This window comes from Hyaloscypha bicolor (assembly GCF_002865645.1).
Source record: "Hyaloscypha bicolor E unplaced genomic scaffold K444scaffold_87, whole genome shotgun sequence".
NCBI classification, from domain to species: domain Eukaryota; kingdom Fungi; phylum Ascomycota; class Leotiomycetes; order Helotiales; family Hyaloscyphaceae; genus Hyaloscypha; species Hyaloscypha bicolor.
In genome coordinates this window covers 73,082-194,977 of record NW_020194589.1, presented here as the reverse complement: position 1 = coordinate 194,977, position 121,896 = coordinate 73,082, and the positions used below count along the sequence as shown (strand labels likewise).

Below are 121,896 nucleotides of genomic sequence, written 5' to 3'. Positions count from 1 at the left end.
TCGGCAGAGCACATGTAAAACCGAGGTTCCAAAATCGCCATCCTGCCGCAGGAGACGCAAAGTCGAAATTGTTGAATAATGCTAGATGCACAATTGACTTTGGGTGGCAAAGCTTCGTTCGTACGTGGGCCAATAATCGGTGATCATATTGTACTCTGCCCCTGGATAACTCCTGGAAGATATGGCCCTGGCCATTGACTTGCAGGATCTCGGGCGCTGAAAGCAGGGATTCTCATCTGGTCGTGCAGTGACAGCTCCCAATGCTACCCCAAAATCCAAATACAACTCCAATCGGATCGTGCATGACTCAGCATAACATATCAAGAGGTACCATTTAAACTTTTCAGAGACAGATTCGCAAGAACACCCCAGAGGGGCTAAGGACAATACAAGTACTGTGGCAGAATTCGCCATCCCTGTGGCTGGAAGTGATGCCGATTGGATAGTCATTTGCACCAAGGAACAGCCTCAACGCCTCTGCAACGGAGAATATCCAAAAGAGATCTCCATACCGGAGAAAGTGAGAGACTGACATGGCCTCCATCTTTACATCAACGATTACCAACTGTTCCAGATCCGAAACCATCCGAGAAATGCGACGAACAACCTCTAGAACAGGTGGCTATTGCGACTCATGCGCCGCTCTCAGCCCGCACAACTTTCAGGCCTTATCCCTCAAAGGTCCCTACCGTAGATCACGTGTAAGTAAGCTTTACTCCCAGGCCATCCCGTCCATGCTTCTTCACATCCCTCCCCTTTGTCCGCCTCGCAACTTCACTCGAGGTCCCGCCGATCAGGTTCATCCCAAGCGGTTGTCTTGCGGCTCGGGCGAGCAGGGTCCGCATTCGCAAATCGCTGGGTGGTAACCTTACGGTCTTCCAGGCACGCTTCACTGCAGGTCGCAGCCAATCGCATCTCTGCACGGTCGCACAACTCGCGAGCATTTCCCATCTGAGCGGAAAATCCAACAGACACTTCACTTCACAGCACCCACCAGCACCCAGTCAACACTGTATCACCGCACTCTTAAACCGCAAGCTATTTGCCGTATCCCACCCTCAATATGCAAGTAGGGATCCATGGCCCACAGCTGCTCTCGCTGCGGCCGCCCAAATAGCCCTGTGGTGCGGTTGTGGGGGGCAGGCACAGGATGGCCGGCGGTTCAGACATATAAGGTCAGATGAAATCCCCACGCTGGCGGCAGATCTGGCTCGAGCAAGAGGTCTGTCGTTTTGTTTCAGGCACGAATGATATAATTAATTCCCCGATCCCATCTCCTTCTCCGATAGACATAATTTGTTCTTCGCCTCATCCTACACATCACCTCCCCCCACAGACCATTCTTATCATTTTCAGGAATTTCCTTTGTATTACAGTCGAAGGGAGAGTGTTATACGAGGGCCCCAGTCTGCCTTCCATCCGGACCTCTCCTCCGGGTGCAACGCCCCTACCTGTCTTGATGACTTGCTCGCGCCACCAACACACCCTCGACCCGCGCGCGATCGTCCGCCGAACAATGTCGCTGGAAACCGCATTAGGGAATACCACCTGCAGCAAAGGCCACGTTCATCCTCCCTGGAATACAACCGGTGTCCTCTCGATCGCGAAGTGCGAGTCTATATGTGGCTTCTGCCAAAAGGAAACAAAGACTGCGGCGAACCTGAGGAAGGTGCGTGTTTCGTGAATGTGGGAATTTTCCGACGATCAGCTGATGCGGGGAATAGCATGTCGCGATACATATTAAGAATGAAGGGCTCAATCTCACGATTGCAGAGGGGTCGAGTGGGAGAGGACGGTTGTGCGTCCCTTTTCCCTTTTACCACCAAATATCAACTAACAATAATCAGAGAAATGCCCACAGCACAACTGCACTCCGAGCGCGGGAGCTCTATCTCTTCCTCTCACATCTCTATGGCCGACGACGACGAAATGGACGCCTCGGATCCCTCAAGTTCAATGTCAGTATACCAACGGCCGCCAGTAGCCGCCGACTTCTCCCCCTCCCAAGTCTTAATGTCCATGGCGTCGCGCTCCTCTTCTTCCAGCTACCCGGCCCCAACATCCTACTTCCCACCCTCACACTCCTCCTCCCCAATCCCGGCATTCTCGTCCCCTTCCTCCACAATACAATCACACTCGCATCTCCCGCCCTACGGCCGGCACTCCCCTGCACTGGACCCCTTTCGTCCATTACGAGAACACCACTTGTCTACCAAAATAGCGTGGACGGTCATCCCCGCCGCGGAAGGCTTCCGGATTCTCGATTTGTGTAAGAGACTAAGTGCGGTGTCGGCGGGTGAAGACCGAGTACCGTGCTATAATCGGGAGACGATTTTCGATGAGGAATGGCAGGCGCATATGAAAGATGTGCACGGTGTTTTCTTGCTGTGGCCTGAGACGTGGATGAGAAGGATTGAGGTGCTGGATCTGGATGCTTTTGGTGGCGATATCGGGGCTTGTAATGAGGTTATTATGGAGGGTGTATAATACTTGTGGTTTGCGAGGGGTTAGAAGTCAGAACGGGAATGGGAGACACCGAAAGGGAAGAAGGATGGGAGATGGGGGCACAGCTACCAGCTGTCCACCACTCGGACCAACTAATGCGTGGTGTAATGTTTTCATTGCTAATACCCAAATGAGTCTGATTCTGTGTGTCCGTTTTGAGCCAGGGGTCAAGGATCAATATTCTAATTCCCCAACTTGTCCACCTCATGACCTGGCCTCTGGGTCGCGATTCGATCGGAGAGGGAAGCAGCAGATCCATCTGAATTGCATCCAAGACTCGCATTTGTATCTTGGTGAGGTTGCGAACGGCGATTGGGGGATTTTGCAGAGAGACAAGCCCCAAAGGTGGACGCAGACCGGGGATAGAGTGGAGTGGCTACTAGGGTAGGCGTGGCTCCTCTAGGATGTACTGTAACGTGGGCATTGTATACATCGGATCTCCGAGCGTTTGTCTCTCTTGCCAATCCATCGCGCGTTGCAGATTGTCTCGCCCTCTCGATACAGGTTATTGCAAGCAGCACCCTCCACATCCACATCTCCTCATCCTTGTTGCCTTTCTCCTTCCTATCGTCGTTCGACTTAGATCTCTTCAAGTTTGACGGAATTCCAGAAGCCGAGAACGCTTCCTTTGGCTGGCGGAGCGGTTGCAGAATTTCTGCCTCTGTATATGTGAGGTGGGAAAGGCGTGGGGAGACAGTTCAAGTAATAATTACTTGGATATCTGTGTTCTTCCTGAATTGCAGTCTTCCGGGGCGATTGTTAAAGGTCCGAGCTCTAATTACAGATTCTTTGTTTAATATGACAATCAATTCAATACTTATATCTAAATCATTTCCTTTGTTCAAGTGGTTTGCGCGGCTTATTTGGCATGTTTCTTATTTTTGAAACCCATGCTCTCATTAACCTTTATTCTAATATCAGATTAAAGTTCCAACCCGTGCCCTCAATCTGTCCCAGCTGCCATGTATCAAATCGTTGGCTCAAAAACTTCAAAACGGTCAAGCAAACGGAAACTCAAGCTATTCATAGCTTGCCATGCGTTATAACTATTCAATTTTAGCTTATATTTACACTTAAAACACGTATTATAACCCGTGAATTCCTTTTAAGCCTTATAGATAACGAGTTTAGAAGAAAGGGAGAAGCGATGAATACCGAGGTCGCGAGCACGTGAGAAAGAGTATGTGAACAGATGAAGTCCAGACGCTTTAGAGGAGAGATAAATACGTGAGGGGCAAGAGCGGGATATTTAAATGGAGAGAGAAGCATGTGAAATGTAAGAGATAGTACACGAGAGGGCAAGACAACACGCTTGATTTGAGATTTATTAGGCTGGCTAGGCTAAACTAAAAGGGCGGTTTAGTGAGAGAAGATAAGAGCTTGTCAAAAGACTCAAATCAAGATAACCTGTGAAAAGTGTGGGAGAAACAAAAACAGTGTGTTTATTAAAACGAACAAATTCGACGGTTCGATCGAAGTCCCAGTTACCAACATGGCCCCGATCGTAGATACTCCCCGGTTCCTCAGCTAGGGCATCTTCACCATCACAGCGGCAAATGCGGTTGTCATTGGCGTCCTGGTAAATACACTCAACACAGCGACGATACCGAAAAGTTCGGCATCGCGGCTCGAGATGCCGGTATTGTTGGTCTGCGTTCTCTGGATTCCACTGGAAATTATTGGTTCTGTCGTCACGAACTCCTAATATGTTTTCCAAGCTTCCGCAACCGCACTCGCAGCACTCCCACCACTGTTTGGGTTGCTACGATAGTTTGGAAAATTGGGGTACTGGTAAAGGAACGTTCGATGTCTGCTACTAGCCCCTCGACTAAGCATCCGTTTTAACTTTCAATGGCACTACAGTCATACCCTCTGTAGGCGTGGGGAACGGCATGCATCCTATTTTTAGCTAGGCCCGAAGCATAGGAAGCTCGTACCGTTCAAAAGTCCACCACATGGTGCCCGACACGTTATAGGAAGAGCAGGAGATCGTCCGGTAGGGAGCATGTAAGCTCAAGGAGCGCGTGCTAAGAAAGGATGCCGAGATAGCGTCCCCGCTTCTCCGCCACTGTGGGGAAGCTTGTCATCTTGGAGGCAGCCTTTTCCACTTGTCAGCCAAGTGTAAGATCTGTGGAACAATCAAACTTTACCCTTTTAGACAAAAAGCAGCTAAAATCGACTTCAGCTTGTGGAAACATCTGGCGAAATTATCATAAATGGTTATTATATTTATATATAATTCTTGTGGTTTAAGTATTCTTGGAATTAGCTTATCGTGAGATACCTAAAAATGGAATGGCACAAAACAGGCCGATTCCGCATATCACTGTGCCGAGGTCTCTTGTGAAACATTGCGTTAACACACCACCACATCGCAATCATATGCAAATGTTTCCCATCGCTACGTCATCCGTCTTTCCTACAAGTTTTAGAAGCTTATATACTCTTCTTTCTTTCGTGCTGCCTAAACGTTGCGACTTTACACTAACCAAGTCAAGTAACCAACATGCTAACCCTAGCCTCGGCCTCTCATAAAACGCGTACACTTAAATAGGCTGAACATTTGGTGTGTTTGGCGTCGCATATGCCAGGACGCTGGACGTCTTTTAATCTGAAGCCTTCTCTCAATTTATTATTATGATTAAAAAGGGGGTTGTTATCCTTATCATCAGAAAACACACTTTCCTCATCTCACCACGAAACCGAAGCCAACATGACTAACTTCAAGATAACGTTCGCTGTCACGAGCGTCATGACAGCCATCGTGGTGGCCTCAGCACCTCAACTCCTACCGGAACGCTTCTCACGAGCCGTAGTCCGATTCCTCGTCTACGACCTCGTCCTCGCACTCTTCTACACTGTCTTCATCTGGCCCTTCCTCTTCAGCCCGCTCCGACACATTCCGGGACCCACTGTGCGCCTCCCGCCCCCTTTCCCCAGACCCCGACTAACACTCTACACAGAGCTACAACCTCCTCTACGGTAACGGCACAGCGCAATTCTCCAAACCTCCCGGCCAGGAAATGCTTAATTGGGTACAAGACATTCCCAACAACGGCCTCATCTGCTTCCGCGGCTTCTTCAACCAACATCGCCTCATCCCCACCTCGCCTGAGACCCTGAAATCCGTACTCTCCGACAACTCTTATGATTTCGAGAAACCCCTGTCGATCCGGAAATTCTTGGTCAAGATTCTCGGCGCCGGATTGATTCTTGTGGAAGGCGACGTGCATAAATTCCAAAGGAAGAACGTGCTGCCCAGTTTCCAGCTGAAGCATATCAAAGAACTGTATCCCGTGTTTTGGGGCAAGAGTCGCGGGTTAGTGGAAGGGATTGAGAAAGAGTTAGCCGCGAGCGGGAATCCGGAAGACCACGTCGTGGAGTTCGGAGAATGGGCGACTCGGGTAACGCTCGATATCATCGGGCTTGCCGGGATGGGCAGGGACTTCAATGCTGTGCGGAACGACGATGATCCCTTGGTTCATGCGTACAATGAGCTCCTAGAGCCGACGGTGGAGCGAGCGATTTACTTTGCAGCGAATATTATTGGGCCCCAGGATCTGGTGCAGAAGCTGCCGATTAACCAGAATAAGCTGTTGAGGGAGACGACAGGGAAATTGAAGTATTTTTGTTTGCAGACTGTTAGGGATAGGAGGGAGAAGGCAAAATTAAAGGGGGAAAGAGGGAATGATATTCTGAGTCTTTTGATTGAGACGAATAATTTCAGTGACAAGGAGTTGGTGGATCAGATGTTAACTTTCCTTGCTGCTGGGTATACTCCCTCCCCTACCTCCCCACTTCCAAATGCTGATGGAGTGGAAGCCATGAAACAACAAGCAGCGCCCTAACATGGGCCGTCTGGCTCCTAGCCACAAACCCAGGCTGGCAAACCCAGCTCCGTGACGAGATCCGCGAGCATCTCCCCTCCATAACCTCAACCGAGCTTCCCAGCGACGCCGAGATCGAAGCCGTGCCCATCCTCAATGCTGTCGTGAACGAGACGCTACGTCTCTACCCCACGGTTCCTCTCACCATCCGCCAAGCTACGCGCGATACTTATATCGGATCTCAACCGATCGCCAAAGGAACCCGTGTCCTGCTCGTCCCGTGGGCTATCAACCGCAGTAAACACCTCTGGGGCGAAGAAGCTGAGAAGTTTCTCCCGGGGCGGTGGTTACAGCCTGGAACTGCAAATACGGGTGGTGCGAAGAGCAACTACGCGCAGATTACGTTCTTGCATGGACCGAGGAGTTGTATAGGCATGGGGTTTGCGAAGTCGGAGTTTAAGTGCATGCTTGCTGCTGTGGCAGGGAGATTCGAGTTGAAGATGGTGGACCCGAATGAGAAGGTTTGGCCGGCGGGCGTGATTACTACCAAGCCGGTGCATGGGATGCATGTGAAAATGAAGAGAATTGAGGGGTGGTAGGATTTAATTTTTGGATAGGGCAGGAGAAAGGAGTTCTAGCATATATGAACTCTCATTGCAATGTATTTCCCATCTTGGAAGGCTTCCCCATCTATGGTACCGGAGACGTAGCATGGCCTTACCAAGTAAAAGGCATTCCGGTGGGAGTGTCGGCAATTGGTCAAGTCTGCAGTCATTACACCAGATTCCCGCAAGAGAAATGGCACTTCACCATCCCGTGCCAAAAGATGACATCATTAGGAAGACGGCAAATGCTCCGAGGCCCATCCGGCCTCGTTCTATGATGAAGAATCGAGTGTGTTCAATCGTTGGCCGAATCAAAATTTCACAGTGGTGTTTCAAGCTTGGATGTATTTGCTCAGTTCCCGCAGGCTGTACTGGCGCTGTAGCTCCTTTGTCATACTTTGTAATCCGAAGTACCCAAAGTCGGTTTCGTCCAGTGTGTCAAAAAAAAAATCAAGGCTAATTAATTATAATTAACTATAGTTAATTATAGTTGATTATGATTTGATTCAGCAAATTTTGGCTTGATTTGATTTGATTATGATTATAATCAATTATAATTAACTATAATCATCACGTGATACTAAGAAAACTTGAATTTCTCAAGTAACTTAAAATATTATTAAATAACTAACTACTATATTAATAAGATATAAACAAAACTTATAGAATATATATATGAGTATAAAGCTAGCCTAAATCGGGAATAAAAATGGATATATTTCTTAGAAACCTCTTTTTATCTTTTTTATTCTTATTTATTCTTATTTATTCTTATTTATTTCTCTTTATTTTGAGGGATATAAAGGTTAATTAAAGATTATTGAGACATTTTCGAATATACCGAGTAAAAATAAGTAAGTTTATAGTCGAAAGCTTCTTAATTAGAGCTATAATTATTAAGATATTTATATATAAAGTAAAAAGAGAAAGAAGTAACCTGAGGAAAATTACTTATTTATATATAAATCCTTTAGAATCTAGAAGATTATTTAATAAGCGTCTAATTAGATATAACCCTTTAAATTTAAAGCGTCCATTTATGAGAGAGCCTATTTTTAGCTAATTTATTTATAATAATAATATTTATAAGGTAGCAAAGAATTATTAGAAAATCGAGGAGGTTTTAGCGCCTTCGGCTCGTGCCGCTTCGCTTACCAAGCATCGCGATACCCGATTTAGTAAGGAGGGCCTTAAGCGATACCGGATACGGACTAGTCTAAGACTTATTTTAGCCTTATCTCGCTTTTGAACCTCCGAGCGCACGTGCACACTCACGTGACTAAATAATTAACTATAATCAACTATAGTTGATTATAGTTAATTATAATTTGATTAAGTAGATTTTGACTTGATTTGATTTGATTCAGAGGCTATAATCAAATCAAACTAAATCATTTGATACACTGGTTTCGTCCCTTTTCGTCTAGAAAGAATTATAAGTCGACTTGTCTCGGGACAGTTCATTCCACAGTCCGACTGTCCCTAATTCTACTGATAAGCCCGATTCTGCCGGTACTTCTAGTGCTATTACCACTTGGTAGGGGTTTGTATAGCCGTACGATAAGCTTTGAAATTCCATTAGAAAAACTCCAAGTCAAAACATAAAGAGAGATATATATAAGGACCTAAACCCAAGATAGCTATAATAATATAATAAATTATATATTTAACTAAAAACTATAATTCTACTAATTTTTATATATTAAATCGAGAAGTATATTAGACTAATTACTCTATTTTTATAATAAGAAAAACTAATTTAAAGAGAGATAAGAAAAGAATAAAGCTATAATTTAGTTAGTAATTTTAGTAAAGCCCGAAAACTAATAATATATTTATTTCTTATTATAAGCTTATAGTAAATAATTCTTATTCTTTTATTTATTTATATATATATTAATTATATTATATTCTTTATTTTTGCTTTCTGTTTTTTCTTTTTTTTCTTACTAGTATTCTTATTATATTATTTCTTTTTCTTCTAGTAATTCTAAAATACTTGCTTTTTTATAAGTTCATAAATATATTTATTTATTCTATTATTACTAGATTTATATTTTCCGGTACTAGATTAACTATTATTCCGGAAAAATACTAAAATTACTCTTTAATATTTATATATAAATTAATTAATTAATTATATTATAACTATAATATTAAATAATATTATTTTTGATTTTACTAATAAAAAAACTTATTAGTTTAATAAAGATTTACTATAAAAGTAGAAAAGTACTTTTAAGCTAATATAACTAATTACTTTAATTTGACTAGAAATTACTTTATCTAAAAACGCTTCTTTAAATAATTCTATTACTTTATTTATTATATATTATATTTCCGAAATTCTTAATTTAATATAGGATAAGTAATAGTTTAATCTTAGTCCAGTTTAAACTGCAGTTTAGTAGTTTAATAAAGCCTAAAGAAGTAATAGTTTAGTTTAGTTAGTTCAAATTATAGTTTAAATATCTAGCTTTAATATATAAATTATTAAAATATATAAATAATTTAAAAGCAGCTTAATTAAGCCAGATATTATTATTTTAAATAAGAAGAATAGTAAATAAGCTATTATATTAAAGTCTATTTTAATAAATAAACTTAATTTACTATTTCTATTTAAAAACTATCCTATAATAATAGTTCTAATATTAGCTATAATTTATATAGTATTTCTAGACTATATTATTAATATAAATATTAATATAATATAAGTATTAAATAATAAGAACTAGCTAAAATATACTAGAAACTAGGTTATTTTAATAATAAATAAGCTATTAGAATTAGATAAAATAGAACTAATAGTTATTATTTCCTTTTTTCTTTGTTTTATTATAACTAAATAATTCCTTAAATAAGAGTATTTAGACTTTTCTTTAAAAGAGAATAATATAATAGCTAGTATAAGAATATAATTTACTAAAATAAAATATTAGAAACAGGTATAAAATAAAGCTAAGCCGGAATTACTAGAGTGAAATAATATTAAAGATTAAGATATTTTCTTTATTTTATTCTATAGTTTAGTATTTTCTAATATATAAAATTCTTTAAATTTTGAGTTTTTAATTATTATATTAATTTTACTATTATATTAATTTTACTATTATAATAGCTAGCTATTTATTTCTTTTATTACTAGTTATACTTATTTCTAATCCTTTAAATATTAATATATATAATGAGACTAATATTATAGTAATATATAAATAGCTAATTCCGTATTAAAAATTAGTATATATTAAGTTATAAATATATAGTAATTGTTATAAGTATAGTATTTAGGGCTTGGAAAGTAAGGTAGAAGGTCTCTTATAAAGACAATTTAAAGCTAAGGAAGGGAAAACTAGAATATAGAAAGCTACAAGAGAGTATATATACCTTATAGTATACTAGTTCTAAAGAGGCTAGCTTTCTAAATATCTCTAGTATATTCTAAATATATTTCTCTAATAAAGCAGCTATATTATATATATTTAGAAGATATCTGGTATTTAGTAAGATATCTCAGATACCGGATATCTGAAAATTGTAATATTACTTTCTTTTTTATAATAAGCTTATTCCTAAGCTTTATATAAGCTATTAATTCATTAAATTTCGTACTATACTTCTTTCTAAAGTAAAACTAGTATTTCGGATATAGATATTATATATAAAAGGCCAGTACCTTTACTATATAATCTAGAAGAGTTTATTATTATTTCTATATAGTTCTAAACTAGTATTATTTTTTGTATAGTCTAGCTAGTATTATAGGTTTTATAGAGGTTCTAGTATATTAATATTATTATAGAAACTTTATAAAACTAGAAGGCTATTACTTAGTACTAAAGCTAGATACTATACTAGATCTTTATTCTAACTAATCTACTAAATTCTATACTTTAGCCTATTTCTTACTAGCCTAATTATAATAACCCGTTTAATACTATACTTTTATTTATTATTCTCTAGTATTAATAGAAGTAGTTCCGGATTTACTTAACCTGGCAGAGAATTCTAAAAGTCTTTTTATAGCTTCTCTATATAGAAAACTAGATATATTTTTATAGTTTCCGGTAGTTTTAGAAGAAATAAATAGCTATACTATTCTAGAATTTCAAATAGGCCCTTTATTTAGTTCTCTAGCTTCTAGCTCGAATAATTGAACTTCTAGTACTTTATAGTAATCTATACTTTATTCTCTACTTTAAAATTAATTAGATAGCAGTATTTATTAGCTTATATTATATATTATTTCTATATTTGCTTTATATAGCTTTAAGTAAGTTACTATAATTTATATAATCGATTTACTAATACTTTAGCTTTATTTCTATTTAGCTTCTCTTTAGGTAAGTTGGCTTTAATAAGGGAGTTCTAGTTCAAAGAAATATAAGGCTTATAGCTCTTTTTAATTATAAATAAAACTAGCTAATATTTTTATATTAAAGAGAGGCTTATTAATAATTAATTATAGTAATTTATTTATTCTAGTTATTCTAGTAATAGTTAATATATAGATATAATCTCTAATTAAAGTACTAATTAATAATCTCTATTTATCTGTCCGTTTAAAGATAATTAGCTATAGAGAGCTTAAGCTTTATACTAATTCTTATATAGAATTCGCTCTAAAAATCGGATATAAATTAGGGTTTCTAATCTAATATAATTGTTTCTGGAATATCTATTTAGTATACTATATAGAATAAAAATAGAAGTACTAACTATTTAATTATAATTAGATACTTGAATAAGTAATCTATAAATATAGTAACTATATTATAGCTTGATTTACTTTCTAAATAGCTTTTAAAGTTTATAGTAATATACTATTAAAGGTAATTAGAAACTAGAAGGAAATAAAGCAAACTAGATTTCTTATTTCTAAATATATATAATCTTCTATAAATATAGTAATTACTATAATATTAATTAATATCTTTATCTATAGATAGCTAGTAATATTACTTCTTTAATAGCTATTAGAACTTTATATATTTAGGATATCTAGAAAGAGATTTATTATATATTTTATAGATTAGAATAGTTTATAAAAGTAGTTCGAAAGTTATTTTATTCTCTATAATATAGAGTTTTCTATAATATAAAAGAAGACTGTTTTATAGTATTTAGATATTACTTTTGATTTAAGCTATTATATATAGCTTCTCTAGATCTAGTAATATATAATTATTCTATAGAATCTTATTTATAAGTTATAAACTACTATACTCGGTAGAAGCCTCTAATAGTACTTTTATAGAAGCTACTATAGTAGAGTCTACTAGTAAAGCTTCTAAGAAAATACTTTTTTCTAGGGAAATTATATCTCTAATAAAGATATTCTTCTCCGGAAAATCTTTAATATATATTTGGTTTTTAGAGCCGAATTCCAGATTAAATAAACCGATCTTATAAAGTATTACTATAAGCTATAAGTTATAGATAATCTCCGGATTAATCTTATTTTTAAGGAAAAGTACTTGAGTTTATAGCTTTTTCTTAATCTGGCCTTAAATATCTACTTTATCTTATCTTTATAATAAAGTATTTATTTACTTATTTAATTTTCCAGAATAATATATAAGTTTAAAATAATAGTAAAATAAGAGTTTAGCCTATTTAGCTTATTAAAAAGAAAGCTTCTTAGTAGTTATAAAATACTTTAAGATATAGTAATTAGAATAAACCTTAAAGAAAGTATCCTAAAGGCTCTCTAGCTTAGCTTTCTATTTTTCTAATACTCGAATTATAGTAAATATCTCTTTATTATATATATTATAATTAAGCTCTACTAGAAGTATAGTTTTAGAAAAATAAACTATAGAATACTAAAGGCCTGTTTTTAGGTCTTATTAAAAAAGTAGGCTAGTAATTACTTTTTTAGATATATTTGTTTCTATTATTATAGACAGATCTGAATTATAGTATTATAAAACTAGAATAGAAATTATAGCTTTCTTTAGATAAATAAAAGCCTTTTAATATTACTCGGACTATTTAAAGGAAATATTCTTTTTTATAAATAAGGTAAAAGATCTAGTAATCTGTCTATACTTTTTAATAAAGTATTTATAAAAGTTATAGAAGCTAAAAAAGAATTATATATTCTTAACTATTTTTAGAAATTACTAGTTATATATTACTTCGACTTTATTAGAATCTATTTTAATATTAGATATAGAGATAATAAAGCTCAAATACTTTATATATATAACTTTAAATTCCGATTTCTTAATATTTATTTAGAGGCTAGTAAAATATAAATAGTCTAGTACTTTTTATATATATTATTTATACTTTACTAGATTCTCTAAGTAAATAAGAATATTATTAAGATATACTATATAAAAGTTATTTAGATATTTAAAGAATATATTATTTATATAGTATTAATATATAGCTAGACTATTTATAAAGCTTTTCTAGAGAATATTATATTTATATACTCTATAATAGATACAGAATATTATTAGCTTCTAAGAGTTCAGGTCTATAGCTATATAATAGAAAGCTTAGTAAATGTCTAATTTAGTATAGATCTTAGTCTTAGATAATTAATTTAAAGTTTTATTAATAAAAGGAAGAAGATATTAATTCTTTTAGGTAATATTATTTAGATAGTAGAAATTAATATAGAAGTATAAACCTCTATTTACTTTCTTTATAAAAAGAACTAGTAAAATAAAGAGAGCCTAATTAGTTTTAATAAAGCCTTTAGCTAGATTATTTTTTAAGAAATACTTGATTTCTAGAAGCTCTTAAGTAAACTACTACTAAAAAGATTAATATCTAATACTTTCGGTTTCTTTTAGGTTTTTAATTTAAATCTTATAATTATATAATTTATAGAAAGAAAGTATATTAGATTTCTTTTTAGAGAAAATAGAGGTATATTTCTTAAATTCCGGAAATAATATTCTCTATAGCTACTAAAGCTCTATTTCTTCCGGTTATTAATTCTTTAGGCCAGAAATAGCTTCTTTTTTCTAAGCTTTAAGCTTCTTATTAATTTTATAGATAAAGATTCGACTAATAATATTATTTTCTCTTTTAGCTATATAGTTAAATATTATAGAGATAAGAATAGCTAGATCTAATATTTGCTTTTTATTAAGAACCTCTTTCTATTTCTTTAGCTTTTATTTAAATATTATATTTTAATTAGGCTATAGAAACTTCTTTTCTATAGTTTTATATAATTCCTTCTAATTAGTCTGAAAAAAGAAAGACTATTCTAGAATAGAAGATTTCCAGAAATAGCTTATAATAAAATCTTATTAATTAATATTCTTTTAATACTTCTTATTAGGTTACTTCTCTAGCTATTATTATAAAATACTAATAATATAACTAAATTATATAGATTTAGGCTTGTTTTTTTTTTTAGTTATATAAGCTTATATCTTTTATAATTAACTAGAATATTAATATATATTACTTATTTCCTATTAAGGATAATATTATAATCTCTAAAGTTTAGAATAATTATAAGTATATTAATACTTTATTTATTAATTAGAAATAAGATTTCTATATATTTCTTAGTAAATTTAGCTAGCTTTCTATTAAAACTATATATAGTATAGAGTAAAGAAAGAAATTATAGTTCTATTTCTAAGAATTACTCTATAAACTAAATAAGCTTTATATTAATAAAAGTATAACTATTGGCTCTAGTATTAATAAAGAAAGAAGACTTAATTTCTAATTCATTTATATTAATAGTATAAAGTATTATAAAAGTATTTTCTTTTATTAGATAAATCAAGTTAATCTTTATTAAATCTATATTATAAGCCCTTAAAATAGAGACTTTCTTTAAAAGTACTTATTTCCCGGTTCTATACTAGAATTAGAGCTTAAATTCTTTAAATACTTTATTTAAATAGTATATTCCAGTAAAATAGAAACTAAATCTGGCTTAATTCTAGAGAGAGCTATCTTAGTTTTCTTATTATATAGAAGCGGATAGTATCTAGTATAGTAGCCGAACTTGTTATAGTTATAGTACTTAATAATTAAGAGATTCTCGGTTTTTATAGGACATTACTTATATTTATAAAAGAGTATATATTTAATAAAAGTAGTTAATATAAGTTTTTTAGACTTTTTTTTAGAAGTATACTTTTTAGAAATATATAGGAATATAATACTAGAAGTAAATTTAGCTAGAATAGCTTCTATTTTCTTATACTCTTTAGTCTTCTTATATATAGCTTTAATTTACTAATTATTAGTAATATAGTATTAAGTAAAATAAGTAGTATTAATAAATAAATTATTATAGTATATATATACTAACTTCTAAAGCTTTAATAGAAGCTTCTTATTTAGTTTATACTTAATATTTTAAAAACTAATACTGCTTTTTATAGATAGCTATAAGAAGAAAATATAGAACTTCTAAAATACTTAACTAAAATATATTTAAAGCTTATTAAAGTTATAGTAAGTATTTTATATTTTATTAGAGTTAGAATATAGCTTCTTTAGGTAAAAGTAGAACTCTAAGAGCTAACGGTACTAATTCGGACTATCTTTATCTATATAAGAGTTAGTTAGAATAAAAGTATTACTAGTAAGTCTACTAGAAATATAAATAATCTTAAGATTTTCTGAAAGATATAAATTAGTATTTCCTTATAGCTTATTCTTAATCTAAACTAGCCAGTTATTAAAGATAGTATAATCTCTAGTAAAGAGAGTTAGATCTAGAAGCTTAGTAATTCTAGTATTTCTAAAAGAAGTATAAGATATAGGAAATTCTAGACGGAAATAAATAAGAGATAGTTCGGAATTCTTTTAAAAGGGGTTTAGAGTAGTTAGAGCAGATAGAGTAGAAGCAGTTAGAATTACTATAAGCCAATCTACTATAGTTATATAGTATTTGACTTTGTTCTCGAGCTTAGTATTATAGAGTTTAGTATTCTCAAGAATAGCTTTATTATAATTATAGGCATTCTTATATAAAATAGCTCTTTAGATATTCTTCCGGTAGCTTTTTATAATAATATTAATATCTGAGAGTAAGATATTAAGTTCTTTAGCCTATTTATATAACTTTCCGGCAGTAATATAGTTTTCAGTCTCTAGAAGCTTTATAATAAAAGTAGAGGGTTCTATTTCTATAAACTCGTCTATAAATTCTCTAGGAATACTAACGGGATACTCGGTTCAGGAAGGGCCGCTAACGGGATAACCTGAACTAGCAGGAGCTTTACCGGAAGCCTTAGCAGAAGTCGATATAGTTCCTGGTTATATAGTATTCTAGGAAATCGACCTATTACACTTTTCCTCTACTATATCCTTTCTGGCAGTCTCGTTACCGGTATATATATAGGGCCTACGAGGTTATAGGGTAGAGCTTAAGGGTAGTAGTCAGGTTACTGGCCTATAGATACCTATTGCTTTAGGACTTGGTTAAAGAATAGTCTTTATTCAAGGTTCTTCGATTTTTTGGGTTTTCAGGAGGGTTTCTAACGCGCTACTGGCGTATGTTTGTAAAGGTATAAATATCTAATTTCTCTGAGGGTTCTGAAGCTTTTTGCTTTTATTATTCTGAAGTCTATTACTCGAGTTTCTGAGGTTCCGTTATCTTGGCGGTACCTATATTTCTGATAGTTCTGAATTAGTTTATTTGAAATCCTCTACAGGATTAAAGGGAGTGAGCTTTGAATACTGTTACGGGTACGGCATTCAGGGCTTGGAAAGTAAGGTAGAAGGTCCCTTACGAAGACGATTCAAAGCTAAGGAAGGGAAAACTAGAATACAGGAGGCTGCAAGGGAGTATATGCACCCCACAGTGCGCTAGTCCTGAAGGGGCTAGCCTTCTAAATATCTCCAGTGTATTCCAAGCATATTTCCCTAGCGAGGCGGCCGCGTCACGTGCGCCTAGGAGGCATCTGGCATCTGGGAATCGTGACAGTAATAATATATTACTAAATCTCTAAATAGTAGAATATTTCTATATTTTATAATTCCTAACTATAATACCTTGGGCAGGTATAAAGTTGGCCTCGAATACTACCAAAATCACTATATATTAAGTGAAGAGGTTATATTATTAATGAGAACTGCAGGGAAGCTATTAGAGCGCCAAAACACGCTTTACCGCCTAGCCTATCAGTAGAATTGGGGACAGTCGGACTGTGGAATGGACTGTCCCGAGACAGTTCGATTGTAGGTACAGACCACATCATCTATTTTTGGCGTTGGCGCCGTGGCTCCTTTATCCTCCCGTGTTTTCATAGTACCTGGCGCCTGGGCACCTGCGTTAACGATTGGTGTATGACACCTAGCCACATCGTCCTGTGCACTTAGAATATGGGGAGTGTACCGGGGACTCGTCGTACACTCCGACGCCGACTGGGCAGGACAACGACCTGACCTATTACTCGCTCTGTATTCATTGAAAAGAAAGTCTGCCAAGTCAACTGCTTGTAAACAAGTCATTGGACCTGAACTAGTGTCAATTTTGTGTCGTTACAAGTACCCATCAGTCTCTGCGGACGGGCCTACATTCAGGTAATCTCGATCCGGCTGTGGAAAATAGCATGATGTATCTTCCGACTCTAGAAATGTGTCGAAATCGAACGTAGCCTGAAGTCCCGTCTCAAAACCACTGCCCTGATATCCTAAATCCCAATCCTGACCTCCAGCGGCGGAACCGAGAGAAGTAGATGGAAAGCTCTGTGCATCTGTCGGGTTCTGTATCGCTGGCAGCCCTTGCACCATCGAGGGACTTCGTGTTCGAGCAATTGCTGCCGCAAGCTGAGAAGCAGAGCCCACTTCTGGGCTCCTGAACGCTGGAGGTAATCCACTTCCTTGCGAGTTGGTCTCCCTGGAAGAAGATTGAATCCTCATCGCCACACCGCTATCCACAATCGAGTCCGTCGGAGTTTCATATTGTGACTGTTCTACGGTGCGACTCCCCAGGAGCTGCGGAGATATCGAGGTTGAAGCGCCGTTCGAGAGCCAATCCTCGAACCAGGTGTTGAACCCTTGAGCAATTAATCTCTCTAGATACACCCTACTCTGTTCTTCATTATCCCCAAAGCCCCGCCAAGATGGATCAGACTCAATATGTTCCCTAATTATTGCTGGCCCTCGGCTGGTAAAGTATTCATGAAGCTGGAGCATTTCCTGGGTCAAATCGGTGTCCATATAAACCGAGTTGGGCCTTTGACATCCTGTGAATAGGATGTCCCAGATCGCAAACCATTGATCCTCTTTACAGGCATTTGGCGTAGATTTTCGGGACAGCCGAGAGCGCTGTTGATATGAGACTCCATCTATCATGGTGCGGTCTCGGCGAGTGCAATTTCCAATATTGATATGCCTTACTAAGCTATTGTCATCTGGGAAGTTGGCTGCCTGGCAAACCTGACAATAGCGTTCAGGAGTATGTTTCCTGACGAGGTGCTGTTTGACGTATGAAATACTGCTTAGTTTCTTCACCTTCACACAGCATCTTCTGTATCTCGTCGGACCCCACTTTAAGAAGGGACAGGCAAAAGATTTCGGGGGGTTCTTGTCCTGACTTGATTTGATTCTTTTCGGACGGGGTAGACGAGAACCGTCTTCGTCAGTATCATCCTCCTCATCGGGCAGTAGGCGTCTCTTTTGACTGGGTCTTGAATTGACTCGAGGCTGAGAAGGCTCAGTTGTACTCGCGACTGGACCAGAGTTCCGCCCACCCTCACCAGGAAATGGTTGATGTTGGGTTGCAGTTCGAAATCCGGCAAGAAGCTCATAAAGTATATTGTTGAGAATCGGATACACTGCCTCTTGGCTATCTACTAGCTCGACGTCGTCTGAGGAATCAGATATTGAAAGCATATCTGAATCTAACGAGTTTTCGAGAGATTCCAGCCTCGGAGAAAGTTGAAATTCAGTAGACGACTTATTCGGGCCATTTGATAGCAATTCAAATCGTTCTATATTCTCTGTGGGGATTGCTCGCAGATCGTTCTCCGAAACGGAATGGACAGATCTAGGGTTAGGTGATCTCAAAGTATTTTTATACTGAGATTCGGAAGGCGCGGAGAATCTTCCAAAATTTCGAGCAGCAGTCATATCGATAGAAGGAATCCCCGGAGCGTGAGCTGGATTTGTCTCAGTCATGGCACGGGATTGAGCAGTTTTGGTGTCAGTAAAGAAGTATTTCTCTGAGATCCAGGGGATATCTGCACTCACACACCATTAGAAAATTTGCTTTCTGGCCCAAGCAATCATGATACACACCTTCGTCGCCGTCTGTAGGAGCAGCGGCATCCGCAAATTTGCTGAGGATATGGCGACCGGCCACTAGAGCAGGGTATTCAAGAGAACTGTAGTTTTGAGCATGACCTGCCTTGCAACAAGAAGAGTAATTTGCCAAAGAGTGGTCAGACCGCCAAAGAAAGATATTGTCGGTGTGCTTGATTAGTTTCAGCACTCTTTTTTGTCCTCTAATTAAAACATCTCGGTCAAATATCTCAGCCTTTGGTGCGTGCACATAACGCAGGAGTGTATCAAAAGAGAGCTCAAGCCCTGGGTAGCCCTCCGGTCTTCGGCGAATTGGGAACCCTAGAATAATGGAATTTTCTCCAAGAAAATCTCGACTGAAATTCTGTATTACTGGCAAATATTCGTCCGAAGTCGGCATTGGCGTAACCGTGAAGTTGAAGTTGCAGTAGCCTTTGTACTTCAGCAAGGTCGAATTCAAGGGGTCAATCCAAAAATTTGCAATAAGAGGTAGACAGTAATTACTGGGGTTTCGGGTGTTGCTAAGTAGCGCTGATCCTATCCAAGCTAATGACTCGCCACAGTCTCCGAGAAAGTAGGCTGGTCCTGTCGCTGTCAGGATGAGATGGGAAGAACGGATTCTGATCTCCAATTGGGTATTTCCCGGTAAAGTAACTATGTGCGAATTAGCACGATTTAGGCAGCCGACTACATCTTCAGACTTACCGAGGGAATGTTGAGCAATGCTCGTGACTGCATTTCCAAGCACATTAAAGAGTTTTAACCCGGTCACGGGCCATGTTTGCGTGAGATATTCTTTAATGGTTAGCCCCTGGGCCTCGCACGGAGATCCTGTCATGACAATGAATTCACGGAAGAATGGTTTCGGGTATTTGGACTCCTCCGAGAGCTCGTGTCGAAGTCTCTCCTCCATGGTATGTTGCCATTCAAGGTCGAATGTGACTTCGTAGGCTTTCGGGATTCGACGTTTGCTAATGGTTCCGGTCGGAAGGTTATCTAGGATTCGTTGGCGGATACGTGGTTGAGATGTCTCTAATTTTATGACAGACTCCTTTACCACGTTACTGAGAAACCACTCATAGGCCGGGCTGTCGAGGATGATCTTGTGGTGTACAGATAACTCGCTCTGGCCGATTGAATCTTCATCATCGCCCTTGACACCCTGGAACAAATCGGCATTGTGATGGATTGGATGGTCTTGTCCAGTCTTACTAATCCACATGCTTATCTTGTCAAAAATGGACATGTCTCCACGATGCCTTTGGATACGATCTAGCTCAGACTCTTCGTCCACAGAGTTGAACATCACTTGGACTTGTGCAATAATTTCTCTGGGAAAGCTGGTTAACCTCAAATATTCCCCTCCATATGAAAAGGAAGACCTACTGATGTCGTTTATGGATGAAATGCATTATTTTACGATTCACATGAGAAGGAGCATCGTGACAAAGTTTGATGGCAAAAGCCTTGACAAGTTCTGGAAGTACCTTTGAGAGCACATCTAGGTCTTTGGCGTCAATAGATCGGTGTAGCTTGCTGTAGATGTCCTTGGATAGTTCGATGATATAAGTTTGAGCATGCCCCTGGTTCACCGTGGTGCCCATCGAGTACAATGTTTTTGCATCGTTGTCGTCTCCGTCCCCTGTTGGCAGAGAGGAATCAACGTTGAGAGAGTGTAGCGATTTCTCGATGTCGGACTGGACAATTGGACAATGTTCCAAATTGGGTGCAGATTTGTACCCGGAGTCTGTGAAAGGCATATCACCATCTTTCACCTCCATTCCACCTTCCTCTCCAGGTGCCTCATCAAGGTCAAATATCCCCATACCCGCACTTTCCGAGTAAGTCATACCGAAAGAATCGATATCTCTCTCTTCGTCCTCCGTTTGGTCCAGAACCTCCCAAAAGACTACATCTCCATTGTGTAAGTCATTTTCCGAAGAGCCTTCATGATTGCTGGATAGTCGCGCTTTGTATGGGCGCGGTTCATTCCCATTAATGTCATTCCAGGGGAATGGCGTTGACGAAGAGGCAAGATTATCTCCGTCCTTGTATGAGCCCGATTGATACGGTGATGCGGAGGGGTTCCCATGAGCCATTGGGAGTGAGCCGTCGGCATTCGTCGTCTGGCTACCTTGTGATCCCATGGTATCCATTACGCTCTGCAGGGCGGACCCTTCAGTGATGTAGAGGTGGTGCATTAAATCCCTCTGTGACTGCCAGTCTTGCCTAGTAATCTCTTCCGTGGTGCGCACTGGGCCTTGCTGACGGTATCCATAAGAGGCCCCCGTGCTTTGTGGGGGTGGTTGAGGTGGTCTTTGTATGGCGTGAGGGTTGTGAAGCTCAACTCCGGCCTCGACAAAAAGAGGTGTTCGCAGACATAGTTGTTTCTGAGAGAGATGGCGTCCAATTGGGAGGGCGTACTTCTTTGGGCCGTAAATATTCAAATCGAGTCCATATCTCTTAGATATTTCCGTACCTGGAGGAGGGTCACCATCTCGTTTTCGTCTTGTCAGTATCCTAGCCGCTATCCGGATCCCGATCTTTGAGTCAAGGAGAGGCGTGAGTCCAATAGAGGTATTAACGTCGACATATCCAATAATCTCACGCGTACTATCTACTGCATAAATCGTATTTGTCCTCTCCCCAACACGTCTCCGCAATACAATCTTTACCTGTGGCAAGTATCCACTCGAAATAGCAGTGGCTCCTGGCCTGGGGGTCGGAACATTGAAAGCGCTGATTTCTGCCCCTTCGATTCGGCCATAACAAACCTCTTTGTCTCCAACATCCGGAACAATTTCGACTTCGTCGTCATCATCGAGTGCCGTAACAACGGGAACAATTCCATCTCCGCAGGCTTCTCTCTGACCCTCCTCTTTCTTTTCTCTCATATAGTTTCCTAGGACGCCGCCATTGCCACCACCGTTAAATTCAGCTAAGGATTGCTGATTTATTGTTTGAGCTTCCGTCAAGGATGGCAGTTCTTGCTGGTGCTCCGGCTGCATCTCGTTTGTCGTATCGAAAGACATGCTGAAATAGGCGGCGAATTCAAGCCCGCGGTGGATGGGAGGAAGTATAAAATGTGCCTCAATTCCAAACTATTGATAGCTGTGGATCGAAAGAAGTGAAACCGACTCGGAAAAATGGTATATCATGAGCGACGAGGCTGAGGGCAGAAAATACGTGAGATGTTAAGAAAGCATGGTCTCCAAGATCTCCCAGTAATAATGGATGCTAGAAGTGCGACTCGCGAAAGAAGTTTATATCTTGATAAGAACGGAAAATTTCGAGTTGTATTCATGTCTGAAGCAGTGAAGTTGGATGTGGGCGGTGAGGTGCCACAGAACGCACGACTGTGTTTTCCAACACCATTGGCGCAAATCCTCCGCATCCAAGGCTGTGCTCACACGAGCGAATGAGATCAAAAGGCACAAAATTGTGTTCTGGCGTATTTGAAGGAAATATCCATAACGTTTCTCTGTGGTAATGCTGAAAACCCAAAATGTTTTACTGCACAATATATGTGGTCTTGATCAACTGTGCTGGCCATGCCCATAGTCCCCTCCGGGATTCTGGAGGAAAATGCATTGCTATAAAACTCACACCAGCCTCCATCTGAATCCGGCTGCGGGAAACATCAGTACACTTGCATTTACTACATCTGTTAAGAGATGTTTTACCATCAGCAATGTCTGCGAGATCAAACCCCTCGATGGCTGTCAGCGACGATGGTGGCAGGTAAGTAAAATTCCAACTTCAGCATCCAAAGATTCGCAAGCTGACACGATTGAGTATTGAAAAACAGGCTGATTCGCCGATGCTCGATAAATACCTCGCTGATCCTCCGACCATCACCGAGAAACTTTCACCTCCGCGTCTGCCGAAGGAGACTAGCGAAGTAACTGGAGACAAAGTAAGCTCAGCAGAGAAGTTCCTTAGCGAATGGCAAGCTTCGTGGGAAAAGAAAGGGTGATTGTTATGAAGGCTTGTGTTTGCAGATGTTGAAAATGGTTTGGATGCGGAGTTTGTTATTTGTGCCGCTTGGCACCTGGATGTGAATGTATTTGGATGAGTCGAGAGTTGAGCGGAGATGTTAGAGATGTCACGAACACGAAAAGTTTTGCTCCTTCATAGGTTCTCTTTGACCTTAAGCCAATGACAAGGCGCTAAGCGAAGTTTAAATCCTCTTCCGCCTTGGGAACATTATAACTCCATATTTCCTCCAATTGACAGGTAGGACAAGCGTTTCCAGCGCCGTGAATACACTCCAAATTCCCCAACGGCGCTCAGCCCCTCCCGTTGAGCATGAACACGCAGGTATCATCACTCCCAACCTCACCACAGGTATGCGGGATTAGTCAGCTTACTTAAAACTATTTTCAGGCAATAAAATATTAATTTTTAATTTCTTTAATTAAGTTAAAAAATTATTATTAATTATTTCTTTATAAAAGCTTATATTTAAATAATTCTTAGTTACTTTTATTATAAAACAAATAAAGTATTAATTTTAATTAATGCCTTATAAAGTAAATTAACTTTAAGAAATAAGCTAAAATTTAATTATTTAGTATTTCTATTCGGGCGCTTTTACTTTAAGTTAATAAATTAGTCTTGCCCTTAATTAATAGCCCTAATTAATATCTGGAGAGTAAAGTATTATTTGACTTTTTCTTATAATAATACTAATGCAATTTGTAACAAAACCTGCTGTTTTGGGAATATTTTACTGCTTTTATCTATTTAGTATTAAGTGCTATCTCACCTAGATATATTATATTTAATATTATCCGGCTTTAGTATTACACAAAATATAATAACTATTCCTGCTTTGTAACATATCCAGCCAATCTCATATTTTCTTCTTCTTAAAATCGCTTCCTCTTAGCAATGAAATCTTCGAATATCCTAACAAGTCCCACTACCTTGTCAGCGCGAGCGATGTCCAATGGCGTTTTCCCGTCTTCATCTTTCATCTCCAAATCTGCTTCTGTACATCTATCCAGTAACTCAATAGCAGCGCGCTGCTGCCGATCCTTTGCTTCTGCGTGTGATTGCCAGGTTTTTCTTGAAATGAGATGGAGAAGACTGGTTTGACCGAAGACCATCTTTGGGCGTGGTTGATCACAATCGTACCCTTTGAGCAGGGTGATAAATATGTCGAAATGATGCCCCCTTGCCGCATAGAAGAGAGCTGTATCCCCGCTAGAGTTCTCAACATGAACACTGGGTTGTTTACTCATCACAAGGTCAACTGCAGGGACACTTCCGGAGAGTGTAACGCTCATAAGAACAGTCAACTCCAACTCTTTGCTTTCTATCCCGACGAAGCACAAATGCTCCGGCTGAATATAACAGTTGATATCATATGCAAGTGATATTCTCTCAATCTCAGACCATGCGCCATGCCATATAGTAACGTACTTATTTCTCAGTGCCACGTAGCTTGTTTGTAAAGGATCATTCGAGAGGGCGGTTAACATCCTCAAGTTCTGTTTCTCGCCCTCGCTATCGATTCCATGCAGCAGCGTTTCCAATAGAATGGTCATTAAATTATTTTGCAAAAATTCTTGCTGAGGTTGAAACCATTTGGAATATGTACCGAAGATCTTGGTGACGCTTGAGTGTACTTTTATCGCTTTACGGAGTCCCAGTCTCAGATCTTCATCATAGTAAGCATCAGACATCTCCTTGCTCCACAGCTGCCATGGATCGATCTTATTCTCGCGGTAGAGTCCTACAATATTATCAAACGCGGTAATGGCGGAGGAGATAGTTGCGCAGCAGAAAATCAAGATGCTGATTCGCATTGCCGAGTTTTTCAAAAACACTTCCCAATACCGTTCATGTAAGACGTTCAATTCAAGGCGACAGCGTTCATCCTTGAGAAATGTCGCTACTGCGTTAGAGGTATCGCCAGGTAATACCGATCTCTCTAAAGACTGTACATATTGCCCGGCTGAGAATGTCAGGAAACGATGGCTGGTTTCAAGACCCTTCCGATCGGCTTGTAGAGAGAGAAGAGCAAACTTTTCTTCTTCTTCGCGAAATCCGAGGTCTCTATATGTCAAAGACATATTGTAAAACAAATTTCCCCAGTAGATGGTGGTCCACGTGGACTTGTCGGTATTGCGAAGGCGAGCTTCAAGTTTGGAAAGCATTTTTAGTGCCTTGTCAAAATATCCCTGCTCGATGTTGAGTTTTACTAACGAACAATACGTTGAAAGCGTACTTGGGTGATTTCTCCCGAATGGAGAAATTGACAATCTGTGCCGGTAGGCCCGACCTAACAGCACCAGGCTCTCGTTGCAGTCGTGTCTCATCGCGTTATTTCCAATTCTGGTCATCAGGCTAATGATGATATCATTTGGAGGCTTGAATCGTTTCAAACATTCGGAGAGAATCGGTTTGTACAGCCGGTGGTGCGCACGGAGTTGCTGGATATTTGTCATTCCTATGTACGATCTAACAAGGCTCAGTAGAGCCAGAAGCTCTAAATCTGTATTTGACCGCTGGTGTAGTGGTATACGGGGTCCTCGGAGAAGAGAGACGATAATTTCTTCAGCGGACCGGTGATCTCCTTTCCAGTGATATAACAGATATCCTCGTTTTAGTATGGTTGTCTTTGCGGCCTCTTCATGAAGTCGATGTTTTGCCGCAAATGATATACAGGCATCAAATTGTTGAAACGAATCTGCAGCATTCCTCCATGTTTCTGGACTGCCCTCGTCGTTTGGGAAAAAAGTTTCGCAAATGTCTAGAGCAGTTTTAAGAGCTTCCATGCCTTGATCAATGTTCAGCTGAGTTGACTGAACGGTGGAGATCAGGAGTCGATGCATCCAATAATTGGTCTCTCCGTCAGCACCTGTCTTTTGGAAAATAAACCCACGTCTCGATAGCTCTGCAATATGAAGCTCAAGTTCGAGTTGATCCGAAAATGAACTCAATTGAACTGCATGAGAATTGCCATCGGCGAGGGGAATAGGAATTAAACGACTGCCTAGAGGCACCAGTGGGAGAAGTAGCCTTTTAGGAAATGAGACGGCATCGAGGCATGCAAGGACTGAAAGGAGAGCTCGAACGGGGAGTGGAAGATCCAAAAGAGATGCTTCAAGCGTTTTCCGGACGGAAACTTCAGTCAGTTCGTTTGTCAGCACCGTGTCTCGGTATTCTGATGACTCAAGCAGGCGTAGAAGGATTGACAAGCGATTTGAGCCAACATGGTGTTTAGCATGGGACGCAATAATGGAGATTGCGTAAGGCCACCCCAGAGTATAAACGGAATTGATCTTCTCCGCTGCTTGGATTTCCTCAGGATTGGCTTCAGCGTCTTGACTCAACGAGCCGAGTAGGAGCTGAAGACTATCAGAATGAGAGATAGGACCCGGTCTAATACACCTCTCAGGAACGTGAAGAACAAGTTGTTGAGCAACCTGAAGGTCCTTGGTCGTAAATATGACGTGGCCGTTTCTTGATGGAAGGAGCTTCCACACTCTTGCGATTGTGGCTGTGCAGCAGTCGTCTAAAACGAGGAGCCAGGGATGTTCTGTTTGCTCGAGGGCATCGCAGAGAATTTCAACTGCCAAATCAGGATTCTCTCCTCGTGCGTGAAAGCTCATCCGCGCCATCATATTCTTGACTGAATTCTCCAGAAATGCCAAGCAAGAACAATCTATCCAATATTTTAGCTGGTACTTTTGTGCTGATGTCGAGAGGTACTGGAAAGCGAGTTGGGATTTGCCCATGCCAGTCCATCCCCATATGGCGGCTCGTCCGCTCTTGTGCAACAGTTGACACAATTCAGACATGGCATCATTCCTCCCAAGAAATCTATTACAAAGCGGAAATGGTGGAGAATTTGATACACTCCATAGTCGTGGGCCGTTTTCATCAGAGCTCGCGTTCTGGTCTTCTCATGTTAAGTCCGTTCTTTTCAGAGAGTCAGATTTCGCCTTACCAGTTCGAGCAAGTGCAAGAGGTCCGAACGTTGCTGCTCAAAGGCTATTGTTAGAGCTTCTTAAGCTAGTTCGTTTTGAATTCGGAACTACCTTTGAATTGACGAAACTTTTCTTGCTCGACAATATCAAGAATTTTATGTTTCGCTATCCTGATTCTCGCGAAGTTTGCGCCAGCGATCTTTGCTAATGGTTGAGATTTTTTCAGACCATTTAGCAGTTGACCTGTTATGTCAATTAGCGGGCATGAAAACGGGATTGGGATCTTAATCGTAATCTTACGAGGGAAACTACCCCGAGCCCGAGGTAAGCAGCTGAAGCAGTGCAACGTCCACACTAGAACACCTTCGTAAAATTCTTTCATTGGCGGTTCTATCTTGTCACGGAAGCCATGTATATCCTCGAGAAGTTTTCGGTATTCGCCGACAAGGTTGACGATGTGAACAATTTCATGGAACTGTTGGATAAGGTCGGATTTTGAGTCTCTAACATCGTTTATCACCTAGATTAAAACCATCAGTAGTCAGAACAAAGACTAAGAAACTAAAATTTGGTGTATAAACCATAAGTGCAGCCTTTAAGCCACCCCAGAAGAGGCAACTAATGAAATTTGCCTGCGCCAAAGTGTCTATGGCAGTTCCGAATGTGCGGAACTTTTCTAGCGACCAAACCGTTGAGTTTTCGACGACGCGAGGAGCAGAGGACTTCCAAATTACTTAGCAACTAATTCAACTATGCAAAGTCATATATGGCTCACAGTGCGCTGCTCGGGTGTCACGCCCTGGTGTTGTAAAATGGCATCGAGGAGGTCCTGTGCTCCTTGGGCACCTTTGATAGTCTTGAGCTGTGCCGACGTGATGATACCTCGGTGCCGAAGCTGCTCAAACTGAGGGATAAAGTTGCCGTAGATTGATTTCCATAGGCTATTGAATATTAGAATGGATTAGCTGAGTTGTCATGGTAAAAATGCGACGATTTCCAAGCTCACTCTGAAGGAGCAGACGGTGGAACCAAAAGTGGCTGCGACAGCGTATTCTCTGGCATTGCGGAGGCTGCCATTTTTCCGAGTGTCACAGCAATTCTTCGAGTTATCAAAAGCCCCAAACAATTCAGAGAGGACCAGAGTATTCCGTTCCAGGGAGGCTGGCAGAAAGTATCAAAGTTCAACCTCCGACCTCACCCCACCCTTCCACGTGGCCTCCGCCTCGTCAAAGGCATCGCCTCACTAAAAAAAAAAACAAAGCCCAGCTGCCTATCTCTTATGCAGCCACCAATTGCGCCTTTCCGTGATCAAATATACGCAAGATTGTAGCGAATCATGGATCTCAAATCAAAGAGTTTAATAATAGGATTTGTTAATCCAGTTCGAATAAGGGCGGGCGCACAGGCCAAGGCTCACCCGATGGCATCGTGAGGGGCTGTCTGCGTTCTTCGGTGAGGGTAGCTTTACGGGCCCCCTATGGTCTGAATTCCAGTATCCTGAGTGCCAACACCAGTCCCGTGCCGTTGCCGGAAAGGATCTAGAACCGGCTCTGGTTGGAACCCTCGATATGGAGAGCGAAACTGGTCATGTGGTAAAACCGGCCAGGAAGCTATAGCCGGGTCGCATATGGAGTCCGAATAGAACCCGTATTGTGGCAGGCGGGGCTGCAGGCTGACTCGGAAGTTTTCAGACTCGGCTCGGATTGCTCTCGCCTAGTTTAGGTTATATTCGGGCTATACTCCGGTCTGCTAACCCCCATCTCTGGTAAAAGCGGCTGCCGCTCACGTCCAAGGTGTAGAACGGAACCGGCGATTGTGGGATTAGAGTATAACTATACTAATAGACTTTCTTTTATTTTTGTCGTTTTTGGATCGGACTGACTATAGAGACGCTTGCGCCCGAGGGTATGTACTACATCGCCTGGTCGGCGAGGAAAGGCAACTACGGTACCCGCTGCCGGAATAGAAAGGCGGTAAGTGTGAGAAAGTTCTCCTTTAACTTCCTTTATCAAATACCTACTGGGAATTGCTAAGCGGGAGCACTCCTTAATCAACACACGGACTACTCTATAGGGCTACTTTGCAGCGCACGTTGGATCCCAGCTGGGGTAACGGGGACAGTCGACGCTGGCGTTCCGTCAGTTTGCCTAGAGATACAGATGTTGACGAGGAGCGGTATTAATATAGAGATAGAGCAAACAACAGAGAGCAAGATATGTAATTTCTTCAATCTGTCGGATATCTTGCGCGCTCCAATATCCACCACACCACGATCGTTTACAAATGAAACTTTTGGCACCATCTCATAGCAAAACATCATCCTCCGGCGCTGCAGGCTTGACAAGAGTCACCTTCGCATCATGGTCCTTCGAGTACACCAGCAGTCCAATGACAGTAACGGCATTCCAGGGATTGTCTGCCGGCTCAACGTCCGATGGCTTTGGTTTCTCAGGCTCGCCCTCCTTTTTCTTTTCATCTTTCTCCTTCTCGGTATCTTCAGCATTCTCGCCCTCTTGTTGTGGTTTGGTGGAGTCAAGGCCCCTCTTCTCGGGTTCGTGTACTTTGGTTACCTCGACTTCATCCTTGTGTGTCTGTGTCTGACGAGCATCCCCGGGGTCTGATATGTGTCTTGAGTGCGTTTTGGCGTCTTCCTTGACTTCCTTGACATCTCTGACGTTTTTCTCGGGCTTCTCTTTGGCAACTTCCTTAGATTCGTCCTTTGGCTCTTCTTTCGGATCTTTTTTGCTTCCCTCTGACCCTTCACCCTTCTCCTCGGTCGTCTCAGCCTTGGCATCTCCCTTAGCATCTGCGAAAGTCTCCTCCTCAGCCCTCTCCTTGCTCTCGTCCGCATCCTTTGAGCCTTCACCCTTATCCTCTTCCTTCATCTCAGTCTTGATCTCCTCCATCAGCGCCTCCTTTTGCTCCTCCTTAATCATATCCTCCGCCGCCTTCTTAGCAGCCTCCTCCATCTGCAATCTCTCCTCCTTTTGTCTCTTCTCCTCCTTTTCCTTCTTCCTCCTCACTCTGTCCTTTTCCTGTGCTAGTTCTAACTCGAACCCACCCTTTGCATGGGCAATATCATAATTCATCCCAATCTGCCTCAACTTCTTCGGATTGTTCTCGGCCGCCAACTTCACTACCGCTTCTACAACAGGGCGCGACGTGTCCCTGGCTGCCGTGATTCTGGGGAGGACTTCGTATTTGCCGGGTTTGAGGGTCACTTCCGCGGAGATGGACCGGTCACCCCATGGTGAGGTGGAGCGCGCGCGGACGATGTAGTCGTCCTCCTCGGCTCCTTCTTCTTGCAGGAGGAACTCGAGGTCGAACCAGTACTGCCCTTCAAGGCCTTTGAAGTAGCGGTCATCAAGCTATTTTATCGAATGTGTCAACATTCATCTTGCAGCATCGGAAGGGGAGTAGCTAACCTGTCTCAGCACCACAACCACTGGCCCCTCATTCTTCACTTCGACCACGAATTTCGTCTTCAAGTATCCAATCACCCATGAAACGTGGACAGAGGTCCACTGCTGAACAACGCTCCAATTCTTGTCGAAGAGGCGTGTTCGGTTAATCACATTGAATTTTCTGCAGAAGTCACGGAAAGACATCCAGAATTCTCCATCGTCGCCGAAGTGATGGCCAAGTTTTTTCATCCAGTAGGGAGTCCACTCTTTGGAGCCATCGCTCCAGGGACCGCTCCACTCTCCCATCCCGTTCCATGCTCGTTTCCCCCATGGATTGCTGAGAGTTAGTGAGCGGCATTCTTGCAATCTGGCTACAGAAATTTTCTACCCCCCAGAGTTACTCACCGAATTAGAACCAATTGAACCTTCTTATCATCCTCGCCAACCTCCTCCACTGCCTTGAGAACAGAGTACGCATGGCTCAAAGCAAGCCCCTGCCTCGCCTCCGTATCCTTCCCAAGCCATGGAGACGAAGCCGCAAACACGAACTCCTTGTTCTCATTCAACAACTCCTTCCATAACTTCTGCTTATTCAGAATCTTATTCGTCATAATAGTTGTCGTTACACCACCTGTCATATCCTCAACTGCCTCCCCAGGATTCCCCCCAGCAATCGCATCGTAATCCCCGTGAGCCTTCGCATACGCCTTTTCCAACAACGGCAGCCACGTCTCATTAGCACTCTGACACTTCGCGAAATACAGCGCCTCACTGCCCGTCTGATACCGATCCTTATACTTCCTCTCCTTCTCGCCTGTCGGATCATAATCATCGAAATCGGCATCGTAATCCCTCATCCTGACATACAAACTATCATCCACAACAGTACTAATCCATTCCCCATCGCGATAAAACACGAACCCATAAACGCCACACTCGGCATCTCGCGCCACACAAACACGATCCATGAGCCCTTCCATGGAACAGAGCGTGGCGACAGCAGCAATCCACCAACAGTCCCCATTACTCCCCTGCTGCACATCAGAGCTCGCAAAGCCATCAACCGTAAAGCTCGGCTCGTCGAAAATCCAGTCCACACGATGTACACCCTCCGGCTCATTCTTCCTGCCCCCACTACCAGCTCTCAGGGTCTGCATCAACGGCACAAGATCCAAATTCACACTCGGTCTCGACCCCAACACATTACTCGCAAGCAGCGTGCTCAATGCCACACCCAAATCACCCCCATCGACTCTCGGGGGTCCCTCGTCATCGGAGTCTTCTTCAGTTTCAAGCCCACGAAGACAATTCTTCCTGTTCCGCCGAAAATCTTCTTCAAGATCGAAGTCCGGATCAGTGTACTTCTCATTCGTCCTCTGGCACTCCCTCACGATCCTCTTCACCTTGAGCCTACACTGTTCTGCCGCCTCCTCGTAGCTCGCTGCCGCGTTGCGAACAGACGAGGTGCCGGACGTTTTGGTGGGAGATAGGATGTTGGCGTAGAGGCTGCGGGGGAAGATGTTGGATACTTTGCCAGGGGCTTTGGAGATAATGCTGTCCCAGAATTCTTCCAGGGCTTTTTGGGGCGGTTTCTGTTTTTCTGGGGGGTCTGGGGGTGGGGAGCCGGCCCGGGAGGGAGGGCGAGAAGGGTAGGCGAGGGACATGGTGGCTGGGGGCCTGATTGGGGGTTTGAGCTGAAAGGTTGTGCAGATGAGATGAGATGAGATGAAAGAGAGCAGTAAAAGGATGAGAGGAGAGTGGAGTTGAGAGCCGCGTGAGTCGTACGCTATATATGCAGTGAGACACCTCAGCTGAAAAAGCAGAACAGAGGGATGAGTAAAGAAGTGAGCACGGGAAGGGCCGCATCGTATCAGAAATTAGCGTGGCTGGGAGGCTACTGCAGAGTAATCGGGCGGCCGCCGTTCAGCCCTGCAGGGCATCGCGGGGGTTGGGTTGGGGGCCGTCACGTGACGTTTGGAGACTGGGGAGCGTTGACCAGCAGGAATCAACTAGGAGAAGACGACTCAATGGAATTGAAGAGAGATTCTTGGATGCGGAGAAAGGAGGAGAGTTAGCAGCGTGGTACTACAATGTTGGACACTGGCCTCAGAAGATAGGGGTCCGCTTGGAGACTCTAGCGGGGGCTACCCCTTTTTCAGAGGCTCACAACGTATCTTCCGAGGTTTAGCGATTCGAAGCCTAAGATTTAGCGATGTCAGCACTAATTTGAAATTGGATGACCGCTTTTTACCCAGTACCTGAATACATAGCCCAGGTCGGCAGCGTGGTATTCACCCACGCAGCACTATTAACTGCATACCTGATTCAGTCTAATTAATCCCACTATTAAAATAAAGGAGAAGAAGCACATTACTTCTTAGTTTACTAGGGTTGTGATTTATAAATGATTTATACATGATTTATGCAGTTCTTCATGCAGTACATATTTAAGGACTTGATTATTACATAATTACGCTAGAGTTGATTATTAAATAACAAATAATTAAAATCTCACATTCCTCGTCACATAACCAAACAGACTGTTAAGCAGTGCAGGGGAACAGAAGGAAGGATCAAAAGAAGGCTAAAAATACATCGACCGTGAGAGAGAGCGCGGGATCGCCCCCTAGAAGGCTTCTGCCCATAGCTACCCCACACCCCGCAACCGCCTAAAAGTCTATTTAACCACAGCAACGTAAAAGAACAAACGAAAGGAGTCGATAATCGTGGCCTACGACTTAATCATAGTTATCCCGCAAGTTTTTAGAATTTTCTAAGTACTTTGAAAATATTGCGAATCTTTTGGTGTTCTTACATGGGCGATTGAGGGGCGTGTGCGGTTGTCGGGTGACCCTTTCAGCATGAGAGTTCATTGTGACAACCTCCTTCCAAGCAACTCGGGCACCTCCGCTTTTAAACTTCCCAGACACCACTTTGCCTCTAACTCGTAAACCATTTGTTTTGAACCATCATTGACCCACCTTGTCTCGCAGGCGATGACTGTTAGCCGACCGTCCCACCATGCCGCCCGTCAAGGCTGAATCCCCTCAAACACCCACTGCGCAGCCCATAACCCCGAGCAAACGACGACGACAGCCTGCAGAATCCGATGACGAGTGTAATCCGAGCAACTCTTCGCCAATCAAGAAGCCCAGAACACCGAGAAGGATACCTGCAGCACGGAACAAGGCACCCACAACACCCGCCGAGGCACCGCAAACACCAAGAAGCATAGCTAGAACCCCAAGGGCAGTGCCGCGGACACCGTCCCAACAGCTGAGCGATGCCCAACGTGCTCAAAAGGACAAATGGAAAACCGAATGGTTCGAATGGGTTGTCCGTAGCCTATGGACAAAAGCAAACAACTTCAAACACCCAGTGGGAACGTATACAATCTATCGGATAAGGGGTAAGTGAGCCATATCGTTCCATGTTCACCTGCCGCCATACCAAACAGCTGATATGCGGCCACCACATTAGCTATGAATGCTTTCCCCGTCACAGAGGGAGAGCTGGACACTCTTCCGTACCAAACACTTCCCAATATCAAGAATCGCTCCAATCCCATACGCTCCTACTCGCAGGAAGATGTTCGGCTCTTGGCGTGCCGCAAATATGCCATGCTAGCGGGATTACACAAGCAGGGTCTCCCCGAAGGAGAACTACTGCGACGTGGCGAGCCGCTCTCAAGCCAAAAGTAAGATGAAAGACACAACATTGCCCCCGAGTGCTACATCTGACACTTGATAGACAGCTCGAACGTCACCAGGCCCACCCCAATTCCAGAAATATACTACCGCCCGGTTCCGCGTCCCCCGGGAGGCCGGTAGTCACGAGCAACCCCTTGTATATTCCGATTGCGCGTGTTGAGACTTGGCAGGAGCAAGTCTGGCGGCAAGGGGGGATTGTGCGCTATCAAGCCATGACTCAATTCGACCCAGAAGAACAAGGCGATTACGATGACTGGGAACAAGGCGATGGCAGTGACTTCTACGACCCCGCTCCCTTTACCTGAGAAACCCTCTGCCCCGAATAGAGATCATGACGCCCAGTGAGAAACTTGTATTCCGAGCGGCTCTACGGAATGGGGTGGTACGGTGCGTTGGGTTTATGTAGAGCTTGTGATGGCCTTACTATGGAATATTGTGTTATTTGTGTGGATACCGGATGCTTCGGCGCAAAGGTCAAACTCATATTTTTGTCCTCTGTTCGCATTCCTCAAAAACTGTTGGTCCTCGAGATTGTGTGAAGTTGCAACGCTATTCATGCTATTGTGCAATTCAGAAAACCCTGCCTCCTGATCACCTTGTGGTGAACGAGATCGCAAAGCGAGACCCAGCGCTCTTCCAATTCCAATTTACGAAGCGAATGGAACAAATTGTTGAACTTCCTACCCAAGGAACCCCACTTCAATCGGTACTCCATCCCATGCAAGCCCCAGGTCTCCCCTCCAGAGACCTCCTAGTATAAACACCCTAAACATCTTTTTCCACAAGGTATCAAATTCCACTGAAAGTCTAATGAGTCCCAAGACTGGAGATTCCAGGCGGGCTTCATGCCTTCTAGCAAAGTCCGCATCCTTCGCATATCTTAAGCGTGCACAGACACGACTCGCCGGCCATGACTCGGTTTTCGCAATCCGCGCAGCTCTGTTTGATATTATCCTGAGGGTCGGGGTAACAAACTTCGGGAATCTGGATCGGAGATGGCGTTGAGGCAATAACGCCCGGTGCGACAACCACCAGGCAGAAGATGAGGGTGTTGAACCGCATGTTTTGAAAAGTTAGATCTGAGAGCGTGTTCTCACGCTGGTTGACTTGTTTGACTTGCAATGCTGGCCTCACCGTGATGGTGAAGGTCGCGGATGACGTTTAGTTTAGGTTGCGTAGTGCGAGTTGCCGTTAATATTAAGATTGCATGGTTAAAATTGAGCTTTAAATAGCAACAAAAGTGGAGTTTGCTGCATATACAGCAACGAAAGCTTGGAAACTAGCACTTTCACGTACGATAACGTTGATATTGATAGGCTCGGAACCAGCGTGGCCGATGTCTCCAGCGTTTTAATCTATTAAGGTTAAAGTTTATATATTACCAATACGCTTCAATGCTACACTTTATTGGCCAATTGCGTCTGGTGTTAGAGACAGATCTTTAATAATCGGAGAAATCCTGTTAATCAAGCTTGAGGTATTATCCGGGTATCAGATGACTCTAAATGGAACTGCTTCCTCGGGACGTGCCTGCTGCGACTGAATTCGGCGTGTTGGGTGGCTAGGATAAATGATTATTCCAACCGACCGTGGAGTATGTTAAGATTTCTTTTGAAGTACTAACCAACAGTACGTCAAATGGTGGGGGAGGGGAAAGCGTTATCTCCGCATCTTGCAGGGGACAAAAACTTGAAAAGAGATAATAGTTGCCCTTCACGTGACTCATCTACATTACCAGTTGCATGGCTTTAAAGTAGAGCTTTGCGAGTTATCCTTCTTTTCTCGTTTCGCGTTACGAGATACATCTCCCAACTCTCGTCGCATGTCGTCGGCCCTTCTGGCGCTTCAGCCTTCATGCCTTGGCTTGTGTTTCTTTGCATTCACAGGTCGACCCGGCTCTCCTCTCTTGGGGACATTCTTTTCAAGGGCGTAACGTGTTATGTAGCAGACTGCATAGTATTTGTCACCTCACCCGCATGCTTGTCTAACGCAGGCCTCGAGTTGCACCAACAGACTCAACTAGCGAGCGATAGGAGACGTTAGAGCAAGAGAGACTGGAGCATGAGAAGCATGAACAGGAGCGGCTAGAGTGAGAGAAGTTGCAAGAAAGGTTTCACAGCAGCTCAGAGAGCAGGAAATTTCGGCGAGAGAGAAGCAGAACCTAGATAGGTGGGAAAGACAGAGCAGCTACAAGGGGGACGAGAACAAGGTGAGATTAAGAGAAGACATTTGAGTCAGAGTGAGGCCCTGCATTAGAAAGCGAACCAAGACCCAGGGGGTGGCAGGTAGGGTTATATTTTCCATTTTTCATCTCTGCTAGCCCACTTCTACAGGACCAACTCCGATGGCGACGCCCGGCTCCGTCTGGATCACGTTCAAGGCTTAGAAGCGAGGTGTTTGGAGTGTTGTAATGTTTTGGAGGTTGACGACTTGATTTTTCAGCTTACGCGGGGTAAGCACTCTATATATACATCTGGTATATAAACTACAGTGTACCAGCGTACACTCAGTTCCAACATGGAGGACCGCTCAAAGTCCCCACGTTTATTCCTCTGAACCATCTGAGGTCAAGCAAATAGCGGTAAAGTACATGAGGAAGAGGGAACAGATAAGGGTATACGATACTGACTTCAATATTCTGACCCATAAATGAGTTTAAAAGTTGCGATGGCCAACGGAAGCAACATGCTGCTTTTGATTCCGAAGAAGGAATAGACATCAATGAAGAGCTAGGCCCCTCAATCTCTAGACAATAATATAGAAGCCATGAGAAAGAAAAATCTCAAATACGAGTCAGGATCAGACATGAGTAAAGACTAAAAGATGGATTTAAATAGAACGAAAATATAAGTCATTACAATTTTGAATATTTTTCATAAAAGGAAATAGCTAATAAACCACGCTTTAATTCCCCTTTATTTAAACCTCAAATTTTAATGCAGCTCTTATACAAGCAAAAGTTCGGCCCAGCTTTTATATTTGGGCATTTCAAGGCAATATAGCTTTATTCTTATAACAGGTTCTTAGGTAATAAAGAATTAGAATTGCAAAACAAAAAAATTATAAAATGCGAAATTATACAAGTATCTCAATTTTATATACAATTATATATATATTAAATATTAACTCACGTGAAAGCTAAGTAATTTTATAAGAAGATTTTTAATAAAAAAAAGCTTTTTCTTCTCTAATTAAATAATTAGTTTTTAATTTAAAAAAGAAAAAAAAGAAAAAGTATAAAAAGTAAAGAAATTTTTATTTATTTAGTTACTTTAGTAACTTACGTTTTATTTACTAGCTCGCGCAAATAAAGTAAGTTCATTTAAATCTTATTTATTAAGAATTATAAAAGTTTAAGCTAGTTAATTAAAAGCATAATGTTTTTTTTTTAAAAAAAAAAAATCAATTCCTATTTCTTTTTTACTTTCTTTTTCATTAAAAGGAAACCTTTCGCAAACTATTTTTAAATAAATTAGGGGTATTTTTGAATATAGAGAAATATCGAGGGAAAAAATAACGAAAGTACTTAATTTCAGGCATAGTTACGCGCCCAATTTAAGTACTTTCGCAATTTCGCATTTCACGGTTTTCGTGTTCTGACATTTTGATCTTTTACTACCTAAGAACCTGCTGTATGCTAAAGCAGAAACTTGAAACGTATAAACGGGCCAACTCCTCGGATCGGAATTGTCTTCGTGTAAAGCCTCAAGGTGATTTATAACATTCGATCATGCCCAACTAGAACTGATAGATCTTCTACAATCACTACTATTTTGAGTTTAAATTGATGGTTATCCTCCTCATTAGTATCCGTCATCTCTTCAAGCATGGTACAGCATGAGGCAGCCCTCTTGGATAGATAAAAGCGGCCTTAGTGGTGGTGATTGTGAGACCTTCCCCTGTTGATGCCTGTCGAAATCCGATACGTCTTCGAACACGGTCCGGCAAGAAAGGGATGTTTTGGCGAATGCCATGGCTGGTTCTGGATACTTGCGGGCTGGGTCCATGGTGTGGTAATTCGGTGTCCAAGGGGGACGCCATGAGGTTTAGTAGTTGGGTGGAGGTTGGCATGAGTCAGACTTCGCTTGATAGCCATGAAACAGCTCCGCCGTGCTTAAAGGTCAGTCACGTTTCTGCTCTCGCTTTCGGTTACGAATCATTCTTTACTCTGATTTTATTCTATATTGCGAATATTGTCATCTCTATAGCACTATGTCCATGGAAATCGAGCCAGCTCCTAGGGATCCCAAACTAGGGACACTTGAAGAAAAAGAAAAAACTCGTTTAAGTTAGGAGTCATAACGGCTTAATATCATGCGTTGATCCTAATATAAGGGAAACTTGTTTCTTTTTTGAAAGGTGATCTAAGGTAAGCAAGCGTAAGGGTAATAAGTTAGGGAAGTTTTTGAGGAAATATGACCTTTATCCGTATTAATTGTTTCTTCGTCTTTGATTAATAGTCGAGGTATTTATTTCCTCCACTGCATTGCCGCCCATCCCATAAGTCTTAAGACGGACACAATAGCGATCACAATACCAACTGATTGACCCACTCCACCAGTGTGAAACCCATAGTTTTCCAATACTCCAACACCATCAATCAAGCATTCGTCTTTCAGCCGCGTCTCAAACATGCAATGACAGCTCTCTCCACAGGCATATACTCTAGATCCGAACTCGTTGACAACCAAGCCTTTGAAAACGTAGGCTTGGTAATCGATGTAAAAGAAAACGTAACGATAAAAAGGGTTGAGCCGAGGCGGCGTAACCATGAAGCCGTTGCAACTCATCCAAAGCCCATTGGCGAACGCAGTAAGTGCGAGCGCAGCAACGAAATGCGGAAACAGAGCGGACATGAGCACAACTAAACTCTCGGCTGCGATTAGGTTAAGATACATCCACATAACCCAAGTCATGAATGCGGTGCCTGTGGGACGGAAGTTCGTTATCCAGTAGACGAATGTAGACGGCGCGAATGCGATAATAAGGAGATAAGGCAGTCCGATGAGAAAGTTTGAGATGATGAATGCCGTGCTTCCGTAAAGACCATTTGCGCGATCCTTGATATACACTGCGCGGTCCTCGAGAAAGGCTGGCACGTAGACGACTGCCATAAACGACATGAAGGATGATCCAAACAGAATGCAATTTGCAAATGGCTGGATACTGGATTCTATTGGTGGGAGGCGGAACCAAACAGTGCCTATCATGATGGCAAGGCCAAGATACATTGCGAAGCGCATCCCGTACACCACAGCGTCCCGGTAGCTCTTGATCCAGGACCGATGGAGCAATATCCAAATAGTCACCAGTATTCTTTTACCGAACGTTTCGTTGTCGCTATCGGCGAATTTCTCCCCTCCTAGGTCGACGTTTCTGATCTTAGCCTCTTGAGCTAACGCAACCGGAGATAATGCCCAGGAGTTTTGAATTTGGGTGATTCTTTCCTGACAACCCTCTACGTTGCTATCAAAATCCACATTAGTGAGGTCGAGCACGAACTCGGCTGGGTTGATTTGTGACGGCATGGGAAAGCCAATGCTGTCGAAATACGGCTTGGTCTGGGAGACCAGGCCGGAGAAGCACACTTTTCCGGCGGAAAGAAGGAGTAGCCTGTCAAAGAGCTCAAACGTCGCAGTCGATGGCTGATGGATAGAAGCGATAACAATGAGATTATTTGCTTGGGCCACTTGTCTCATATAGGACATAACTTTGAAGCTTGCAACCGAGTCGAGTCCTGAAGTGGGTTCGTCCAGGAATAGGATTTTGGGCGCTGAAATCAATTGAGCAGCAATACTTAATCGCCGCCTTTGACCAGTAGAGATGCCTTTTTTGAGCAGCGTGCCAATAAGAGTGTTTGCTTGGTTGGTCAATCCGAAGGCTTGTAAGAGCTCATTGATTCTTCGGATTCGCTCATTAGCCACAACGGATCCAGACAAGGAGAGTTGAGCCGCGAAGTACAGAGTCTCTTTCGCCGTGAGAGATCCAATCAACGCATCGTCGCTTTCAACGTACGAGGACATTCTTCGGAAGGTCAAGTCGGTTGAGATTTTGCCGTTGATTAAGACGACAGACGAGACTTCTGCTTTCGTAGATGCCTTTCACTGCGCAAGAACATTAAGAAGTGTTGTTTTGCCGCAACCCGAGGGTCCCATGATAGCCATCATTTCTCCTACAAATTGTTAGTTCGTGTAGACATGTTCCATGCGAAATATTGACCACATGGATTGTAGTCTGTTTTTTTAGTTTTCGTGTTTTCCAGGAGAGGGGGGGGATGGAATTTTCTGTTTGGATACGGAATTAAAAAGTATGACGCCTACCTGCGGCAACGATTCCGTTCACACCACTGAGAATCTCCTTAGGCAACTTGGTTTCCCTATCTGGGACTGTGACCGTGACATCGCTCCACGCGAGGTTTTGGACAACGCTGTTGTTGAGATACGAGGTGTCATGGGCACTCCGCTCAATGTCCACGTCGATAATCGGTGGCAAATCGTGCTTTTGGGGCGACTCCATGATTAATGATTACTGTACTGGGCGTTGGGCGAAGTGCTGCTTAATACTCTTTTGTATGAAGGGGGAAAAGTGATTGTATCGCTCGGTTTTGGCCGCATCGCTCGTTTTTACTAAAATAAGGTTACCAGGGGTCATTTTGGTGTGGCTGTCAGGCGCACGATTATTTGATCTGCTTCCAAACGCGGCGAGGCACAGTCAGACGTGCAGCAAAACGTCAGCCCAAATGGCAGCGAAGAGGGATACGATCTGCAACCGTCCAGCTGAACTGCACGACGAATGGGGGCCCTAAATGCTAAAAATGCTAAACATGCTGCAATGCTTCGATTTCTTGCTTTCTTTCCGAGGTCAATGGCGAATAGAAACGAGGAGCTATCCCCATCCAGTTCTCAGGACCCCACCTCACTTAGCACACCTACAACATTTCAATGGCCAACCCTTTTATTTTTAGCTTAGGTACTCATAACTAAATGGAGCTGACTATTTGATAATTCAATTTAAGGTTATTGAAAATGGTTTTAACATAAAAATAATTTCAATGCTTTGAGATTTTGAAGCGTTGCGACTGGGCTAAGCGACGTCGGCGGGCTGGACGGCATAGTCAAGGTGCGGTAGGACATGCAGCAGCGGCTGCGCAGCACCCAATGTCAGCAGACAGAAATAGTGCTGCAATTATTCACATCGCGCTGAATAGTATCCTTCTGCTATGTGAGGTTGCATTAATTTCCAAGATGGGTGATTAAGGATCAGCGTGCTTCTTAGTTGTCCGTTGGTGCAGCCAGAGGGAAGCACTAGCTACGCTACGTAGCTAATGAAAATATAAGCACTCAGAAAACCGCACTGGATTCAATGGATTCTTTCATTTGCTTCTCTTTGCATTCATATTATATTTTAAAGACTAGCCTATTTCTCACGAAAACCCATCCCATCCAACGACCTTTCAATGGCACTCGCTGAGATGGTTCAAATCACAACTCCAGAATCTTCCACTTCGGATGTGACTCTTGCTCCGGCGGAAAAATGTCTTGGTTTTGATGCGTTACAAGCTGTGCATGGTGCAATGAGCACAGTGACGGACGCCTATCCGGAGTATAGAACAACTTCCCGGCTAGATGAACTGCGTGCGACGGAATATTCCTATCTCGATAAACAGGACCACGTATATCTGGATTACACAGGATCTGGGCTGGCTGCTTACGCGCAGCGCAGCGCGCACGATGAGCGATTGGCGAGCACTTTATGTGGCAACCCACACTCGGCCAATCCCACCAGCGAGGCGACGACCCATCTCATCGAGCAGGCGAGAGCGAAGATCCTGGCGTACCTGCGAGCATCACCAGACGAATACGCGGTAATCTTCACTCCCAACGCGACTAGTGCTGCGAGGTTGGTGGGCGAGGCTTACCCCTTCAGCAGAGGAACCAGACTAATTCTCTCGACCGACAACCACAACTCTGTCAACGGGCTGAGAGAATTTGCCCGCCGTTCCCACACTCGGGCTGTCTATGTTCCTACCCAGCCCCCTGAGTTGCGAATTGATGCGGCTGTTCTCAAGAGAGCGCTCCGTCGTCGAAGTCCTTGGGCCACACTGTTCGGATCAGGGACGGCTGGTCGACGGGGCCTCTTTGCGTATCCAGCACAGAGCAATTTCTCTGGGGTGCGGCATCCCTTGTCATGGGTTAGACTGGCGCAGAAGCAAGGCTACGATGTACTGCTGGACGCGGCAGCTTACCTGCCAACTGGGAATCTGGACCTGTCCATTGTGCAGCCAGAGTTTCTCATCGTGAGCTGGTACAAACTGTTTGGTTATCCGACTGGAGTGGGCTGCTTGATCGCCAAGCGCTCTGCGCTGGCGCGCATGTCTCGTCCGTGGTTCTCTGGAGGCACAATCAAAGCTGTCGCTGTAGGGGTCCAGTGGCACGAGATGGCCTCCGACGAGAGCGCTTTCGAGGATGGTACTCTCAACTTCCTCTCTATTCCTGACGTTGCCTTTGGGCTAGACTGGCTGGCGAGGATTGGCATGCATGTCATTGCCACACGGGTACGGTGTCTGACAGGCTGGTTTCTAGACCGTCTAGGACGTTTAGAGCATAGTAATGGCACCCCGATAGTTAGGATCTATGGTCCTAAAGACACAAAGTCACGGGGAGGCACGATAGCCTTCAACTTCCTTGATGCAGTAGGCGAAGTGGTTGATGAACGACTCGTAGCTGCAGAGTCAGCTGCGGCGAGAATATCACTGCGCACCGGTTGTTTCTGCAACCCCGGAGTGGCCGAGAATGCGTTGGACCTGCATGTCTCCAACTTACGCCAACTGCGTCACTCGAAGACAGCTTCCCTCGACGAAATAATACACCTCATGGGCCTCCCGTCTGGTGGTGCTATTCGCGTATCATTTGGTCTCGTATCGACTGCTGAAGATGTGGACCGTTTCTTTGCTTTTGCTATAAAGACCTACCGAGACCGCGTGACCACTCCTGCAGGCCTCCCACCTCGGGACCGTTGCTGAGATGTCAGTTAGGACGAGGTTGTCTCTCGAATAGAGAGTTCGCAAGGGCGATAAAGGGGCTAGATGGCATCGGAAATTTTAGGGATTGCGGTTGCTAGGAATAGAGGAGTAACAAGCAGTCGTTCCATGTATTACGGCAGATACGAAAATATGGCTCTTTTACATACGGGGCTGGTTTGAAGTCTAGAAGAATTAGATCTTCTGTGGCCATAGACATTGCATCACTGTAGTACCAGCGAAACAGGAACAAATACGGCCAGTCAATGAAGTGTCGATAAGCTGACGAACTGTCGTTGCAAATTTTACTCCTGAGCCCCTGAAACCCCGCTTAGATGCAACGATGGGAAGGCTGGGCTACCACCACACAACCTGCTTCAGCGCTCAAATTTTTATTTGTTAAAGTTCAGATATTGTCAATCAACTCCTCATTTGGACGAGCAGATTGCCCTCGAAACCTTTGGTATTTATCTGGCTATTGAGAACCCGCTACTTTTAGGTATGAAACTTTATATCAAGCCACTGCAACGAGGTAAAGGGACTCTTAACCCTTAAGCATGGAATAGTCATATCCTACCACCAGCATCCATTATGGCTCTAAAAGCTCCAGCACTCATCAACCAACAGAAAGAAAAGTATTCAGTCCAAGCATTTTCCTGTCCCACACCCGTTTCAACCCACGCTTCGCAGAGCAACGTGTTCAAGTAGAACAAGTAGCCTGCGCAGTAAGCGCATTATCAATCAAAGTAATAGCTCCATTAAGCGCACAAAACGTCCCTTTATTGCTCGCCGCAGAATTGATAGCAATACTCGTATACGCCAGAATATTCCCCTGCATCTGGCTCCCCGCACCAATAGTAGCAGAAGAGCCAACAATAAAGTAGACATTGCAGGCCTGGGCGCCGCCAACTAACACGACTTCCGATGTGGTAGCGGAGGCCGAGAACGTGGTCGCGATCTGGAAGATGAATTGGCCGTTGGCGTTGGATGTCCCGTTGAGCGTTAGTGTGGTGGAGAGAGCGGCGTTGGAAGTTGGGAAGATGTAGACTCCTGGGTCTAAGGTTAGGCCGCCGAGGTCGGTGGCAGCGAGAGTATTGGTGTGGGCCTTCGCTGCGGCATCGTTGTAGGCCGTGAGGCAGTCGGCCTCCGCGTTGCAAGCGGCGGTGTTGCCAGCGTCAATGCTGCCAGTGCATACTCCGGCCCCGGCGCCGAATCCGGTGATTCCTGTGCCGGGACAGGTGCCACAGTCTCCTGTAATCCTGAAATCATTTAGTAAGTTTAATGTTGGTACATTGTAAAATTCTCTGGAGTAAAGGCAAAGGAGAGAGAGAGAGAGTTGAGAAGGGAAATGGACCTACACTGTTGCACCGGTGGAGGTGAGAGTCGTAGCGGCGATCGCGCCGAAGGTTATGGCTGACCCCATGACGATGGGAGGGGTGCGTTGCTCCAAGACTGGGTGGCCAAATGAGGGTATGCTAAATTGTGTAGCAAAGAGAGCCAGGATGGTTGCTCTAGAGAAGATGGACATGTTGGAATACATAGTGATGAAGGTTGTGGATGAAGGCTGAGTTGAAGTGTGATCTTTGGATGGGATCAAGTTGATAAGGCAGGTAATACAGGGGAGTTGAGGATGCAAAAGATAGTTGGAAGGCCGAAGAACGTTGAATGGAGTGAAGGATATTGTTGATAATTCGAATATCTCATGATGGGCATGACCCTTTATATACAAAAACCTGCCATGACCAGCTGGGCCGAACTATTTTTCTGTATTGCCAAATGTTCGATGATTTTGCCATGGGCGCGGCTTTGACCCTCATAAACACAACAATCCTGTGACTGCTGGAGATATTTCTCCGCCTTCCCAATAAGCTGGGAAGGGGTTGACGGTGCGAACCGCAGGATCGTCAGCGGCGTGCCGACCCATTGGAGCAGCCACTAGCGTCACGCACGTCAACCACGATGCGGCCTAGGAAGATGCTTCCTACTGGTAGGGGCGTCTGGAGTTTCCCAGACTGCTGTATCTAGTCGATCTTTTCATCCCGCTTGAAAATCTGATTTCAGCCCTCTGTTAATCTTAATCTGACTTCGTGCGATCGTCTTTGGTGACTCCCTTTCCCGATAAGACGAATCTTCACTATATTCAAAATTTCCGTAGGATTCTATATTCCGAGCCTTCAGTATAAAGCAACGAAAGAGTATACAACTTCTGGTTCAATGGATTGTCTTTCGTTGGTTTGGCCTCACGTTACACAATAAATGACTCGTGAGCCGTTCGAGATGCATCCATCACCGCCATGTGTTGGGCCCTGCAGGCGACCGCCTAGCCTCTCAGCGCTCCACACTAAAAAATGTAACTTTTGAGCTCGGCATGAGGGAGGAGTGGTTTCTTGACCACTTCCTCTTATTGGACTTAGCAGGGGTTTACATGGCCTGTACCCTCCTTGAGTTTGGCCTTATGGGAGCTAAATACGTCACTGCGCCGGGAAAGAAGATATATTCTTCAGCCGACCACTCACATCTTCGCCCAAAAAGCAAGCTTTTGCCTGTCCGAGATCGGGGAATTCGCCTAAACTTGCTAGGAGAAATATCTGCAAGCCGAATTTCCATCCTAATAGTACGGAAAGCCGTAAGAATCAGATGTGCCAGCAGCTACGACTTTGAACTTCGAACTTCGAACTAGGCACGTGATCACCTCACCAAAAATGGCTCACGCCTGTACACCACGCCCCCCCACTCTCTCCCTAAGCCTCTACTACTACTTAAAATATTTCCTCTCTTTCTTTAATTCTTATTTATATATATATAAGTATAATAGTATGAGAGGAAGGATATTAGGGAGGGGGAGTAAGTAAGTTAAAAATTTAAAAGTTAAAAGTAAGCTTTAAATTACGTGAATTATAAGAAAAAGAAACCATTATAATTATAGGCTTCTTATTGCTAGATTTTAAGGCAATAGTTAGTAAAGGATAAGTTATAATACTAAAAAGTTATAAAGGCATAAGAAGAAAAAAAAGATATAATTACTTTTATTTATTATAAATATTAAATATAAAACTTGAAAAAAAAAATTCTTAAAAAGACAATTTAAAATTAAAGAAGGGAAAACTAGAATATAAGAAGTTATAAGAATACAAGTATATTTTATATATATATACTTATTAAATAATTAAAATGTTAAAACTCGAATAATAATATTACTTATATTTGCAAGTATTAGTTTTTTTTAATATTTATTTATATTTATATTAATTATATTTAATTTAACTTAATTTTTATTATAGAAAAGTCTTAAATTATTATAAATTAATTAAAATATAATATATGAAATTAAAATCTAGTAGCTATATATAAGTTTCGAGATTAGTTTTAATATTACTTTAATTTTAATTCGAGATTAAAAGAATTATATAACTTTTACTTTAAATATAAATTTTTTTTTATATATAAACTATTATATTCTTTAATTATATTCTTTAATTATATTTATAAAAATCTCTATTTTTATTTAAGCCTTATTTATATTTATAAATCTTTTTTTTATTAAATATAATTATATTATATTTATAAACTCGCATTAATATAATATATAAATATATAAAAAATCCTGTATTTTTAGGAATTTTCATTTAATAATTAGTCTTTTATTTTATATATATTTTTATAAGCTCTTTTAAGCCTTATTTTTATTTATAAAAAATATAATAGTAAAATTAGGGCAATAATTAAAAGAATTTAAAATTCCGAGAATTTCATATATTAAAAATATTAAGCTAAAGAAAAGAAGAAAAGAAAGAAAGAGAAAAAGGAAATAAAAAAATAAAAATACAAGTTAAAATTATTAAAATATTAGCTAGCTAAATGAAATTAATTATATAATAGCTACTCTTATATAACTATAACTAGTATTATTATAAAAAGCTTTCTTTTCTTTTATAAATCTTTCTAAAACTTATTTTTATTTATAAGATTTTTATAGCTTTTTTATTTATTTATAAAATATTTTAATTATTTTATAAGCTTATAAAGCTTACTTGTAATTATAAAGCTTTTTTTAATCTTTTATAAGCCTTTTAAGCCTTATTTGCCTTAAAATTAAAGCTAATAATAGTAGTAATATTTATATTTATTTATATATATTTTTTACTTGTCTTTTTATTAATTTATAAGCTTGTTTTTTAATCTGCTTTACTTTTTACTTTCTCTCTTCTCTTCTATTTTCTCTCTCTCTTCTTATAATCTTTTCTCTTTACTTACTTAATTTATTTCTCTTTATTTTCTTTTATACCTTATTTCTTTCTTTTAAACTTTTACTTACTTTTTACCTCTTTTTTACTTTTTCTTTAGATTATATCTCAAACTTTTCTTAAGGTTTTTCTTTTTTAAAATATAACTTTCGCAACTTCCTTTTTCTTCTTATTTCTTTTATAAAATTCTTTCTTTTACTTTCTTATTCTTATAATACTATTATTAATTCTAAAGCTTTTATTCTTTTTTTTAAATTAGCTTCTATATATAATTCTCGATTATAATTATTTAATAGCTTACTTATTTTCTTTTTTTCTTTCTAGTAGCTTATTACTAATATTAAATATAATTTATAGGCTTAATATAAATAAAAAAAGAATTTTAATTCTAAATATAAAATTAATAATAATTCGATTTAGTATTCTAATATAATTAGGTCAGATTAGTTATTATTACTTTTTCGCTTAAATCCTTATATACTTTATTTTATTTTTCTATAATAAAATTTGAATTAGTTCTTACTTCTTTAATAATATTTCTTTAAACTTTAAATTATAACTATTATATTAAAAATTACTCAAAAGAAGTATATCCCGGCTAAAAAATTAAGGCTTTAAACTCTCTATTATAAAGGCTATATACCTATTTAAATTTTAGCTAAAACCAAAATATCTTATACTACTATTACTTTATTTATCTAATAATAGTTCCTTATAAATAATAATATATTCAAATTCAAGCCAAGAAGTAGTATTCTATAGAAACTCGATTTTAGAGCCGCTTAGAAGCTTATATGAGATATAGTTAAATATAAGGTATTTATTAGTAAGTAATAAGACAATAAAATAAATTAGTAAGTTATAAAACCACAGTATTAAATTTAGTATAGAACTAATCTCTATTTCTCCTATAAGGTCTAAGAAAGCCCCCTCTAAATAAGAGACCCTAATAATATATATATAATTAGTAATTTATAAGTCTAATATTTATAATATAAATAGTAGTTAGTTATAAAGTCAAAGGGCTTCCGATTTCCCTAATTAATACCTGTAATATCCGAGATTTATTATATGCCCTTAAGTTACGTATAATCCTATATATATTATAACTATATCTCTTTCCTAGAATCTTGTTCCCAAGATCTATTAATTTATCCTAGTAAATATTTAATTAATTATTAATTTAATTAAGATAAACTTCTAGTATCTTGGGAAATAGTTTTACTAATATAATCTAGATAATAGATATAAAAATTATTTAATTAGAATAGAGCTAAGTAAGCAAGAAAGAAAAATAATTATATCCTAGATATAAGAACTAGCTAGTAATTATAATTCTATTTAGGATCTGAGTATTTTAATTAGCTTAATTTAAAATACTAAGGCACTACTTTATAAAATTAATACTACCTATTAGATCTTATATTAGAATAATCTAAATAGCTATATAAAAAGAATTTAATAAATATTTATATAAGAAACCTATATAAATATTTCTGAGATCCTAAAGATTATTTATAGGCTTCTAGAAATATATATTAATTAGTTATACTAATTTCCGATTAGGACTAATATAAAAACTAGTAATTAATTCAGGTAATTCTTTACTTTTATAAAAAGACCTCTTTATATTACTATATACTTTCTTTCTTTCTAATAATTATATATATAATAACTTTTTCTATTATTACTTTCTAGCTTCTTTTTTTATTCTTTTCTAAGTTTTCTTTAATTATTTTTAATTAATTCTATAATATCTTTTTCTGGCTTTATTATTTACCTATATAATAATAAGTATAAAAGTAATCTTATAGCCTCTTTTCCTATTACTAGTAAATACTTGAAATATTTCAAGTATTTACTTATTAATTTCTTTATCTTATATATTATAGTACCTAGCAAGAAAAATTATAACTATTATAATAAGAGTTCTAAGTCTTATATATTAGTAAGTTCTTTAGTTTTAATATTTATTAAAGCTAATTTAATTTTAGATTTCTTATTATTTATTAGAAGCTTACTAGTTCTGGAAAGATATTATTATAACTTTTAAGAAATTTCTTAAAGCATATCCTAAATAGTATTATACTAATAAGAATAATACTATTAATTAGGTTTTTAAAGACTAGAAAAATACTAATAAGTTTCGGAATTCTTCTTTCTATCTTAATAAGATAAATAATAATATTACTTGAGTTAATATCCTAAAAATAAGTTTTTTCTAATATATTTAGGTATTTACTAATTTCTTAAAAAAATACTATAAAGTCTATCTTTAAAGTATTAATCTTATTACTAAAATTACTATTAAGATTACTAAGTAATCTATTACTAATATTTCAAGTACTAATAATATAATACTTATAGCTATTCGGAATCTGATTTTAGAAGTTCGGGCCTTTTATAAGATATATATAGCTATTATAAGTTTCTTACTTACTTCTCTTAATATCCTTAATACTAATATTATTATAGTATAACTATATTCTATTAAGAAATAAGCGGATTTCGGAAAGTATTAGTTAATTTTTTACTAAGTCCTAAATAAAGCTAGTATTTAGTATTCTTATTTTAGAAATTAGGAATTTATAGAAATTAGAGTTTATTTATTTGAGATACCTATAACTAATCTATTTATAATAAATCTTTCTTAATCCTAAATCTTTTTCTAATAATTTAAATATAATTCTTATAAGCCTTAATAAAACTCTAGAAAACCTTTATAAATAAAAAAAACCTAGAAAAAGAATATTTCTATTATTATTCCGGGCCTTTTCCTAGCTATTTAGGTCCTTTTTTTCTTTTAAATAGCCTTTTTCTTAGTAGTTTAGAATTCTTTCTAATTTTAAGAAATTATTAAAAAATAGTTTCAAATTCTAAGCTATAGTTTTAGTTATATAATTTTAGAAATTTCTTAGAATTTTTAAAATTAGGAAAAGCAAATAACTAAATATTATAATCTTTAGGCCAGGCTTTTTATTTAATTAAATATTATTATTTCTTATTTCTATTATCTTATTAGTAATTAATAATAGCTTTTACTTTCTATTCTTATTCTTTATTATTATTTACTAATTCTGGAAGTTCTCTAGAAAAATATAAATATAGCTTCTAATTCTTTTTTATTATATATTTTTTAAAAAAAGAAATATAAAAAGTTAAATATAAATAATTATATATATTTAGTAATTTTAACTTATATACTAAATTACTAATATATTTAAAGATCCTAAATAAACCTATAAATTTTGACTTAAGCTTCTTTATCTTAAGTTTAATATTCTTTATTAATAGTATTATCTAGGCTTTTTTAAAATAGTATTTAGTTAACTAGTACTTATTATAATAGGTTTCCTAATTATTTTATATATAATACTATAAATTCTTAAGCTTTCTTTACTTTATTTTAAGGGTTTCTAGCCTTTTATATATAGCTAGTACTTCTTCTATAATCCTGTTTTCAGAATTTTATAAAAGTTAAGAATAGTATTTATAATATATATAGAAAGATATATTTTATAAAATCTAATATTTTAAGTTATTATATATAAATTTTATAAAAAATAACTTCTTAAACTAGTTATTCTTTTAAGTATTATAATAATATTTCAAGTAATATTCTAGGGCCTAGTTCTGCCTTTCTATCTAATTATTTATCTAAGAATAATAAGTTATACTTAAATACTATTTATATATTAAATAGAAATAGAAAGTAAATTAGAACTAGCTAATAAGTACTATTTCTTAATTAGAAATAATTTCATTAGAAGAGCTAAAAATTAAGAAAACATATTCCTATATAATCTTAGTAAGCTCCGGAAAGTTAATAGTTTTATAATATATAATATATCTTACAATTTTAGAGTACTAGTTAGTAATTATAAGAATCATATTAAAATCGGGATTTCTTATTAGGTTTTTATATAATAGCAGATTTATAATAAAATCTATAGAAATCTTATTCTAGGGTCTTTTAGGCTATAATAAATTACTAAATAACCTATATAGCAAATACTTCTTTGCCTTAACTCTCTAATAAATATTATATTCTTAATAATAATTACAAATATCTTCTTTTATATTTTCTTAATACTAGAACCTTTTAAGAAGCTCGAGAGTTTTCTTTATTTTATAATATCTGACTATTAGATTATTATAATAAAGCTTTATAACTTCTTAATATAAAGCAGGATTATTAGATATAATAATTCTTAAATAATACCTAAATAAGCCCGAATTATTTTTCTAGATTTCTTTTTCCTTAGTATTTTTCTTACTAAGCCTCTATTTTATAATATCCTAATATTAAGAATTATTTCTCTAAGCTATTTAGATAATATCTAGAAAGAATTTAGATAAAGAGGCTAGTACTATAGCTCTTTTAGTAGCTATATATATTTATATATAAGGAATTAGATATTTATAACTATTTAATTTAAAAACTTAAAAAACTAAGAAATCTTTAGTTCTATTAAATAATATAGTTATAGATATTTCTATTACCTTAGCTATAATAATAGAGCCTTTAAAATATTTCCTTATATTTTATTTCTTAACTAATTCTATAATTAAGGGATTTATAAAATAATCTATTTATTTATCTTATAGTAAATATTTCTCCTTAGCTATTATAAATATAGCAAGTATTAAATAATACCTATTTTAAAGAGGGAATTCTTTAGATATTTATAAGAACCTCTAAATTATAACTATAAAAGCTTCTTTTAGCTTATTCTAAAAAATTAAAAGCCAAGTTATATTAATAGGACCTTTTTTATAATTAGGTCTTTTACTAGATCTATTTGCTAGATTTAAGGCGCCTTTATAATAAATAATATTAAAATTATATATTATAAGATATATTACCTAATATATTTAATAATTCTTTAGATACTTTATTTCTATAAAATATTAGAGGTTATTATAGTCTATAATAATCTTAATTATAAACCTGGACTTTTTAAAATAATAGTACTAATATTTAAAGGCTTTAATAATTATAAATAGCTTTCTATTATAAGTACTATAATTATATTTAGCTTTAGAGAGTTTCCGGAACTAGAATATTATTAGATACTAGTATTTTTTCGGGCTATTACTAGAATTAACTTATTATAAAATAGTACTAGTAATTACGAATTTTAATATATTAGTTTTAATATAAATCTTCTTAGAAAAATTAAAATAAACCAGGATAAATATTATAATAAATACTTTTTTTAAAATCTTAAAGCTTTTAATTACTTTATTTATCTATATAAAAAAACCGGATTTCCGACCCTTTTTTATTTCTTTTAAGAGATCTATTAAGCCTATAATTATCTGAGAATAATAATAAATAAACCTATAGTAGAAATTAGTAAATCTAAGAAATATTTAAATATTATAAAATAATTTTAGTTCTGGCTATTTAATAATACTATAGACCTATTTAGGATTTATATAAATATCTTTTATTCTAATAAAAAAGCCCAAGAATTCGATTTCCTTAATATTAAACTCGTATTTACTAAATTTATAAAATAGGTTATTTTTATATAGCCTAATAAGTATCTAGTAAATATAATTATAATATTTATTTTTATTTCGAGAATAAATAAGAATATTATCTAAATAAATAACTATAAAATAATCTAGAAATCTTATAAGTATAATATTAATATATACTTAAAATATAGCTAGTATATTAGCTAGTCTAAAAGGTATTACAAAATATTTAAAATAGCTATAATAGGTTCTAAAAGCCGTTTTCTACTTATATTCTTTATAAATTCTTATCTAATAATATATATTCTTAAGATCTAGTTTTATAAAAATCTTGGCTTCTTAGAGCCAGTTAAGAGTCTTATTAATAAGAAGAAGCAAATACTAATTCTTGATTATAACTTAATTAAGTCTATAATAATTAATATAAAGATATAATTCTTTATTTTTTTTTAGGAATAAAAAGAATAGATACCCTTACTAGGCTTTTACTAGGCCTTATCTAATATTTATAAAATATATCTTATAAATATAAATATAATACTTCTAGTTAGGTTTCTAATAGATTATATAAAGGCCTATACGGAACCGTACTATCTATATTAATAAAGTATTTAATATTACTAAGATTAGGAAGTTCTAAAGCTCTATTAGAGTTAAAAACCTCTAAGAAGTCTTTATATTTATTATTTCAGAAATAAATAGGCATTTCTAAGGCTCCTTTCCGAAAGATATTAATTTACTATATTAAAAATTCCTATTTAGTATTACTAGAACTATATAATAAAATAGAGACCTAATAACTATTATAAATATATAAAGCCTATTATCTAGAATAATTATATTTGCCTTTAGTTAAGAATAAGACTTAAGGTACTAGCTTATAGTACTAGTTAAGCTCTTTATTAAATTCTTTTAGTATTAGGATTTTAATATTATTAGGCTATATAAATATATATATCTATTATTTCTTAATATAGTTTATATATTATATAAAAGTTATTTTATAAAATTTTATACTAAAAATAAAGCTATAAGAGCTAATATTCTTATATTTATAGAACTAGAACTTAAAAGAATATATTTTGCTATAATTATTTATAATAAATATCTTAAGATTATAGGCTTAATAAATCTTAAATCTATTCATATAAAAGATTATAAATTCTTGATTATATTTAGCTAAGATAATAAAGTCCCGGCTTTAAACTTAATTATTATTAAGGAAGTTATAATTTAATCCGGTATTACCGAGTTTATTATATATTTCTAAGATATCTATTTCTAGCTATATTAATCTTACTTAAATAGTTATATAAAGTAATATGCCTTTTTTATTATAGCTAAAATTATTAATATTTAAGATTTAGCCTTTTCTTTTCTTTATTTTTTTTAGAAAAGTTTTTTTTAGAATATTTCTCTATAATAATAATATGAATTTGCTTTTATAAATATCTTAACTTTTTTATAGTTTTGGCCTTATTAGGGTTCTATTAAGCCTATTTAGTATATTTAAAATATTTTATATTTCCTAAAAAATATTCTTTCTATTTATAAATCTAATAAACTATATCTAAAATAAAACTAGTACTTTATTAAGGCCTTAAAGAAGCCAAAATACTACCTAAAGGTTTTTTATATAATTTTCGGAATTTATTCTTCCTTTTTTAATAGCCTTATAAATTAGAATTTACTAAGTTAGAGTTCTTAGAAATAGAATTATCTTTTTTAGACTTCTTTACCTTTACTTTTCTTAATTTGAAATAAGTAGTATATTCTACTTTCTAAGCTTTCTTAAGCTATTCGGAAATAAATACTATTTTATTTCCTAAAAGAATAAATATAAGTATCTAATAAGTCTTATAATTAGATAAAGTAATATTAAAAGTCCGGATCCGGTTTCTTTTAGGATATAGGTTCTAGTTAACTTCGAGACTAATTATCTAAATATATAATTTAGTAATTATCTTACTATTCTTTTAATAAAGATCTCGGAGCTTCTTAAAAGTATCTTATTAATAGATTTGAAATACTTGAAATATATTAGCTAAATAGGCCTTAAATTACTTCTAATAAACCTTATATAATAATAGGCTTTATTTTATTATAGTTTTCTAAATATTATAAGATTCGTTCCTAAAGGTATTTATAATAGAATTAATTCTAGAAAAGTATCTATTATAAGTCTAAAGTTAGGTCCTAAAAACTATTTCCCAGGAAAATATAAATATTCTCTATTTTTTAAGAGACTTTCTATAATATAAGTCAAGTATCCGGACCTTAAAAAGCTTCTTTTAGTCTAAATATATCTTTAGAATATTATATAATAGCTTCTAATAAATAGTATTAAGATTATTCTTAAAGCTTATTATATTAGGAAAAGAAATAGGTTCTAATCCTATTTCAGGAAATTCCCTAATAGGAATTATTAAGAAAGATAAAATAAACTTATAAATAGAGTTTCTATAAGATATAATAAACTATAAGGTATTTCTAAAGATATTTTTATATTACTCTAATTATAAGATATATTAATTAATTATATTTATTAATTCTTGCTTTTATTAAAGTACTTTAACTTTAGTATATAAGCTCTATTTTATAGCTTAGATAATAATAACTTAGGTATTAAACTTAATATCTTAATTATTACCGGAATTATTTCTATTATTATTACTAGCTCTCGGAGGCTCCTGAGAGGCCCTATTAAAAGTATTAGACAAGCCTTTACTATTACTCGTATTAGGATTAATCTAGTCGATTTTCTTTATAAGAATAGCTCCGGTAAGAGATTATATATTTTATAGATTTCAAGATATAATTACTTATTAAATTACTTTTTTTAAGAATTAAGAAATTAGCTTATAAGATATTTATTAGTAAATAATAAAATAATAAAATAAATTAGTAAGTTATAAAACCATAGTATTAAATTCAGTATAGAACTAATTTCTGTCTCTCCTATAAGATTTAAGGAAGCCCCTTCTAAATAGGAGGCCCCGATAATATATATATATAATTAGTAATTTATAAGCCTAATACTTATAATATAAATAGTAATTAGTTATAAAGTTAAAGGGCCTCCGATCTCCCTAATTAATACCCGCAATATCCGAGATTCATTATATGCCCTTAAGTCACGTGCGACCCTGTATATATTATATTAAAGAGCCAAAAACTAGTCTAAAATCGCTTGGAATACTTTCTAAATCCGGTAAGTATCTCTATTACTATATAGTTATAATTCTTTTTAAATCCTTTAGAAAAGCAAAGTATAAACTATATAAGAAGCCTTTTTTAATTCCCTTATATAAGCAAAAGTATTGGTACTATTATCGGAAAAAAAAAAAAGCCATAAAACGAAATAATTAGAAAATATATTAGAGTAATAAGGTGACTTTTGAAATTAGAGAAAATTTGAGAGGCTTCTGGGTAACTAGAGGAACTAGGAGAAAAGAGAAATATATAGACAAGAATTTATAACCTATATTTAAGAGTAGAAAGACTAGTATAAATATATAGAGTTATTTTTATAGAAATAAGATAGGGCTATTATATATATTACCGGAAAAAGAGAATATAATAATAAAGTAATATAAATAAGTACTTTAATATTTATTTATTCTATTCTATAATAGTATAAGAGAAAAATATAATAATAAGGTTATAATAATAAGGTTATAATAATAAGGTTATAATAATAAGGTTATAATAATAAGGTTATAATATAAGAGAATAATATTCTATAATATATTACTAAAATTATTACTAAATATTTAGAGAATAAGGGAATTAAGTAAATAAAATAGCTATTATAATTACCTAATCTTAATCTAATTAAAAATCTATAGAAATATATTAAGGATTTAATTATTATATAAAGATATATAATCAAAAATATAAAAGAAATAAAAGAAATATTATAAATAGTATAGTACTAGATTAATAGAAACTTTCTCTTAAAACTCTATAATTTTATACTAAGAAAATAAATAGCTTGCCTTAAAAATAAGAAAGAAGTAACTAAATACTAAATAGCTTTAATTTGAGCCTATTTAGGTTATTTAATTTTAAAAATTAAGTAAAATATATTTGAGGCAAAATAGTAATATAAAAATATTATATAACGAAAATTTATCTAACCTAATTATACTAGTAAAGTTTATAAATAAAAAGCGGCCAAAATTATAAAGTTATAAATAACTTAAATAATAAATTTGCGGCTTTAAAAGAATTAGCTTACTTATTAAAAGATTTATTAACTTATTTATAAGCTTTTCTCTTTTTTATTTTCTTTTTATTATTTTTAAATACTTATATATTATAAGGCCTATTACTTAAAATAAGAAATATATATTATAATTTATTAGTTACTTTTTAAAGAAAACTAGAAAATTAATTAAAAGTAATAATATTTAAAATATTTAATTTAATTTAATTTAAGTTAGTTTAATTAATATATTATAAACTAAAATATAATATAAGTAAAGTATAATTTATTAAAAAATAGCCTTTTAGCTTTTTAATACTTTTATATTAAAATCTTTAAATAATTAAAATTATTTTATAAAGAATAATACTTTTCTAAAATTATATAAAATAAATTTTTTTAAAGCTATATATTAAATGTTTTAGCCCTTATTATATAATAAATAAGATATATAATATATATTTTCGAAGTCTAAAAATAAGCTTATTTATAATAAAAAAATTATTAGAATTATTATATTATATAATACTAATTAGAATTAAACTAAAGCTAATTAGATATATAAAATTAAAGTTAAGAAATAAAGTTTAAGTTATATATTATAATTTTATTTAGTAATTTTATAAGCTTATATATATTTTGTAATTATTTAATTTTAAAGCTCTTTTAAAGTTTCTTTTTCTTTTTTCTTTTAAATTATTAAAATAAAAATAATTTAATTATACTTTTTAAACTTTAAATCTTATATTTATAATTATAATATGCGTAATTTTTAACTAATTTAAAATTAAAGCTAATTATATTTTACTTAATTAAATCTAATATTATTTAGTAAATAAAAATAAAAGTACTAAATCTTTTTATTTATTATTAATTTCTTATTTCTTCAAAAATTATAATATAACAAATATAATTATAAAAATACAAATTTCTTTATTAATTAATACTTTAATATTATAATAGTAATTATAATTAATATTAAATTAAATTAAGTTAAGTTAAGTCAAATATTTATTAATTATTAAATATAGTTCTTTATTATTTTATAACTTATTATTTCTTTTTTAGACTCTTTTATTACTTTTATTATTTGACCTTTTAGTGATATTTTATAATAGTAATAAAATAATTAATATTTCGCTATTATATATAACCACCTCGCAAATTCTTTAATCCTAACACCCTAGCACAAGGTCACGTTACCACTCGAAGTCAGCTTGCCTTGCCGCACTGTGCGCGACATTAATCTTACAAGTACAAGCCTCCCTGGGCGCAATGATGGGGTCTGAGTGCAACTTCCCCACGATCCCGTGCCTCCTTCCGTGATTAGTTGGGCTGAACGCAGAACCGCTTGATATTGGCCAACAACAACACATGGCGTTTGCCAAGATCCGAAAACACTTTTCTCCTCCGCAAACAGTTTAGTGGTCCGTGCAAATGCATATGCGGAAAGACATGGCGTAGAAACCAATATTAAGTCTTGCTGCGAGCCCGGACGGCCTTGTCTTCAAGACCATGGCATGTTCATGGGCTGAGCAAGCACGCTTCGCTATTAGTCTTCTCCCCCTGCAGAAAACGCCTAAACGTCGGGCTGATTTCCTTTCTGGAGGACCTGCAGCTGACAATGCATTTTTTGTTGCCGGAATGATGGAGTTCAGCATACCGCCTTCCAGCAACCATGGCTTTCGACAAGCCAAGATTAGGTTGGCTTACGGGGCGCAGATTTGTACGATAAGTAGTGACATCCTGCCTGGTCCTCTTTGGCAGGCCGCTGAGTCGAAAAATGCGACGAGGTTTGGAACGTTGAGCCTCGAACTCTTAAACACCGTGCTAGAGATGCAACACTCATTAATCTCAGCCCTGCTGGTGGGGGCGGCGGTGACGACAGCATGTGTACCCCCGACTGACACCCTATCGAACACGATTACCACTCAATTCGGGATCCTGATTCAGAATCCAGCGTTCCCCACCATTCACGACCGTTACATGAATCTGCTGCCGGCTGGCGGCGGAGACCAACATCTGTTCCTGAGCCCAGTTGCCAACCCGACATTTAAACTTGTGCTTAACGCTGGCGCACTCGCACAGGGTATTATCCACGCGGTTATTGGCGGCGAGGTAAAAGTTTTGTCGCAATTGGCTATCATTGACTAACTCTCCATCTAGTACTCTGAAGTCGATAACACGACCAAGATGTTTATGACGGAACGTGATGAGCCGAAGGCTATCTTCCAGCCAGTCTACGGCTGCGATCCAGACACAGACCAGGTTCAGATTCAGTTGGAGTTTGTAACTTGGGAAACAGAGCCCGCTGGTGGACACATTTGCGTGCGAGTTGCCTCCGGCAACAGGGGTTATGAGTTTCGATATTCGCCCCCAGATAATCCGGGTACGTGAGCTGCACCGAAGAAAGTTCAAACCAAAAATTCTGCGTTAATAATCGTGCGTCAGGACTTGCACTAAAGCCCCTGCGTCCCTGCGGGTTTAGTGCGTATCAGCAATACGGTCGAAAATCAGCAATATGGTCGCTTTTTTCTCCCATTTATCGATTTTAATTAATTAAATATCAACACCATGGCCAAATACAACCCAGAAGAAGGGTAAAGGATGGCCCAGGCCTCCGATCTCTATACCAGGAACCCACACGTCAAAAAATCTGCGATTGCGCGTTAATTCAGGGTAAAATATCGACTCTGGAAGCGCGTTTGGCTAGACGAAAACCACAAAACACCAAAGGGAGCTACAACAAAACCCTTAATCCTGACCAGGAGGAGGGCCTCAAGTAATTTATTGATTTCCTGATCTATTTAGGCTACAAAGCTAATCTCAAGACGGTTCGGGCGGCGGCAAACAAGATTCTGGCGGAGAGCGCGTCCACCCACCAGGCGACGCATGTTTGCGCATAATAATAAATACTAGCTAGAGAGCTTGGTTTTATCAAGCTACCCCCCCTTCCACCTTTATTTTATAATAATGGCTTTGGTAATATAGTTAGATCAGATACTAATGGGGAGGAGATAATTATTAGATATACGAATTAGGAGATAGTGGTTATATAATTAATTGATTTCTTAAAATCGTAGCATTTTGGGGAGGTCGCCGATGAGGTAAAGTATGTAATATTTCCACTATTTTTTACTATACGCATATACAATATAAAAGTAAGAGAATTTTATTTATTAATTATAGTATAAACTCTATATAAACTGAAAAATATTTTTCTGCGATTTGTACTAAAATTCTAAAAATTAGTGTTCCAAAAAAACGACCATATTGCTGATTTTCGACCGTATTGCTGATACGCACTAAACCCGCAGGGACGCAGGGGCTTTAGTGCAAGTCCTGACGCACGATTAACTGACTTATCGCGTTTAGCTTTTGACCCGACAAATCCATGCATGGCGGTGACAATGGTTGTGGTGTCTCCCGGCTCCACGGTCAGCACTTCCACGGCCGTTGGCGGCACAGCAACTACCTCGACCTCCAGTTCTACAATCGGCACTTCCACTGGTCCAGTTATAAACGACCAATGGACGTACCAAGGATGCCAGACCGAAGCGGCCAACGGCGCACGTGCCCTGACAGGTGCCACCTTCGCAGCGGATACCATGACTCTCGAAGCCTGCGCAACTTTCTGTACAAACTTCCTTTACTTCGGCACTGAGTACGCTCGAGAGTGTTATTGCGGAAACTCGTTCAATGCGGGTTCCGTCCCCGCTCCTGCGACGGATTGTAATTTCCCTTGTATGGGCAATGCGCTGGAGACGTGTGGAGCAGGGTTGCGGCTCTCGGTGTTCAAGAAGGGTGCGGCGGCATCTTCGTCATCGTTGCCCACGACCACAACGACGACACCGTCAAGCAGTAGTTCAGCAGCGGCAAGCAGTAGTTTGGCGGCAGCAAGCAGTAGCTCATCGACTTTCACAACATCAACGACCAGCTCGACGGCGGCACCTACGACCACCTCATCCTCAACTTCCATTAGTGTCACTACCAGCACATCCGCCAGCGCCACAACCAGCAGCAGCCCGCTCCCATACACAGACATGACAGCCAAAGGCTTCGCCTTCGTCGGTTGCGCACCAGAGGAGCGCCACGCCACCGATGCTCCGGGACGTACTCTCTCCGGGGCTCTCTACGCCGATGACTTGATGACGGATGGAAAGTGCATGGATTTCTGCACCTCTAAAGGGTACACCTATGCTGGGTCGGAATGGACGCGGGAATGTTGGTGCGGCAATACTGTTGCGCCTGGGAGACAGCCAGCCACGACGGTCGCCAGTTTAGCGAACTGTAACTTTAAGTGTGGTGGTGATGCAACGCAGTGGTGTGGTGGGGATTCGTGGTTGAGTTTGTATAAGGCATGCCCTGTTGGAGGGCCGTGTGTTAATGCTGTATTTACTTGAATGAGAGATAAGAGATGGGAAGGAAATGAAGTCATGAATGATGCCACGAGAGGGGAATAATGGGGCACACAGAAGGACGATGTGCCCTTATTCGATTCTGGCACTCCCTATGCACTATTGACAGATGAAAAACTTTGGGTGACATTTGTCCTCAATAGACGCAATGTACCAGACAACCTCTCGATGAGTTAGTGAAGAAGCATCATGGTCTTCGAGATAAATTGGTGGGATTTTGTTGAATTGGTACTAGCTTACTAGTCCTTCCAGTACCAGGTTCAACTACTAATATTAGCTTCGCCACTCTCATTTATAATGGTTTACTATGGAAGCCTATGGAATAGCTCACTATGGAAGCTCAGGGAACGCTCACTAATATATATGAGTCATCTGATTTATAATATACTGGAGGAAATCGCCACCCACTAGTGGGTATATAAGAACTGTACTTTAGATTCCCTCCTCTCCTTTTTTACTCTTCACTCTCCTGTATCTAGTCATTTTACAGATTGTCAACCTCCAATATATCGATTTTCCATCAATAAATCGATCACTTTTCAATAGATTTCTGACCCCTGCTTTTTTATAAAGATCGAATTACGATATTTATACTATTAATTTGGCTATTTATCTATTAGTAAACTCCGGAATATACTAGAATAAGCAGGCTATAATATTAATATAAAGGCTCTTAAATATCTTATAAAGTACTATAAGTATTACCAGAAATATGGCTAATTACCCGGATAATTCAAGTTTAACCTAAGAGATAATATTAGCTTTAATTATTCTATTATTATTAATATTTTCTATATTTCCGGTAAGCCTATATTTTATGTTATTAATAAAGGTACTTAATATTAAGCCGGCTAATAGCTCCAAAATATTAGTATAATATATATCTGGGATATATTTAAGTAATACTGGATTAATAACTATTTAGGCCCTCCTGATTAGATTATAGCAGATACCGGAAAGCAGTTTACTAGTAAGGAGTTTGCTTAGCTTATAAATACTATAGGAACCAAGGTCAAGATTATTTCTATAGAAGCTTATAATTCTATTAGAATTATAGAATACTATTATAGCCTAATCCGATATATCTATCTTATTATTATGGCCAAAATTAATGGAATTAATAAGAATACTATACTTTAAATAGCTTTTAAGGCCATTAATAACTTTACAGAACCTAATAGCATTATCCTAACTCTTTTAGTTTATAGTATTTTACTTCGAATGACCAAATATAATACCTTATTACTTATTATATTATAGTAATTAGCGGTATTTAAGAAGGTAATAGTAGAAATTCAGAAGCTTTAAGCTAGATATTAAATTACGAACGTTTTAAATACCCGAAATAGTTCTAGTACTACTAATATTTACGAACTATTCCTGAATTCAAATATTCCCGTTTAATATAAAGAGAATACTAGTTAATCTAGTAATTAAAATAAACTATATAAGCTAGTAGCTATTAATAGAGAGAACTATATACTAGCTCTATAATATAGTAATACTATCTTCCGTTTAATCTCTATAAAACCCTTTTATATAAGGGATATTAAGGTTATTACTAATAGCCCCGAATCTAAACTTATTCTCGAATCTAATAATAAGACTAAAGGTAATATAAATATAATTCCTCCTGTTATTTCTGCTATTTTACTAAAGTATAATAGAGGACACTTTTATAAGACCCCGGATATTATAGTATTCCTATAAGATAATGAACTATATAAGAATTCCCGTTAAGTTAAAATTACTAGCCTCCTAGAAAAAGATATATTTGAGATTACTTCCAGATCTCAGATATTAAAAGAGATATGTATTTTCAATTCCCGGTTTATTAATGAGATTAAGAATAAGAATACGGAGAAAGAGTTTAAAAAATCGAGACTAGTTATTCAAGCCTATAATAATAATAAGAAATATATAGTATTAATATAATTACCTATTATTTAATATATTAACTAGAGAATTATTCTTAGTATTACTATTATAATAATAGATATTATAGAATTATATTTATATAATATCTTATAAGCTTATATCTAATTAATAATCTCGCTTAATTATAATTTCTATATTAATTCATTCTATAAGCTTACTAGAGAGCTAAATCTAAAAGATAATTCTATTCTAAAAGTTATAAAACTATTATATAATATACCGGAAGCTAGGAATTACTAGTTTAAGACTTATTATTCTTATTATATTAATAAGCTTTTTATAGAATAATTAACTTATAACCCTTGCCTTTTTTATAATAAATAACTCTTTAGAATTATTGGCTTTTAAACTAATAATATCTTATTTATTAGAACTAATAATTTTATAAAAGCAGAATAACTAAAGCTCTATAAAACTAAGTTCTTGGCTAAGAAATATAAATTCCTTACTTTTAACTATAATCTCAAGTTTAATAAAGATATTATTTATATAAATACTACTATAATTACTCTTATATAAGAATACTAATATAAAAACTTCCGAACTATTTCTATAAAAAATACTAGTACTATAAGTAATAGGAATACTATTTATTAAAATCTCTCTATTAATAACTAATATATTACCTAATATACTAGAGAAGTATATATTATATTAGTCTATTAACTAGAAGCTTTATATAACCTATTAATTATTACTTAAGCTATTAAATCTTCGGAAACTAATATAAAAGTACTTAATAAGTATATTTAATAGCAAATTAAGAATATTACTAGAAAACTAAGATTTATAAAGCTAGTAAAGAAGTTCTTATATTTAATTAATTTTATAAATACTTTATTTATAAATAATAGAAATCTCTTTTCCTAAATCGGATATATTCTAATTCTAATAAATAGAACTAGATATTATAGGAAAGAAACTATAATAAGACAAAAACCTATATAAAGTATACTAGAGTACAAAACGTAACTTAATAATAAAATAATAAATTAAAAGTATAAATAGTAAAGTATAAATAGTATATAATATATAAAAGCTTAATTAGTTAAATATTTATAAGAAATTATTCTCTAGAACTATAGAAAAACTAGCTTTCTTATATGATTTCTGCAAGTTATATATAAAAGACTATGGCCTTTATAATATAACCTAAATTTCAAAACCGCTAAAATAATATAATTTTTAAAGAGTATAGCCTGCTATATTATATCCGATTTCCTATTTATTTATACTTGTCTCCTAAATACTAAAAATAATAGAAAAATCCTATTTAGAATTCAAAATAATAAAATAATTAGGATTTTCCTTTATTAGCTAATCTAATTTCTTCTCTATATACCTAAAATAAGACTTATTATCTTTAAATAGTCCTATTTCATACTTCCGAACTTATTTAAAAGTAATCCGAACTCGCTTAATTATATTCTTATATTAAATCCAATATAATTCTCTATATTAATTAGTATCTGCCTTTAATTATTATTTAATTTCTGCCTTTATTACTAGGTATTAAAGAGGCTTATTATAGTAAATTATATTATAAATTATACTAATATATTCTAAATAAATGACTTTTTCGAATTTTGTATTATTTATAGTATTCTTAAATTAATCTTTAATAAGAAAGAAAAGCTTTAGATAAGAGGCTTTAATAATCTTATAAGAAACTTCATTTTCGTATATTCTATTCTTAATTATAACTAGACTTATTAGAATTATAGTAAAAGGCTTATTAAATAGTAAATTATTATTAAGCTATCTTTTAACTTATATATTATCCGAGAATTAATACTTGCCTATAATCCCAGACTTATAAATTACCTAGCTAAAAGTATTTATTTCTCTAGTTAAATAGATTATATTCGGAATCTTTCTTTCTATTATCTTTAGTAAATACTTGCCTATTTCCTTAGCTATTTCTGGCTCAAATTTATTAGAAATAAAAGAATAATTAATATCTTTAAAAAACTTCTTACTAAAGATAATAGCCTTTTTATAGTTTATAAGAAAAATATAACTAATATTCTAATATTCTTTACTAAGATAGAATTCGCTATTTAAAGCTTTAGTAGTAGCTAGATCTTTAGTATTATCTTTATACTAATTATAATTAATATTTCCAGGAATATAATATCTAGCTAGCTAAGAATAAATAACTAGGTTAATAAAATACTTATTTAATACCTTATAAAATCCGAGTTATATTAATAAATCTATTATTAAGAGTTAAGAGGCTAAGATAAAGTAATTATTACCTAGATTTCTATATTTTAATATATTATTTTTTCGGAAATAAAACTATAGTATTTCTATTTTCTTTATTAAGAGCTCTTAAATACTAAGCTTCTTAATTTACTTTAGGTAATTCTTCTTATAAATATAGCTATTTATATTTAGATTAGTAATACTAGACTTAGAAATAAGAACTATAATATTAAATTAGAACTATAAATTTAGGCAGAATTAATTAGAAATATAGTACTTATATTTATATTTCTTAATTTTCTAGATCTTAAAAAAGAAATCCTATATTTCTTTATTTATCTAAATAATAAAAATATATTTCTTGCCTTTAGTAACTTTATAAATCTTAGTAACTAGCTTTAGAGTATCCTTAATATCTCGTATATTAATAAAGAAAGTATTAGTAAATTAGTAAATATATACTATATAAGAAGCTTTAAGAAATCTATTATTAATTCTATAATATTCTTATTTATAAATAAGTCCCAAATACTATTATATATTTCCTTAAAAATATATTTGTCTTACTAAATAAGTATTAACTTCTATTTAGCTAGTATTTTATAAGTATACTAAATGCCTTTTTTAAGTTCTCTAAACTTAATATTTTTAGTCTTTTATTTCTTAATTCTAAATATAAATATAGAAGTCTTTTTAGATAATATCTTTCTTTTTAGAATAAAGAATTTCTTTTTATTTAACTTTTTGTTTTCCTCTATTTTACTAGCTTTATATTAGGACTAATATTTAGATTTTTGCTATTTTTTAGAAGTTTTAGGCTTAGCTTACTTTCTATTCTTGCCAGGTTCTTCTTATCTAGTTATACTAGTTTTACTAGTCTTATTAGTAGATTTATTACTAGGCTTTACTAAATTAGCTCTATTCTTATTAGCTAGATCTAATTAAGTTAAAGCAGAAATCATAATAGAGGCCTATTCTTTAGGTTTATTTCGGAAAGCAGGAAAAGGCTTATTATTATAAATTCCCTTAATTAGAATTCCGGAAGTATTAAAGATATATTATCTAGTATTGAGATTATTAGCTAATAATAGCTTAAAACCTAATTCTCTAGATTCCAAAATAGCTTTAGTATACTTAAGTATTTTAATAATATCTAATTTAGTAAATATACTAGTATTCTAATATTTCTTATTCTTAATATATTCTAAAGTAGCTTTATATACTAAAACTTTTATTTTAAAAAGAGAATATAACTTCTTATAAATGTTTTTACTAAGGTTATTATAAATATTATTAATATATTAGCCAAAGGCTTTATTATATAATATAATTCTATTTTAATTCTTAGTATTAAAACTATTTATTATAGTTTTAATCTTATTAAGCTTTTTTTATTTGCCTTTAGAAATGCCTTTAATAATATTCTCGAATTCCTTATTATTAGCTTAATAGTTCTTTAGCTTTTTTTTTTAGTTAATTCTAGTCTAGTTCTATCTTTAATAACGGTTTTCTATTTTAAGAACTTATTATATATATTACTTAGCTTATCTAGAATATTTATATTAAATTCGGTAATTATAGCTATTCTTTCTAGTATTAGTAAGCCTTCTATAATTACCTAAGCTTTTTTAATACTCTAAACTTTAATACTATTAATTTATAGACTTTTAATAATATTACGGCTTATAAGAACTAGATATTATACTTTACTAGCTTGAGAAATTTATACTTTGGCCATTTTATTATTCTTAATAAGTTATAAAAATATTATTAATATAATAGTTATAAGTTATAAAATTAAGAATTCTTGAAATTATAAGAATTTCTTTTAAATATATTCTAAAATAAAAAATAAATTAGAATAGACTTAAATTATATAAAAATATTATATATATTCGAGTTTTTCTTTCTTTCTAGTAAGAAAATAAAACTAAAATAGTAATATATATAATAGGGAAAATAGATATAATAATTAGATATATTTAAAATAATATAATTATAAATTAGAAATAATTATAGAAAATAAAATATAAAGTTAGGCTTTTATTATAAAAAAGAATATAAATATATATATCTAAAGAAATATAATTAAAGCAGGTTAAATTAAATAGTAATATAATAGAAATATAAATATAGTAATAATATCTAAAGTATTAAAATATAAAAGAAAATAATAAAATTTTTATAATATAAGTATATTCCGATTTCTTATTTATTTAGAAACATTTCTATTAACTTAAAAAATAATATAAAAGAAAGGAAATAATATAGGAAATATATAAAAAATAAGATATATAAATATACTAAAAATATTAGGAAAATATAAAATAAGTATTAATAGAAAAAAAGTCAGAATAATAGAATTAAGAAATAATTTAGAATAAGACATTACTTTTTCTAAAACTAATTTATATCTTTTCCAAAAGCTAATTATATTTATTTAGTATTTATTAAAGTCGATTTTATATAGTATAAAACTATTTAGTTAATTAGGATTTTAAAGTAATATTTATATTTATAAAAGTAATATTTATATTTATAAAAGTAATATTAAATGCTTTAGAAATTATAGAAAAAAGAATTATAAAATAATATAAATAGGATTTAGAGTACTATTATTGAGTTTAAAATAATTAATATTAAAGTTAATATAAAATATAAAAAGATTAGATATTTCGAATTAGTATTAAGAATATAGAAATTATTTAGATAATACTTAATAATAAGAAATAAATTAATAATAAGAATTAGTAAATTATATTAGCTTTTTAAAGAAGTAATTAGTTTCTAGTAATAAAATAGTATTATAGTCTAAGAAAGAGTTCTATATAAGAGAAGTTCTCTCTATATAGAAATAGGGATATATAATATACTAATTAAGCTTTAGTATATATTTTAAGTATAGCTATAATTATAATAAAAAAGAAGTAGGTTTTCTAATATAAGATAGGCTTTAAATAAGTAAATCTAGTTTATCTAATATCTAAAAGATTCTTAGAATTATATATTATTAAGTATTTTCGGAAATAATTATTAGGTTTAATAAGATTTCTCTTTTCTTTTATAGGGCTTCTAGTTCGGCTATTTCATCTATATATAATTTCTAATTAGGAAATTTATTTGGATATTATAAGTAAACTTATAATAGTAGTTTAAGTTAAAATTAAGATTTATAAATATTATAATTAAGCTTTAAACTAGTATAAGCTATAAGAATAGCTAATTAAAAAGGCAAATAGAGCTTTTAAAAGATTTCTAGTTTAATAAGATATATATAAAAGGCTCTTTTTCTTCTTTCCTTCTTTTTCTATTTCTAAATATAATTACTATTTATTATTATAGTTCGGAATTAAGAATCTATAAAGTAATCTTTTAATTCCCTATTTATTTTTATACTAAAAGAAATATTTCATATTTAATTCCCGAGATCTAGTAATAGAATTTCATATATTAAAAATATTATCTAGTAATAGTAATTAAATAATATTAAGAAATAAATAATAGGAAACCTTATCTAATTTCTAGAATAGTAATCTAATAATAATATTTTTTAAAGATTGTAAATAATAGTTAGAAGGAAAAAATAAAAGATATATAAAGAATTAAAGATAATAAGCTTTATTTCAGGTTAGAAAAAGCTTTTATTATTAGATACTTTCTTTTAGTTTTTTATAAAAGAAATATATTTTACTTTTTTTTAATTCTAGTAATTCTGAAATATATATAATAATACTAATAGCTTTCTTAATCTCCTAAATATTATTTTGCTTATAGTATTTTATAATTACTTTCTTTTCTAGTTCTATATCTATTTTAAAATATTTATTTATAAGTATATACTTATTATTAACTTTATTTTTAGAGAAGTACTAGAATCTATTCTTTTTAATAAACTATTTAAATTAATTTCAAATATATATTTTTCGGAATATAATACTATTAAGCTTTTCTAGTATATAGTATTCTTTTAACTAATCTATATATTTTATTTTATATGAGCTAAGCTAGTAATATAATAGCTTTATATTTCTTAACTTATCTTAATTTATTAATTTAATATTATATATAAGAACTAGATTCTTTTTGGAAATAGGCTTTAAATAAATCTAGTAAATAATATTAAATTTCTTTTTTTTCTCTTAATATCTTCTATTTTTCTTTATTCTAGCTTCTTTAATATCTTTATTTCCTATTTATATTTGCTTTATATATATTTCTAGAAATATTTCTCTATTATAAACTTTATTTTATTTAAGTATTCTCTAGATTAGAAAATATATTTCTATAAGTAATATAGCTTTCCTATTATAGACTATATAAAAAGAAGTAAATCTAGTTAATTTATATATAATAACTCGATTAGTAAATAGAATATATAATAGTAAATTTACCTAAGGCTTCTTTTTACTTATTATAAATATAATAAGTACTTAAATAATTAGTTAATATCTTCTTTTAATTATATTATTTCTTTTAGAATTATAAGCCAAAATAAAATTTCTATTAATTTCTAGTTTATTAAGTTCCTGAATTATTACTTCTTTAAATTCCGATTTATTATTTACCCTAAGCTAACTAAATAAACTATATTTATAAATAATTTCTTCCTAAATAAACTTAGTAATCTTCTTACTAGTTAGGTTCTTTAAAAGTCTAGCTTTAATCTATTCTAAGAAGTTATCTCTAGTAATAACTAATAAGTTATATCCTTTATAATCTAGTAATTTAATTATATTAATTCCAAGATAATAGAAAAGAAATATAGCTTTTATTAGATATAAAGCTTTTTCTTATCTTCTTTTATACTTATATTAATAGATTTTATAAATATTAATATATTTCTATATATAGTTATAGTAATCTTCTTAGTAATAATAACTAATTACTAAGTAAAAAGTGCTTTTTTTTCTAGTATATCTAATCTTATTATATAGCTTTTTAATAATAATTTTCCTTTATTCTTAATTATTAATAATAAATTAAGGCAAGTATACTTTAGATATAATTCTTTATAGTAATTAATCTCTTATACTATAATTTAAAGCTTCTCTATTTAACTTTTGAAACTCGATTCTAGATATTTCTTCTAGTCTAGAAAGTATTATAAGATATTATTATTTAAATATCTAATAAAGGTCTTGGGAATCTGATTTCTTAAAATAATATTATATAACTAAACTAGAACTGCTTTTTTTTAATTAAACTTTCTATCTAATAAATACTATTCTAATAATATTAAGCTCTATTACTAACTATTTATTAATATCCTTATTATTTTCGGTATTACCTTCTTATTATAGGTATCTTAATAATTTATTAGTAATAGTATACTTAGTTCCCTTAATATACTTGATTTTAAAATTAAATAATTAAATTCATACTAGCTAGTAAGTAACTAGAGCTTTAGGAAAATTCATAGCCACTTTACTTAGCTATATAATAAGTATATTAGTATCTAGTTCGAGAATATAATAAACTTTATATAGCCAGAATTATACTTTCTATAAATACTTTATTAGCTCTCGGTATTTTCTTTTAGTAATATTATATCTTTATTTACTATTATTTCAGATTCTAGACTAATATTATATAACTCTCTTTTTTCTTTTATTATTATATTAATAAAGAGTTCTATCCTATTTATTTAGGCTAGTATTTATTACTAATATAATTATTCCCTAACTTTTTAATAGATTATAATATAACTTATAAAGTATTAGAATAGTAATAAGCTTTTCTTAAAGAATTTATATAGCTTATATTTATTTATTACTTTAGTTTTATATTATATCTTTTCTTATTAAGTAGTAAATAAGTTTAGTAATAATTATAAAGCCTTTAATCCAAATATAATAATAAATAATAATTCTAATAAATACCTTGCTTTTAGTTATATTATTATAATATTTCTATTTTAAGATTTTAGTAATTCCTGAACTTAAAAGGCTTTTTTTAAGTATTTTATAAATAAAGCCAATAATAATTATATTATTATAATAGAATTATAATTTTTCTCTAATACTAGCTCTAGCTTATTTAATTTTACCTAAGGTTATATTTAGGTTTTAAAGATATTTAAATATAAAATACTAAATAGTAAATAAAATAAGCTATCTATTATAATTTATATAAGATCTCTTAACTCTAATATTATTAATAAATAATATAGTAATTTTAGAAAATAGATTCTCTAAAATAGTTATAATAACCTATATAAACTATATAACGGAATTAATAACTCCCTGAAATAGTATAGTTATTTTTAATAGCCCTAGAGATATTATAAATATAATTAAATCTTTATTATAAGTATCTAGTATAAGTTAATTATATTCGGAAAAGAAATTAATTAGAGAAATATAAATATATCTAGTAAATTCCTTTAAGATCTCGTTAGTAAACAGGAATAAGTTAGTATTTTATAAGATTACTAAATTTATTTTTATAGTAGTATTAATTAGTTTATAAGTTCTAGTAATTTTCTTTATAACTAAAAACTATAAATTTTAATAAGATCTATTATATTTCTCAAGAACTTTATAATTTAAGTATTCTAATAATATTTTTACTACTACTAGTACTAGAGCTTTAAGATATGGGAAATTCTTCTCTTATTAGGCTTTATATTTAATAGTTTTAATTAGAATAGATAAGCTAATATTTTTATAAACTTTTGCTATTTCTTTTTAATTAAATATAATTATATTTTCTTAATTAATTATTAATTCTTAGAATATAGCTAGTTTCTTTTCTTAGAGCCAGTTACTAATATCTAATTATTTAAGATATTCCGAAATAAGTTATAAATTTCTTAAAATAGCTAATATTCTTAATAAAAAATAATTCTTATATTTCCTAATATACTTTTATAAATATTTTCTAGCTTTAGATTTCTTAAACTAGTTTAGATATTTGCTAGAATCTTCTTTAGTTCTATTATTAGTATTTACTAGTTAAATCTTCTTATTCTTTATTTTATATACTTCTATAATTAGAAATAAACTATAATTAATATCTTTTTCTTTAAAAGCTATAGCCATTTTCTCTAGTACTTTTTTTATCTAATCTCCGGAATTCATAACTTTCTTACTTAGCTCTTTCCTAATTAGATATAAAAAATACCTTTTTATTTAGTATTTTAATATATTTTTCTTAAGTTCCTATATATTCCAGAATTCGTTTTAGTATTAGGTTCTATATTTCTTAGCTTTAGAAATATATTTCCTTATTATTAGGAAATATCTTTACTTAATATTCTTTTTACTTCTTTTTCTATTAAATCCGGAATTACTTTTAATAATACTCTAATTAGAGCCTTTTTTACTTTAGTTTTCCTAAAAATATTATTAATTTCCTAAACTCCTAAATCTAAAATAAAAGAATCTATAAGAAATTCCAGCGTTTTCTTATTTTCCCTAATATTACTACTAGTTATAATATTAGGCTCTATTTTTCCTCTTTACTTTTAGTTTCCTATTTTATATTACTTAATTTCTTAATTCTAGAAACTTAATATTTTTAAACTATTATTTTCTTTTACTTTCCGGTATTTTTTAAAAATAAAATAATTATAATAATATAAGTATTTTAGTTATTTTTAAGATTAGTAAACTTTTTATTCTATAGATTATTACTTCTATATATAATATTTATCTTTATTTTTACTAAGAATAATTAACTAAATAGGATCTTTAGAGCTTCTTTAACTAGAAAGAATATATCTTTATATCTTACTTTATTTATAACTTTAGCTTTAAGCTTTACTATTTCTATAAATCCAAATTCCGCTCTAGTAATAGTAAATATTTAATAATCTATAGTATTATATACTACTTTGCTAATATTTCTAGAGATCTTTTCGGAATTTTTTTTTTTTTTAGCTCTAGTATTAATTATTTCTTTATATTTAATACTTTCTTAAGATTCTTAAAATATAAATTAGAAATATAAAAATTATATAATATATTTATAAGCTAGTAATATTCAAATATTAATACTATTATTTTTAAATCAAATAATTTTATTAGTATTAGGTACTTAAACTAGTATTTCTAATTCCTTAAATATTCTATTTATTATATAAGCCATAGCTATTAGCTCTATAGATTTTCTAATATATCTAATTATATTTAATATAATAGTATTTCTTATTTATAAGATGGTAAGATAAGAAGTATTATTCTTAATTTATTAGTTCTAAAGTATAATAGCTAGATCTAGTATTTTTAAGATATTAATAAGTATTCTTGTTTTTTTCTAAATCTTTAGGAATAAAATAATTACTTTCTTTAGTAGTTTTATTAGAATATTATTAATTTTAGAAGTCTTATACTTATTATAATTAAGAATATACTAGGTTCTTAATTTGTCTTATTTATTTCCGGAAGTATTAATATCTATATTCTTAGCTAGGCTATTTCTTTATTTATTATTTCTTAAAATAGTATTCTTTTAGCCTCTTATATAAAATAGCTTTTCTTTTATTCTAGCTTATTTTTAGAAAACCTCTTTATCTATTTCTATTTCTTTTCTTTTTCTTCTTAATAAGAAATCTATTATAATATTAATAGAAATACTATTTATAGCTAAATCTTAATATTATTTATTAATTCCAGAACCTGAAATATTAGTAATTCTAATATAATTTTCTTTAAGACAAAGCGGCTATTTAGATTCCCTAAATATAACTTATTTATTTCTATATATAGATTCCGGTTAGCTAGTTCTTTTTTTTCTTTCTTATCTAATAAACTAGATATTTCTTATTAATCTCTAGATATTTTTAGATTAAGTATTTAAGTTATAATTAAATTCTTTTTTTCGGATTTAAGAAATAATTTAGTTAAACTACTAGTATTTATTAGTAAGGAAAAAGGAAATACTTTCTTATTTGGGCTTAAATAGCTCTTTATACTATTTTCTATTAAATTAGTAAATATATCTATAATTTATAAGCTTTTCTATTAATAAGTAATAGAACTAAAAAATATAAATATATTCTGAATTAATATTATTATTCTTATTTCTATTATAGTATTTATTATAAATTCGTTCTTTTAGTTCTAGGTCTATATTATAGGTTATATTAACTTGAGTAATATTCTCTAATTATACTTAATTGTCTCTAAAATATAGTTATCTAGATTCTTACTTATTCTAGCTTAATTATTATAGCTATTATAGTATTTTCTATAACCTCTATTATAACTTCTAGTATATCTTTTCTAAAGACCCGAATTATATTTACTAGGCTACTAATACTATTATACTAGTTATAGTTAATTAGGTTATATAAATAAGCTATAAATATTTTTCCGAATTATAATAATAGTTATATTAAGTTATTTTTATAAGTTCTCTTAAATTATAGTAATAATAAATAGTTTTTTTTAGATTTCTTACTAGCTAATTAATATTATTTTCCTCAGGTTTATTATTTTTAATAGGTTTTATATAATTAGTTATAGGCTAGGTTCTTTTCTTACTTATATTTATAGTAGTTTTAAGAAATATAATAGAAGAAACTAATAAAGAATAATTATTTTCTGGTTTAGGAACTATATTATAAATTATTATATCTAAGTATTCTTATCTAAGTCTAAATATATCTGGGTTATTAGTAATATTAAAATAATATTTCTTTTCTATATATTAATAGAATATTATTATCCTTTTATATATCTTATTATATTTATAAATAGAAATATCTATAGGCTTAAAGTTCGTATTCTTAAGAATATAATTTTTTACTAGAATAAATAACTTTCTTATAAATTCTTAATACTAAATAATTTTATTTATTTCTTTTCTTTTTAGTAATTTCTTTAATACTTTATTAAATATATTAATATAAGACTTAAAAGAAATTCCTTTATTCTGGGCTTATATAATAATCTAATTAAGAAAGTTATAGCTAATTTTAAATATTTTCTAGTTATAATCTCGGAATTCCTTTAGTAAAGCCTTAAAGAACTTAGTTTTCTAGTAATTTTCTGGGTTATTAGTATAATATTCTAGTATAGCCTTAATTTAATTCTTATAAATAAGAGAAATATAATAAATAATTCTCTTTCTTTTAATATAATTAGAAATATAATAGTTCTTATATATATTTATATACTATTTCGAAAATATAAAGATATTATTTCCCTAAAACTATAATATTTTAGGAGCTCTTATAAATAGTAAATTTAAATCCGGTACTAGTATATATTTATTTTCGGCTATATTAATCTTAATAATTTCTTTTATAATTAATTATAAGGTTTTCAAGCCTAAAACTTTTACTAATAAGGTTTCTAAAAAGCTAATTTCTTATTTAAATATATCTTTTAGTTTAGAAACCTGAATTAGAAAAAAACTAGTTAATAATAATAAATATAATCGAGATTTAAGTTTTAATATTAGTAATAATAAAATAATAGCTTTTCTAGTTTTATTTCTATTATTTATACTTTCTTTCCTATTTCTTTAGCTTAATACTTATAATATTTTCCCTTAATTTTACTAAACTAGATATATCTAATAATATTATTAAAAGTAATAATAAAAATAATAAAAATAATTTCGCTAATTTTTCTAACTTTTCTGAATTTTCTTTTATTTTTTTACTTAGTATTTTTTCTTTTCTCTAGAAGCTTCTCTAGTTTATTTATATAATTTCTCATTTCCGATTTCTATTTATTATTTTACTTGAAATTAAGAATATTCTCTCTTTTAGATATATTTTCTGGCTTTAGAAATAAGCTTTTTTATTAAAACTAATACTTTCTTTATTCTGGTTTTTACTATAACTAAAAATAATATATAAATTAATAATATAACTTCATTTCTAAGTATTAAAGTCTATTTCTAACTAAGGTCTAACTCATATTATCTTAGTATAATATTTCTTATTCTATTTCCTTTACTTTTTCTCTTTTTATAATTAGCCTCTATTTCTATTATTCCTATATATTATACTAGTAATTATATCTTATAGCTAATCCGTATTCAAATTATTAGATATATTAGAAATTAATATAAGATACTAAAATTAATATTTATATATCCTTAATATTTTAGCCTTAGGCTTAAGGTATTATAATAGTTCTTTTCTCTTCTAATTTACTAAGCTAATAATTCACTTTATAAATACCTCTTAGAACTTTATAAGAATATTACCTTAATTATAAAGTTTCTATTTTTCTTATATTACTTATTATAAAATATATAAAAGAGAAACTATAATAAGACAAAAACCTATATAAAGTATACTAAAGTATAAAACATAACTTAATAGTAAAATATAAATAGTATATAATATATAAAACCTTAATTAGTTAAATACTTATAAGGGATTATTTTCTAGAATTATAGAAAAACTAGCTTTCTTATATAATTTCCGCAAGTTATATATAAAAGGCTATAGCCTTTACTATATAACCTAAATCTTAAAACTACTAAAATAATATGATTTTTGAAAAATACGGCCTGCTATACTATAATATACTAATATTATTTACTAGAAGTATTCTAGCTTTAGAACTCTATAATATAACTTATGGTTTTAATATAAATATTTTAGTTAAATTTATAATTAATAAAATACTAGAAATAGAACTACTATTAGTTATTTATATGAATTTGAAGTTATTATATAAATATCTTATTAAATTAGATACTATTTGAGAGAAATACCTTATAATTAATATAATATATTTCTATTAAGAATATAAATAATAAGAGATTATAGAAGTTAAGTAAATTAAGAGAGAATTAAATCCTATTAATTCTATAACGAAATTAAAGTTATTAAATACTCCTAAATATCTTATTAATACAAATATTATATAATTAGATATAGAGAAATAAATTAAATATAAATAGAATAAGAAATAAATATATGAAATAGAAAGATATATATAAAGATTTCCTTAATATCTAATATCTAGATATCTAGTATTTAGGTATCTAGTATCTAAATATCTAGTACTAGACCGGATTAGGAAATTAAATACCTGAATATTTAGTTATTTAGGTATTAGGATATCCGGGTATTTAGTATTAGGCCAGATTAGAAAATATAGATATATAGGATAAAAGAATATTATAAGAGGAGAAGTTATATATAAAAAGCTATAGCTTTTAATATATAACTAAAACCTTAAAAAGTAATATAGATATATAGGGTATTTGGGGAAATCTAATACTAGACCAAATTAGGGAATTTATATATAATTAGAAGAAAGTATTATTTTTTGTCTTTTTAGAAAAACTCTAGTATTAATATAAATATAATTATTAATAATTATATAATATAGTTATATAATATAGTTATATAATATAGTTATATAATATAGAAGTAATTAGAAGTAACGGGACATAAATAATAAGTAATAATTATATAATCTTATATTATATAAGTAATTTAATTAGTAGCTAGTTCTTATTAGACTTAATAGATTTAGGAATTATATATTAATACTATAATATTATAATTCTTATTTCTAAATAATAATAACTTTACTAACTTATATAAATAGTATTATATATTTCTAGTAAACTAATAAATAAATTTTAATATATTTTAAGTATTAAGTCTAAAGTATTTAAGAATTATTTATTATTCTGGGCTATATTTTATTAAAGATTCTGTATTTCAAAAATCATTTTTAAGAACTTTTATATAATTACTAATAAGAATATAAGAGCTAATTCTAAATTTATAATTATATAATAAGAAACTTGAATTAATTTCCTTTAAATTAAAGTAATAAAAAGCTATATTTAAACTTTTAATTCTCTAAAATCTTAGCTAAAAAAAGAATTTAATTAGATAATAAAAGGCCTAAATCGGCTTCTTTAAATTCAAGTAATAAAGAACTAAATTTGAACTTCTTTAAATCTAAAAATAAACTAAGCTTTATAAGGCTCTTTATAATACTATTTATTTTTATAATATATAATTTTATTTAGTTTTTATTCTTTTTATAAAACTAGATAAAAGTTTTATAATTCCTGAAATTATAAAGTTTCTATTAGTTTTTAATTAATATTATTTTAGTATTTCTATTTTTAAAATAAAGAAATAGTAATAATATTTAAATAAGATATTTTCTTATATATATTATAAAAACTATATTTTCTAATATTTTAATTAGAGAAATTATACTTTTATATGTTTTGCTTTAATTAATATTAGATAATATAAATAATTAAAGTAATAAAGCTTAAAGCCTAGAACTTCTTTAATATAATAACTTTAGATTTATATACTTTTTAATATATTTTCTATAAAGATCTAATTTATTAATTCGTATTCTTTTATTTAATTATAAATTATATATAACTTTATAAGTCTTTCTTTATTATTTATAGAAGAAAATTACTAATTTAATAAAAAGTTCTTGAAATATTATAATAACTAGAAAAAAGCTTTTATAATCGGGCTTTTTAAAACTATAATCTGAGATCTTTTTCTTATAAGCTATAAGTTAAGAGAAATTTATTAGGAAATTATAAGTCTTATAATAAGATTTCTGGGGAATTATAGCTTTTGAAAAAATATAGCTCTTATAAGAAATTTCCTAGAAGCTATACCTTTTTAAATAATTTTTTATAAGACTCGTAATTTTCTAAGAAAATTCTTTTAAAAGATTTCTTTTAGAAATAGTATTATAGTATATAATTTCGTATTAATATTAGCTTTTAAATATAAAGAATAAAACTAATAATATTCTAATCTTTTTAGTTAGATCCTTAATATTAAAAACATTTTAGCCTAAAAAATAGAACTAATATTTATTTTTATATATTAAAAAATTTTATATACTAAAATAATTTTATAATTTAGAGGTTTTATATCTTTATTTTATAAATATATAAAATTATAATTAGTTTATAATTATTCTTTAATTATTTTTCTATAAGAATTCGATTTATAATAAAAAGATATTATAGTTATAATTATATTATTAATTCTTTTATTAATAGTATTAAAAGCCTCTTTAGTTATTTCCTTTTATTTTATTATAACTATTAGCTTATTTTCAAATTTTGAAATTATAATATAAAAGCTCTTTTAAGAAAAAATATAATTTCAAGTTTTAAAAACTTCTAATATAAGAAAACCTATATATCGAATTTATTTAAATAAAGAAAAGATATAAAGTATTAAGTAATTTTATTATACTTATATAATATTATATTATATATTATATTAAATTTATATAAATAATTACTAGCTTATTACTAATTATTTATATTATTAAATTAAATAAATATAAAGTTCTAATAAATATATTTTTAATAAAATATATAATAGAAAAACTATAAAAAATTTAATTATATATAAGCCTCTTTTAAATAACTTAAATAGCTATTATAATTTTCTAAAATAATTAGCTATAATTAGCTCATCTAATATATTTAAAATAATAATATATAATAATATTATATATAAGGCTATTATTTAGCTAAATTATATAATACTTTTAATTTAATAAGAATAATTTATTTTATATTAATTATTTATTAATATTTCTTTTAAATTTTATTTAAATAATATATTTCCTAAAATATAATAATTATAGCGAGTTTAGTCTAATAAAAACTTTATTAATAATAAGATTCCCGAATATATTATTCTTTTATATATATAAGAGTTAAATATAAATGAGGTTATACATAAAAATAAGATTAGATATAAGAAAATTTAGTTCTATAAAAAATAAGCTAAATATAATAGATTATATAATTTGTAAATAAATACTTACTATATTAATAAATCGAGTAATAGAGAGTTTTTAAAAGCTATTAATTTTATATTTTACTAATATTATAAAATATTAAAATATTATATATATTTAATAAATGTTTTAATAAATAATTAAATTAACTTGTTTTTATAGCTATAAAGTATAGCTTTTAAAAATAGTTAATAATTTACTTATAATTAGATATTTTAAAAGCTTATTATATTATTATTAATTAAATTATTTTATTTTAATAAAATTAACTTAGTAATAAGAAATTATTAAAGAAATAGCTTTATAAAATAATAGAAATTCCAGTTTCTATTCTTTAAAGCAGTTCTTTATTCGAATTTAGCTTTAATAAGCAAATATTATAAATATAAATTCGAGAAACTAAATATAAAAGAAATAAGTCTTATTTTTTTTAAATATCTTTAATATTTTAATACTAGTTATTTATAGTAAAGAAAAAAAGAATATATTTTATAAATAATTAATATAAAACTTTCTTTATTATTATTATTATTATTATTATTATAATAATAATAATATATAAATAGATCTAGAAGAAAGAAAATATAATATAGAATACTAAAGCTTAAATATAGTAAATATAGTTATATAAGCCTATATATAATTATTAGTATATAATTACTCTATAATATTTATTTAAGATTATAAAATATTAATTAGTTTTTTATAATTAAATAATTCAATTAATAATTTATTTTATATTATAAAGGTATTATTTAATATATATTAAAGATAATATAAATTCTTTTATCTTAATAATACCCGAGTTAATATTATTTATAAAATATATATATAAGTTAAGAAATAAGATAATTATTATATCTTTTAGCTAAATAACTTAACTTATATTAGGAAGTTAATAATTGCCTATATTATTACTTGTAAATACTTTAAGAAAATATTACTTGAAACTAGTTTCTTTTTTTTTTAAGAAATAACAAAAATATTAGCTATACTAGTAAGTTTTTTATAAGTATTATTAAATAGCTAGCAAATATTATTTCTTTATTTAATAAATATATTTATAATACTATTAGGAATAATAATAATATTATAAATTAGTTTTTATAAAATTAATAATAATAGCTTATTTTTTGCCTTTTATTAAAATTAAATAATTATTATTATTATTAATATATTATTATTATTAATATATTATTATTATTAATATATTATTATTATTAATATATTATTATTATTAATATATTATTATTAAATTATTAAAGCTATTTAAAAAAAACAAAAGCTTTAATAATTATTAATAATTATAAATAAAATATTATATTTATTAAAAAATTGAATTTTTTCTATTTTTTTTTAAAAATAATATTAATAAGTATTCGGATTTCTAGTTATTTAATTTAATTTATATTATATATATAATTAATTAATTTTATTATTTTAAATTTATATTAGTTTTTATTAAATATATATTAATTTAAATTAAAGAAAAAATAGTCTATATTAAATAAAAAGAAATTATAAAAGTATATATATTAAATAAGATTTTAATACTAGTTTTGAATTATTTTTTTATATTAAATTTAAATATTAGTTTTTTATTAATAAAGTATTTATATAAAAAAAAATTTTAAAAAATTAATTATAAGAAATTATATTTTAAATATAAAATAAAAATTATTTTATTTTTTATATAATATTAAAAAAAATCATATTTATATTAATTAAAATAAATTATAAGCTTAAATAATTAGAGTTAATTATAAACCCAAATAATTAGAATAGATTTTTAGCCCTAATAATTAGGGTTAATTATAGGCTCTAATAATTAGAGCTAATTATAAGCCTAATTAATTAGAGCTAATCTTGAGCCCTAATAATTCTAAATAATTGGGGTTAATCTTAAGCCCTAATAATTAGGGCTAATTATAATCCCAAATAATTAGGATTAATTTTAAGCTCTAATTATTAGGGCTAATTATAATCCTAAATAATTGGAATTAATCTTAAGCCCTAATAATTAGGGCTAATCTTGAGCCCAAATAATTAGAGCTAATCTTGAGCTCTAATAATTAGGGCTATTTTAAGTCCTAATAATTAGAGCTAATTTTAAGCTCTAATAATTGGAATTAATCTTAAGCTCTAATAATTGGGGCTGATCTTGAGTCCTAATAATTAGGGCTAATCTTGAGCCCTAATAATTGGGGTTAATCTTAAGCCCCAATAATTGGGGCTATCTTGAGCCTAAATAATTGGGGCAGATTTTCAGCCCTAATAATTGGGGTAAACTTTTGGTACGGTTCCTTATGCAGTTCTTTAGCCAGGGAGGTGCCCTTACGGGGCGGGGACGGTACATAAGGAACTGGCCCCGCAAGTGGGTAAGCTGACTAATCCCGCATGCCTGTGGTGCACTTTTGGCGCTGACACCATACGTGTTCGTTATCTCATGTAGTCTATAGTACTGTATTGTACCGCACGTGCGACAGACGCCCGAAGTCGAGCTATTAACGCTAAAATTAATAGGACGCGATTGATTGTTGCACTACTCAACATTATGGAGCAAGATAATTGATTCGTTCGTTACAATAAACGTCGAAATCAGTGTCAGTTTGATCCATGCATGGCCTGTTGCGTCGCTGTTCCTCTGCTCCGCAAGAGACGAGAGGATGAGAGGGCTGCGAGAGATCGTGAAGCAGATCAGTGGCAAGATGGGAATGTGGACTCCTGTAGTTGATGGTTGAGTCATGGCAATTAGTTATCAGCTATTACTCTCCTCGTGGAGCGATCTATCGGAGCTCATACGTACGTAGCAAGGGACATCCTCCATCAACGCATGCAAACATTTCAACTCCCATGCAAAGCAAACTCCGCAGATCAAACCCAGCAAAGCGAACCATGCACCCAACAACGCCAAAAAATTTTTACAACTTGGCCTTGACGTCGAGATGCGACAGGTCCCGGTTCAAGAACGGACGAATGTTCTCCTCCCAACCCTTCTTGAACACGCCACCATTCTTCGCAGCCTCGACATTGATGGGCAACTGTCTAGTCCAGGCCAAGAGCCGCGCACAGATATCGCCATCAGCACATCCAAGCGCACTAGCCAGACTCGCATCCGAGAAGGACCAAGCATCAGTCAGCGCAATCGCATCCGGCAGCAAGACCTCCAGCAAGTCATCGATCTGCTTCTGCATATCCTTGAGGTGGGAGCTAGTGATATAGCCGTAGCCAAGAAACGAGGACGCAAACGGTTCAAGTGGGCTCGCGATGGCCGTCAAACCGAACAGAGAGATGAGTCTACCAAGAACAGTCTTGATGGCGCTCGGGGTGGCGGCAGGCAGGCAGTTGAGTTGCCAAACTGCAGCAGACAGGATGAATCTTTCGATGTGTGCTCGTGCCGCGACATGGAGCTGCAGCGCATGCGTGTTCTCCGCCTCGAGTCGCGACTTGCCAGCTCGTTCGGAAGCCTTGACCGCCTCGTGCACCTCACGCGCCGACGTCGCAGCCCGATAGTCAAAGATCTCCTGCAACGCATCATGCGCGAGCAAATCCTCTCCCGCCGCACAGCATACTTCCTTGTCCTCGGCAACAGTCTCGTATTCGCTCATGTATGCCATATCCGCCGGAAGCTTCTTCGCATCGAAGCCCTTGAGCAAGTACTTTGCAACCTGGCCCCACATGACGAAGTTACGGAAAGCCGTAAGGATCAGAAGACCAAGCGATTTTCGAATCTGGTTTTCGACCTTCAATGTCTGATTTGTGGCACGTGCGCATACCACCAAAAATCGCCCGTAACCAAAATACCACATTCTGCGGGCGTAACCACTATTATACTCGTATATATAACTTATATAGAGGTAGCTAAAATAAAGCTATTTATAGTTACTAAATATACTAATATTTATATTTATCTTTGCTATAATATCTCTAGTATTTCCTTTATTCCCGCTCCTGCCTCTGCCCCCCCTTCTTAATTACTATTAACCTCCTTTTAACTTGTATAGTCTATATAGTAGATCCTATAGATTACGAGGTATATTTTCCTTACTATTATTATTCTTACTATTATTTCCTATAATATTTGAAATATCTCTATTTCTATTATTCTCTTTATTCTTATTCTTATTCTCTTTCTTTCTCTCTTTCTTTCTCTTTATTAGTCTCTTTACTTTATTACTTTATTTCGAGAGTATTTGTGGTTTTAAAGATTAAGGTTTTATAGAGGCTGACTTAGGAGGAGCTAGATCTTTTAGTACTATATTAAGGCAATATAAGATATATGCTTTACCGCTATTATTATATCTATAATTATAATAGGCTTGGTCGAATTTGCCCTAAATTTATATATATTTCTGCTATAGGCCTTTGGGGTTCTTTTTTATATAATTAATATAAGATATAGATACTAAATAGCCTTGAGTTTAATTATATACTATCTTTAGATTTACTATAATCTTCGGATTATCTAAGTTAGCTAGCTTCTTTTTAGGACAAAACTTTATATCTCAAATCTCTAGTATTTTATAAATATCTTTTATAACTTATATTATCTTATTAGGGATATTAAAAAGCTCGAGATAATACTATTTATTAGTAGTAATAAGAGGAGGCTATAAGGTATTTAAGAAAGAAAGAGAGTTTAGTAAATTTAATAAATTATTATTCTAATATTTAATTAGTACTATATTTTAGCTTTTTATATAGGAAGAATATAACTTACTATTTCTCTATAATACCTCGAGTCTTTAAGCCTTTATACTTAAGCTATATTATGTTATTTATCTTTACTAGATAGATATAAGTTATTAATATTACTAATATTATATATATTATATCTTTTTTTTTAAGAACTTCTTTAGTAATATAATAAAGAATTATATTTATCTTATAATAGAAAGGAAGGCTTAAATAATACTTAAAGAAAGAAGAAGAAAGGTAAAGAGGAGATTAGATATAAATTATAGTTAAGAAAAGAAGGGTTAATTAGAAAAAAAAGAAGGCCTTTTTATAATACCTTTTTCCCGAAAAGTAATTATGAATTTGAAGTTACTTTTATATTATAAAAGCCTAAAAAATATAAAAGAACGGATTTATAAATGAACTAGGAAATCGGATTAATTTTCCCAAGCTTTTTTTCTTATAAAGTAATAATAAATTCGCAAATAGAGATAATAATAGAATTAATAAGCTAATTAGAAAATAGAATTAATTTTATAGGTAATAGTATCTGTTATACTAATATTACTTTTATAAAGAGAAATTATAAAACGTGATTCCCGGGCTAAATAGACAGGTTAGGTAAACTATATTTATGAGTCTACTATTAGTATAATACTAGGATATAAATAGAGAGTTCCTAGTTAAATCTAAAGAGTATAGGATTAGATTAGGAAGCCTAATAATTTTGGAATTATATAAATAGTAAATTATTCTCTCTAAATTTTATACTAGTTTCTCGGATTCAGGGAATTATATAGTTATATAATACTAAAAATAAGCTTTCTTTATATATAAGAAATAAAATATTAATATTATTTTATAATCTAGATATAATATATCTAGATAATATAATATAAAAATAAGACTATTTTTAGTAGTTATAATATTATATTTTATATAAATACGAAAATAGGATTTTTATACTAATATAAACTAATATTTAAAGATTATATATTTCCTTTCCTCTTTATTTTTTATTTCTAATTACTATTACTATAACTTATAAATTATACTATATTATAGGAACTAATAGAATTAATTCTTAATTATAGGAATAATATCGAGCTCAAATTAAAGAGCTTTATTATATTTAAGAAAAGACTTTTTAGGATATTAGATATACTTTATAACTAGAAGAATTTAATACTAGTAAGACTAGCTATATTACTTAATTATAATAATAAAATACTAAATTCTTTCCGGATTAATAGTAAGTAAAATATAAGATATATCCGTAATAAGAAGCTAGTTAAGATAATATATTATCTCTAGTATTAGAACTATTTACTTAAATATATACTTTGAATCTTTAATTATAAACTTAATTACTCTAGGCTTAATATATATATCCTAAAAATAATTTAGTACTATTATAAGCTTTAGCTAAGACGAAATCGATTTAATACCGAGTATATTAATACTTTTAAGAAAGCCAAAGAATTTATTCTTAAGGAACTAAAAAGTAATTAATTAATCTAGTATAGCTATAAAAGAATATATTACTAGATCTAAAAAAATACTAGTAAATTTATATTTCGTAAAAAGATATAACAGATACTTAGAATATTAGACAAGATAGGGATAAAGATATAAGATAAGTATAAGGATTAGAAATATAGGAGATTTACTATTAAGGGGCCAGGTTAATATTAGTCTATAAATAGGTATAATAAGTTATCTTATTATAGCTTCTAGATTTATAGTATTATTAATATATATTTTCGAATAATAATTAGTATTTTTATTAGTATATTAAATTATATATAGATTATTATTCTAAAGTTCTATTTCCTTTATATTAGGGAATAAAATTACTTTCCAAAAAAGTTATAAGCTAATAAAGGCTAGGAGATACTACTTATAGTAGTTATATAAGTCGAGCTCCGGTAGTTAGTAAAGGGTTATGATTTACTATAGAAAAAGGCCTTTATTTATAGGCCCTTAATAAAGAATTAGTATATTAAGATATAATAAAATACTTTAGCTAATAAGCTTATAGAGACCTAGAGACAATTCTTTAAATCTTTTTATAATATAAGTATCTTTAATAGGAAGTCTTATTATAATCTAATTACTATTTAATTTATTTATATAAATATTTTTTACTAATAGTTTAATAACTTTATTCTCCTTTATAATATTAGTCCGATTTGCTTTTAATAAGCAAGGGCTAATTATCTCTGGCCTAGAGTTCCAGAAAAGCTATATAATTATTATTAGGAAGTTTGTTATTATAGTACTTCCTTAATAGGAGTAACTAAGTAATTGCTTTCTAAACTTAAAGAGGAAGTTACGGGATATAATTATATAATATATTAAATTCCCGAAATTAAAGAGCTTTATATAATTTTTCTTAAAAATACTAGTATTATATATACTATAAATAAGCTTAAAGCAGGGCTAGATTAAGACTATATTAGGGCATATTAGTTCCTTTATTATATCTTTAAACTTTATAAGAAAAGAGTTAGAAAGCTCTTATTTAATATTAAGTTTTCTTATAAAGAGAATAAGTAATTAGAGATAGTTCGAGAAGCAGAATAGAAACTAGAAGATATAATTATAGCAAATCGAGAACTAGGGAATATTAAAGAGAATAATCTTAATAGTAAGATTTTTATAAATAATAAGGGATAATACGAGAATAATTTAGGGGATTTAGAAAATAAGGAAATCTTAAATAACTTATTTAATAACTAATATTTGGGCTATAAAAGTTTATTTATACTAAGTTCCTTAAAAGTAATATTATAGCTATATATAAAGATATAATTCCTTTAAATTAATATAAGGGATTATGTAATTATATAACTCTATAGAATTAGCTAGTTATAAAAATGCCCTAAAGCCGGAAACTTATAAAAAGTCTTAAGGGCTTTGGGATATCCGGATTATTACTAATATCTAATACTTTTTAGGAAAAAAATATAATATATTCTATAATAGATAATTTATTATAGACTACTTAATCTTAAAGTTAAGCAGGAAATCTGAGGACTAGGCTCGTAATTTAAGTTTTATTAAGGTTATTAAAGTCTTTACTAGCTAGTATTATAAATTTAATATAAATATTACGGGAATTTTATAGGTTCTATTCTAATTTATCTAGAAAGTATATATAGTATATTTTCTTATTTATTCCGATATTTATATATAATTCCTAAGAGCTAAATTATTATTTAAGAAAGAAGTAAGAAGGCTAGACTAATATCTTTAAAAACTAAGGCCTTAATAAGTCTATCTAAAAAAGCTTACTAATTCTTTTAAAAATAATCCAAGAAAAGTTTAAGTTTATTATATATTATAACTCATATAACTAGAAATAGGAACTACTCTAATAGGTTAAAAAGAGTTTCTTATATGGCTTACTTATATAGTTAGAAATAGGAACTTGAGTTTATTATATAAAATTACTTATATATAGAGATTCCTATTATAAATTCCTTATTTAGATTAATTAGTTAAACTTATTTTTAATACTAAGTCTTTATTAAAACAACTTCTCGCTTCTAGAGGTTTTAGATAAAATAGCTAATAAGTTTCTTAGTTATTAGCCAAGACTTATTAGCTAGAAAATCTATAAGTAGTAAATAAGATTATAAAATAGAACTTCCCTAATTATAATACTATATATTTTATTATAATATAAAATAATTAGATATAGAAGCCCTATTAAATATAATATATCTGGAGCTATAAGTAATATCTCGTAAGATATAAAAGATTTTAGTACTTAACTAGTACTATAGTCTAGCCCAAAGGCGCCTGCTATTTTTTATACCTAATTTAATAGAAATAAGAAATATCTATATTTTAACTCGAGAAATAATTAGGACTTTTATATGAACTTAAGGTAGCGGTTTGCTTTATAAAAAAAGAATAAACCAGAATTATCTATATTATATTAATTTTTAGGAGAGATTATAGTAAATATTATAACTTCTAGAATATTTTTAAGAAAGTTTTCCCGAACTAAAGTAGGCTAGTTTATAATCCTAAAAGATTTATAGAAGTCTTATATATCCGAGAATATAAGTATTTAAGATAAATATTATTTGAGTTCTAACCTATAATAAAAGAAAAGTAAAGTATATAAAATAAAATATATAAAATAAAAATAAAATAAAATATCCGGGTATTTAATAAATAGAAAGCCTAACTATAGGTTATAAGAACTAGTACTAACTAGATATATATATAGTAATATTAAAAAAGAAATAAGGTAAGAAAGATAAGGTAAAGAGAACTAAAAAATAAATTAGTATATATTTTATAAAAGAAAACAGGGAAATATCTAAATAGCCTAAAAACAAGAAGTATATATTAAAGAAATTAAGATTAGAAAAAGAAAGGCTATTTTCTATAAGAATAAGTTAGTATATATTTTAAGATAAAGAATAGAAATACTTAGTAGTAGCCCAAAGGCTTTTATAAGTATTAAATAAAGAAAGAAGGTATTAGAGAAGGGAAAAAGATATTAAAGTTCGGAGAAATCTAAATAGAAGTTAGCCTTTTTTTGGAAGTTTAAAAGAAGATATTTCTAAAGGGCCTAAAAATATAAGAAGTATTAGAAAAGGAAAGAAGAAATCTAAAATTTAGCTTTCTAAGAAGTAAGTAAGTTAAAGACTTATAGTATAGGAGTTCCAGATAAAAGTTATCCGGAAGTAATAATTAGGTACTAGCTCTTAATATTATTAGTAAAGAGTTTAAAAGAGAAGGGGTTTAAAAAAGAAAGAGTTAAAGGAAGAGGAGTTTAGAAAAGAAGGAATTAAAGAAGAAGGGATTTAAAGAAAAAGGGGTTTAGAAAAGAAGAAGTTAAAGGAAAAGGGATTTAAAGAAAGAGGAATTCAGAAAGAAAGAAAAAGGTTATAGGTAATTAGATACTAGTTCTTGGTATTAATAAAAGTATTAGTAGAGAGTAATAAGATACTAGTTTTTAGTATTAATAATAAAGTCGAAAAAATATAGAAAAAGAATAGAGGTTTTAAAATAAAAATAAAATAGAATTATACTTTTATAAAAAAAGAAGGTACTAGTATAAGGTAATTATATTATTAAATTCCATATTTACTTTTACTATTTATTAAGAATATATATTTCTTAGAGAAAAGTATTATTTAGTATTTCTAGAAAATAATAATTTAATAATAATATTATTAAAAAAACCAAACCTAATATATTTAAATATATTAAAATAAGATAATTATTTTTATATTAAAAATTAAATTATAGTACTACTAGATATAGAGCTATTTTAGTTTATAGACTAGGCTATATATAGAAATCCGAGAATATTAAAGCTTACTCGAATTATTTATAAAATAGCTATATAAATAGCTAGTAATATAATAAGGTAGTATTATACCTTATCTAATTAGATTAATAATAAAGCCCTTTATTATAATAGATATATAATATCTGTTTTTTAAGGTATTATATAGCTAGAGAAAAAAGATATATAACTATATAATTTCCAAGTTCTTAAAATTAACTAGAAATTAATTAATTAGAAATAAGTAAATATTACTTTTTATATTTCTAATTTAATTAGTTACTAGAGTAATAAGATTCTCGATATAACTAATTTAATAATACTAGGAAATTCAGATAGCTTTTTATTATTTATATATTTTCCCCTTATCTTTAGTAAACTATAAAAAGCTTTTATTAATATTAGGCCTAGCTATCTCGAGAGATCCAGAGCCTTTACCCTAAGTTTCCTGAACTATTAGTACTACTAACCCCGAGCTTTTACCCTAGATCTTTTATATAGCTACCTAAAAGGCTTCCTATATAATAGATATTAAGCTTTTACTTTTATTTTACTAAATAACTAGCTTACTAAGCCCCCTCTTATTTCGTGCCATATAATTAAGACTTTATTAAAGAGCCTCTATTATAAGCCTTACTTTTTCTTATAAGTCTGTAATTTCCAAATTCTTTTTTATAAAACTATTAAGATACTTTAAATTTATAAATAATTATTTCCTCTTAATTATCTTATTTTAAGAATTTCCTAAAAAAAAAGAAAATATCTTTTATATTTAGTTCTTTAAGATTCTTTATATAGATTTTAGTAAGACTTTATTTTTTAATTTCAAATTTCTTTCTTATAGCTTTTAAAAGCCGTACTCTTTTATTAAGCTTATTTATATAGGTATTACTTTTTTTAATTACCGTATTTCTTTTCTTTTTAAAGCTCTATTTTCGTGTCTTAAATTACTTCTTTTTTTCTTAGAATCTACTAGCCCCTTTTTTAATATATACTAATACCTATTAATATAATCTTTTATTATAGATTTCTTTAGCTACTTATATTATTTATTAAATACCTTATTAAAGGGCTTCTCTAAATTACTAGCTAGAATAGGCTTAGTAGCTAGAATAGTCTTATAGGCTAGAGTTTTAGTAACTAGAATAAGCTTATAGACTAGAGTTTTAATAGCTAGAATAGATTTACTAGCTAGAGTTTATAGAAACTTAGATCTCTTATAGTTCTCTTAATAAATAATACTAAGTTATTTACTAGTACTTTAATACTAATACTACTTCTTTTTAGATATATAATTATTTCTAATTATATTACTATTAGAATTATTAGTATTAAGGGTTTTTAATAAGTTATTAGTATTAGGGATTATTATTAAATTAACTATTAGTTTTTTATATAGTTAATAATCCTATAGAGGCTACTTTTTTTTAATAGGAATAAGGAAGTAGAATTTGGGCTCTTAATAGTTTATATTAGGATATGTTTTCTTTATATATTTAAGGAACTATTTAAAAGTATAATTTTCTCTAAATAGAACCGGGAAGTCCGGAACTTTAGAGCAGGTAATCCTACTAGTAAAATAGCCTATAATTAGGCTTTAATTCTTAAGATTAAGTTTATAGTATTTAGTTCTTCTAATATTTTTTCAAATATTAGATTCTAGAAGGCAATTAAATATCTAGCTATTAAGCCTTACAAATATCTTATAAGAATCGAGAAAAAATAGGAGTTTTAAAGAAGTAATTTACTTAAATAGCTTTCCAGAATAGCTAATATAGTAATAGATAGTTATTAATAAGCCTATTAGTAAAGGCTTATTAGTAAGATTATGGCTATATTTACTAGTTAGCTTTTCTTTATTATACTTTCTCTTATTATCTTTCTTTATTTTTAATTCTTACTAATTATAAGCCTTAGTTAAAGTACTTTCTTAAAGCCTTAATTTCTTTTTCTTCTTTCTAATAAAGGCGAGGTCGTTTTCCTATATACTATAAAAAGTATTTCTAGTAATAGTTCTTTAGAGACTTTCTTTTTTCTTTCTTATTTACTTTTTCTTTTTTTCTTTTTTTCTTTTCTTCTTATTTTTTTAGAACTTAATCTAATAAGTATACTAATTTCTAGTACCTATTTCTTTAGTACTATTATTATTATTATCTATTTTATTATTCTTGGAAATACAAGAGGCAAAAGGCTTTGGTTTTAGCTTATAGGCCTTCTATAAATACTTTTTCTCTAAGGTAGATTTAGTCGGGCTTAAAAAGAGAAAGATAGTACTATAGTAGCTATAAAAAGGGCTAATACCCTTCTGCTTTTAGTACTTTTTATAGTAGGCTATAGTATTATAATATATAAAGTCTTAGATAAGATAGTTTTAAAAAAATTAAATTAAGAATAGAAATAAAAGAAAGTAAAAATAGTAATCTAGAAAATAAGAATATGATAGGAAAACCCCTCTATATTAAAGAATTAGTAAGATTATCTATTTCTATTTTAGATATAGATTTATACTAAATTATCCTATAATATATCTTTACTTATTATTACTAGTTTCGGATATACCTCTTACTAACTAGTAATTCTATATATATCTTTATTTATTACTACTAGTTTTAAATATACTTCCTACTAGCTAGCTACTCTAAGTATATTCTTATTTAGTATTACTAGTTTTAGGCAAGCCTCCTATAAACTAGTAACTTTATATATCTTGACTTATTTTTACTAGTTTCGGATATACCTTCTACTAACTAGCTATTTCAAGTATATTCTCTATAACTAATTCTCTAATCTAATATAAGTCTGTTCTTTTATATATATCTTATATATATAAAGCTAGTTATATATTAGTAAGAGTAAAGAGAAGGGGCAAAGAAATATTATAAGTAATAATATAGGGCTAATATAATCTTATAAGAATAATTCGGAAATATTATAATTAATTATATTATAAATTATCTATACTTAGAAATATAATTTAATTATATATACGAGTCTTATAATAGATAGTAATAAAGGGACTTAAGTTAGGTGTGGTTATGCCTGCAGAATACAGTATTTTGGTTGCGGGCGATTTTTGGTGGGGTGTATACGTGCCACAAATCAGACATCGAAGGTCGAAAACCAGATTCGAAAATCGCTTGGTCTTCTGATCCTTACGGCTTTCCGTACGAAGTTCTCACCCTCGAAAGTACAGGTCGCGGTGACAGACGCGGCGATTTCCGGGAAGCCAGAGATAGCTAGGTATCCATAGCCGCCGCACATCTTCCTAGCTTCTTCGGCGCCGTCAGCTGCTGTTTGAGTAGACCATGCCTTCAAGCCACACATCAGCATGTGGATATATGGCAGTGTGCTATGATCGCCTCTCTCCTGGCGGGATTTGAGGTCAGCGGAGGCAGCGTTAGCGCTCTTCCAGGCCAGGAGACTAATGTATGATTTTGCGATGAGGGAGAGGAGCCGCGAGTGTTGATGCTTGTAGGCTATGATCGCAGTTGGTTCCCCAAGAGGGGAGAGGGTACCTTGTTGACGAATGACCGAGTACCGAGTGGTGATTGTCAAAGCTTGAGCGAGCTGGAAGGTAGCAGCGCGGGCGATGATGCCGCGACCACTGAGCATGCCTCCAAATGCCAGCTTCTGCCGGAGGGGGTTTGAAGTGTACGATCCGTCTCTGGCCACCTGGCAGTGACGCATCAGGAGATTTGTGCGCGGGATACGGACGTGATTGAAGATTGCATAGCCGTTGTCAGTGCCGTTGTATGCCATCTTCATACTAGAGGAGAATGTCAGCGATGGTTCTCAATGTTTGAAGGAAAGACATACCCAATGTCACCAAGTTCAATACCAGGCAGTGGCTTGAAGTTATCCAATGACCGAATCTGCATGATGAAAGCATGAACACCGAGATCCTTCCCATCAAGAATCATTCTCGCCATCAGAAGCGTATGCGTCGAGACAACACCCAGCCCTCCAGGCCAGTATTTAGTCGAGCTCAAGGTTGGAGAATGGATTACAAACTCATCCGTCTCCTTGTCGAAGGTAGCAGTTGTCTCAATGCCTCGAACTTGAGTACCATGGCCAAGCTCAGTCTGCGTGTACGAGCCAATGATCTTTCCTGCTTCGGCGAGTGGGACCCATTGAGCGATTTGCTCGTCTGTGCCCAGCTGCTTGACGGGAGGGATGAACAGGAAGCGCATCAGACCGAAGGGGCTAGCATTCGCGAGGCTGCCGTGATGTGTGACATATTCGAAGACACCGCAGTTGTTGTCTACACCATCTTCGTACACGACCTTTCCGGTCCGGAGACCCTCGAGAAGGAGCTCTTGCCGATTCATGTCGCGGTAACAAGGGGGGAGCTTCATGTTGTCCGCGGTGTCAAGGGCTTGCTCAACCCGTTGGAAAGCTGTAATGTGGCGGTTGTGTTCTTCTCTGTTGCAAATGAGGGAGTTTGATCAGCAAAAGCCAATGTACAGCACGGGGTGGTACATTACCTTCCGTAGATGGCCTCGGCCATCTTCTTTGAGTCGAAGCTTGCGCTTCGTCGTGCCTCGTCCATGGCTTGGACGTTGCGGTTTGTCATTGTCCCTGTTGACAAAGGATAATGAAGTCCTCTCTGATACAAAATTCACAACAAAGCTGCTAGAACTCGGCTCTCCGCCAGCTCAACGCTACTAAGCAGCCGAGAATCGGGATAAAAGTCACAAGAGGGGTACAGCTTTCTGAACCCCGCTAACGATCCGAGCTTCGCCCCCCCCAGTGGCTATAAAAGCTGACGCTGATACTCATTGTCTTTAGTCAAATCAGATCAATAATCTGAGCTCACTAATTCTCATTATTCTTGGTCCAAGTTAGATAATGAGCTAAGCTTTAGGAAAATAAGACTTTAATTAAAGTAAGTTTTAATAATAATATATAATTTAAATTAATTAATATAAATAAATTTTAATATATAATAGCCGGTTCCCTTCCTACTGCGCTTTGCTTATAGTCGGAATAAGCAAGTATCTCGTTTAATTAAGTATTCTACCGAGAAAATGCGGGCCCTAAAATTTATATATAATTCTCACTAAAAAAACGCGTCTTGTAATTACGTATTTGGCTCAATTTATTAACTAATTTATTATTTAATTTATATATAAAGATTTCAAAAATAGATATATTTTTATTTAATTTTATTAGAATTAGAGAAATATCTTAAAAGTATTTCTATTATTTATATATTATAGAAACTAATTACTACTATATTTTTAATAATGCCTATAAATAGTACCTTGAAAATAATAATAATTTAGTAATAACTACTATAAGAATATATTATATTAAGAAAGCTTCTTTATAAAAATAGTACTTTGCAAATATAATAAAAAAAGAAACTTCTAAGAATTCTATAATATATATAATAGTAATAATAAGATCCTAAAAGAAATATAAGAGAAGGCAATTTAGTAATATTACTACAAGTAATAGAAGGCCGGTTTGAGTACTATATATTAGATAATTCAAGCCATAATTATTTATTTAAAGACTATAAATACTTCTTTTAAATCTAATAATATATCTAATATAATTAGGCTAAATCTCTCCTAAAACTACTTCTTTTAGCTAATTAGTTTAGCCTCTAGATATAGAATTATAAGATACTTTATATAATTAAAATAAAGCTAATTATATATATAACTCGAGTTCTATATAAAAGAAAATATTAGAATATAGTTTCAGAAATATTAAGATATTTTAAAGAAGCTTTATATTAAAAAAGATAGAATATTTTAAATATAGATAAATTAGGAGCTTGTATTAGTTACTTTATTAATAAATATATAATTATATTTATAGAAATAAAATAGCTATATATAATAAGTTCTAAGAATTATAAATTAATTATAATAATTAAAACTATTTATATAAATAAATATAAATCTCTTTATTTATTTATAATTACTTCTAAAAAATTTTTATAAATAATTAGCTATTAAAAAACCTAATTAGTATAGAATATATTAAATATACTTTTACTAAATATATAAATAATAATATAGCCATAAAATATTTTAATTATTTAATTAAATATTTAAAAGCTAGTTTAAATAAGTTCTAGAAAATACTTCTTTTTAATAAATAAAAATCTTATATCTATAAACTCTTTTAATTAGATATTAGTAAATATAATATTAAACTCTTCTAGTTTCTTCTCTATTTAATATATATTCTTTAATTACTTAATATTAGTATATTCTGCTTTTAAAAGTACTATTATAATATAGTAATTTATATAATTCTTTAATTTCTCGATTTTAAATATATAATTATTTTCTTTTTTTATAATCTTATTTTTATTTATATATAAATAATATAAAAGTATATAATTAAAATACTTTTAAGAGTTCTAATATATAGTTTATTAATTATTAAGCTAGAATTAAAAAGATATAACTATATAAAAAGAAAAAAATTAATTAAAAAAATTAAAATAAAAAATAGTCTAGATTTTCTCTTTTTATTATTTATATTATAATTCCCAGATACCCGGTATCTGAGATACCTCGCCAGATATCAGATGCCTTCTAGGCACACGTGATACGGCCGCCTTACTAGGGAAATATGCTTGGAATATACTAGAGATATTTAGAAGGCTAGCCCCTTCGGGACTAGCATATTATAGGGTATATATACTCTCTTGCAGCCTCCTATATTCTAGTTTTCTCTTTCTTAGCTTTGAATCATTTTTATAAGAGACCTTTTATCTTACTTTCCAAGCCCTAAATACCGTATCTGTAATAGTATTTAAAGCTTACTTCCTTTAATCCTATAAAGGATTTTAAATAAACTAATTTAGAATTATTAGTAATATAGGTACTACCAAGATAATAGAATCTCAGAAATACGAGTAATAGACTCTAGAATAATAAAAGCAAAAAGCTTTAGAACCCTTAGAGAAATCAGGTATTTATATCTTTATAAATATATACTAGTAATATATTAGAAATCTCTCTAAAAACCCGAAAATCAAAGAATCTCGAATAAAGGCTATTCTTTAATTAAGTCCTAAAGTAATAAGTACTTATAGGCCAGTAACCTGACTACTACCCTTAAGCCCTATCCTATAATCTCGTAGGCCCTATATATATACCGGTAATGAGATTACTAGAGAAGATATAATAAAGGAAAAGTATAATAGGTTAATTTCCTAGAATATTATATAACCAGGAATTATATTAACTTTTATTAAGGCTTCTAGTAAAGCTCCTGCTAGTTTAGGTTATCCTATTAGCGGCCCTTCCTAAACCAAGTATCCCATTAGTATTTCTAGAGAATTTATAAACAAGTTTATAGAAATAGAACTTTTTACTTTTATTATAAAGCTTCTGGAAACTAAAGACTATATTACTACTAGAGAGTTATATAAATAGGCCAAGGAACCTAATACCTTACTCTCAGATATTAATATTATTATAAAAAGCTACCGGGAAAATATTTAAAGAGCTATTTTATATAAGAATACCTATAGCTATAATAAAGCTATTCTCAAGAATACTAAGCTCTATAATACTAAGCTCGAGAATAATATTAAATATTATATAGCTATAGTAAATCGGCTTATAGTAGCTCTAATTACTTTTACTTTACCTGCTCTAGCTATTTTAAATTCCTTTTAAAAGAATTCCGAACTATTTCCTATTTATTCTCGTCCAGAATCTCTTATATCTTATACTTTTTTTTAGAAATACTAGAATTACTAAGCTCCCAGATCTAATTCTCTTTACTAGAGATTATACTATCTTTAATAACTAGCTAGTTTAGGTTAAGAATAAGCTCTAAGGAAATACTAATTTATATTTCTTAGAAAATCTCAAGATTATTTATATTTCTAGTAGATTTACTAGTAATACTCTTGCCCTAACTAATTCTTATATAAATAAAAATAGTCCGAATTAGTACTATTAGCTTTTAGAGCTTAATTCTTACCTAAAGAAGCTATACTCTAATCCTAATAAGATATAGAATACTTACTATAACTTTAGTAAGCTTTAAATATATTCTAGTTAAGTATTTTAGGAATTCTATACTTTTTTCTTATAACTATTTATAGAAAGCAGTATTAGTCTTTAAGATATTAAGTATAAACTAAATAAGAAGCTTTACTAAAGCTCTAGGAATTAGTATATATATACTATAATAATTCTTTTATTAATACTACTTGCTTTACTTAGTATTATATTACTAATAATTAGTAGATTAAGGCTATATATAAGAAAACTAAGAAATATAAAAAAACAGAAGCTATCTCAGCCAAGTTTATTTCTAGTATTATACTCTTATATATTCCTAAGAAGTATACTCCTAAGAAGAAGCCTAAGAAGCCTATATTAATTACTTTTATTAAGTATGTATTTCCTTATAAGTATAAGTAATATCCTATAAAAACTAAGGATTTCTCGATTATTAAATACTATAATTATAACGAGTTTAGCTACTATATTAGATACTATCTAGTTCTATATAGTAAGGAAACCAAGATAGCTCTTTCTAGAATTAAACCGGGCTTAGTTCCTATTTTACTAAAATATATTATTCTAGTAAAGTATTTAGAGAATTCGGGTTCTAATTCTAATATAGAACTAGGAAATAAGTATTCCTAAAGAAAGTCTCTATTTTAGGGGCTTATAATATAGATTTAGTAAAAATTAACTTAACTTATCTAATAAAAGGAAATACTCTTATAATACTTTATATTATTAGTATAAATAAATTAGGAATTAAGTCTTTTTCCCTTATTAATACTAAAGCTAATAATTATACTTTTATTAATATAAAGCTTATTTAGCTTATAGAGTAATTCTTAGGAATAAAATCATAATTCCTTCTCTTACCCTATATTATATATGGTTTTAATAAAAAGCTAGCTAAGTTTACTAAGAAATATATAAAAGTCTTATTTCTAATTAATAAATAAAGTATTAATATACTTATAATTATCCTAAATCTTAGAGATTATAATATTATTCTTAATAGGAAATAAGTAATATATATTAATATTCTAGTTAATTATAGAAGATATAGGCTTATATAACCAAAAAACAAGCCTAAATCTATATAATTCGGTTATATTATTAGTATTTTATAGTAATAACTAGAGAAGTAACCTAATAAGAAATATTAAAAGAATACTAATTAACGAGATTTTATTATAAGCTATTTCTGGAAATCTTTTATTCTAAAGCGGTTTTTCTTTTTTTGGACTAATTAGAGGAAATTATATAAGACTATAGAAAAGAAGCTTCTATAGCCTAATTAAGATATAATACCTAAGTAAAAGCTAAAGAAGCAGGAAGAGGTCTTTAATAAAAAGCAAATATTAGACCTAGCTATTCTTGTTTCTATAGTATTTAACTATATAGCCAAGAAAAAAGATATTATTATTAGTTAAATCTCTATTTATAAGATTAATAAAAAGCTTAAAGCTCGGGAAAAAAAAGCTATCCCTAGCCTAGAGAATTAATAACCGGGAGAAATAGAGCTTTAGTAGCTATAGAGAATATTACTCCCGGAACTTAAGAAATATGCCTTTATTTTCTCTAAAAAGAAATCTAATATTCTTTTTTCCTATAAATTATATAATTATAAAATTTAGATTAAAAGTCTAAAGAAAACCAAGAATATTAGATATTAATTCCTCTAGTAATAGTTTACTTAAGAGCTTCTAGAAATCAAGTATTTCTTAGAAAATAATCTAGCTAAGGGCTTTATTAAAGCTAGTTAGGCTTCCTTTATTTTACTAGTTCTTTTTATAAAGAAAGCAAATAGAGGTTTATACTTCTATATTAATTTCCGCTGCCTAAATAATATTACCTGGAAAAATTAATATTTTCTTTCCCTTATTAATAAGACTTTAAGTTAATTATCTAAGGCTAAGATTTATACTAAATTAGATATCTGCTAAGCTTTTTATTATATAGCTATAGACCCGGACTCTTAGGAACTAATAATATTTCATATCTATTATAAAATATATAAATATAATATTTTCTAGAAAGGCCTTATAAATAGCCCGGCTATATATTAATATTATATAAATAATATACTCTTTAAGTATCTAGATAACTTTTATATAATATATCTTAATAATATTTTTATTTACTTAAAGAACCCAGTAAAATACGAATAGTATATATAAAAAATACTAGACTACTTATATCTTATTAGCCTTTAAATAAATATTAAGAAATCGGAATTTAAAGTTATATATATAAAGTACTTAGGCTTTATTATTTCTATATCTAGTATTAAAATAGATTCTAATAAAATTAAAATAATATGTAACTAGTAATTCCCAAAAATAGTTAAGGGCATATAGTTCTTCCTTAGCTTCTATAACTTTTATAAATACTTTATTAGAGAATATAAATAAATTACTAGATCTTTTATCTTACTTATAAAAAGAGTATTTTCTTTAAGTAATTCGAGTAATACTAAAAGGCTTTTACCTGCCTAAAAAAAGCTATAATTTCTATTCTAGTTCTATAATACTATAATTCAGATCTATTTATAATAATAGAAATAGATATATCTAAAGAAATAATTACTAGCCTATTCTCTTAATAAGACCCAGAAACAGGCCTTTAGTATTCTATAGCTTATTTTTCTAAAACTATACTTCTAATAAAGCTTAATTATAATATATATAATAAGGAAATACTTACTATAGTTTAAGTATTAGAGAAATAAAGAGCTAAGCTAGAGAGCCTTTAGGATACTTTCTTTAAGATCTATTCTAATTACTATACCTTGAAATACTTTATAATTACTAAGAAGCTTTCTTCTTAATAAGCTAGATAAGCTAAGCTCTTATTTCGCTATTACTTTAAGCTTATATATTATTCTGGAAAATTAAATAAGCAAGTAAATACTTTATTATAAAAATAAGACAAAATAAATATTTAGGGCTAGATTAAGGAAAAGCTATAAACTCAAGTACTTCTCTCTAAAAATAAGATTAATTTGGAGATTATCTATAACTTATAGCTTATAATAATACTCTATAAGGTTAGCTTACTTAATCCGGAATTCGGCCCTAAAAACCAAGCATATACTAAAGATTTTCCGGAGGAAAATATCCCTATTAGAAATATGATTTCCCTAGAAGAAAATATTTTCTTAGAAGCTTTACTAGTAAACTCTATTATAGTAGCTCCTATAGAAGTACTATTAGAGGCTCTGCTAAATATAGTAGTTTATAACTTATAAATAAGATCCTATAGGATAATTATATATTACCGGATCTAGAGAAGCTATATATAATAGCCTAAACCAAAAGTAATATCTAAATACTATAAGACGGCCTTCTTTTATACTATAGAAAACTCTATATTACAGAGAACGAAATAATTCCCGAATTACTTTTATAAACTACCCTAATTCATAAAGTATATAATAAATCTCTTTCTAGATATCCTAGATATATAAAGCTCTAATAGCTATTAAAGAAATAATATTACTAGCTATCTATAGGCAAGGATATTAATTAATACTATAGTAATTACTATATTTATAGGAGATTATATATACCTAGAGATAAGAAGCCTGGTTTGCTTTATTTCTTTCTAGTTCCTAATTACTCTTAGTAGTATATTACTATAAACTTTAAGAGCTATCCAGAAAGCAAATCGGGCCATAATATAATTACTATATTTATAAATTACTTATTTAAGTACCTAATTATAATTCCCGTATAAGATATAATTATAGCCAAGTAGCTAGTATCTCTATTTTTATTTTATATAGTATACTAAGTAAATATTTCAGAAATAATTATATTAGATTAGGGACCCTAATTTATATCTGATTTTTAGAGCGAATTTTATACGAGAATTAGTATAAAGCTCAAGCTTTCTATAGCTAATTATTCCTAAACGGACGAATAAACGGAGATTATTAATTAGTACTTTAATTAGAGATTATGCCCGTATATTAATTATTACTAGGATAACTGAAATAAATAGGTTACTATAATTAATTATTAATAAGCCTTTCTTTAATATAAAACTATTAGCTAGTCCCTATTTATAACTAAAAAGGGCTATGAGCCTTATATCTCTCTAGACTAAAACTTCCCTATTAAAGCTAACTTACCTAAAGAGAAGCTAAATAGAAATAAAACTAAAATATTAGTAAATCGATTATATGAATTATAGTAACTTGCCCAAGGCTATATAAAGCAAGTATAGAAATAATATATGGTATAAGCTAATAAATACTACTATCCGATTAATTTTAAAGTAGGAAATAAAGTATGAGTTACTATAAAGTACTAGGAATCCGATTATCCGAGCCAGAAGCTAGGGAACTAAATAGAGGGCCTATTTGAGATTCTAGAGTAGTATAGCTACTTATTTCTTCTAAAACTGCCAGAAACCATAAAGACATATCCAGTTTTTTATATAAAGAAGCTATAAAAAGACTCCTAGAATTCTTTGCCAAGTTAAGTAAATCCGGAACTACTTTTATTAATACTAGAGAATAGTAAACAAGAGTATGGCATTAAACGGGTTATTATAATTAAGCTAGTAAGAAATAGGCTAAAGTATAGAATTTAGTAAGTTAGTTAGAATAAAGATCTAGTATAGTATTTAGCTTTAGTACTAAGTAATAGCCCCCTGGTTTTATAGAGTTTCTATAATAATAATATTAATATACTAGAATCTCTATAAAACTTATAATACTAGCTAGATTATATAAAAAATAATACTTGTTTAGAACTATACGGAAATAATAATAAATCCTTCTAGGTTATATAGTAAAGGCACTAGCCTTTTATATATAATATTTATATCCGAGATACTAGTTTTATTTTAGGAAGGAGTATAATACGAAATTAGATAGATTAATGGCTTATATAAAGCTCGGGAATAAGCTTATTATAAAAGGGAGAATAATATTATAATTTCCAGATACCTGGTATCTGAGATACCTCGCCAGATATTAGATGCTTTCTAGGCATATATAATATGGCTGCCTTACTAGAGAAATATGCTTGAAATATACTAGAGATATTTAGAAGGCTAGCCCCTTCGGGACTAGCATACTATAGAGTATATATATTTCCTTACAGCCTCCTATATTCTAGTTTTCCTTTCCTTAGCTTTGAATTATCTTTATAAGAGACCTTCTATCTTGCTTTTCAAGCCCTAAATACCGTATTCATAATAATTTATATGCCTTAATAAAGTATAAAATATAGCCTTAATTCTATATATATTTACAGATTATAATTCTATAAAGGTTTTAAATAATTTAAAAGAAACTTAGAAAATTACTATTAAGAAGATTAATATATAATTATAAAAGAATTATTTTTAGATAATAGAATACTAGATTCTTTAAATAAAGCTTTATAAGAAATATAATTAAAAGGAAAGTTATATAAGAGCTTATATAAAAGGGATATATTTATAAATATAATAAAGCTTTATATTAAGATTAAAGAAAAGAAGAAAAAGAATAATAAAAAGGCGTTTTTTAAAACTAAAAAGAAACTTATTAGTACTATTAATTAAAAAATTACTTTAAGAATACTAATATTTAAACTTGCAAAAATAAAAAAGCTAAATTAGCCGAAATTATAGAATATTAATTAAAAAACGAACTAATTCTAATAAAGAATATAGTACTAATTTATAAATCTAATAAAAACTCTATAATTATTAAATAAGCTTATTATAAAACAAACTTTTATTCTAATTTATAGTTTATAGTTTACTAGCTTAAAGTGTTTTTTAATAATCTAGTTTTTAATTAGCTAGAGATACTAAATACCTTTATTAATAGAAATAAGAATATAGTAATTAATATTATAAAATAGAAGTATTAAAAGAAAAGTATAAGAAAGTATATAAATTCAAGTTTATTTTTTTTAATTATTTAAACTTATTAGATATAGAAAGTAATATAGACTTAATTAATAATATATAAATAAATACCGATTTTATATAGTTCTAAATAGCTTTATTTTTTTTATAACTAGTATTTTTAATTCTATTATAAATATTCTTAATTTTATATATAATATATACTAAAAATTAATTACTAGCTAAAATCTCAATAAAATACTTAATTAAACGAGATATTTACTTATTTTAATATAAATAAAATATAGTAAAAGAAGAACCGGCTATTAAGTAAGTTTATAATATTTATTTCTATATATTAAAAAAACTAATATATTAAAAAAACTTTATAATTTAAGAATCTTAAATCTTTACTATATGAAAATATAAAGTTATAATCTATTTATTATTATTTTTTAGTTATTTCTTTATAAGAACTTGATTTATAATAAGAAAAATACTTTAGTTTGACTTTATTATTAATTATTTTATTAAAAGTATTAAAAGCTATTATAGCTATTATTTTCTATTCTATTATAACTATTAATTTGTTCCTGAAATTAGAAACTATAATATAAAGCTTTTATTATATTTAAATATAGTTCTAAAGTTTAAATATATAAAATATAAGGAAATCTATTTATTGGATTTATTTAAATAAAAATAAAAGATATATAAAATAATATATCTTAATAAATAAAAAAGAATTTATTACTTTTATTTAATATTATATTTAGAGTTATATAAGTTATATTTTATTCTAAATTGTTTTATATATTATATTATATATAATGTAATATAATATAGTAATTTTTTAGAAAATTCTATAAACTATATATTTAATTCTATATTAAATTACTATTTCTATTATATTAATTACTATTTAATTATTCTAATCTTATTTTTATTTTTATATAAAATATAAAAGTAATATCTTATAAGTAACTATCTTATATTATTATTATTATAAATAGTATTTAAAAGAAATAAAGGCCTAAAGCTAATAATATCTTATTTTATTAATAGAGAAAGCTTTTAAAAAATATTTAAAACTTATAGCTAATCTCGGAAATCCTATATAAATCGAGTATTTACTATTTCTTACCTTTTATATTATTTAATAAATAGTATTTTACTTCTTTATATAGCTATATAAAAGAAAAGACATTTATAAAAAGAAATATTATAGCCGAATAAATAGCTTATAATTTGTTTTTTATTTAATTCTAATAAAGTTTTTAAAAAAATACTAAAGCCGCTTATTTAATTAATTATTCTAAAAGCTAATAAAATAGAAATTATTATATATTATTAATACCTATAATACTAGTATTAATAGAAAATATAATATTATTATATAATCTAATTAAATATAATATTTATATATAGCAAAAACTTGCTATAGTAATCCCTAATATAGTAATATCCTTAGTAATATAATATGGCTATATAGTCCCGCACTTTTTTAGCCTAAGGCTTATAATATCCTTGGTATTACGATTATTATAAGGTTTTTCGGTCCTAATCCTTAATTTTTAGTAGTTTATTATTCTACTTTAGCTTGAAAATAGATTAATTTATTAATACTTCAGGGCCCTCTGGTACCTCTCAGGCTCTTAATCTTACCGAATCATAGCCCCTTAATCTTACCTCTGGTTCTCTAGCCCCTAAACAGCCCAAAAAAAGACAAAGAGGCATAATAGAAGCTAATTACCAAGTACTATAAAGGCATAAGTAATCCTATCCTAAAGCTATATATACTAATCTTATTAAGTAGTTCCAGGACAAGTACTACTACAAAATTAACTAGTCTACTATTTCCCTTTGCCTTAGTACTTAATTCGATTACCTTAATACTAATATACGAAAAGATATAAGCCTTACGGGTTAGTATTTAAGCTAATCTAATTAGCCAGATCTTGAATTAGTACTCTTTAAATAGTAGTAGAAGATATAAAGGCAAAAGGTAATAATTACGGGTAATATTCTCAAGTAGAAGATATATAATATCTAGTATCTTCTTCCCTAATATTACAAATAGCCAGAGCCCAAATAGTCTAATAGATAATTAACTAATTTTAAGAACTACTTCTATATTAAGGAATTTATTTACTATAGCAAAAGCAGTATAGCAGATATTAATAGTCCTGAGAATATTAAGTAAATATAAGAGAATCGAGATCTGGCAGCTATATATTCTCCTAAGAATATCTTGAATATAAATAAAACTAGTTTATACTAGAAAATATTACCAAATTATATACTAGTAACTAAGACTAGTAATAGGGGCAAAAAAAGTAAAGAGCAAATTACTCTTGCTCTTATGGTTAATACTATAGGTACTAATAAGTAAAAGCCTTAGTTAATTAGAAAGAGTAAGAATTCTCGGTACTTTAAGTATATTAATTATTAACTTTTGGGTATATAATATCGGTATAATAATTCCAAGTAAATAACTAGTATTATTTATATAGAATACCTCTATTAGCTTAATTATAAGTATTTTGCTTAAGGCCGGTATATCCTTCTTTTTATAGATAATTTCTTAGAATATAAATATAGCATTAATCTTATTAGTAGAAAACAAGCTCTTTCTTATATATAAGTGAAATAGCTACTTCCTAATATGATATTATATTAGTAACCAGCAGATTAGGGTATTATTAATACCTTTAAGCTTTATTATTACAAGTAATAGATTAGCTATATAATTAAGTAATTTGAGGCAAATAAGAATTCTAATAAAATAATTATTCTTCTTTATATAATTAACTAGGCAGTATATATTTGAAATAACCACATTAAAGCTTTTATAATTACTAATTACTAGTATAAATTAAGTCTTATTATAAAACCTCTCCTTAGTAAAGATCTCAATACCTATAGTAAACTAGACAAGAAATAGGCTACTTAATAAGCAAAAGATAAGGAAACTATTAAAGCCCTTTAATTAGCTATTTAGAGTATTACCTAATTTAATAATCCTCTTCCTATTAGCTAATTTATTACACTAATTAACAAGGTAATTATAGAAGAAAAGAGTATAACTCTAGAGGTAATTATGAATTACTATACTCAGGGAGGTTTAGGGAATTAGTCTAATATAGAGCAAGAGGAATAGGAAAAGCAAGAGAAAAAGATTAGAGAAGTAAAGCTAGCTAAAGTAATAGCTATACTTGATTTAGTAAATCTTTATAAGAAGTAATAGGAGAATAGATAAAGTAAGGTTATATATAAGCTTAATATTTTAAAAGCTATATTTACCTAAAGGAAGATTAAGAAAGCAAAACAGGCTTATTTAGAGCTTTCAGGAAGTACTTTACAAGTAGTAAGATATTAGGATTAAGTGGTTCTTTATATATCTTTAGTTCTTCTTTATTTATTATACGTATATATAATCCTTAATTTAATAATACCTCGATATATTATTAGAAAAAGGCACTAAAATTAATATTACTATAGCGAGTTTTTACTATACTAAATAAAGTAAATATATAATATCTAAAATAATATATATAGAAGCCTATTTATATTATTTAAGTATTCTTAGACAAATATATTTTTCTTAATACTAAATATATTCTTTTTAATAATTAAAATCAAATATTAACTAGAATAAATAATAAAGCTAAAGTTTATTAATTAATTAGATTAATTATTTTAGGAAAAGTAAAAATAATAAGCTTTAAAAATATTAAAGTAATATAAGTAATATATATTATAAAGAATATTATTAAGAATAAAAGAAAATATAATCGGAAATATAAAAGTATTATATTAGAGGTAAATAAACTAGAGGCAAATAAATAAAAACTAGAACTAGAATTAGATTTAGATTTAGAGCCAGAAATAGTATATATTATAAAAGAAATTATAAAAAATAAGAAAAAATATAACTAAAAGTATAAAAGAACTAAATAAGCTAGAGTTAGAAATAATATAAATAGTTAATATACTAGTATTATAAAAAGTACTAGTTATATAAATAATATAAAACTATTATATAAAAAAATATTATAAAATATATATATTTTTTTTAAAGTTTGAATTCGGGTTTAAAAGTAAGAATAATATTATAAAATCGGATATAATTCATATTTGAAGTATTATTAATATTATAAAAAAAATAAAGCTATAATTTATTTATAAGTTATTAATAAATAATTTTTATATTAAAGCCAGACTTTTTATTTTAATCTTTAATACTAGTTTATAGCTATATTTCAGAAAAGTATTTCATTTTCTACTAGTTAATAATATTATAAATAGTATTAAAATTATAATTATTTTAGTTATAAAATATATAAAGTAATAATACTTGTTTTAATATAATATTTGCCCGGTATTATAAAGCTATATAATCTAATAAAAACCTTATATTTATTATAACTTAATTTTACTAATAAATATAATAATTTTATAAATAAAATAAAAATATATTTTATTTGAAAAGTTTATATTACTATAATTTACTTATTATCTAATATAATACTATTTTAATTCTCTATATCTTTACTAGCTTATAATATTCTATTTATATATCTATATAATATATAGCTATTTTATATAAATATAGCTAGTAATTCGACTTTTATTTATTTTTAGAAATTATAAAAATAACTAATACCTTAAAATACTTTTATTAAAATTACTACTTTTATTACCTGATTTTATTAATATTATATTAACTTGAAATAATAAAATAATTCTAGATAATTATTCTTTTATTTTAGTAATTCTAGTATATTTTATAAGAAATATATTTTAAGGCCTTAATTTAAAATTATTAAGAAAAATTAACTTCTATTTATTCTTTATTATAAGTACTTTTATTTCTAGTACTTGTAATAATTATAGAGCTCTAACTTATATAATAGTAATAACAAGTTATAGCCTAATTATATATAAGAATTAAATAATATAAATAGCTAATTATAAGCTTTTAAAATAAATTTCTAATATATAACTAGCTTTATATATATATTTATAATAATAAATCATAATACTATTATTTTTATAAAACTATATTTAGCTAAACTAATTTAATTATTAGTCTTTAATCTAATATTCTTTTATAACTTAATAATTACTTTATATATATATACTAATTTAATAACTTAATATTTACTAATAATTTTATTTATTTATTATATCTTAAATTCTAATTAAATAATATACTTACTTTAATATAATAATAATAATTTTAGACTAATTATACTTTTTACTAATAAGACTTTATAGAAATATATTATATTTATATATATATAAAAAGTAAAGGAAATTACTTTTAAAGATTTATAAAAAAGAACTTATAGAAAAAAGACGAGCTATAAGAAAATCCGGTTTTATAAAGAATAAACAAGATATAGTAATATATAATGCTTTTAAATAAATAAATATTATATAAATAAATCGAGTAATATTAAACTTATAAAAGTTATTAATTTTATATTTTACTAATATTATATTTATTTACTAAATATATTAAAGTTTATTAATAATAATAATAACCTTATTTTTTTTAGATAGTATTTCTGTCGGTTTACTAGTAATATATAGCACTATTATATAGTTATAGAAGTGCTATTTATATAAGGTTAGTAAAGTTATTATTTAGAAGTAGGGATTATAGTATTGTGGTATTAATATGCGATCCCTAAATCTGCTAAGCCTAAAGGGATCTAGTCTACTAGTCAAGTTACTAATAAAACGCAAGGTTATATAATTATGTCCCGTATCCCATATCCTATTGCCTATATCCCATTGCCTATTACCCATATCCCGTGTCCCGTATCCCGTGACTATATATGTAACTCCCAGAGAAATAGCTATACTAATACTAGAAGCTCTTTAAAAACGCGAAAAATAGTATCTTCCTCTAATTACATACAAATTCCCTAATCCGGCCTAGTACCAGATTTCCCAAATACTCTATATATTCATATTACTTCTGAGATTTTAGTTATATACTAAAGGCCGCGGCCTTTTATACGTAACTTTCCCTCCTATAATATCCTCTTATTTCATATATCTATTTTCTGCTCTATCCGTATTTAATCTATTTCTTTATATCTAATTATATAATATTTGTATTAATTAGGTACTTGAGGGTATTTATTAGCTTTGATTTCGTTATAGAATTAGCAGGATTTAATTCTCTCTTAATTTACTTAACTTCCGTAATTTCTCGTTATTTATATGCCTGGCAAAGGTATATTACGTTAATTATTAGGTATTTCTCTCGAGTAGTACCTAATTTAATAAGGCATTCATATAATGACTTTGAATCCGTATAAATAACTAGTAATAGTTTTATTTCTAGTACTTTATTAATTATAGATTTGACTAAAGCGCCTATATTAAAACCATAAGCCATATTATAAAATTCTGAAACTAGAATACTTCTAGTAACTCTCTTGTATTTAGTAAAGAACTAGTAAATAATATTAGTATATCTAGTTCTATTTATTAGAACTAGAATATATCCGATTTAGGAAAAGAGATTTCTATTATTTGCAAATAAAGCATTCGTAAAAATAATTAAGTATAAGAACTTCTTTACTAGCTTTATGAATTTTAGTTCTCTAGTAATATTCTTAATTTGCTATTAAATATACTTATTAAGTACCTTTATATTAGTTTCTAAAGATTTAATAGCTTAAGTAGTAATTAATAGATTATATAAAGCTTCTAGTTAATAGACTAATGCAATATATACTTCTCTTATATATTAGGTAATATATTAGTCCTTAATAAAAAGATTTTAATAAATAGTATCCCTATTACTTATAATAGTAGTATTCTTTATAGAAATGGTTTGGAGGTTCTTATATTAGTATTCCTATATAAGGGTAATTCTAGTAGTATTTATATAGATAATACTTTTATTAAATTTGAGATTATAATTAAAAGTAAGGAATTTATACTTTTTAACTAAGAACTTAGCCTTATAAAGCTTTAGTTACTTTGCCTTTACAAAATTATTAGTTCTAATAAATAGGGTATTATTAGTTTAAAGGCTAATAATTCCGAAGAGTTACTTACTATAAAGTAGGCAAGGGTTATAAGTTAACTATTTTATAGAGAGCTTATTAATATAGTAGAAATAGTAAATTTTAAACTAGTAGTTCCTAGCTTCCGGTATATTATATAATAGTTTTATAATCTTTAGAATAGAATTGTTTTTTAGATTTAGCTCTCTAGTAAGCTTATAGGGTAAGTTAATATAGAAATTATAATTAAGTAAGGTTATTAATTAGATATAAGCTTGCGAGATATTATATAAATATAATTCCGTAATATCTATTATTATAATAATAATACTAAGAATAATTCTCTAGCTAATATATTAAATAGTAAGTAATTATATTAATATTATATATTTCTTACTATTATTATAAGCTTGGATAACTAGTCTCGACTTCTTAAGCTCTTTCTTTATACTTTTATTCTTGATCTTATTAATAAACCGGGAGTTAAAGATATATATTTTCTTTAGTACCTGAGATCTAGAAATAACCTTAAATATACTCTTTTCTAGAAGGCTAGCGACTTTAACTTAATGGGAATTCTTATATAGTTCGTTATCCTATAGGAATACCGTAATATCCGGGGTCTTATAAGGATATTCTCTACTATACTTTAGTAAAATAGCAGGAGAAATCATGCCCGTATTGCCTTTGGCCTCGCTATTAGGTTCGGGAATAGATTTAGGTTCGGGGCTATTAGTAATAACCTTAATATTCCCTATATAAAAGGGCTTTACGGAGGTTAAATAAAAGATAGTATTACTATATAATAAAGCTAGTATGTAGTTCTCTCTATTAATAGCTACTAGCTTATATGATTTATCCTAATTACTAGGTTAACTAGTATTTCCTTTATACTAAATAAGAATATTTGAATTCAGGGATAATTTATAGATATTAGTAGTACTAGAACTATTTCGGGTATTTAAAGCATTTGTAATTTAATATCTAGCTTAAAGCTTCTGAATTTCTACTATTACCTTCTTAAGTACCGCTAATTACTATAATATAGTAAGTAATAAGGTATTATATTTGGTTATTTAAGGTAAAGTATTATAAACTAAAAGAATTAGAATAATACTATTAGATCCCGTAAAGTTATTAATAGCCTTAAAAGCTATTTAAAGTATGGTATTCTTATTAATTCCGTTAATTTTGGCCATAATAATAAGATAGGTATATTAGATCGGGCTATAATAGTATTCTATAATTCCGATAGAGTTATAAGCTTTTACAGAAATAATCTTGATTTTAGTTCCTATAGTATTTATAAGCTAAGCAAACTTCTTGCTAGTAAACTACTTTCCGGTATCTGCTATAATCTAATTAGGAGGGCCTAAATAGTTATTAATCCAGTATTACTTAAGTATGTCCCAGATATATATTATACTAATATTCTAGAGCTATTAGTCGGCTTAATATCAAGTGCCTTTATTAATAATATAGAGTATAGGCTTACCAGAAATATAGAAAATATTAATAATAATAAAGTAATTAAAGTTAATATTATCTCTTAGATTAAACTTAAATTATCCGGGTAATTAGCCATATTTCTGGTATTACTTATAATACTTTATAAGATACTTAAGGGCTTTTATATTAATATTATAGCCTATTTATTCTAGTATATTTCGGAACTTACTAATAAATAAATAACTAAAATAATAATATAGATATTATAATTCGATCTCTATAAGAAAGCAGGAATTATAAGTAAAGAATTCGGAAATGAAGCCTTATAGTATAGTATTCTAAAGTAGGAAAAAATATCTGAAATATTATATTATAGGTATATATTTTCCGGTAGAAATAATAAGATAATTAGTAAGATTATTAAAATAGATCCCTAGCTTATTTATATTAACTAGGCTAAGTAAAAATAAAGTCTTTAAAGGCATAATATGAAATTATACTTGCCTAATTAGTATACTTACTATTATAGATCTAATAAAAAACATAAATCCAATACTAAACTAGATATTAATTTAATCTTTAATAATTTTATTAAGTTTAATACTATTATTAGTTTACTAGAAAGCTTGGAATTAGTTAGAACTAGCGGTTAAGTATCTAGAGGCTCTGGTATTAATTATAACTTTATAAAAGTAATAATTATTATATCTTAATATATTATTAACTATAAAAGTTTAGGTATTTTCTATTAAGGATTTAATAGGCTTTAAGGCGTGATTTTCGCCTATTATCTAGTATATAAGAAAAAGGAAAGTAAGGTTATTTACGAGGATATTAGCTATAGTTATTAGTAGAGTAGGAGTAATAAGAGTAGCTAAAAAGCTCTTAATTAAAATAAAATAGAAATCTGGATAATATTTCTTTTCTTTATCTATTTTCGCTAATAAAACCTCAAAAGCATTATTTACTAGTTCGTCCTTATTACCCTTATTACTTTCTTTGCCTTTGGCTTTAGTAATATACTATATATAAGTATTACTAAAGTATTTATTAAAATTACAGGTATTTCGGGATCTGAACTAATAAATATTTCTATTCCTAAATTAAGCCTTCTTAGCCTCTTATTTCTCTGGTATATGCTTCTATAAGTAGTATTCGGGTTTCTTATATATAAAATACGACTTCGGGGTATAATCGTCGTAATTACGGGACTTGAAATAGTTATTACGGGTTCTAAAGTTATGGCTAGATTCATATTAATAATTTCCGGAGGGATAATAGCTTAGAAAGTTCTGAGAGTAATATTATTAATTAGTAAAGAAGGTTTCGGGATTAGCTTATTATTTACTCTTATATATAGTAATAAATAACTAGAGCTTATTAATAAGCTAGCCGAAATTTGCAAGAAAGTCTAAGATTACGTATTTATATACCCGGGAGCCTTAGTAAGAGATAATAATCTTATTATAGAGAAATTCGGTATTTTGTAAGTTAGGTATAAGACTATATTATAATTAATATAGTTTATTAATTAGTAGTTAAATAGTCTCAAATATTGTTTTTTCCGGAAATTTAGCTATTATAGAAGCTAATATAATAGTATTTACTTATCTAAATTTCGATATTCAAATCCAGGGCCTTTAAAGAAGCTATAAATATTAATATAAGCCTCTTTATATATATATTAAGAGAGCTAGTTACTATAGAAATAGTCTTAAGCTAGTTCCTTTAGTATAGTAAGAAAAGCTCGTATTAGTACCTCTTATAAAAGCTCTATATATTAGTAGATATTAAGGAAAATAGTGAGTTTATAGTCAAAATTACTATTAGATTTATTATACTTTTATTCTTTAGTATAGATCTTAGTAACTTCCCTAATAAGTCTTATAGTTAAAGGGAATTAGGGATTATTCGGATATAATTATAATAATAATAATAATAAGAATATATTATTTACTTCTAGAGCTTCCGTACTAGTATATAAATCTGGTAGAGATATAGGATACGGTAATAAAGGAGGTAATAGAAGAGGTAATAATAGTATAGGAATATTAAAGATAATAGGTTCTAGGCGCTTATTCTTTATAAGAGTAATAAAGCCTAATAGGATTAATCCCTTAATAAGATCTAGTCTAGCCACTAATATATCCTCGTTTAATTATATATACTATTTATTCTCTTTTATAATAATATATAGGGTATTTATAATAGTATTAGTATTACTATTCTATTATATAAATATACTACTATATTAAAGGGTTTTATATAAGTATAGTATCTCCGGGAGTTCGAATTTATTAAAGTTCCCTTAATAGGTAAAGTTCTTAAAATCATATCTAAATAGCTCTCAAAAGTTATTATTAACTATTTTATAAAGAATATATTAAAATAGCTTAGTATCCAAGAACTTAGTTATCTCGTCTGCCTTAGTAAAGTTTAGGTTAATTCCATATTTTTACTTTCTTACTAATTTCTTAAAATTATTATTATCTATAGAGTAATCGGATTAGATAGATCTAATAAAGAAATCATTTGCCATAGTATATTCCGCTATTATATATTCTATAGACTCGTACCTAGTTCGAGGTATAGTAGTTCGTAAGGAGAGTAGGTTCATAAAATAAGTAGTTTATAATAAGTATTATATTTGAGGTAAAAATTTCGTTTATAACAAGAAATTTAGGAAGTAAAATTTAAGAAGTAAAATATCGAGATTCCGGGAAAACTCGACAGTTCTAAAGCTTAAGAGCCCCAGGGGTTTAAAAGAAAATAGTTTTTAAGAGGATTTTATAGGAGTTAAATAGGAATAAAATAGGATAATTAAATGACTAACCATTTTAGTACTTGGCAAGATTAAGTGCTCTTCCTGCCTATATAACCGAATTATAAGTAATAGGATTAATAATTATTCCCTCTTTAACTAGAATAATAGCTTTGCCCCTAAGTAATTGAATCTTAGGTAAGCATAGCTTAATTCTTCCTGATTTATAAGTACTAACTAATTAGTATTGGTTTACTAGTAATATATGGCACTGTTACGTAGTCGTGAAAGTACTATTTACGTAAGGTTAGTAAAGTTATTATTCAGAAATAGGAATTATAGTATTATAATATTAATATATGATCCCTAAATCTGCTAAGCCTAAAGGGGTCTAGTCTACTAGTCAAGTTATTAATAGGACGCAAGATTATATAACCATGTCCCGTATCCCATATCCCATTGCCCATATCCTATTACCCATTAACCATGTCCCGTATCCCGTGTCCCGTGACTACGCACGTGACTTCCAGAGAAACAGCTATACTAACAATTTCAAATAAATAAATAATTTATTTGAAACTAGATATTTTAAAAGCTTATTACTTTAATATTAGTTAAATTCTTTTTAAAAGAAAAAGAATTATTAAATAATAAATTAACTTTAAAAATATATATTTATAAAATAGCTTACCTTTTTATTAAAGCTTTTTAGGGAAGTCTTTTATTTAATTTTAATATTACTTCGAGAATATTATAAGTAAAATAATATAAAACTATTTATAAAAAAGATTTAATATATTTATTATTTAATATTTTTAATATCTTTATATTACTTATTTATAATAAAATTATTTCTTTTAATATTTCTTTTTTTTATTAATAATTTTAGTATTAAGAAATATATTAAAACTTAATTTAAATCTATTTTATTTCTTATTATATATTATTAAAATATTATTTAATTTATATATAAAACAAGATTTATTTACTTGCTTTTTAAATACTCGAGTTAGTCTTTTTAAGAAAATATATAATTAGATTAATAACGAAAATAAGTAATATATTTACTAGCTTAATAGCTTAGTAAATACTAGGAAATTAATAATTACTCGAATTATTACTTATAAATACTTTAAATAGAAGTACTTCGAGGCTAGCTTTTTCTTTTTAAGAAATAAAGAAATTATTAAATATACTAATAAATTCTTTATAAGTATTATTATGTAATTTATATATAATATATTATTATTATAATAATATATTTTTAAAAATAATTAAAAAATAAATTAATATTATAAATTATTCTTTTTATAATTAATAATACTGGCTTATTATTAATACTTTTAATAAGTATAATAATAAAGATTATATTTATATAATTCTATAGCTTTTAATTAAAGCTTAATTATTAATAATAATATAACTATAATTTTTTTAATATAATATATATATTATCTTATAAGCTAAATACTAGGACTTTATTTTTTATAATATATAGCTAATAATTATTAATTATAATATTTCTCTTTTTTTAAAATATTATTTAGAAATAATTGAGTAAAAATAAACTCTTGAATTTAAATAACTAAATAAGAAAATTCTAAAATAACTAGTTATTTATATTAGTAAACTCTTTATTTAAATAATAATAATATATTAATTTATATATAAAAGTAAAGAATTTATAAAGATAAGCTTAATAAAATTCTTAAAAGTATTAGCTTTAAAGATATATTAAAATAATATTTTAATTAAATATATATTATTATATTTTAAAGCTTTATATTTATTACTTTTAGATTATTAAAGAAATTATAATTATATATAAAATAATAATTAATTCTCAAAAATATTATTATTTTATTATTTTTGCTTTTTATTATTTTATTAATAAAAGTAATTAGTATTTCTAAAATATAAATTATATAAATACTTAAAAAATTATATATTATTAAGAATATTTTAAAGAATATTATTAATTTGCTTTATTTATATTACTTTTTATTTCGCGATTTCTTTCTTAATAAAAACTAATATAAGAAATTTTAAATAAATAAGAAAAAAGTATATTAAAATTTAGTTACTAAATATATATAACTAATATTTTAAATACTTAAAAAAAATATTTATAAATTATATATTTCTAATTATTAAGTAATTTAAATTAAAAGTAATTATATTTAGAAATATCTTTTATCTAAGATTTAATATATATATCTTTACTAAATTTAGTATTTATAATAAAGTAGCTTTTAGGCTTATAATAATAAGAAAGCCTATTAATTTCTATAGGCTTATTTATTATACTAGCTTTAATACCCCCCGTTCGTTAATACGAGCGATTAATCAATTGCCCTCCCAATTGATTAATCGTAGTGCCCGATTAATTAATGGGGGGGGGATTACGATTCGGGCTCCACAGTGGGTCCCGATTAATTAATCGGGACCCCGATTGCCCAATCGGGTAATATTGAGATTTCGGGAATGGCAAAAGCAGTATATATTAGTATACTTTACCCAAATCAAGCTTTATTATACATGCCTCCCACTTCGTCTAGGTGCTTTTATAGCTACCCTAGCCCTTTTTGGTACCCTCACACCCACTTATTCACCTGATTCCCCTTCTCTAGCTCTATCCTCACATACTTGCTCAATAGCTACTCTCTTCTTTGCTCTCTCAGATACTTTTCTAGCCTTCTGAACTAACGAAATTGAACCCCGATTATTCTCCTTTGCCATTGCTTTAGGGAGGGTAATTTTGTCTTTCTTGTAGGCCGTACTAGTAATAGGCAAATCAGGATAAGTTAATTATAAAGCAACTTTATTAAGAGTATTATGCGGCCAGAGGGTTATAAGCTCATTATGCTTAGTAGTTAACCGGTAGCCCTGTTTTTAATTAGCTTTAGCCAAAAGTATATCCTCATAAGTTATATACCTTTGAAGTCTTTTCCAGAACTCTCACTGGAATCCGAGCCATTTCTGTACTAAATCGATATTACTTTGGGATCTATAGGATTGCGATCTCCTGAATATTATATTCAAGAGCTTTAGTACTAGCCCTCTTTACTATTTTCTCTTGCTATTTCTTCATATGCTCCGTAACCCTCTTAGTTAGTTCAGATAAAATTATCTCCTCTGCTGCTTCCTCCTGTTCTGCTTCCTTATTAATAAATAAGCTATCCTCTCCATTCTCTTTTTTTCCTTGAACCTTAATAGTAGATGATTATTCAGAAGCACTACTCTCATTAATATCGATTTCCCTCTCTCCTAAGGCTATACGTACACGGCAAGCACTCTCCTTATAATTCAGGAAATTAGTAGGTGGCTTTTGTCCAAACTAGACCTCGTACGGCGTATTACCCTTAGGAAGGGCAGATATAGCCATAGTATTAATTACCCATATAATTAAAGGAAGTAATTATATCCAAGATTAGATACCAGTATCCGCTCGTGCGGCCCGTAGTTATTTCTTAAAGATTCGATTAGTAACCTCAATAGAGCCCTGAGATTAGGGGTAATAAGCTCGTCCGCGAATAATCTTTATTCCTCTCTTCTTGCAAACCTCAATTACTTTCCCCTTAAACTCGCCCCCATTATTACAGGCTAGAATGGCAATATACCCATTGTCATTTAGCTATTTAATAAGCTCGTCCGCAGCTTCGTCCGCAGTCTTAGCCTTAAGCCCACGGATCCAAACGAACTTGGAAAAATAGTATTTCAATTACCAGATCCACATATATTCTCTATCCGGATCATACTATAATAATATTAGTAAGTGGTATAGATAAAAATCGTGATTTTTATGAAAATCGCGAAAATTGCAGGAAAAGCTCAAAAATATAGGAAATGCAGGAAATACAGGAAAGGCTAAAATAGGGGTAAATCATATAACTTAGGGAACACTTATACAGAAATCCATTAAATCCAGAACCATACGCTGGCCAGGATAATGAGATTAAATAGGTATTATCCCTGTATTATTCTTTTGAGCCTTCTCCTTATTATAATGAGCATAATAGGCACTTATCCAAGCGTGATCGTCACGGGATAGGCCATGCCAAAGTCGTCTTGTGTGCTCAAATATAGTATTAGAAGCTATTATATAATTAGTATAAAATTAGTAGCTTTAAGGGAATACTTACCTGCATGTATTAATTTCTCATGAATAGTAATCAAAATCTCAAAGGCATTATTATAGCAAAGAGTATACCGGGCTAGAAGGATCTTATTGCGGCGAGTATCGTGGTACTTCTTATGATATACTTAATTATCCTAAAGCTCGTACAAGTGGGATTCGTGCTTAATATTAGCCTGGTAGCGCTTCTCTGCCTTAGTTTTACCAGGAAGCGAAGTATTAGGATTTTGAAGCCACTATCTAATATCCATACGTTTCCTAGTAGTAAGAATTTTCCTACTACCCCCCTTAGCAAGCCTCTAATCCCATGCAGCTTCGTCTTCGGCAGACCAATTATTAGTAGGCTCTTTAGTAATTGGGGAGGGCAAAAACTGGGTGCCAGACGAACGAGCTCCTGGAGCAGTAATATCAAAATATTGCTCTGCTCGCCCATAAATACGCTGACGAGGCATATACGGGGTTAGGGATAAACGAAGGGTTAAAAGAGACATATTGGAAGTAAGGTAATTAATTAATTAAGAGGTATAAAAATCAGTGGTTATGCTTGGTAAATTAGTGCTTGTAGTACTTGTAGTATGAACTGTATCTAGAAAATAAGGGAGTAAAGGCCCCATACATATCTAGAAGCTCTAGAGAAGTATCTTTACCCCTATTATTACTTCCCTTAATGCCTAGAAAAAAATTAAATAAACTATATAATACTATAGGTATAGCATAAATAAGTGAGGTATAAGCGAAATAAGAAAATTAGACTTGAGAATATACTTAGTATTAAATATTAGAAATCTATATTATAGCATAAAGAGTAAGGCTTAAGCGAAGTGAAGAATATAGAATTAAGGATATATTTAGTATGAACTAGTAAGTAAAAGCTTTTAGCTCCCTTAGCCCCATTAGCCCCGAAACCCCAATATTATACGATTAATTAATCGGGACATTAATTAATTAATCGGGACCTACTATGGAGCCCGAATCGTAATCCCCCCCCTATTAATTAATCGGGCGCTATGATTAATTAATCGGGAGGGCGATTAATTAATGGGAGGGGGCAATTAATTAATTGCTCGTATTAACGAACGGGGGGGAATAGCTTGAAATACTCGAGTAAATAAATAAAACTTTAAAAAAAATTCGAGTAATATTATTTTTAGAAACTTATATTTTAATAAGTTATTTATATATTATTAATATAAGTCTAACTTATTTCTAGGCTGTTGCATGGCAACTGCATACTAGTAGTCACGTGCAGGCTCACGTGACTACATTCCTGTATTTAAGCTTTGGCCACTCGTGCCACACCTCTCTTTCCTCTTTATTAATTAATATATTATTATTATAATATAATAATAATGTTTTATTATAATAAAGGCTATTAAAAGCCCTAATTTATATATATTTATTTATAATATAAAGCAATTTGCCTTATATAATTAATTAGTTATTAAATAAATACTTTTTAATTATATTATTTATTATTTATCTTTTTTTCTAAAAAAGAATATTATTTAAAAAATATTTAAAAATCATATTTTCCCTTAAATTTAAAAAAGGCCTAAAATATAAATATATTAAAATATAATAATATAAATACTTAAGGGCTATTTTAGTTAAATCTTTTTTATGGCCTTTTTATTTAATAATAAGTAAATTATTTCTAAGTTTAGAAATAAAATAATATAGCTCTAGAATATTATTATAAGTATAATATTATAAATATTTAAGTGCTATTCTAACTAGATTATTTCTATAGTCTTTTTATTTAATAATAAGTAAGTTATTTCTAAATCTTAAAACAAAATAATATGGCTTTAAAATATTATTATAAATATTCGAGAGTTATTTTAATTAGATTTCTTTTATAGCTTTCTTATTTAATAATAAATAAGTTATTTTAAAATCTCGAAATAATATAATATAGCTATAAAATATTATTATAAGTATAATATTATAAATATTTAAAGGCTATTAAAATAACATTTCTTTTATATTCTTTTTATTTAATAATAAATAAGTTTTTTTTAAATCTCGAAATAATATAATATAATTCTAGAATATTATTATAGATATAATATTTTAAATATTTAAGAGCTATTTTTCTTTAATTACTTTTATAACTTTCTTATTTAATAATAATTTACTATTTAGTTTATATATATATTTAATTATTAAATAAGAAAAAATAAAGCAAATATTTTCTAGCTATTTTT

At 30.6% G+C, this 121,896-nt stretch overlaps 12 protein-coding genes across 12 annotated transcripts; 5 read left to right on the top strand and 7 right to left on the bottom strand.

Moving 5' to 3' along the window:
• Positions 1–1,516: 1,516 nt before the first annotated feature.
• K444DRAFT_531650 (uncharacterized protein) lies at positions 1,517–2,487 on the top strand (the record flags this gene model as incomplete). Its single annotated transcript, XM_024875011.1, has 3 exons — positions 1,517–1,669; positions 1,725–1,798; positions 1,848–2,487. 3 exons carry the CDS (start codon positions 1,517–1,519, stop codon positions 2,485–2,487), a joined length of 867 nt encoding a protein of 288 aa, XP_024735466.1.
• Positions 2,488–4,912: 2,425 nt separating this feature from the next.
• Positions 4,913–7,388, top strand: K444DRAFT_562398 (cytochrome P450 monooxygenase-like protein). Its single transcript, XM_024876984.1, has 3 exons — positions 4,913–5,419; positions 5,469–6,277; positions 6,328–7,388. Exons 1-3 carry the CDS (start codon positions 5,219–5,221, stop codon positions 6,929–6,931), a joined length of 1,614 nt encoding a protein of 537 aa, XP_024735465.1. The 5' UTR covers positions 4,913–5,218; the 3' UTR covers positions 6,932–7,388.
• A 10,028-nt stretch (positions 7,389–17,416) lies between these two features.
• K444DRAFT_630278 (uncharacterized protein) lies at positions 17,417–22,212 on the bottom strand (the record flags this gene model as incomplete). The annotated part of the gene is made up of 4 exons (XM_024883182.1): positions 17,417–19,119; positions 19,178–19,834; positions 19,886–20,520; positions 20,567–22,212. The coding sequence occupies 4 exons, from the start codon at positions 22,210–22,212 to the stop codon at positions 17,417–17,419; spliced, it is 4,641 nt and encodes a 1,546-aa protein (XP_024735464.1).
• Positions 22,213–23,973: 1,761 nt separating this feature from the next.
• Positions 23,974–25,478, bottom strand: K444DRAFT_613461 (uncharacterized protein). Its single transcript, XM_024880354.1, has one exon. The coding sequence runs from the start codon at positions 25,342–25,344 to the stop codon at positions 24,052–24,054; it is 1,293 nt and encodes a 430-aa protein (XP_024735463.1). The 5' UTR covers positions 25,345–25,478; the 3' UTR covers positions 23,974–24,051.
• Positions 25,306–28,263, bottom strand: K444DRAFT_613460 (uncharacterized protein). Its single transcript, XM_024880353.1, has 8 exons — positions 28,127–28,263; positions 27,896–28,061; positions 27,702–27,842; positions 27,421–27,640; positions 27,232–27,363; positions 27,141–27,173; positions 25,416–27,092; positions 25,306–25,368 (listed from the first exon to the last, which is right to left on the bottom strand). Exons 1-8 carry the CDS (start codon positions 28,195–28,197, stop codon positions 25,358–25,360), a joined length of 2,451 nt encoding a protein of 816 aa, XP_024735462.1. The 5' UTR covers positions 28,198–28,263; the 3' UTR covers positions 25,306–25,357.
• Positions 28,264–29,109: 846 nt separating this feature from the next.
• Positions 29,110–32,345, bottom strand: K444DRAFT_613459 (cysteine proteinase). The gene is made up of 3 exons (XM_024880352.1): positions 30,930–32,345; positions 30,546–30,861; positions 29,110–30,488 (listed from the first exon to the last, which is right to left on the bottom strand). Exons 1-3 carry the CDS (start codon positions 32,186–32,188, stop codon positions 29,424–29,426), a joined length of 2,640 nt encoding a protein of 879 aa, XP_024735461.1. The 5' UTR covers positions 32,189–32,345; the 3' UTR covers positions 29,110–29,423.
• A 1,070-nt stretch (positions 32,346–33,415) lies between these two features.
• Positions 33,416–34,861, top strand: K444DRAFT_663893 (uncharacterized protein). The gene is made up of 3 exons (XM_024886898.1): positions 33,416–33,933; positions 34,005–34,221; positions 34,275–34,861. Exons 1-3 carry the CDS (start codon positions 33,546–33,548, stop codon positions 34,537–34,539), a joined length of 870 nt encoding a protein of 289 aa, XP_024735460.1. The 5' UTR covers positions 33,416–33,545; the 3' UTR covers positions 34,540–34,861.
• A 3,806-nt stretch (positions 34,862–38,667) lies between these two features.
• On the bottom strand, positions 38,668–40,791 carry K444DRAFT_663892 (uncharacterized protein). The gene is made up of 2 exons (XM_024886897.1): positions 40,555–40,791; positions 38,668–40,313 (listed from the first exon to the last, which is right to left on the bottom strand). Exons 1-2 carry the CDS (start codon positions 40,748–40,750, stop codon positions 38,704–38,706), a joined length of 1,806 nt encoding a protein of 601 aa, XP_024735459.1. The 5' UTR covers positions 40,751–40,791; the 3' UTR covers positions 38,668–38,703.
• A 1,016-nt stretch (positions 40,792–41,807) lies between these two features.
• K444DRAFT_562390 (PLP-dependent transferase) lies at positions 41,808–43,459 on the top strand (the record flags this gene model as incomplete). The annotated part of the gene is made up of 1 exon (XM_024876983.1): positions 41,808–43,459. The coding sequence occupies one exon, from the start codon at positions 41,808–41,810 to the stop codon at positions 43,254–43,256; it is 1,449 nt and encodes a 482-aa protein (XP_024735458.1). The 3' UTR covers positions 43,257–43,459.
• Positions 43,460–43,700: 241 nt separating this feature from the next.
• On the bottom strand, positions 43,701–44,853 carry K444DRAFT_562389 (uncharacterized protein). The gene is made up of 2 exons (XM_024876982.1): positions 44,612–44,853; positions 43,701–44,512 (listed from the first exon to the last, which is right to left on the bottom strand). Exons 1-2 carry the CDS (start codon positions 44,791–44,793, stop codon positions 43,954–43,956), a joined length of 741 nt encoding a protein of 246 aa, XP_024735457.1. The 5' UTR covers positions 44,794–44,853; the 3' UTR covers positions 43,701–43,953.
• Positions 44,854–59,027: 14,174 nt separating this feature from the next.
• Positions 59,028–61,821, top strand: K444DRAFT_653048 (carbohydrate-binding WSC domain protein; the record flags this gene model as incomplete). The annotated part of the gene is made up of 4 exons (XM_024885853.1): positions 59,028–59,309; positions 59,358–59,580; positions 60,567–60,612; positions 61,129–61,821. 4 exons carry the CDS (start codon positions 59,028–59,030, stop codon positions 61,592–61,594), a joined length of 1,017 nt encoding a protein of 338 aa, XP_024735456.1. The 3' UTR covers positions 61,595–61,821.
• Positions 61,822–83,219: 21,398 nt separating this feature from the next.
• Positions 83,220–95,048, bottom strand: K444DRAFT_653047 (acyl-CoA oxidase; the record flags this gene model as incomplete). Its single annotated transcript, XM_024885852.1, has 4 exons — positions 83,220–84,152; positions 93,644–94,241; positions 94,292–94,897; positions 94,960–95,048. 4 exons carry the CDS (start codon positions 95,046–95,048, stop codon positions 83,406–83,408), a joined length of 2,040 nt encoding a protein of 679 aa, XP_024735455.1. The 3' UTR covers positions 83,220–83,405.
• Between the last annotated feature and the right edge of the window lie 26,848 nt (positions 95,049–121,896).

Coding starts and splice junctions, on each gene's coding strand:
- K444DRAFT_562398 (XM_024876984.1), top strand. CDS start 5,219: ATGACTAACTTCAAGATAACGTTCGCTGTCACGAGCGTCATGACAGCC. Junction 5,420..5,468: donor GACACATTCCGGGACCCACT/GTGCGCCTCCCG, acceptor CACTCTACACAG/AGCTACAACCTCCTCTACGG. Junction 6,278..6,327: donor TTAACTTTCCTTGCTGCTGG/GTATACTCCCTC, acceptor ATGGAGTGGAAG/CCATGAAACAACAAGCAGCG.
- K444DRAFT_613461 (XM_024880354.1), bottom strand. CDS start 25,344: ATGCTTTCCAAACTTGAAGCTCGCCTTCGCAATACCGACAAGTCCACG.
- K444DRAFT_613460 (XM_024880353.1), bottom strand. CDS start 28,197: ATGGCAGCCTCCGCAATGCCAGAGAATACGCTGTCGCAGCCACTTTTG. Junction 28,062..28,126: donor CCACCGTCTGCTCCTTCAGA/GTGAGCTTGGAA, acceptor AATATTCAATAG/CCTATGGAAATCAATCTACG. Junction 27,364..27,420: donor GGCTCGGGGTAGTTTCCCTC/GTAAGATTACGA, acceptor TTGACATAACAG/GTCAACTGCTAAATGGTCTG.
- K444DRAFT_613459 (XM_024880352.1), bottom strand. CDS start 32,188: ATGTCCCTCGCCTACCCTTCTCGCCCTCCCTCCCGGGCCGGCTCCCCA. Junction 30,862..30,929: donor GTTCAATTGGTTCTAATTCG/GTGAGTAACTCT, acceptor ACTAACTCTCAG/CAATCCATGGGGGAAACGAG. Junction 30,489..30,545: donor TGGTTGTGGTGCTGAGACAG/GTTAGCTACTCC, acceptor TCGATAAAATAG/CTTGATGACCGCTACTTCAA.
- K444DRAFT_663893 (XM_024886898.1), top strand. CDS start 33,546: ATGCCGCCCGTCAAGGCTGAATCCCCTCAAACACCCACTGCGCAGCCC. Junction 33,934..34,004: donor TACAATCTATCGGATAAGGG/GTAAGTGAGCCA, acceptor CCACCACATTAG/CTATGAATGCTTTCCCCGTC. Junction 34,222..34,274: donor GAGCCGCTCTCAAGCCAAAA/GTAAGATGAAAG, acceptor GACACTTGATAG/ACAGCTCGAACGTCACCAGG.
- K444DRAFT_663892 (XM_024886897.1), bottom strand. CDS start 40,750: ATGGAGTCGCCCCAAAAGCACGATTTGCCACCGATTATCGACGTGGAC. Junction 40,314..40,554: donor GAACGGAATCGTTGCCGCAG/GTAGGCGTCATA, acceptor CGAAAGCAGAAG/TCTCGTCTGTCGTCTTAATC.
- K444DRAFT_562389 (XM_024876982.1), bottom strand. CDS start 44,793: ATGTATTCCAACATGTCCATCTTCTCTAGAGCAACCATCCTGGCTCTC. Junction 44,513..44,611: donor ACCTCCACCGGTGCAACAGT/GTAGGTCCATTT, acceptor AAATGATTTCAG/GATTACAGGAGACTGTGGCA.